At 33.4% G+C, this 108,608-nt stretch overlaps 5 protein-coding genes and 2 long non-coding RNA genes across 20 annotated transcripts; 4 read left to right on the forward strand and 3 right to left on the reverse strand.

The window, feature by feature from the left end:
- Positions 1-919: 919 nt before the first annotated feature.
- LOC145316225 (uncharacterized) lies at positions 920-16,757 on the forward strand. Its single transcript, XM_080156603.1, has 10 exons — positions 920-1,197; positions 2,680-2,752; positions 2,980-3,122; positions 4,930-5,260; positions 6,373-6,483; positions 7,071-7,193; positions 13,172-13,255; positions 15,242-15,327; positions 15,739-15,811; positions 16,186-16,757. The coding sequence occupies exons 1-10, from the start codon at positions 1,007-1,009 to the stop codon at positions 16,261-16,263; spliced, it is 1,293 nt and encodes a 430-aa protein (XP_080012729.1). The 5' UTR covers positions 920-1,006; the 3' UTR covers positions 16,264-16,757.
- A 1,274-nt stretch (positions 16,758-18,031) lies between these two features.
- On the reverse strand, positions 18,032-23,856 carry LOC145316227 (uncharacterized). 3 transcript variants are annotated; one of them, XR_013878382.1, is made up of 3 exons: positions 23,739-23,856; positions 18,731-18,901; positions 18,032-18,169 (listed from the first exon to the last, which is right to left on the reverse strand). It is a non-coding gene; the product is annotated as an uncharacterized LOC145316227 (long non-coding RNA). The 3 variants fall into 3 exon arrangements; XR_013878381.1 differs by having other exon boundaries at positions 18,032-18,178; XR_013878380.1 differs by having other exon boundaries at positions 18,032-18,178; positions 18,718-18,901.
- A 1,739-nt stretch (positions 23,857-25,595) lies between these two features.
- On the reverse strand, positions 25,596-33,359 carry LOC145316228 (BRCA1-associated RING domain protein 1-like). 7 transcript variants are annotated; one of them, XR_013878387.1, is made up of 8 exons: positions 33,264-33,359; positions 31,171-31,368; positions 29,131-29,480; positions 28,628-28,797; positions 27,546-27,982; positions 26,845-27,131; positions 26,142-26,546; positions 25,596-25,810 (listed from the first exon to the last, which is right to left on the reverse strand). XR_013878387.1 is itself a non-coding variant. In XM_080156604.1 (7 exons), exons 1-7 carry the CDS (start codon positions 33,330-33,332, stop codon positions 26,318-26,320), a joined length of 1,740 nt encoding a protein of 579 aa, XP_080012730.1. In that variant the 5' UTR covers positions 33,333-33,359; the 3' UTR covers positions 25,596-26,317. The 7 variants fall into 7 exon arrangements, 1 of the variants encoding a protein (XP_080012730.1); XR_013878388.1 differs by having other exon boundaries at positions 26,134-26,546; XR_013878386.1 differs by having other exon boundaries at positions 26,115-26,546.
- On the reverse strand, positions 33,348-36,525 carry LOC145316229 (uncharacterized). 3 transcript variants are annotated; one of them, XR_013878390.1, is made up of 5 exons: positions 36,329-36,525; positions 35,511-35,960; positions 34,625-35,211; positions 34,178-34,273; positions 33,348-33,940 (listed from the first exon to the last, which is right to left on the reverse strand). XR_013878390.1 is itself a non-coding variant. In XM_080156606.1 (3 exons), the coding sequence occupies exons 1-3, from the start codon at positions 36,497-36,499 to the stop codon at positions 35,038-35,040; spliced, it is 795 nt and encodes a 264-aa protein (XP_080012732.1). In that variant the 5' UTR covers positions 36,500-36,525; the 3' UTR covers positions 33,348-35,037. The 3 variants fall into 3 exon arrangements, 1 of the variants encoding a protein (XP_080012732.1); XR_013878389.1 differs by having other exon boundaries at positions 33,348-34,273; XM_080156606.1 differs by having other exon boundaries at positions 33,348-35,211.
- A 3,140-nt stretch (positions 36,526-39,665) lies between these two features.
- Positions 39,666-43,670, forward strand: LOC145316233 (uncharacterized). 4 transcript variants are annotated; one of them, XR_013878392.1, is made up of 6 exons: positions 39,666-39,939; positions 40,324-40,420; positions 40,717-40,788; positions 41,685-42,571; positions 42,887-43,009; positions 43,356-43,670. XR_013878392.1 is itself a non-coding variant. In XM_080156620.1 (4 exons), the coding sequence occupies exons 1-4, from the start codon at positions 39,849-39,851 to the stop codon at positions 42,052-42,054; spliced, it is 630 nt and encodes a 209-aa protein (XP_080012746.1). In that variant the 5' UTR covers positions 39,666-39,848; the 3' UTR covers positions 42,055-43,670. The 4 variants fall into 4 exon arrangements, 1 of the variants encoding a protein (XP_080012746.1); XR_013878391.1 differs by having other exon boundaries at positions 41,685-43,009; XR_013878393.1 differs by lacking the exon at positions 42,887-43,009 and having other exon boundaries at positions 41,685-42,445.
- Positions 43,671-46,653: 2,983 nt separating this feature from the next.
- Positions 46,654-86,287, forward strand: LOC145316246 (uncharacterized). Its single transcript, XM_080156667.1, has 10 exons — positions 46,654-46,856; positions 50,789-50,929; positions 51,164-51,280; positions 51,639-51,728; positions 52,388-52,479; positions 52,973-53,202; positions 53,763-53,930; positions 54,604-54,629; positions 85,438-85,520; positions 86,134-86,287. The coding sequence occupies exons 1-10, from the start codon at positions 46,660-46,662 to the stop codon at positions 86,226-86,228; spliced, it is 1,239 nt and encodes a 412-aa protein (XP_080012793.1). The 5' UTR covers positions 46,654-46,659; the 3' UTR covers positions 86,229-86,287.
- LOC145318244 (uncharacterized) lies at positions 54,789-56,423 on the forward strand. Its single transcript, XR_013879270.1, has 2 exons — positions 54,789-55,187; positions 55,669-56,423. It is a non-coding gene; the product is annotated as an uncharacterized LOC145318244 (long non-coding RNA).
- Positions 86,288-108,608: the final 22,321 nt, after the last annotated feature.

Consider the following 108,608-nt stretch of genomic DNA (forward strand, 5'->3'; position numbering starts at 1 on the left):
TTCTAAGACTCTATATTTTCATTAGTTTTAATGAATGAAAAGAAGAAATGAACAAGTAAGAATAATAGGCATAACAACAGCTTGTTTTCTTTTCAATAAAAACTGTTGTGTAAGAAACAATTTCTGAGAATTGCCCCAGTTGAATGATTAAGTCTTTGTTTCCTTTACCCAGGGACATTCTAAGCTGTACGTAAGACACTTTATGTTCCAAAGATAACCGTAAAGGAGCATAAAAGAAAATCTTCCTAAAAGCTATCATACACAAAAAAATATGGTAATTCATTATTAAAACTCTTATACCTACCAATTTTAACATTCTACATAGTGTTGTAAAATAGTATTTCTATGTTATGGTAGATAAATAACAAATCTATTTTCACCCCCCAGCCCTACATAACTATTTAGCTAATTACTTTACAATAAAACAGAAAATATATCTAAAAGCAGAAAATATTGCTCCTTTGATGTGTAGCCTGCAGTGCATGCAATATTTGCACACCTTTCTGCCCCACTAAAGATGCGTGTCAACCTAGAAATAAATCAGGTCGAATTTTCCATACCCCACTTCCTTTATTTATGTCAGCATGTCCTTCTTCCCCTTTTTATGTGCTTTCATTTGCACTATGTGTTAAAAATGTGCAATATTTTTCTACAATTGATAGGAAAATCTTGAATGATATAGTTATTTATCGCATAGATAGCCGAAGGCCCGGGCTAAAGACTGGTTTTAAAAATATGATTTTTATTTTAGAATTCGTGGAAATTTGTCTGTAATACGATGCAATACATGATTTTTCAGTATGGCTCGGAACAAGTTCTATTCTTGCGGATATTACTAAAACTAATTAAACATCGAAGATATTTGAAAATAAAATATTTTGATTATCTAACCTGTACTTTAATAATTAGACGGCTGTGAAGTGAATAGCCTCCCCCCCCCCCTCCCCCGTGTGCCCCAATCCTCTTCCAGCAACAAATGTGTTAGTACTGTACGACTAGCCAAGCTATGTGCAGGCGGTCAACCCACCCCGTTATCCTTCTTATACTCGTCGTATTGACGCAACAACTGCTGTGTGTATCAACTGGGTTTAGAGTTGAAACCGATGATGATAAAGATGTGTTGAATCAAGTTGAAAGTCTGTTAAATGATGGAGAACAAAATGCAAGATTTAGAAGAGACACAGACAGAGGAGTTACGTAAGTATAATTTAGATAAAAACAAGGAGGAAAACATTCATAAGTAGCGAAGCACATATAAATCATGGATGGGAATACCTACAAGGAGTTTAAATTGCATTGGAGAAAAAATCACAAAACCTTTCTCATTTATTTTTTATATTTGTAGCATGACTAAAAAACCGACGGACAAAGTAAATTACATAGTGGATGCTTATGGATACAGGGAATTTTTCACACAAAATACGACGTCTGTCTTGAATAGCAGCTGAGGAAACCACATAACGGACTTACAAACAAAGTGAATTATAGAGTCGCTTTGGTATTAAAAACTACAAAAACATTAAGTTTATTTTGAACGTAATGTTGAAATGGCAAAAAACACGATTCTATTGAATTTACGTGTAAAATATACTCCGTCGATACTGTGATCGTAAAATCTATGCCTATCGTATCATATAGTTACACAAAAGCCGCACTACTAAAAAAGGCACAAAAATCTGTTTACTACGTTGCAATTTTAATAGATTATAAAGTGGCTAATATACTATTTCTTAAAAAGATTTTTGTTCTACTAAAATGTACTGTGTATGTACTGTAAGATCTATAAAACAGTAAATCATCATCTTTCAGGAAAAATGTACAACTTTTATTTCAGGTTTAATGCTATTTAAAGGTCCAGTTTTTAGAATAACTATATATGATATAATTATACAGTACAACCCCCCTAAAATATTTTTTATTTTACTGATAATTTTAGTTTTTAGAATCTATTAGTAGTTTCGTCATTTATTTTAAACAAGATTTTAATCTAGAAATAATAGACACACTCTCTAAATCAGCCAATAGGATGACAGAGGAAGAACAATGCGAGCATGACATTGTTTAATTATATCGTCAAAAATTTCGTCGCTCTTATGACAAATGGATTGTATGTAACAAAAAAAACACTGGTGATTGTCTGCTAGAATATAGATTTTAATTTTGACGAATTATGGGACCAGTTGGACCATCTAGATATATTATGTCTATTCTAGGAATCTTGACATCAGAGCTGCTATCCTGCAACTTGTCAATGTTATCAGATATGGTAGAAAGGATCCTAGATTCTAGGAGAACTTTCACTAATTATTCTAATCAGGATTATAATCTAGGAATCTTGACATCAGAGCTGCTATCCTGCAACTTGTCAATGTTATCAGATATGGTAGTAAGGATCCTAGATTCTAGGAGAACTTTCACTAATTATTCTAATCAGGATTATAATCTAGGAATCTTGACATCAGAGCTGCTATCCTGCAACTTGTCAATGTTATCAGATATGGTAGTAAGGATCCTAGATTCTAGGAGAACTTTCACTAATTATTCTAATCAGGATTATAATCTAGGTTCTGACATCAGAGTTGCCATCCTGCAACTTGTCAATGTTATCAGAGATGGTAGTAAGAATCCTAGAATCTAGGAGTAGTTTCACTAATTATTCTAACAAGGATTATAATCTAGGAATCTTGACATCAGAGCTGCAATCCTGCAGCTTGTCAATGTTATCAGAGATGGCAGTAAGAAGACAGACAAGGCAATGGATATAGAATATACATGGATATTATGACAGGGGAAAAATTATTATAAAATTAGTTTGCTTACATGGAACTCATTTATTGGTCAGTTTGTTCATCCAGTAGGAGGAGGGGATGTTGTAAAAGGGGTGGATGTATAGTTCTTTTAGCCCGCTGCGAGTTTGACTTTCTAAGAGAACATGAAAATCTGGTGCAACATCCAAGTAATAATATATCCATTGACAAGGCTAACTTTGATATCCTGCAAAAGATTGAAACTATTGAGGCCAACATGAATTCTATGAAAGGTTCCAGCAGTGTGGATCAGAAGATTGATAATATATCAACATTTTTGTTAAGAATGAACAACAAAATAGACACTCTTGCCAGGTAAGTTTTAAGTTTATTTAAGAAAAGTATGCATGTCTTCGAAACTGTTAATAACTGCAATACTGAAAAATCTGGTTCTCTGCAATACTGAAAAATCATGTATAGAATACTAAAGACAATTTTCCACGAATATTGAAATAAAAAAAAATAATACCAGTTTCATTAGCCTGGGCCTTAGGTACCTCAGGGCTTACAAAATTGGCTTTAATCTTATAATTTTTCATTGGAAAGCTGTCTACAATACGACGCGATAAATAACTATTTCAGTCGCGAAAATGTCCGTCCGTTATTTCAAAAGTCCGTCCATCCTTAATATTTTCAAACACAATACACAGACCAATGCATATCTAAATTATTCGTGCGTCTTAATTAAGCACCAAATTTAAAATTAACCGGTAAAAAGACACAATTTTTCATTGGTCAAATGTTTTGTTATTATCAAAAGTGCTAAAATGACTTAACCCCCAATTGAATGCAATTTTGTGAACTAGTTAGTTAAGGGAATGAAACAAATAAGAGCAAATTTGTCATAGCTAAACATGTAAAAAAAGTATTTAGAATTGATAACTGTAAATACATCGTTAAAATAATAGTGTTAAAAATGTACTAATAAAATAAGGTAAATATTTGAAAGATAAAACAGCACATGAACTAGATTTTATGGAATATATAAGCAAATACTAAATACAAAGCAAATAGAGAATCTGTATCTTGTATGTTTAGAAACATCTGTGGCCTCTAATTAAATAAAATAGTATAGACCGTCATCATTAGTGATTCTTTTCTATTTGATGTGGTCTTTTTTCAATGTTGATAGGAGCAAGCAAACCCACTCTATAACTAAGTCAAGTCTGTGTACAAACATGCTTTCTCATAAGATTACTAGCGAAAACTCCACTATAAACCTGAAGGTGGTGGAGATACCCTCTCCCGAAATAGTTCTAAAACTTCAATGGACCTATAAAAACCTTCACTGTAAAGTAGAACCAAATCTGTTCAGCCGAAAGCTACAGACAAAAAATGCTTACAGCTTTATACGATAGGATAGGATTTAAGGTCTCAACAAAGTTTATCTATATACGGAAAATTTTATAATATCTACATCGTTATTCAAGGATATTTTGAGAACCTAGTAATAGTGTCTAACTTTTTATCTTTGTGACGTAACAAAAATCGAAGGATGAGAGGGGAGGTGGGAAAGGAAACCCCTAAAAAAGAGATGGATTTTTGTTACGTCACAAAGATAAAAAGTTAGACACTATTACTAGGTTCATATTTTGATAATTCTACTCTCATAAACGAGAAAAGGGCACTCCATTTTGACATTGTCAGGTTCTAACTGAAGTGAAATTTTATCAAATCTTTAACTTCAGTCACCATCTTTTGTATTCATTTTTTTTTACAAAATCTCGATTGTAAACAAAATATCCCATGGCCCTCAACTGATCGGAGATAGGGATATACTATTCCCAATTTTCCATTACGTAAAATTCTTAAAATGTCATGGGAAAGGAATGATATATTTCTGTGTCACATTGCAATGATCTAAAGGGATAAGACAATGGCCGATAAAATGATATACCTAATGATTCTACACAAAATTAACTCTTCCATAGATTACAATTAGTGGTTGAAACTTTTGGAAACTTACCTTAATGAACCAACCAATAAAAATTAATTAAAGTCACCAAAGTTGTTAAGCCAATGAACAAGAAAACTTTATCATAAAACTTTAGGGACTAGTAAAATAAACAGCCCAATGTCCCCTCCCTCCCTGCTCACATTGATACAATTTTTCAATATTTAGGGAAAGAGGAGGGAGACAGAGCTCCGCCATGTTGGAGACCCTGGCACAAGAATCCTATGACATGATCACCCTGCTTCCCACTTACATTGAAAACACCAGAGCAGCCATCTTGGCCCTTGGAAATGACACCAAAAACCAGTTCCGCGAGGTTGAATCTCTATTGGTTGATGATACCGCAGATGGTGGGAAGCAAAGCTTGAAGACTGTGCTCAAGTCAACAGAGGATAATATACTACAAGCCTCGTCTGAGTTGAAGCAAATAGTTGTAGAGTCTGGTAATATGGCGGAGAGTTTGTTTGAAAGAGTTGACTCCGGATATAAAGAATTAGAGGTAAGCCAAAATTTCATTCTTTCATTTTACACGAACAGAAATTTTAATAGGTGCGAAATTCATTCAATTATTGCCAATAATTGGGCAAAAATATGAATTTGTTTAGTTAGATTCGTCAGAATAGACAATCTAATTTTGTGGCAAGTGCCTTGGATTAATTGATTATTATGACAGGAGAAAAAATGTGGTTTTCAATTTAGGTTGCTAACATGGACATCACTTATTGGTTCTTAGAGGAGGGGGGGTGGAGTAAAGGGGATTGATATGGAGGGGGAGGGTGCATTACTTTAGCCAGCTACAAGTTTCATTAGAGTACATGATAATTTGGTGTAAGATCCAAGCAGGGGCGTCCAAGCTTTTTTATTTGGGGGGGGGGGGTAAAATTTTGAAAATAAAAATTTTGGGGGTGCACCACCAAGCTCATTTTTTGGGGGGATGGGTAAAAATTGAAAATTCAAAATTCATTTGGGGGGGGGGGGGGTAATCACCCCTTTACCCCCCCCCCCCCTCTTGGACGTCTATGGATCCAAGTAATAATATATCCATTAGGTATACTTATAACTTATGGGGAATTTAATCTTGAGACGAGGTCATGCACACAAAATGAAGGTGAAATATTTGAACACAGCACATAACTTTCACTTGAAGGTTAACTTGAACTATGTCAATATATTGCATATATTTACATTCTAGCAGCTTTGCCCAAACCTTAAAGGTTCATAATGAAAAGAGGAAATATAAAAAAAAATTTCTTTCAAGAGAATTTAAAAGAACGGCGTTCTATACACCTCAAAATGGTTTAACAATAACCAGTAATGGCTTTTTTAGTACAATATATATGTATGAATACAAAAACTAAGGTTTGTTACTTATATTATTTATTTATTTTAGGAGGCGAAGGGGAATTTTTTAAATGCTATTTCTATTAGGAGGTTTGTGGTACCAACCCCCTCCCCAAAAAAAAAATAGTTATAAACCTTTCCAAGACCTATGAGAAGCTACATTGTGCAGGAGAACCATAACGGTTCAGCAGTTAGAGAGATCCATCAGAGACACAAACCCTAATACATGAATATAAGGAAACTTGTAAAAACAAAATGTAATGTTTGTAGAAGGAGATTCAAGGCTTGGCTAATGTTGAGAAGGTGCTGATAGATACAGCTGATTCTGTTATGGACACAAAGAGGAAAATTGAATTTGGTGTTCAACAAATCATTTTTAAGGTATATAAAAATTCTTAGGTTATTTTAACCAGAGCTCGGCAGCCGCGACTAAGCCTAAAATTCAAACCCGTTTGGTTGCTTTGCAAAATTTTTTGAAAAGAGGAATTGCCATATTTGATTTATGTTTAGACTTTCATCTGCCGAGCCCTGATTTAAACACCTATTACTAAAACATAATACACTATTTTGTAATATGTTACTGACTTACTAGAAACATTAAAATAGAAGAAAAATTATTTGGGGTTATCTTAGAAAAAGGCAATTCTTTTTCTATGTATGTATATTATCATTTGTTAAAATGCATTTTTGACCTTGGTAAAGTGAATATCTTTTTATTTTTAATTCCTGTATGTACACTATAAATAACTCAAAATATTTTAGAATACATTTGTAATGCTCCTATTTACTAGATGACCCCTCCACAAAATAGTTAAAACCTTCCTATGAGAAGCTAATCGGAAAAGGAGAACTATATCGGTTCATTGGTTAGTGCGAGCTTAAGCTTCAGACATACAGACGGACAGACAGACAGACAGAGACACATCCTGTTGCTATATTATAAGGATTCACAAATTAAATAATTTTAGGTTACAGAATTGATAGAGTTGTCTGGTGGAGAGATGGATGATAACTTGGCATCCAAGTTTGAGAGCATCACAAAAACTATTTTGGCCAACCAAACTGAAGCATTGACTAATTTAACATCTAAGGTTTATTTTATTTTAATTCGTGAATAAAATTAATCAAATATATTTTTTTAGGAGATAGGTATAGCCAGACTAAACAACAACAAACAATTTTAGGGTAACATTCATACTATAGACGTTAAAAATTGTACCTATTGCTGCTTTATCATCTTTGTGATATCAATAGTAGGAGTAGGAGGAATGCCTTGGCCCATAAACAGGTGCAACTCAATACATTACCATGCACAGTTAGAACACATAAAAGTCGTGCAATCAAAGGGTTGGTTGTCTATCGGGCGAATGGACACTTTACACCGCAATTAAATTTCAAAGCAGCGGAGTATGTTCCAAGGAACGTGGAGAGGTCTAGTACCCGAAGCGACACTAAACCTCCTAGAGGTCATTCTCAATATTTATGTATGTAAGTATATACTTACCATTCGTATTAATCTCTTAATCTTAAAATATTTAAATGAATCAAAATCATAGGAGATATACAGAGTATATGTAATTATAGATAAGCCCATTTAAACAGAAAAAAATTGTCAAGTATTACGGTATTCTATTCTAAAATTAGGTTAATATAATGTAGATATATTTCAAAATCAGTTACTTCATAAAGTCAGGGATAGTCAATGGATAATAAATTTGTGCATATTTCCAATGACAAGAATCAAAATTACCCCTACTGAAGGATAAAATTATTTGTTGAAAAGTTACTTATGGTTTGTCACCAACAAATCCAATAAAAAGTACCCAAAGTTTTTTAGCAAACTATTACAATTTCGTGGTTATTAAACTTTGGGTACTAGTTTAATTTTTAATTCAGATGCTGTGAGTATTGGTTTAAAAAATATGACGTAACAAAAAAAATTAGCCAATGAGAGTCCACTACCATTGCCGCCATCGGTCAATAACGGCCTCTGATTGGCTAATTTTTTTTGTTACGTCATATTTTTTAAACCAATACTCACAGCATCTTTAATTCAATGTCCCCTCCCTCCCTGTCAAATAGTAGAGATAAGAATAATAACAAGAACCACATATCATATAGAAAAAAGTTTGTTTAAATGTGTGTAACGGGAAAAAATATGGGACGAACACTTTATTAAGAATGGATTTACTTTTGACTAAGCGTTACAGGCTTTTTTATGGCCAAGATGACAATTTTGACTTATATGATAACTCTGCTACAAAAATTGCTTTATTATAACAACGTAAAATATATCACACACTTTTATGACTCACTGTTAGTTGAATTTCCAACATAAAGCATGTTTAAACAGACTTTCAGCAGTTTCCTTATCTCTCAAAGATAATTTTAAAAGCGAAGCTTTTCTATAATTAGGGTCGGTCCGTCCGTACGTCCGTAACGGATAGCTTTTTTCGTTAATTTAGACATGTTAGAATTGTCCTATCGATTTCAAATTTTGCATGGTGATTCCTTTAGTAGTTAGGTATGATTTAGAAAGCGTAGCAACTCTATAATCACTACCAAAATGTCCGTGCGTCCATTTTAAACATGTTGATTTTTTTTACTTTTTAAATAGCTTTTTTCGTTAATTTAGGCATGTTAGAATTGTCCTATCGATTTCAAATTTTGCATAGTGATTCCTGTAACAGTTAGGTACGAGTTAGAAAGCGTAGCAACTCTATAATCATTACCAGAATGTCCGTACGTCCATTTTAAACATGTTGATTTTTTTACATTTTAACAACAAATTTGTATGTGACCTAATTATCCGATTGTTCTGATTTTTAGTATACTGATTCCTGGGACAACAAAGTACAACATTATGAGCGAAGCAACTCTATAATCAAGTCCTAAAAATGTAAGTATGTCCATAGTCATTATCCTGTATCAAGCAGTTTTTCAACAAATTTACTTACAATTTTGCTTTGACTCTTATACATTCGCATTCTGATTATTCAGTTCTGACATTATACAAGTGTCAATGTCCGTTTGTCCTACCCTTTCAGTGCTTCGCTTTTATGGATGTTGTCATCCTTGTTTCTATATATATACATACATATTACTTACATTTACAATGATTCAGTTAATTTTCATTTATTCATCAAAATTAAAACAGTTTTGTTTATCCCTCCAACTTTTATATAAAATACTAGTGGCATCACTTGAGGGTAATGGTGGCAGTCTATCTCCCCCTATTTTCAAAAAAAAAATTTTTTTTTGGGGGGTGGGAGTTTTTTATGGATGATTTCTTCTTGGATGCTGGTACACCACACAAGAAAAGTTATAACTTTCTGAGAACCTACAATGCATGTAAAGAAGAACTATATAGGTTCAGCTGTTGGCGATATCCTTCAGTACAGGGACCCAGTACCCAATATAACAAAAAAAATTTAAAATTGATCACAAATTGGGAGGAGTTGGGTATCACTATAATTTAAAGCGATAATATACCGAACATTTGAAGCTAGAGAATTATTAATATTAGATTTCAACTTTAGGATTAGGTAATATAACACTTTTTAAGAATTTACCCTTTTTTATGAATTTATATAAAGATTTCATTATAACAAGGATGATAACATCCATAAAAGCGAAGCTCTGAAACGGTAGGACAGACGAACATTAACACGTGTAGAGTGTCAGAAATAAATAATCTAATATAATTGTATAAAAGTGGAAACAAAATTGTAAGTAAAGTTGTTGAATGTTGAATAACTGGTTAAATAACGAATAATGTTTAAGGAATTACTTACATTTTTAACACTTGATTAAAGTTAAGCTTCGCTTTTAACATTGTACTTTGTTGTCCTAAGAATCAGTATTCCAGAAGTCAGACCAATCGGATAATTAATCCAATAAAAATTTGTTAAAAAAGTTATAAAAAAAAACATTTTTAATATGCACGTACGTACTTTCTGGTAACGGACGTACGGACCGACCCTTATTATAGAAAATCTTCGCTTTTGAAAATTACAAGACAATTTATATAAATTCATATAACTATTTTACAATCAAAGTTAAATACGAACTAGAGTCTTATCACTACTTATTTTTTTCTTATCACAATTTCAACATTTAACTTCCTTCCAGAGACGTGCCACCACCCTGGCAAAATTAAGAGGGGTGGATACACCCCCTAAAAAGCCAACGTTGGTGTAAAAACATCCCTCGATTTTGGATTAGGTGAGGTGTCAAATTTTCAGATGCGCTTCGCGCATCCTCTCTGGCAAAATCCTGTGCACGCCACTGCCTCCTTGTATTTGATTTTGAAATTTGGATTTTCTCTCTTTCCGTTCAAATTTCCACCCTTGACTTACTGATAGCTGGGAGGAAGTGGACATTGCGCTATATATTACACTAGTCCCATAAGTTTTATGATAACGTTTTCTTATTCGTTGGCCGAACAACTTTTGGGTTGGGTATTTTATTTAATTTTGATTGGTTGATGCAAGTTGCGTATCCTAACTTTTCAACCACTAATTGTAATCTACAGAATGGATAATTTTGTGTATAAGCATTGGTGATGTACTTCAATTTATCGGCCATTGTCTTATCCCTTTAGATACCTAATAAAAAATTATCATTTATCAAACTGTTCAACAAATTATTATTTTCATTCATATAACTTATGAGGTGGACCACTGAACAAATATAATTTTGGCGGATGTAAATTTAGAACTGAAGCATATCAGTTAATAAAGTTCAAGAGGGAAAAGGAGGGACGACCATAATAACATGAGCAAGGATGACAACCTCAATAAAAGCGACAAACGAACAAAGGACAAACGAACATTTACTCTCGTAAAGTATCAAAACTGAATTTGCAGAATATAAATGTTTAAAGTTTTAACAAAATTGTACGTACATTTGTTACAAAACTGTTAAATACAGGATATAGTTTAAAGGAAATACTTAGTTTTCATTATATTTATAACTAGCGGCTACGCCCCTAGAGGCCTCTAGTGGCACTTTGAATGTTTTTTTTTATTTAAAATATCTAATTACAGAAATAAGGGGGGGGGGGGGGGGGAGTTTGTACACTTATAGGAAATGAAATTCAGTATCAAAGTTTGGGAGGGTCGTGTGGGCTTGTTTTTAAAGTTATCAACCTAATTCTTTTCGTAGGCTCTCTTATATGACTGGATATACACGGAAAAGTTTGAAAATTGAATTTCGGCACTTTCCTTCTAGGGGCTTGTGGAGCAAAAGACCCCCCAAAACACTAAAAATATGAGTTCTGACCTTATTTTTAAAGATATCGACCTGATTTTTTCTTTATAATACTTTTTTAACATAACCGAATCAACGAACCATTACAGATTTCATTTTGGGACTTTCCTTCTAGGGGCTTGTGGAGCAAAAGACCCCCCAAAACACTAAAAATGTGAGTTCTGAGCTTATTTTTTAAGATATTGACCTGATTTTTTTTATAACACTTTTTTAACATAAACGAATCAACGAACCATTACAGATTTCATTTTGGGACTCTCCTTCTAGGGGCTAGTGGAGCAACAGACCCCCAAAAACACAAAAAATATGAGTTCTGAGCTTATTTTTAAAGACAATAACCTCATTTTTTTATATAAAAATACTATTCTAACATAACCGAATCTATGAACCATTACAGATTTCATTTTGGGACTTTCCTTCTAGGGGCTCGTGGAGCAAAAGACCCCAAAAACACTAAAAATATGAGTTCTGAGCTTATTTTTTTACTAGAGGCTAGTGGAGCAAAAGTTCCCCAAAACACTAAGTTCTGAGCTTATTTTTGAAGATATTGACCTGATTTTTTTAAAATAATACTTTTTTAACATAACCGAACTAAGAAACCATTACAGATTTTATTTTGGGACTTTCCTTCTTGGGGCTAGTGGAGCAAAGATCCTAAAAACACTAAAAATATGAGTTCTGAGCTTTTTTTTAAAGGTATCAACCTGATTTTTATAAATAATACTTTTTTAACATAACCGAACTAAGAAGCCATTAAGGATTTCATTTTGGGACTTTCCTTCTATGGGCTTGTGGAGCAAAAGACCCCAAAAAACATAAAAATATGAGTTCTGAGCTTATTTTTAAAGATATCAACCTGATTTTTTAAAAATAATATTTTTTAACATAACCGAAGTAAGAAAACATTACAGATTTCATTTTGGGACTTTCCTTCTAGGGGCTAGTAGAGCAATAGTTCCCCAAAACACTAAATTTATGAGTTCTGAGCTTATTTTTAAAGATATCAATCTGATTTTTTTAATAATACTTTTTTAACTTAACCGAATCTACGAAACATTACAAATTTCATTTTGGGACTTTCCTTCTAGGGGCTTGTGGAGCAAAAGACCCTTAAAAGCACTAAAAATATGACCTTATTTTTAAAGATATCAACCTGATTTTTTTAGAACACTTTTTTAACATAACCAAACTTGGTAACTTTTACAGATTTAATTTTGGGACTTGCCAGTGGAGCAAAAGACCCCCAAAACACTAAAAATATTTTCTAAAAGTTTCTATTAAAAAAATCAGCTCATTTTCTTTAAAGATAAGCTGAGAACTCAATTTATTTTGTTTTGGAGGTGTTTTACCCTACTTTCCCCTAAAAGGAAAGTGCCAAAATGAAATTATTAGTGGCTACCTAGTTCAAACATGTAAAAAAAGTTTTCATGAAAAAAATCAGCTCAATATCTCTAAAAATATTTTTTGGGAGTCTTTTGCCCCACTAGCTTCTAGAAGGAAAGTCCCAAATGAAACCTGTAAAAGTTACCAAGCTTGGTTATGTTAAAAAAAGTGTTCCTAAAAAAATCAGGTTGATATCTTTAAAAATAAGGTCAGAACTCATATATTATATTCATTATAGGGTTGTAACGCTTTCTAAATAGTACTTAACTGTTGTAGGAATCATCATGCAAAGTTTTTAAGTTTGAAATCGATAGGACAATTCTAAAATGTCTTAATTAAGGCAAAAAGCTTACTGTTACGGACGAACCTACCCTTTTAAACATGGTTTAAAATTTCTAATTATTTCATGTACTAGGTGGAGAAGGAGATCGGGCAAGTGTGGAGACAACTGGGCATCATGTATGGACAGCTATCAAGCTCAATAGGCATTCTTGAAAAGGTATAATTTAATTATGCAAACAGAAGTAAACTATCAATATTAGTGAAATGGGTGTAATTTATCAAGTGTTACTTCACCTACACCAAAACCTGCTCAGGGCTTGTTACACAAAATTTGTCATAAAAACAAAACAATAAAATAATTTGTAGTGTTATTTGACAAACACTGAAAACTATCAAAGTAAAGCATTTCTAGCTTAGGTAATCGATATATAATTACTTGGATGTTCCACCAGATTTTTATATACCATGAAAAAGTTATGTCTATGTTGGCAAACTCAATTGACGACATTTTTACCCATGTCATGTGTATTCTATTATATACAGGGTGCGCCACATAAATCCGGACTTTTTCTTATTTTTAAACAAATGAACATAAAATCGTCAATTTTAAAGATTTTATTGAATTTTAAAAACTGGGAAGCAAACTAGGTATATGACTGTTAGATTATTCAATAAAATCGCCGCCAGCCTCAATCACCGCCTCTACCCGCCCCCTGAACCGTCCCCAGATCCTGGTCACCATGTCCCAAGCTGGCGAAGTTCTCCTTCATAATGGCAATGAGGGAGGTCTTTGTGGTATGGGCGCGTCTATTTGTTCGTGTTTTAATGGCGCTCCAGGCCCAAAAGTCAATTGGATGAAGATCGGGGCTGCTGGAAGGCCATATCTCCTTATGGACGTGAGTAACTGCAGGATCCAAATTCACCCATCTTTCAAGCTACCCTTCGACACGGCGGCTCTCATTTGGGCCACAATTAAGCTAGAACAACGTCTAATACCTTTTTGGAAATGGCATGAAGATTAAGCTAGGGTTATCATCGCAACACATAGTCTAAAACATATGGGCCCATGTAGTCGACAACCGAGAAACTTTCACGAATTTTTACGATTTTTGACATCTCAAAATCTACCACGTTTCACTTTGATGGAGTAATACGGCCAAGCCATTTCAGATAGAGAGCTCTAGTCCTTTCTAGTGTCTTACTTACGTATCTAACAGTATCCCCAGCAAGTTGCATAACTCTACCTCACCTACAGATGGGCTGAGGTCACATTTAGTGGGTCCTAGTCGAGAATACAGGGTAAACTATCAGCGCATTTCGATTCTGCCATGTTGAACATAAACGCTGCCAGCTCGGAGAACACGTCCTCCATCGTCCAAATTTTTTTTATTGGCAAAAAGGTAATTACCCAAGCTTTTTTATAGTGTGGTCAAACGTCATGATTGGTCAAGTAGTTTTGGTTCTATGGCCGTTTGAAAAAAGTCCGGATTTATGTGGCGCACCCTGTACATCATTCTGACATACACTGAAAACTAAGAAAGTCAAGTAATCCTACAGTTACTGAGATATTAAGGTCAAGGACAGAAATAATGAAAGTACTTTTGAGAAATTAATTGAAGTACATATTTTTGTGCGCGGCCACTTGTCTCATGTACAAATCGATATATTAATACATGGATGTTGCACCAGATTTTCAAGTACTTTGATAAAGGGATGCTCACAACTCTGGCTAAAATAACAATACCTCCCCCCCCCTCCTATTGGATGAACGAACTTACCAATACATAAGGTCCATCTTAGAAACCTAAATATTCCCCTGTCAATATATCCACGTATATCCTATATCCATTCCTGTATAGGTTGCGTCATCTATATTTCTATTAACTTGAAACGTTGTACTAAAGAATCCGTAAAAAGCTTTAAGGGATTTTTTCCATTGAATTTGAGCCAGTTTCAATAGCTTAAGTATAAGCATACTTTTATACCTATAATTTTCCACCATTCAACACTTATTATAAGCGTCAAGCCGATTTATCTTGCTCGGATAGATTTTTGTTTAAATACAAATAGTCGATCTTTTTGGAGACCTTATTATTAGATTGACTTAGATTAATTTCATTTACCTCATCTAATCTAAATGTGTAGAAATATACATTCATAGCAGAAAACACAGAATTACACCTAAATTGTTATAAATATATAGGTTAAAGATCAGACAGAAATTTACGTGAGCAAAACAGACAAAAATCTGGGATCAATGGACAATCAAGTAGAGGGATTAACTGACAGGTAAAACTAATTTCTTTCTTCATATAAATAAATGTGCTATTTATTCATTTTAGAGTCCTTATTGGCAAAATTTCACAATATAATTACGAAGTTATAAAAAACATCCGATACAACAAATCATTAAAAAAAGAAAAAACATGACTTTTTGTTAATGGTCAAATGTCTTGTTTCAGTCAAAATAACACTAATTACAATTATCTAAACTTTCAAAATCTACAGCTTCACTTAAATGTTTTTCCCCGAGTAATCTTGGAGGATTTATGCATACAATCTCATGGATGTGTGATATTAAAAAAAAATTAAGATACGTTATGTCCTACTTTATCTATATGTGAATTGGATTGCCGTTACGTTTCTGATCTAAAGATATTAAAATATCGTCGTTTTAAAATGACTATATTTAATTAAAAGGATGAGTGAGGTAGACAATAACTTAAACTACATGTTGGGACAGCTTAGTCTGGTGGTTCAAGAATTTAACCAGGTATGTATAATTGATATATTATTACTTGGATGTTGCACCAGATTTTCATGTGCTCTGATAAAGTTATGCTCGCAGTAATAATCCCTCCCCCCTACCCTCCTACACTGGATGAACGAACTGACCAATAAATAAGGTCCATGTTAGCAAGCTAAATTGACAAATTTTCCCGCCAATATATACTAAATCCATTCCAAGTATCAACAAACCTTTTACATTTTTCTACAGCTAAAAATATTTATTTTGATATAAAATAGCACAGTAATCGCAAACTCAAACATTATGTATAACATGAATTGGCAAATTAGTTGGCTGAAGGACAAAATAAACTGCTTTTCTATTTTGTAAAAATAATATTGACCGCTAAATTTGTTTAGGTTAAAACAGGATTAGGAGAAGCTATGAATGGTATAGGTGATGATCTACTAGAAAAGAAAACAAATGATGAGAATTGAGTTCTATCCATATTAACAAATAAATCATCATATAGCCAAATTGTATAATAGTGACCCTAAATAGTTATTTGCCGCATCGTATTATAGACAGCTTTCCGTGGACACCCTAGAAAATTTATAAGCTTTAAAGTTTTCTTAGCCACGAGGGGCCGAAGAATATCAAAACTAGTATTAATTTTATGGTTTTTATTGTGATATTCTTTGAAAATTGCCTGTAATACGATGTTATACATTATTTTCTGTATTGCTGGTAACCGGCCCTAATCCAGCGAATATAAATCGGTTTCGAAGCCATACTGAAAAAAGAATTTAGGTTCTAATGACGTGCTAAATTATGCACTTCTAACTTGACTTAAATTCTTCACAAAGAAAATTATAAAATTGTATGTAAATATTTTATATTTAAGTTTTTATGTATTTTTGCATTTTATTTATTAATCAAAATTATTACTAATATTGTTAAATGAAATAAAAATTAACTTGATAAGCATAAATAAGTGTGCAGTGAACTGATTAAAAGGGGTTGATATTAAAATTTTATAAAAAAAATCCTAAGAACATAAAGGTGCTCAATAAAAAAGGAGTCGAATGATAGTTTATGGCGAGGAGAGTAGTATAATAATTCCTAATTGGGAAACAATTTCCGCGGTAGATCGTGATTCCCGCCGACGTTCACAGTTCAACTTTGTACTTCTTTGGTCTAATTACTGTGTGTTTATAAGAGTTTTGTTCCTTTTCAGGAATTGTTACTAATCGTTACCCACCGTCGTAAGACAACTAACCCTTTGATTGCACGGCCTTTTTTGGGGGAGTTCTGACTGTGCAGTGCATAACAATGAGTTTCGCCTGTTAAAGGGCAAAGACAATCCTCCCACTCTTAGTATTTATGACATAGCAGCAGTAGGTACAAGTTACTATGAAGCGGTGTGGTCCAGACCAGAACCCAACACCTCCCAACGTTACCAATTACGCTAATGCGACGGGTATCATCTGACTATATATTACACCCTTTTCCAGTCGAAGAATTTCATGCGGGGGGCGAGATTTCTTTAATATTTCAGTAAGGGCTTGGCTTTATTCGCGCAAAATAATTAAAATTGTATCTGGTACCAATATGAAGCTTCACAAAAATTATCGGTTTAGCAATTCGCGACATCATAAAATACTTCACTAATTTATAATAGGTAGAGAAAGATCACTATCATTCTAGCGAGGATTTTGATGGGGCATCTAGTAATTAAAAAAGAAAGGATGACAGGAATCGTTATATTCTTACTTAGATGAATAGAATTATACTTTATTCTTAGATGTTACACTATAATTACGCGTACCCTCAGCAGAAGTTTGTACCATATATCAAGTATGACGCGGCGTGGTCCAGACTCTAACCCGATACGTTACCAATTGCGCACTAATTCCGCGGGTTCTTGATACAATAATATTTTCCTTTTGCAGGAAGCTGAAATGAATATCTAAATTTTTTGCCATTATATTACCATAAATTATTGCAATTCATGTTCCGTTGATCTTCTACAAGAAGTTTTATAAGGGAATCTATAAAATCAATTACTAACATAGGTTTAATCCTTTGGTAAATAAATGTAGATGCCAAAAAAAAGCCGGTCTGAGTCGGTGTAGATTAAAAAATACCGATACCGCCCTTATTCGAGACAATCGGCCACAGCCACTTAGTTGCAGAGCCATTTAAAATATGGTTTGCATATAAATGCCTTTTATTTTAGCTATAAAATATGACAAAAATTAGAACTGAACTATTATATACTTTTATTTACACCAAAAACTTTATCATTATGAAAATTAAAACAAAGAAAATTTGTAATAATGAAGAAATAGTATAATAAATATACAAATATTAAATGCAGTAAATAAATTTCAAATTAACATACTAAAGGGACTGTGAACGAAAAAATCAGATTATCAAACATTAACATTCTCTCATTCATCCACTTTTGATTACAAATTTTTAAATAATAAAGGTGCAATTTTTACATTCTGATAAGGGTGTAATCTAAATATCCTAAGTGGGTTATTTTTTGTCCGACACAATAAAAAAGGACATTATCATTTTAAATAACCTCTGAGATTCAACCCTTTGTAGACAGTGAGGTACTTTTTTGTCAATAATACGAATCTAAAATAGATCTTTATTTCCTAATTACTATGTTTTTAAACCACGAATTGGGAATTTTATGTCATAAAATGAATCTTTAACAGTTAGTAAATTGTTTTAACTATAAATGACAAGTTAAATATCCCTACAAACACTAGGTATAATAAACAAAAACATTCAGATTTTCCTTGTTTTTCCATTTTTCCCTCTCAAAATGCCGCAAAATCAGAGCATTAATCCTCGATATTTTTCTTAATAGGACGTTATTGGTTGATCAGTATAGTGAAAGGTTCTTAGATAATGTTAAGATTTGATAATCAGACGAGAAATTTTTACATTTACACTCCCTTTAACAAATTTTAACGAAATACAATGTAGATGGTATGGATGTTTCGTGAATTCTGGATTTTGATGAGTCATGAATGGTCCCCATGTGAGTTAATCTTGTTGTGCCTGCGGCTGCAGTGTCTAAATGTGTAATCAATCTCTGACACCACCTTGTACATCCTGGAAAATATCAACAACTTACAAATCTACAATTAAACTAGGATGATATACTAGGATAACAATACATAAACACAATTAAGGGGGGGGGGGCGTAATGACATAAGCTCTTAAACCGTGAGCAAAATGGTCTAAATATTGAGCTAGACCCTTCAAACTTGGTATATAAGCCTAGTCCTATAGGTATTACATCTAAATGGCAAAAAAATCCAAAAATTTTTTATTTTTAGGTTAGGTTAGGTAAGAAAAACCCTGCGGAAATGGGGTTTTTAGGCTTTTTTTGGTCTATTTTGATGTGGAAACTTGCCTTAAATTGTTTTTTCTTAGGGTTTTAACTTAAATACACTGTATCTATTCATATGGACATTATTTAAGATGATTCAGCAAGTCGGGGACCGACCCCAGGGGGCTAGGTGGGTGGCCCGCAGGGGTTAAGTGCATTTTCCCCAATATATATGATGTGATACATCAAATGATATGTTTTTTAGGTCAAAGAACTCGAATTCAGAGCTAAAATAAGCATTAAAATAATCTGAAGCTAACCCCAGCGGGCTAGGTGGGTTGCCCACAGGGCTTAAGTGCATTTTACCTAACCTAACCTAGAAACTTACATTTGATATTTATTTTTAAATATTTTTTTTTTCTAGAATAAACTGTCCATTCATGAGGACCTTATTTCAGATGATCCAGCAAGTCAAAGACCGACCCCAGCGGGCTAGGTGGGTGGCCTGCAGGGGTTAAGTGCATTTTCCCCAATATATATGTTGTGATAAATCCAATTATATGTTTTTTAGGTCAAAGAACTCAAATTCAGAGCTGAAATAAGCATTAGACTAATCTGAAGCTAGCCCCAGCGGGCTAGGTGGGTTGCCCACAGGGCTTAAGTGCATTTTACCTAACCTAACCTAGAAACTTACATTTAATATTTTTTTTTAGGTTTTTTTTCTAGAATAAACTGTCCATTCATGAGGACCTTATTTCAGATGATCCAGCAAGTCAAAGACCGACCCCAGCGGGCTAGGTGGGTGGCTCGCAGGGGTTAAATGCATTTTTTTTTTAAAGCATGTGTTGTTATACATCCAACTATATGTTTTTTAGGTCAAGAAACTCAAATTTACAGGTAATAAAAGCATCAGACTAATCTGAAGTTAGCCCCAGCGGGCTAGGTGGGTTGCCTGCAAGTCTTAAGTGCATTTTACCTAACCTAACCTTATGTATACCACATACCACGTAAAAACTAGCCTCAGGTTGGTATTGTGTTTTTTTAGCTCCAAATTTAATTTCTTGACTTAAAAAACCTATAGTTTGATGTATAACAACACATAATTTGGAAAATTTACCCCTGCAGGCCACCCACCTAATCCGCGGGGGTTAGCCTTAGGTCAGTCTAATGCTTAAAATAGCTCTAAATTTGAGTTTCTTGACATAAAAAACCTATAATTTGATGTATGACAACACATACTTTAGAAAAAATGCACTACACCCCACCTACCTAGCCCGCTGGGGTCGGTCCCCAACTTGCTGGATTATCTAAAATAATGTCCCTATTAATAAACACAGTTTATTCAAGGAAAAAACCAAAAAGAATAAGTAATTTTGTAGGTTAGGTTAGGTAAAATGCACATAAGCCCTGTGGAAAATCTACCTAGCCCGCGAGGGTTAGCTTCAGGTAAGTCTTATGCCAATTTTAGCTCTGAATTTGAGTTTCTTGACCTTAAAAACATATATTTTGATATATAACAAGGTATATATTGGAAATAATGCATTTAACCCCTGCAGGCCACCAACCTAGCCCGCTGGGGCTAGCTTTAGATTAGTCTTATGCTAATTCCAGCTCTAAATTTGAGTTAACTGACCTAAAAAACTTATAATTTGATGTATCGCAACATTTATATTGGGAAAAAATGCACTTAACCCCTGCGGGCCACCCACCTAGCCCGCTGGGGTCGGTCCCCGACTTTCTGGATCATCTTAAATAAAGTATCATTAATAGACACAGTTTATTCAAGAAAAAAACCTGTGAAATATAAGTAAGTTTCTAGGTTAGGTTAGGTAAATGATCTTAAGCCCTGCAGAAAACCAACCTAGCCCGCGGGGGTTAGCTTCAGGTAAGTCTTATGCCAATTTTAGCTCTGAATTTGAGTTTCTTGAACTTAATAACCTATATTTTGATATATAACAAGGTATATATTGGAAAAAATGCACTTAACCCCTGCGGGCCACCAACCTAGCCCGCTGGGGCTAGCTTCAGATTAGTCTAATGCTTATTTTAGCTCTGAATTTGAGTTCCTTGACCTAAAAAACCTATAATTTGATGTATCACAACAAATATATTGGGAAAAATGAACTTAACCCCTGCGGGCCACCCACCTAGCCCGCTGGGGTCGGTCCCCGACTTTCTGGATCATCTTAAATAAAGTATCATTAATAGACACAGTTTATTCAAGAAAAAACCTGTGAAATATAAGTAAGTTTCTAGGTTAGGTTAGGTAAATGATCTTAAGCCCTGCAGAAAACCAACCTAGCCCGCGGGGGTTAGCTTCAGGTAAGTCTTATGCCAATTTTAGCTCTGAATTTGAGTTTCTTGAACTTAATAACCTATATTTTGATATATAACAAGGTATATATTGGAAAAAATGCACTTAACCCCTGCGGGCCACCAACCTAGCCCGCTGGGGCTAGCTTCAGATTAGTCTAATGCTTATTTTAGCTCTGAATTTGAGTTCCTTGACCTAAAAAACCTATAATTTGATGTATCACAACAAATATATTGGGAAAAATGAACTTAACCCCTGCGGGCCACCCACCTAGCCCCCTGGGGTCGGTCCCCGACTTGCTTAATCATCTTAAACAATGTCCATATGAATAAATACAGTGTATTTAAGTTAAAACCCTAAGAAAAAAAAATTTAAGGCAAGTTTCCACATCATAATAGACCAAAAATAGCCTAAAAACCCCATTTCCGCAGGGTTTTTTTTACCTAACCTAACCTAAAAATAAATTTTTTTGGATTTTTTTGCCATTTAGATGTAATACCTATAGGACTAGGCTTATATACCAAGTTTGAAGGGTCTAGCTCAATATTTAGACCATTTTGCTCACGGTTTAAGAGCTTATGTCATTACGCCCCCCCCCCTTTTTGATACAATAATTTTAAATAAGACATGGAGTCAGGGGTGACCCCGTTAAGGGGGGGGGGGGGGGTAAAAAAAATATGTTGTTGAAGGGAAAAAAATTAAAAGTAATGAAAACATTTTTTCCACTTTTCTCCCCTCCTTGTTGAAAAAACAAAAATAATGAGTGGGAGAGGAGATAATATAAATAGAATACCTAAAAAGTTTTTACCCATTTTTCCTCTTTCCTTGCTAAAAACAAACCAGGAGGGGAAAAAAATTGCAGCAGGGGAAAAATAAATCTTGTGCAGAATATACACCCCTGCATGGAGTTTAATCATTAATTACATTATATTAGTTCACAAAAGGGGAAATTAAGATGAAAATTAAAAACCTTTTAATGTTATAGAGGAAGCTTTACAAAGTGTCTAAAATCAGCCATGTGACGTCATAAAAATAATGGATAAGAAGAGAAGTGGGAAAGAAAACCCCTAAAATAGATGGATATCCATAATTTTTAAGACGTCACATGGTTGATTTTTTTTAGACACTTTGTATAACGTCTCCTACAGGCAAATTTCACCTATTTGAAACGATTGACTAGGTAATTTTTACCCTCCTTGGCCAAGTACTTTAGTAGTAACTTAAAAATCGTTTCCTGTAAAACTACATTTGTTAAATTATTAAGGGAAATTCCCATCTTACCGCTTACTAAATTAGTATTAAGCCATTGTGACATTACGAAAGCATTTGATGTAATTGACATTATTATTTAGTAAAATTATTTAGTGTGGCTTCAAAACCGATTAATATCCGGTGGATTAGAACTGGTTCTTAGCCAAACTAATAAATCATGTATAGCATTGTATTACAGAAATTTCCAAAGATTGATACCACTTTCGTAAGACAGAGCCTAACAAAACTGTCTTAATCTTGAATTTTTTCTTTATAATATCCGTGGAAAGCTATCTTTAGTACAATGCGATAAATAACTATTATTATATCCAACACATAATTCTCAGACTCTTATAGCAAACCCTGAAGTTATTTTCCTTTTCTGAATTAATGTTCTAAGTAGTAGGGCCGTACGGATGCAATTTCAAAGTTTGGATCAAGTACAGTTCACTGTAAAATGTTTCAGGTAATGATTATCTGGAAAAATCTATGAACTTTTAATGTCTATAGCTGCTAAATATCTGAACGTGCATGTCATTCCCTAACACAGTGTCAAGCGGTATAAGTAGGGTTGGCAATCCGCTCAATGTTCGGGTCGGATTCGGATTTTTACAAAAATCCGTCCAAAAAAATATCAGATTGCGGATTTTTTTTTCAGATTGCGGATTCTAGCCATATTTTTAAAAGTTTTTTTTGTAAGTAAAAAATCTAGCCCTTACAGCGGCTATTTTCTAACCCTTACTTAACCTAACCTAAATAAACCATGAAAAGCTACTGTGATAAAAATAACTGTCATAAAATTAACAATCCGAATCCGCAATTACAATTGCGTTAATCAGGTTTTTCCTGTCCATTTATGGACATGGTACATTATTGAATAATGAATGTTTCCGATTATTTTTAGGCATCATTTTGTCGGTTAAAACATTTTATGCGAGCATAATCTATACATTATTTGTCCTTCAGTAGTATTCATAGATTTTAAAAATAATCTTTGCCATTAACATTTTACCGTGAATGGCACTAGATACGAAAGTTTATTTAATCTTTACCTTGAAGATGTTATCCTCAGATTAGCCCTGTCTTGCATGCTAAGGTATGGTAGGACACATATCAAGATAGCCTTGGGTATCTCACCTGCAGCATCCATTCTAGTCTAAAAATTTTCTCAATTTTTAACAAAAAGGGTAATATTGATTCGATTTTCTCCTTTTCATCAATATTCGTTTTGTATGGAAAATGAAAGGTAGCATCCAAGTTTTATTTTGTATTGTATTATCATAGTAGTTTTTCACGCTTATTCTAAGTTAGGTTAGGATCAGTAAAGGTTAAAAAATTGCCGCTGTAGGGGCTAGAATTTTATAAAAAGACCTTTAAATTCTTGCTAGAATCTGCAATTCATTATTTTAAGCCATGTACAGTGTGTTTTTTTTATGAGAACTTTTTTGAAAGCAATTTTACCCCACTTATAGTTATCAGAATTTAATGATTAATGGCTTATTTTCTTCGTTTTTTAAGGGAAATTATGAAACAACAAAAAAAATTACCGTTTTTGTTGAAAAAGTACAGTAAAGTTGAAAATTGAAAACTTAGGTGTCAACATCTAAAAATGGTTTTAGCGCATTTTTCTTATGTTCAAATATTCTACCTTTTGCAAGAATGGCTGCAAAACGCTTCAAAGTTGAGATATAGAGCTATAAATTTATACAGATACTATTGGGGACATGTACTAGAATAGGTCAAAGTTTGAAGGCCATATCTCAATCTGGGAGAAAGTACTGGCCCCCCAAAGTCGACTACTGAAAATCCAATTTTGAGCATAAGAAAAATGCGCTAAAACCATTTTTAGATGTTGTCACCTAAGTTTTTAATTTTCAACTTTACTGTACTTTTTCAACAAAAACTGTAATTTTTTTTGGTTGTTTCATAATTTCCCTTAAAAAACGAAGAAAATAAGCCAATAATCATTAAATTCTGATAACTATAAGTGGGGTAAAATTGCTTTCAAAAAGTTTCTCATAAAAAAACACTATCTTTATCAGTAGTGACACAAGCAAGATTTTTCTTCCAATCCACTTACTGGATTTAACTATCATCAGATTTGCTGTGTCTGTTTATTTTAGTTTCTATCAAAGTGTCATGCTTAAGTCTAACTACAAAACAGAATTTACTTTTTACACGCCGTTAAATGAATTCTTAAGAACAATAAGAGTTAGCTTTTTGTTAAGAAATAAGATAAATAATTTAAAAGAGTTCGACGTCTTTCAAAGAAACAATTCAAGATGCAGCTCGTCGGGGCCAACAGAACTGGTTTTAATTGTGTTATCTTATTACAAGTAGAAAACCTTTTATTTTCTGCCAGACGTCAAAGCGATAGGGAATATGCTATATCCAACAAGTGAAATAAATTAAAAATAATTGGAGGGCAGATAAAAAGCTATCATTTCTACTTAGTGTTACCACCAAACGACAGCTAAAAATCACGTATAGGTTTAGGGATTATTTTTTCGTTTTTATTTCGCTGTTGGTATAAGCTGGGTAATAGGAATATACTAAACGAGAAAAACGCGAACAATCTCGCGAGGAGGGGGACAGTGAACTCGATTACAAAAGCTTAACTACGTGAACCTTAATTGAATTTTGCTTGGTTGGTTTAAAACTTTAGGTGTCCACACGTTCAACCACTAGATATCTACAAAAGGGATATTTTTGCAAGGCTTCGTTATACATTTTTATGCAAGGTCAAGATATAACATATCAACATTAGAACGACTAATAAACATATTTCTGGACCAATGATTGGGTATTTGAAATACGAGAACGGTATGAGTTGGATTTATACACCAGTTTTATGACATAATAAATATTTAAAAAAAACTTTAAAAAATAAGTTATCAGGAAAAGTAAAGACTAGATTTATAATTTATTTTTAATAGATCAATCTTTTACAAAATACAGTAGGTATACAAAATTTTTATATAAATACTACTATGATAAATAAAGTTAGTTTTTTTTTCTTCAGGTTTTTGGGTTTTATCACAAATTATAAGCGTAATTGTTTCAAGTTTAAAAATCTGATATTTTTTGTTAAGTTTCGTGTTGGAACAAAAAGATTTAGTAGAAACTGAAAGTTAAAAGGAATTATATTATTTAAAGCAGGGGTTTATATTCTGATTTTTTAATATTTTTTTTTTTTTTTTTTTTTGGGGGGGGGGTGTGTGTGTAAAAATTTAGAGAAGTGAAAACATCCCCCCCCCCCCATTTTTCTCCCCTCCGTGGTGAAAAGAACTAAAAGAATATGTGTAAAGGGGGGTAATATGAATAAAATTAGGAGTTCTGAAAAATAAAATATTTCTCTTTTTACCATTCCTTGCTAAAAAAAAGAAAATAAAAAATTTGCAGCAGGGGAAAATGTGCAGAATGTACACCCCTGACTTAATGATAAACATTTGAACTCGGAAAGAACAGATGTAAAGCTTGTGAAATTTCTTGTGAAGATTTAGCTTTCTTGAAATTTCTAAGTATCATTAATTCCCTCATTAGGTACACTTCTACAACAATCAGAATTTCCTTTAGTTTTAGAGCCTTTAAAGATGTCTATTCCATCCATATTCTTGCTTTCAAAATCGACTTATGGTACAAATAATTCCGGCTGCAACAGCTTATGCTGAAATATTGACTGGAGGAACCAAGCAACTGGCAAAGTTTTGACATGAGACATCTTGTACTTCATCAATGGTTCCTTCTTGCCTCCCTCTTGATACAAGATTATGTGGGAGGTACTGGTGAGACCAGATTCTTCGTCGGCATGCACTGCAACTGTAGCTTCAGATGCTGGCAGATTCTCGGGATTTGGTTCTCTACAATTAAATTTGTTTTTAGCTAATCATTCATTTAGAAGCTAAATCAAGCATTTGTCAAGATATATTATACTTGGATCTAACACCAAAACTGCATGTTCTCTGATAAAAAGAAACACATAGCAGGCTAAAATAACGATACCCCCTTCCACCCCCTCTTCTCCTACTGGATGAAAAAACTGACAAATAAAGAAGTTCCATGTTAGCAAGCTATATGTGTCTGTATATAAAAAAAAGAAACTTGCTAATGCGATTACTTCCTTGCTTCACAGTGGTTATGCGGATTAAATTAATATACCTGTAAACAATCTTAGCTCCAGACAGCGCTATCAGCTTGGTCAGATCTGCCTTGCTCATACCTTTACTGTCAAAGCCTCCAGTTAAATAGAAATGAATTCCAGTGAATAATCTTGGTTGTGCTCGCATTCTGCAGTCTCGAGATCTTTGCCTGGCTTCTTCGGTTATATCTGGATGGTGGAATATAAAAGGCTCTGTATCGACCAGACTACCAAGTTCTTTGCTTTGGTAAATCCATTCTTCTTGCAACGGCAGGGAACCAGTTAGCTGACAGCTTAAGATGTTTAACTAAAACAAAAAAAATAATTTTTATTAAGATTTATTCACAGAATTTCAAAAAACATTCTGCTTAAATTTTAAATATTATTGTACATTTGTACATTCGTAGAAAGTAATACGATGCTAGGCATAGTTTTTTTCGCATGGATGAGAACCGGTTCCTATCCACCGGACTCAAATGAATACGAGAAAGAATATTCCAGTTTTGCTTAGAACCCCTGGATTCTCAGACATACCGAGAAATCATGTAAAGCGTCGTATTATAGAAATTTTCCCCACTAATAATGAACTAAAACCATAAGCCAATACCAGTTTTGAGAGCTCCATCGGGGATAACAAAACTGGTTTTAATCTCATAGTTTTTCATTTTAATATCCGCGGAAAGTTGTCTATAAATTAATACGATGCGAAAACCAACTATACCTGTTTTCCAGAACGTAGGAGACAATGTGTTGTGCTATCAGAAAAATGTTTTTGTGGCTTTGTAATTTTTAGAGTTGAGGCTGTCTGTGAAATCTTCTTTACATCAGAGTCTGATGATTCTGGACAGGCAAGGACAACATTACTTGGCACCATTAGATCCTCCACTACAACAGATTGGTCCATAGCCTCACTCTCTGTCATCAAACTGACAGTGTTAACAAGAGCTTCTCTAACACCATCATTTAGAGCAATGTCATGCGGAGTTTTGCCGGTGCTGCTTCTGGCTTTAGTGTCAGCGCCGTGGCTGACCAGAAGTCTGACTATGTCAACGTAGCCACATTCAGCTGCCTCATGCAAGGGAGTAAGGTTGCTGGACTTGTCCTGAATGTTAGGGCTGGCTCCATGGTTTATCAGAAGACTCACTAACTCGAGATTTCCTGAAATTACAAATATAATTTCAGTGTGATAATTATTTGAATACGAACATAACAAATGATACAACGCCAGATTTTCATGTCTTCTATTAGAGTGAAACTTGCATCGGGTAAGAAAAAAAAACCACCACATCCCATCCTACTAGATGAACTAACTGATCAATTAATGGGTTCCAAGTTGGCATCATATAACATTTACAAACAGACATAAATGTAACTATGAAACAGTGTTTCGGAGCCGGAGCAGCAACATTTTTGATGGAACCGGAGCCGTATTTTTCGTTAAAATCGGTTCCGGCTCCAGATAAGCTAAAAATGATTTTTTAAAGTAATATCATACTTTGACAACGGTCTATTTCCATATAATTAACTGAAAAACTATTGTTACTTAACAAATGACACATCTCTCTACTTTTATATAGCTTTAATCAAATAAAAGCAAAATATTTTATATTATTTACTTTATTTTATCAAATTCAATAATGAACAAAAATTGATATTAATTTTAAGGTAGGAGCCGGAGCCGCATCAAAATTAAACGGCTCCGACACCCTGCTATGAAAGTAAAATAACTGTTAACAAAAAAACAGGTTGCAAGTGCGTGTTTTAAACTAATTATGAAGCTTGAAACAAATAATAATAGCTAACCTAATGCGACAGCTTCATGCAAGGGGCTCCAGCCGGCGTTGTCTACTGTATTTGGACTCGCTCCATCACGTAACAACTTCTTCACATTTTCAACATTTCCTTTAATGGTGTCCTGGTGCAGTTGGGTTTCTCCTTTTTTATTTCTCTTGTCCAAATTCGGAGCAGCGAGCCTGAAACATTTTACAATTCAGCAATTTACATGAGGAGTCGAGGTGATGGCATTGCACAACATTTTTAGGTAATAACATAAAACAAAAAATGCGTAGGTTTAAGATAGTTTAAATTAGGACATAAATAATTCTACTTTTTATAGAAAAAATATTTTTAGGACATAAAAATTGGATCGAAACTTAAATTAATATTGCTTCCTAACACTTAACTTACGTAACATCTTAATATGATCCCCTCGCTCTTCGTTTACCACAGCTGTTTAATACCTCTATGTGAAACAACCACCAATTCCCCCCCACCACATTTATTCCGCATTAGTAGAAAATCCTTACTTTTGTACTTCTTTAGATTTGACTTGTTCCGCTTTTTTAGATTTTGCTGTTGGCTTTTGTGGTTCTCCTGAAAACTCTACACACACTACAGGCTGTTTTTTATTCATAGATTCTCTTTTTCTTTTCACAGCAGATGTTTTAACTGCCGCCGTTTTCTTTCCTCCAGTTACTTTGGTGTTGGATTCTTTAAGGACTTGTTTCTTAGCCTCGGGTTTATCTATATCAGGCAATGTTTCATGATCTGAGGATTTGTCATATTTAGTTTTATTATCTGTAGTCAACTGTTTTTGTGCTGGAGGTACATTTTCTTCGTCATCTACAGATAAATGGCGCAGCATTCTGTCAGGTACCTAAATTATTGATCTTTATAAGTTACAATGGATTTATTATTAATTGTAGCTGGCTGAAATAACGAACCCCCCCCCCCCCTTTCGCCCACATACCATCCCCCTGTATGAACGAACTGACCAATAATTAAAGTATTTATTAGCAACCAAAACTAACAGTTTTTCCCTGTCATAGTATCCACGTATTTTTTTTTTCCATTTAAGTTCTGCTTAATATCACAATACTGAATACAGTGAAGTTTTTTTTTTCCTAATTCTCCGTAGGGGGGAGGGGGTTACTTACAAATACTCTACACAAGAAATACAAGCAATTGTTTAGGCACTTAGTTTTAAAGAAAGTTGAATCAAATCTTTTTAAATGAGTCAGTAAACTAATATTTATTGGAAAAATAATCTTTTTTTCTAAATTAAATCACACCGAATTGAGAAATCCTTATCTTATTCCAGAACGTTTTTCCTAATGTATTGGTGGTCCAAATCTTTAAAAGTCAAGTCCTTTATTTATTCACTTCTATACATTTTTTTGACAGGGGCTGACTTAAAAGCCCTTTAGGCCAGCCCCGTGGGGGAAACCCGGACGGGAGACATGGCTGTCAGAACAGGTGGTTTGGTCCATCCTCAAGTCCAAATCAACGACTCCACCCTTCCCCTTGAGAAAACCCCTAAAATCCTTGGAGTTACCTTTGACACCTTTTTCAATTTCAGTTCCCATGTCTCCACCATTTCCTCAAAAATTTCCTCCCGCCTTAGAATCCTCAAATGTCTGGCTGGCACCAAATGGGGCCACCAGAAGGAGACTCTCCTCACCACCTACAACACCCTCCTCCGCCCCATCACCACCTATGCCTGTCCTGTTTGGTTCCCTAACACCTCCAAAAACAACATTGACAAACTCCAAGTCCTCCAAAACCAAGCCCTCCGCATCTGTACTGGTTCCACTAAAAAATCTCCCATCAGCCACCTCCACCAAGAAACCAAAATCCTACCAGTACGGAACCACCTTTCCCTTCTTTGTTCCCAATACCTGGCCTCCTCCCTCCGCCCCTCCCACCCATCCTTTCACAACGTCACAACCCCCCCTGGCCCTAGATCCAAAAAATCCACCCTTCAATCCATGTTCCTTCCTACTCTCCAACCTTTTCTTTCCCCCGACAACACCCTCCTTCCCACAAACTACAAATCCACAATCTCCAGACTCCACACCTCAGCTGTCACCCAAGCCATAAATTCTTACCCCCCTAATCCTGTCCTTAATCAAGCTCCCCCTGACATCAACCCCTCCGAAATCCAACTCCCCAGGCACTACAGAACCATCCTCTCCCAATTAAGATCCAACTATTGTCCTAAACTCCAAAGCTACCTCCATTCCATCAACGCTTCTCTTACCCCCAACTGCCCATCCTGTCCTGTTAATCCTACCCCAGAAACAGTCCAGCACCTCTTTTCATGCCCAAATAATCCTACAAATCTTACTCCTATGGACCTCTGGCAAAATCCCACCCATGTAGCTGCCTTCCTCTCCTCCCATCCAAGTTTCACCAGCCTTCCTCCCCTCCAACGCCCCCCTCCAGAGCCCCCACCATAAGCCCACGCCCCCCCCCCCTCACCCCACTGATGACTACCCGGACCGGAAACTGACTATGAGCAGCCAAAACAACAACAACAACAACACATTTTTTTGATCCCATCTTACCTCGTCCCCAAAAATATTCGAGATCTTTGCAATGCTTCTGGTGATTGAATCCATACTCTTGTGCGGTCGCAATGACCTCACTTCCGCCACGGCAGGACATCCCTTGGCTGGACAGGTACCTCCTGGATGGGTACTAATACAATCACTACAGAACAGGTGGCAACACTGCCCATAGCTAACAGGATTCACAAGGGTATCCTAAACATAACTATTTTTTTATATCTGATGATTATTTATCTTACGAGCAAAGACAGGGGTGTATATTCTGCACAAGATTTTTTTTCCCCTGCTACAAATTTTTTTATTTTTTCCCCCCTAGTTTTTTCTCACCAAGAAGGGGGGGAAATGGAAAAATATTTAAAGAACTCTATATTTTATTTATTTTATCCCTCCTACCACACATTTTTTTTGATTTTTTCACCAAGGAGGGGGGGAAATGGAATAGTTATTTCTCGTATCGTATTATAAACGGCTTTCCGCGGATATAGAATGTACAATTATAAGATTAAAACTAGTTTTTTTAGCCCCGTGGTGCCGAAGGCAATCAATCAATCAATCAATATTCGTAGAAAACTGGATATAATACGATGCTAGACATAGCAATCAATCAATCAATCAATCAATCAATATTCGTAGAAAACTGGATATAATACGATGCTAGACATAGTTTTTTCGTATGGATGAGAACCGGTTCCTATCCACCGGATTCGAATGAATACGAGAAAAAATAATTTCAGTTTTCTTAATTTTTACATTTTTTTCCCCTTCAACCACTTATTTTTTATTCCCCCCCCCCCCCCGCCCCTGAGCAGGGGATCCCATGTAGAATATACACCCCTGAGCAGGGTTTCGGATCCGCATTGATTTTTTGCGGATCCGGATCCTCCAAATTTGGTCAGTGCGGATCCGGATCCGGGTCCTAATGGATCCGGATCTTTGACAATAAAAATAAAATCACCAAAGGGGACTATCCACGAACTAGAGCACGTTATTCTAAGTACCTTCCAGCATTGATCCTAAGTATTTTCTTACAGAATATAATTGGTCACCATTAATCATTAATATATTGATGGGAAAATTTATGTTTCACCATGTTTTTTAGGTATTTTGATTGATTTTGAAAACTTATAGTAATGTGATATATGTAGTAAATCTTTTACTCAAAAACTTGACTTGTACAGACACATATTTGGACTACGAATGGGGTACAGTATAAATGACTTTCAATATATATTAGTTTATAATATATATATGTTTTACTTTTATGTACAAGAAATTGATAATAGTAACATATACTTTTATGAAGCAAATTTTTTAAATAAAATGGATATTTGATGCTACATGATATGCAAATACTCATGTTATATATGTTGTAAATTAATCCATATTGGCGTTGATTTAAACATACATATGAGAAATAGTTAATGTACCTTTGACTTTTTATTTGATTTTTAGCATTTGACAACATGGACAATTAAAGACACCTTGAACTCAACAAAACGTTTGATAGAATTTTGACTAAAATTGCTGGACATTTTTTTACATTTCTTCAACTTGAAGTGGTGAAATATAAATTTTCTCGTCAATATACTAATGATTAATAGTGACCTATTATATTCTAAAAGAAAATACTTAGGATCAATGCTGGAAGGTACTTAGAATCACGTGCTCTTGTTCGTGGATAGTCCCCTTTTTCAAAAATATTTATTCTTTAATTCGAAGTCAAAAATACTTATAATTTTCAAGTCTGACCCTAAACCTTAAAGATTGGCTCTCATCAAGAGAATGTCTGAGATTTTATATAAATTTAGGTAGATTTTTCCATTTTTTCCGCATTTTTTTTGAGTCCAAGGATCCGGATCCGCATTCTTTTTGCGGATCCGGATCCTTTGACTCGAAAATATGCGGATCCTTGCGGATCCGGAACCCTGCCCCTGAGCAAAGATGGTGTTTAATGTACTCAAATATAAGTTAAAAACTCTTTCATTCATTACATAAAGTTATCATATAATAAATGTTCGCTAAAAATTATTTAATTATATTTGTAATAAAATAACCTTTCTCGTCTTAATTCAATCAAGAAAAAATCTCACCTTGCATATATTGCAGAGCAAAGCCTGTCCAATTTTGGCCAATACATCGATGCTGTGTGTCCATTCCATGATTAAATCAGTCCATTATTATCTCTGAAACAGGAAATGTATAGTAGCAATATGCAAAAAGAGGGCTCTAAATAAAACTCGAAAAAAATGTGGCAATGTGCTCTATTTCATACACCTGCATTTTCAGAAAATTTCCTTTTTTAAGGTTAAAACAAGGAATGTGCAAATTTCATAAATTTTGTGTACACTCTGGTATTTGATGGTAACTTTTAACAACTGAGAGTAGTACAAACATTGCAAATAATGCAACAAAAAAATAATAAACAATCTGACGATATGAGTAAGAAAAATAAAATAATATGAAAAAAATATAACTAATGCACATATGCAATGAGACTATAATAAAATTTTCAAATAAATATTCAAACGAGAATCTCAGGTATATCGTGTTATAAAGACTTTGGTTGAAAGTCTGGCAGAGACTGGTAACTTTTGACATGGAAATTAAAATTAATGATTCACCAAATTTTAATTTTGGCAAGTAACAAAATAATATAATCTGATCAAATTTTTTTTTTTTAGAAATTGGCCCCAGCAACAAATGCGTGAATCACCAAAATCCTAGAAAAAAATCAACTGTTGCCGGTAAGGTAGAGAAGTTGGTTTGCCTGTATTAATAAATAGAAACCGTGCGACACCAAAACATCTGCAACAATAAATAAAGAATTTAGTTTTGACAAAAAGGTGTTGAGCAATTAGTTCCGGCTGAAACAATTTGTACCACAATTGATTTGACTAACGACAGTGTTGCAAGTTTTTTTTTGTTTGTTGAAAAAATTATTTTTTTAATATTTACAAATAAATAAGTTTTCTTTTAGACAGTTGCGTGGAATGAGTGGGCTCACAATGTTTCAATAATGACTGGTATAATATCAGTATAGAATTTGTGAAATGTAGAATATTATAAAGGTCTATCACTGGTCTCGTAAAGATTATTAAGGCTTGATGATAGGTAGGGTCAGAATAAAAGCTTGAGTCTATTTTGTAAATATGTGCTTCTAATTTAAATAACAAGTGTTAAGCATGAATTTTAAAATTTTTTTTTAAAGTTAATATTTTTCAGAATTGTAATGCAACATTTGAGAAAAGAAAATTCAATAATTTTATTGTCTGGGTTAAGAGGTAAAACATATTCTGCTCTTGTCCTGTATTAGAGAAAAGTTGTAATTAATCAAGAGATAAATGCATTGAAGAAAATCGTGTCAAAGGTTTAATTTGCATTCATGAAAATGAAAAAAGTTTACTATAATACCTCTTGAAAAGAAAGCATGCGTACTATGGACTGACCAAACCTTCTAGATACAAAAAGTGAAAAATTGATGTTATTAAAATTCTACATTTCTACTTTTGAACAATTTGATAAATGATGCGGTTATAAAAATCTTTTTAAGAACAATGTATCCAAATTTTTTTTGTGAATCAAAATAAGAGTTTGTAAAAGTACCCTCTTATAAAAATTGTGAGAAGAACTATTTATCAAAAATTTAGTAATACTACTCAAAAAAGCAAGAATACCGGATTCTTTACCATTTAAGCTATATAAAAAAACAAGTAATGAGTACAAACATCTTTGCTTCATAAAAATCAAATAAAAAATCTAATTTACTTTCAGTAATGAAAGATTGGGAGTTTAATGGTTGATATGAAACAAATTGTTTGATATAACAAAGTTTCTAGAGTGAGATTTCTTCTGTTTCGTGGTCTTTTAAAGAAAAACAGCTGGTTGACCGTCCATCTCTTTTACACTTATCTTGACTGATCCAACAGGCACATAACCATTATTAAGAAGACGACGGGCGGTCTCTCTCTCGGTGTAGACTACGTAGCCGAACTTGACATGTTTAGGACCAAACTTCTCTTGGTTTTTCTCTAACCAGCCCTACAAAAACATTTAAACATACATTATTTTAGAGAACTTGCTTAAGTCAAGTTAACTGTTAATCTTTTGTAAAATTGTATTAATTAAGAATATTATAATTTTTAAAACTAGAGTCTGATGGGCAAATGAACGCTATACACCGCAATCATAGGGCTTAGGGCTGACAACCCTATCCCATATTCATAAAAAAAGTAAATTGTTACAGAAACACTGACAAATTGTCAGCGACCTAAGCTGCCACTGTGGAGTAAAAACGGCATGTACTGTTTTTAAATGTTAGAGTCTAAACATAATTGTACCTGATTGTTCTGGATAAAAAGATGGAGTGTGTGTCCTTGCGCCAGAAATGCCGCTCTTAATTGAGAATACTCGACGTCACCAGGAATTGGACCAATCATGAGTTGCTGTTCTGCGGACCACCTGGGGTCTGGCGTTGGACTGGCAGATTTAAACCAATACTTTCCCTTTCCAAACTTGTTCGTCAGCGCCACTAGAGAATTGTCCTTGACTTCATCCAGGCTTGGCTTATGGATTGGACTTCTTAATGGCTTCAGTCTGTTATTATTTGCTTGAACAACATTGGGATTGTTAAAGTCAATACTTCGTTGGTTCGAAGAATTGGTAGCTGCCTGCTGCGCCATTGTAAAGCCAGTTGGTAGACCGTTTAAAATCCTTCCAGGGTCAATATTCAGCGGCACATTGGATATCGAATTCAATGGAATTCTATTGGAACGATTATCCAGAAACTCCTGAAAATAACAAATTCATAAGAATGAGGAAAAAAAGAATTAGATCTATACTTTTAAATATAAATAATAGGATCATAAGGATTTTGTTTAATTAAAGCGTAGCATGCATTTAATGTCCGTTCGTCAATCCATACGAAGTTTAAGATCTCACTATCCTCTGAACCAAATAGGCTTTAATAGTTTTAACACTTAGAGCCGTTTTAGCTGGAAATCAACTTTAATATCTCAAAACCTGCAAAACCTCAAAAAGATGACCCTACTTTGCTCCTTATGACAACTATCAACCCACCAACTTATTGTGCGAAAACTCACTCTAGCTTTAGTCCCAGCCATTAGTGAAATAAAAGAAAGACATAATTAATACTTACCCCAGGATTTTCTAGGCGGGCCTCATTAGTAATTGGGCACCGACTAAACAATGGAAGGCGATGGAAAGGTGCACCAAGCTTGTCCTCTCTGGAATCAGAGCCAACGTTATAAAATTCAGATCTTAGCATGCTCTCCAAGTTTTCACCACCAAACATTCCAGAGATGGACATACTTCTGAAACAATAATGTTAAGTGTAAAATAAACTACAAAATCGTCCTTATGGCAACTATTTAAATATTTAGGCTTTGGAAATTGTACATCAGTTAAAAAATCTAACAAGTGTCCAATATTTATATATAGTAAGGTTTTTTGTCGGAGGTTTATGAATTCAATTACTACTGAAGTCAGTGGTTTAAGTTTCGATCACGTACATAGGACTTGAAATGGCTTAAGGATGTTTTATTTTCAGTATTTAGTCTTAGGAAGGTTTTAGGCTATATTTCAGTCCCTTGTTGCTAGAAACGCAGTCTCTAATAAGTAAATATGCAATTAAGATAGTCATCATCTCGACCATTACTAAATGCAATAATTCTTATTCAAAATGATTTTAGATCTTTGTGGACAGCAATAAGTAGTTTAATATCCTATTATATAAAGTAGTAAAAATTATTTTTCACTTAGGCTGGAGACTTTAATAACTGCTAATCCGATTGATTCCTTCACATAGGTCCCCAGGCCGGATAGTTTGAAGATTTTTAAATACCGAGCCCCTTAATACTAGGGACGCAGCAACTATAATAGAAGGATATTATGTTGGTCACGTCTACGCCGTGTATCTACCTCCAACAGCAGCAGCAGCAACACCATCAGCAGCAGCAGCAGCAGCAGCAACAACACCAGCAGCACATGGAGCCAAGAACCAACGCACACAATCTCCCACGCTATCAACGGAGATCATCATCAACACCCGGAGGTTTTTCAATAACTCCGACAATGAGGCTCACCCCTCACATGGTTTCAGAAAGGGAAGGTCCACCTGTACAGCACTCCAAGCCATCATAAATCATGTGCATACAGGCCTAAACAGGAAGAAGCCATCCCATAGAACAGTCTCTGTAGCCATAGACCTTTCCCGTGCATTCGACACGGTCGACCACCAGATCCTCTTGGACGACATCAATAAACTTGATCTGAACAGCTACATAAAGAGATTTCTATGTGCATATCTACGAGGACGACAAACCTACGTAGTTTTCCGGAATTCTGTATGTAAATACAGAAAGGTAAAGCAGGGTGTACCACAAGGCGGAGTCTTGTCCCCCGTCCTGTTTAACCTGTACATGTCTTCCATGCCAGATCCACCAGGTAACATTGTACTGGTTTCCTATGCCGATGATGGTAACATTCTGAACTCTGGACCCAAGATCAAACCAGTAGTGTCAGAAATTAACTCTTATCTGAACACACTGGACAACTGGTTCAAGAGCAGAAACCTCTTCATCTCGCCCTCCAAGTCCTCCGCCACTCTCTTCACAACTTTCTCCAATGAATGCAGTGAAGAATTAGGCGTTGAAATTGCTGGCGAGAAGGTACCCACAGTAAAGAAGCCAAAGATCCTAGGTATCACATTTGATAACATGTTGTCCTTCAGAGAACACACCAGGAATCTTAAAACCAACATCCAGTCCAGGAACAACATCCTCAAGGCCCTCACTGGAACCTCCTGGGGAAAGGACAAAGAAACTATTGTGAATACCTATAAAGCCACTGGCCAATCTTTACTGAACTATTGCTGCCCCATCTGGACGCCGGCCCTCAGCGACACATCCTGGAAAGAACTGCAAACAGCTCAAAACACGGCCCTAAGATCTGCCACAGGGTGTCACATCATGACTGATCTAGACCATCTACATACAGAAACAAAAGTTATGCAAGTGAGACCTCATTGCGAGATGTTAAGCAAGCAGTTCTTGCTGGCAACACAAAAACCGGACCACCCTAACAGGATTGACCTGAATGCTCCAGCCCCAGGACGCCAGATGAACGAGACTTTACAGTCAAAATTCGGAAGGGAGATAAAGGATTTATCATATCCTAATCTCTCTGAGAATGATTATAAAGTAAAACTCAAGAAAATCCACACAAACACAGTTAAAACTGTGATTCGCAACAACGAACCTAACAAGGTCCTTAGAACCCGCCCGCCTGAAATTAATAAAACTGAGAAGGCCCTCCCTCGTTTCACAAGATCCACCTTATCTCAACTTCGATCAGGTTACAGTGTTTATCTCAACAGTTTCAAGGCCCGTGTAGATAAAACTGGAACAGTCGCAGATAAATGTCCTAACTGCGACAGCTCTCATACGACAGAACACCTGTTCAACTGTCACAATAACCCAACTAGCCTCACAGTCCGAGACCTTTGGAAAAATCCTCCAGCAACCGCCAGATTCCTCAACCTGGCAATAGATGATGATCATGGTTGATAGCACTGGGCTAAAAGAAGAAGACTATAATAGAAAATTTAAAAAAAAATTATAAAAAAATCACATGTACTTTGCAACAACCATGTTCTTATTATCACTTATCTTGATTTAAATATTACCAATACTCGAGTGTCCTTGAAAATAAAATATACATTTATTTAATTTTAAATAACAATTAAAAGTAAATAAATTAGTGGTTAATATACAATAACATAATTTTCTGTTTATTTACTTTAGTTTTTGCAAGCTGTAAGCGAATTTTTAGTTTGCTTCATTGTAATATAAATAAAATCACTACCATCTAGCCGGCATTATTACATCACCATTAACCCATTTAAATTGAATAAAAGATAAACTAAATAGAATGACAATTCCTTATTATTATTTTACTATGATTTTGCATAATAACTTATTCAATTTAAGGCATAACAGGGCCGGCATAAGGCAGTAACCTTGAAAACAACCGAAAATTTAAGGGTTACATTGCAAGGCACTACTAGTGCGGCATGGCGGGAAGTTAACACGCTGCTGCTGCACGCTCTCTACCCAGAATATTCACACAGGGGTGACAAATTTTTATTTTCAAGTTTTAATTTTTAAATATTTAATTTTTCTTGTAATAAAAACCCTACATTAATATTTTGTTCTAAAAGAATATAATTCAAAATTATTATTTTTGAAATACAAGGCAATATTTTGATTTATAGATATTAAAAATAAAAACTTAAATAAAAAGTTGTATACTATTTAGAATGCACTTTTGCAACGGCTTATAGTAAAAAAGTAAATCGTACCTTGTACAAAAGTTACAGAATAAATAGTAGGAATTAAATTTACATACAACGAGTTTTATGCGCAGATGCCGCGTTATTAGTCTGTGACACATCAAATAAAAACAGATTGCAATTAAGGAGATTTGTTTTAATAACAAATAAATCAAGTGCATTTAATTTTATGGCACTTATGTTAAGGATTATTTTGGTCTGAATATTATATTTAAATATTGATTATCTAATTATATGATTTTTAAATCAAATTTGGCTTATATGAATTATTTTTTTCAGATGAAAAAAGTTGAGATCTTATAAAAAAATGAAATTAAGTTTACATTACACAATGAGCTTGTTTAGATCTAAGATACTTTTAATACATTCTCTCCTTTTTACCCTGCTACTTTTACCAGGTAAGATTTAATAATTGGAATTTAACATTTCTTTTTACAATCTCTGATAACTGTTGTTTTGTTACACGATACCAAATATCTTGTGTAGAATTCAAATTTGAAAGCCTACCTTTCTTGTTTCGCTTAATTTTCATCATCGATATTTTCCCACATTCCTATCTGCCTGGCTCCTCAGATTTGCTGAGATTTTTTTTATCTTTAGCTCAAGTAATATCTTACTAGTTTGTATTGTTTTGATGAATATTTAAGTTCGATACATATTTATGCAGATAATATTATCGACATAATATATAACATATTTTTCATAGAATGTATTTGCACACCTTAAAATTTTTTTTTTTATTACACGTACTATTTTACATACCTAATTGTGGATGATCTAAGGTTGTAATGGAATTCGTTGTTACTCTGACCATTCTGGACCAAATTCAGCCGGTGGCATAGAGAGATGTGATGCTGATGCCGTTTGCTCTTTAGCCAGGTTAAAATTTTTAAAATTATATAAGAAGGAATGCAAGATTATTGAATAGATTTCGTACCCGATATGTTTGATTCTTTTAATTTTTAAATTAGCTACAGAAATGTTTTTTTTTATGCTTGGGCTTACTTATACCTTCTTCTGGAATGCCTTATTTATATCTAAATGGACTGTATATAACTGGAATACGTAAATGAAAATTTGACTCAGATACCTTTTATTTTTTCCAGAAGAAAATCGAACTATTATTTATTTTTTTAGTGTTATAATATACTTTAAGTTATTATTTATTTTTGTAGGATTATCTATAGAGAAGAGGGAGTTTTGAGAAAAGCCACTGCAAGACAATGTGTAGCTCGAACCCCAGAAAGGTAAATAAAGCAGTGTTTCGGATCCGCATTGATTGTATGCGGATCCAGATCCTCCAAATTTGGCCAGTGCGGATCCGGATCTGGATCCTTGGCAATAAAAATAAAATCACCAAATTTTTCAAAAAATATGTATTCTTTAATTCGAAGTCAAAAATACTTTTAATTTTCAAGTCTGAACCTAAACCTTAAAGATTGGCTCTCATCAAGAGAATGTCTGAGATTTTATATAATTTAGGTAGATTTTTCCATTTTTTCCCCACTTTTTTGAGTCCAAGGATCCGGATCCGCAAAAAATGCGGATCCTTGTGGATCCGGATCCGAAACTCTGAAATAAAGATTTATAATTAAACTCTAATTTAGGTTTTCTATGGTAAATAATTTTACTTTGAATTCACAGGTAGATCCAATCATATGGAGATTTTACATAAAGAATTAGGTTGATAACTATAAAAAAAACCCACCCCCCTTTCTAATTTCTGCTATTTTGGCTGACAGTCTTAGTAAATACGAAGGTAGACCCGCTTAAACAGCTAAAATTCCGATTTTTTTCTCTCGAATTAATTCAGTTGTTGGTTACAACTATAACTGACTTATTAGCAACGAATTAAGTATGACTTTTCGGCGCGAATAATAATTTTCTTTTCTGAACCAAATAATAGTTATTTCTTGCATCGTATTATAAACGGCTTTCCGCGGATATAGAATGTACAATTATAAGATTAAAACTGGTTTTAATCTTATGAATGTACATTTTTATATTCGTAGAAAGCTGGATATAATTCGGTGCTAGACATAGTTTTTTCGTATGGATGAGAACCGGTTCCTATCCACCGGATTCGAATGAATACGAGAAAGTTAATTAATAATCTATCTAACCGAAATTACTTTTTTTTCAGAAGTGGCTCTGAATGGCCATGGTGCACCGAAGAATGGGCTGGAGGTGACGAGGGTGGCATGGAGGTCTTAACATGCTTCTGTAATCAAGAACTTTGTAATGACAATAACCTTCTGAGGGGAAAACTTAGTGAGTGGACTGCCACTACGATGGCAAGATTGAAAGCTGGTCCAACACACGTACTAGACATATTAATAAGTGTTGCCACTGGTTGTGTTGTAATTTTTTTCTTGGCTGTTGTTCTAATGAACATTCCGTGGAGAAAAATATTTCCATCTAAAGAAGTGATAGTAGAGAATAGTGAGGATGAAAAGAATGAAGAAAGTGAAGATGAACAAAAATCTGATGACAAAAGAGAAAAAGAGGATTAAAAGAATTGTTAATTCTAAATGGAATGCATTTATAAAGAAAGATCTGTTATACTAAAAAAGTGAAACTTTAATGAATAAAAGATGTGCCAAGAGTTGAAGTCACAAGACTTACAGATTGATGTTTTTGTCTAGTGATAGGTCTGAAGTACTTCCCATATTGTTAAATATAGATCTGCACTGCACTTTTACAAATGTTTGATACACAAAGAATATATATAACTTCCATCATATCACTAAAGCACAAGAATTAAATTCAAAATTAGGTTAATGCTGGTTGTTAAGGAAGGGCTAGTTTAAATCTTTCATAGGTATACATATATTTCATAAATATTTCATTCTTTTATTCATTTGAAGTTTATTACATTTATTCGAGTCATTGACAAGGAATTAGGTAAAATATTAATCAATTATTGGGGTTGGGTAGCTATATTTTCAATTTCTTGACTGATCTAAAAATAAATAGAGTAGTATTACAGCTTATTAAATCTTACTCACAATGTCGTAACCAAATGGGGAGGTCGGATGTGCCACTTTTTGAAAACAACACTGAGGAACTTAGACTCTAAAAGAGATACTTCAATGTGAATTTGCTTGACAGTTGCATAAATGTAGTAATATGTGGGATTATGAAGAAAACTGGCATGTTTTGTGATTATTGTCAAATAAAAAAAGCAGAAATTGTATTTCCGCGCCACTGTTTTTTACCAAATTGTTTCACATTAAAGCAAGTGACAATGAAACTTCCAGTGCATTAACTCATTTTTTTGGATGTGTTCCTTCGTGATGGGTTTGAAAAGTGACACTTCCGCCCTCCCCCTATGTAACAATAAAGATTGTTTTACTTCATAAGTAGTATGTTTGTTTAGTCTCATGTGTTAATCAATTTTAATTATTTTTATTGATGTGTTAAGTTTTATTGTAATGTGTTTGTTTTGATTATATTAAATCAGAGATGGCATAAAACCACTTGGTTTAAATAAAAAAAACAAGGTGGGGATAGTTTAAAAAAAATATGTTTATACAAAGGCCTATCTTTCCAGTTATATCTTTTTATAATGTAAATAATACAGTAAATAATTGTCAATGACCTAAATTACCGTATCAGCCAGGGGGGTGAGAAAAAGGGGGAGGGGGTCAAAAAAGAGGGGGGCAGGCCTATAATTTGGATATTAATAAAAAAAAACAAAAAACCTGGTTTTTATCAAAAAACGGTTTAAACCAAAAAAAACAAAAAACTGGTTTGTTTTTAAAAAAAAACCTGGTTTTTTACCATCTCTGTATTAAATCTCAACTAAAAATAGAGCTTCCTTAAGTTCAAGTATTTGTTTTTGAAAACATTTTCTGTGTGGTGTGTTTATTTCGTTTTAAAAACTGAACCCCTTTCAATCCAAAACATTTGATTTTTAATTCTACTTCCAATATTTAAGAAATGTTGAAACAGAATTTGTTATTTTTTTGTTTGTTTAATATCATAAAATGATCATCAATCCTTAAAATAAATTATTTTTAAATCTATGAACAACATCTGTGATCAAATAGGTAATGTAGAATTATATGTATTGTATAGTGATTTAAAAATGTTTTGTTTAAGTTTTATTAATAAATAGTGGAAAGATTGGTAACATCTTTTTATTTAAAGTATTACGTGTAATTTACAAATTCTTTATGACCAGTCACGGATGTAGATTCGTAGAATATATGTGGTTTTTATGACAGGGGAAAAATTGTCGTCCATTTAGGTTGCTAACATGGACATCATATATTGGTCAGTTCGTTATTCAAGTAGGAGGGAATGGAGGATCTTCATTTTAAGTATTTTAATATAACTTAAAACAAGGATAACAACATGACAGTGGCGTACACAGGGTTTTTACAATTTCAAATTTAGTGGAGGTGTGAACCTGTAAATCTAGCAGAGTGAAACTCGACTATAGAAAAAAAAAATAGTTAAATATTTAATATATCCTGAAAGAGACCGATTGAAAATTCGTTTAGCCGTAAGTTGAAAAACTACCAAAAATGCAGGATGCGCCTTGTTATAACGTAGGTACCCAAAATTTTATAAAACATCCTTTCAAACCTTGACTTCTAAGTCTAACCTAATTGTCTCATTCTACTACAGAAGGGTCATTTTTGAATAAGCAACATCTGCACTGCACAACAAAGAAATAGCCCCAAATCATTTCGGGATCTATTTGAAGATTTCATAAAATGGTTTTAATTCAGCCACAAACACCAAAATTCGTAGCCATCCCCAATAAAAGCTATACTCCGCCACCATTAGTAGTAGCCGCATATCTTAAAGTCGAAGCTGTCTCCACTGTAAGCACTCCCTAGCAGCAACTATTTATCATAGCTGCATATTTCTATTCAGACGCTGCCGCGCGGCTAAGAACCCACGTTCAGCCGCCAAATTTACTTCATCCACAAACACCAAAACGCGCAGCCACCACCCTTATCCCCCCCCCCTCGCCACTTCCCTACACCACTATCAGCCGTAGCTGCAAATTTGTATTTAAACTTAGCCGTGCGTTTGAGAACCTCTGCTTTTTATATATACTTAAAAGGGAAAGCATTATTTAATTGATTATTATACTTTACTATCAAACTTAACTAAACGAATGTAAATAGGATATACATATGTGGATATTATGACAAGGGAAATATATCTCAATTTAACTTGCTAATATGAACCGCATTTATTGGTCAGTTCGTACAGCTAGTAGGAATAAAGGGGGTGGATAAGGAATATCGTCATTTTAGCCAGCGGCGAGTATTACTTTACCAGAGTAAATAAAAATCTGGTGCAACATCCAATAATGATATATCGATTGCTAAACGTAAATACTCCCTTGAACATAAATACGAACATAAATGTAATTATCGTTGTTTAATCAATAATAGTAGCAGAAATAACTTGAAAATATTCTACCATACGTACGTGATCATTTTACATTGCATGTTAACTTAAAGCATCTAAAACGAACAAAAATTAAAATCTTTTTTCTAGGGTAAATATTCTTTTTAGTGATTAACCTTATTTTTTGTAATACTTAAAAATAGATCTAATTGTCTAATTAGATCTATTATGTATTAAACTCAGAAGTTTTAAGCCCATTGTGATTAGAGGCGCAGTCATATATTTTCCTATTAATGTAAACAGTTTAAAAAATAAAAAAAAATCCGAACCGTATTCAAATTTACTTTTAGTTACTATAGTGAAGCTTCTCATATGTCATGAGAAGGGTTTGATTATTTTTCAACCCGTCCAAAAGAAAAATTACTCATCTCCCAAAAAAATATTTTCTTTTCTTTTGTTAATAAGATTTAAATGGGATCGCGGGGGGGTGGGATCCAACTTGGCCCTCCAGACAGCCACTATTTGTAAACAAAGATATATTTATTATTGTAAAAAATAATTAATAATAATCCCTGAAAATAAAAAAGGAATTTTGTTTTTTAGTGATTAGAGTGGTCATTTTTTGTCTAAATATTAATTTTGTACTTGTTTAAAAGATGGAATATAGTACTTGAAAAATGTATAAAAAATAACCAATTATATCTATCAGACATATTTAATTGCCTATACAGTTGAAAGTACTTTAGATTTTAGAGATGATAAGCTAACTTCAAAGCGCTGGAAATTGTCATGTGTGACGTCATAAAAATACGTCTATTATCCATTTCTTTTTTAGGGTTTCCTTTACCTCTTCTCCCTTCACCCCTCCTTTTTAGGCGTAATTTTAAGATGGCGCACATGACATTATCAAGCGCTTCTTTTAATTCCTATCATATCTATCAAGTAGTTATCATATCTACTTTTATCTCATGCCTATATCACAGAAACTGCTATACCCAATGTTTTCAGTTTTTATTAGTAAAACAAGGATGACAACATCCATAAGTACCCTTGAATATAAAATCAACATGAATGTGCATTCAAGGAAATGAATGAAAAAATGATTAGGACAGCCGAGTAATTCACGTTCCCCCTAACGATCTCTTACAGACGGAGAGACATTTTTAATTATATAGTAGCTTCGCTACTAAAAACCAGGGAATTTGCTGTATCTGCAGGTTGTTAAAAAAAGAGCGACCAAGCTGTGGTTGCAAATCATGAAAAATAATTGACTTCCTGCCTGCTCAACATCAATATAAGCGGCTATGTGGTTTAAATTTCTACTGTCAAGATCTATAGTAGTTATTTATCGCATCGTATTATAGACAGTTTTCCACGGTTATTAAAATGAAATTTTTTGTTAATTAAAACCAGTTTTGTGATTTTTCATTTGGATATTCGTGGAATTTTGTCTGTAATTCAATGCTCTACATGATTTTTCAGTATGGCTGGTCGCAAAGAGAAAAATACATGGTTAACAGAATTATCAAGAGGTTTTCTTACTAATCAATGCAATATATATTATTTTTGTAATGATAATTTATTGCATTTTTATTTTAAATTATCAAATCTATATTCCATTAAATCATTAGCTATCGCTAAACCTTTTAATTTCTTGCGATCTAAATATTCATGTATGTTAAATTTTGTTTTAGTAAATAACTTTCAGGAAAAATTTGACCACTCTAATATTTAGACATTTTAAAATGACCAGTGATGGGGGTGGAGGAGGTTTACGTGTGGACAGTTCAATGGGGAGGGGCGAGGGGCCCTACATCACTCCCCTGGCACTGTCTCCGGCACCAAGTAGTAGAACAAGCAGCCGGCAATCACAAAGAACTCTTGTGCCAGCAACAAGGAGATCAGGAAGGTCTCTTGGCTCAGGCATGGGCTCCTCACCCAAGTAAGTTTAATATCTGTTTTTTTTTGTTCTGCGTTAAAACTCTTTCCAGTATGGCTTCAAACCGAGTAATATCTGCTGGGTTAAAACCGGATCTCAGCCATATTGAAAAATCATGATATTATCGTATTACAGACAATTTTACACAAATATTAAAAGAAAAATCATAGAATTAATACCAGTTTTTTAATTAGTTGTAGTTAATAACTGGTTTAAATATTATAATTTTTCATTTTGATATCTGCACGGAAAGAGCTGTCTATGATACTGTAATAAATAACTAATAAGACTTAGATGGCCTGTTGGCTAAGGGGGGGGGGAAGTTTGTACACTTATAGGAAATGAAATTCAGTATCAAAGTTTGGGAGGGACGTGTTGGCTTGTTTTTAAAGTTATCAACCTAATTCTTTTTGTAAAATCTCTTATATGACTGGATGAACACGGAAAACTTTGAAAATTGAATTTTGGTACTTTCCTTCAAGGGGCCAGTGGAGCAAAAGACCCCCCAAAACACTAAAAATATGAGTTCTGAGCTTATTTTTAGAGATATCAACCTAATTTTTTAAATGTAAACTTTTTAAAAATAACTGAACTTAGTAACCATTACACATTTCATTTTGGGACTTTCCTTCTAGGGGCTTGTGGAGCAAGAGACCCCCCAAAACTAAGAAAAGGGGCTCTGAGCTTATTTTTGAAGATATCAACCTGATTTTTTTTCAAAGAAAACTTTTTAAAAATAACTGAACTAAGTAACTACTACACATTTCATTTTGGGACTTTCCTTGTTGGGGCTTGTGGAGCAAGAGACCCCCCAAAACTAAGAAAAGGAGTTCTGAGCTTTTTTTTAGAGATATCAACCTGATTTTTTTCAAAGAAAACTTTTTAAAAATAATTGAACTTAGTAACCATTACACATTTCATTTTGGGACTTTCCTTCTAGGGGCTTGTGGAGCAAGAGACCCCCAAAAACTAAGAAAAGGAGTTCTGAGCTTATTTTTGAAGATATCAACCTGATTTTTTTTGCAAAGAAAACTTTTTAAAAATAACTGAACTAAGTAACTATTACACATTTCATTTTGGGACTTTCCTTCTAGGGGCTTGTGAAGCAAGAGACCCCCCAAAACTAAGAACAGGAGTTCTGAGCTTTTTTTTGAAGATATCAACCTGATTTTTAAAAGAAAACTTTTTTAAAATAACTGAACTACCTAAGTAACCATTACACATTTCATTTTGGGACTTTTCTTCTAGGGGCTTGTGGAGCAAGAGACCCCCCAAAACTAAGAACAGGAGTTCTGAGCTTATTTTTGAAGATATCAACCTAATTTTTTTATAGAAAACTTTTATAAAATAACTGATCTAAGTGACCATAACACATTTCATTTTAGAACTTTCTTTTTAGGGGATTGTGGAGCAAGAGACCCCCCAAAACACTGAAAATATGAGTTCTGAGCTTTTTTTTTTATAGATATCAACCTTATTTTTTCAAAGAAAACTTTTTTAATGTAATTGAACTAAGTACCTAACTGTTACACATTTCATTTTGGGACGCTCCTTCCAGAGGCTTGTGGAGCAAAAGACTCCCCAAAACTAAAAATATTAGTTCTGAGTTTTTTTTAAAGATATCAACCAGATTTTTTATAAGAAAACTTTTTAAAATAACTGAACTAAGTAACCATTACACACTCTTGATTACCACTACATTATTGATATCTTTAAAAATAAGCTCAGAACTCATATTTTCAGTGTTTTGGAGGTCTTTTGCCCAACCAGCTCCCAGTAGGAAAGACCCAAAATGAAATGTGTAATGGTTACTTAGTCAACCTGATTTTTTTAAGAAAACTTTTTTAGATAGAACCGTACTAAGTAACCATTACACATTTCATTTTGGGACTTTCCTCCTAGCAGCTTGTGGAGCAAAAGATCCCCCTAAACACTAAAAATATGAGTTCTGAGCTTATTTTTAAAGATATCAACCTGATTTTTAGCAAATCTGTTGTGGCTACGTAGTTAAGTTAAATGAAAAAAGTTTTCCTTAATAAATCAGCTTACCTAATATCTTTAAAAATAAGCTCAGAACTAATATTTATGGTTTTCAGGGGTCTTTTCCTTTACTAGCCCCTAGAAAGAAAGTCCCAAAATTAAATCTGTAAAGGTTACTTAGTTCGGTTATTTTAAAAAAGTTCCTTTAAAAAATCAGGTTGAAATCTTTAGAAATAAGCTTAAAACTCCTATTTTTAGTTTTGGGGGGTCTTTTGCTCCACAAGCCCTTAGAAGGAAAGTCCCAAAATGAAATGTGTTCTGGTCACTTAGATAAGTTATTTTTTAAAAGTTTTCTTTTAAAAAATTCAGGATGATATCTTTAAAAATAAGCTCAGAACTCCTATTTTTAGTTTTGGGGGGTCTTTTGCTCCACAAGCCGTTAGAAGGAAAGTCCAAAAACGAAATGTGTTATGGTCACTTAGATCAGTTATTTTAAAAAAAGTATTCTTGGAAAAAAATCAGGTTGATATCTTCAAAAAATAAGCTCAGAACTTCTATTTTTAGTTTTTGGGGGTCATTTGCTCCACAAGGCCCTTAGAAGGAAAGTCCAAAAATGAAATGTGTAATGGTTACTTAGTTCAGTTATTTTTAAAAAGTTTTCTTTAAAAAAATCAGGTTGATATCTTCAAAATAAGCTCAGAACTCCTATTCTTAGTTTTGGGGGATCTCTTGCTCCACAAGACTCTAGAAGGAAAGTCCCAAAATGAAATGTGTAATGGTTACTAAGTTCAGTTACTTTTAAAAAGTTTTCATTGAAAAAAATCAGGTTGATATCTTCAAAAATAAGCTCAGAATTCCTGTTCTTAGTTTTGGGGGGTCTCTTGCTCCACAAGCCCCTAGAAGGAAAGTCCCAAAATGAAATGTGTATTAGTTACTTAGTTCAGTTATTTTTAAAAAGTTTTCTTTGAAAAAAATCAGGTTGATATCTTCAAAAATAAGCTCAGAACTCCTTCTCTTAGTTTTGGGGGGTCTCTTGCTCCACAAGCCCCTAGAAGAAAAGTCCCAAAATGAAATGTGTAATGGTTACTAAGTTCAGTTACTTTTAAAAAGTTTTCATTGAAAAAAATCAGGTTGATATCTTCAAAAATAAGCTCAGAACTCCTGTTCTTAGTTTTGGGGGGCCTCTTGCTCCACAAGCCCCTAGAAGGAAAGTCCCAAAATGAAATGTGTATTAGTTACTTAGTTCAGTTATTTTTAAAAAGTTTTCTTTGAAAAAAATCAGGTTGATATCTTCAAAAATAAGCTCAGAACTCCTTCTCTTAGTTTTGGGGGGTCTCTTGCTCCACAAGCCCCTAGAAGGAAAGTCCCAAAATGAAATGTGTAATGGTTACTAAGTTCAGTTATTTTTAAAAAGTTTTCATTTAAAAAATTAGGTTGATATCTCTAAAAATAAGCTCAGAACTCATATTTTTAGTGTTTTGGGGGGTCTTTTGCTCCACTAGCCTCTTGAAGGAAAGTACCAAAATTCAATTTTCAAAGTTTTCCGTGTACATCCAGTCATATAAGAGATTTTACAAAAAGAATTAGGTTGATAACTTTAAAAACAAGTCCATACGTCCCTCCCAAACTTTGATACTGAATTTCATTTCCTATAAGTGTACAAACTTCCCCCCCCCCCCCCCTTATTACCCTTTGCTGTTGTGTAAAGATAGTTTTATAAAAAGTAAACACTCAGTTAACTTATTTTCGATGTACAAATGCCAGTGTTTGATGTATATTTGTCAGCATAACTACGATATTTAGCAAATCATTGTCGAATTTTAATCCATACAAATAATTTTGACAAAAAAAAATTAACTGTATTTTTGCCAGTTGTAGAAAGTGCAACGCCCCGTTTACAGAAAACAGTAAAAATTTAAAAATAAATCATTGAATTTTATTATACATATTTTTAGGAATAGTCGACCATCAAGTAGAAGTAGTAGTGTTGACTCTAGATCATTTCTTGGATTACAAGAGGCTGGAGGTCCAATTCTGGATGGAAATATCAGAATTCTAAACGCCATTGACTGTGGAAATCAAATTTTTAGTCTTAGGTCGGTATTATTACATTGATGTAACACCAAATTTTCATATTCTCTAATAAAGTGAAACACGCAGCGGGCTAAAATAACGATTTTCCCCTTCAACCCCCTTTATTCCATCCCCTCTCATCCAACTGACCATAAATGATGTCCATGTAAGCAACCCACAGTGACGACAATTTTTCCCTTGTCATAATATTCACGTATATTCTATATCCATTGTTTTACCTTGATTTTATCTCCCAGGTATACTGAGGATGGGAGTGAGGTGCTGGTTGGACTGATGGATGGAAGCATAAAAGTGATAAATCCTGCAGCAGCCAACCAATCCATCAGTGTTCTGGCCAACCATGATACTATCAAGTAAGGTTCACCCTGTACAAATTTTGTGAAGTTTTCATATCCACTAGTTAAACTATTCAGATTTAAAAAGATAAGTAAAAAGTGCCTTTTTTTTTGGGGGGGGGGGGGGTCGGTTTTTTTGGTCAATAGACAAAATCAATAGTTTAAGGGGTTTTACTATTTTCACAAGAAGCAAATTTACAACCACTGTGTTTTTGATAAAAAAGTGGATCTCAATTGTAGGTGTATATTTATAATTGACAGTGTTTACTTGTACATTTAAATAAAAGAAATTGCATAAAAACTTTAAATTTGATTTAAAACTTTTCTACAGCCAAATTTACCATGAGTTAACAACATGAGTAAATTTAAAATTTAGAGAATCCCTACCCGTGACCTGTATAAGAACTAAACCTGGACCTGAATGGAAGAACACAATAGGGGCCAGCTATGCTTCCGGTCATCTCAGGTAGTTTTTTATTGAAGCTACCGAAAGAGGAAATTGTATGTATTGAGAAATTCTTCACTTGTCTAAATAATGTAAAAACGGACAGGGTTTCTTTCCTTTTATTATAAAAGTGTCTGCGCCCCTACAATATAGTGACTTTGTATTTTAACGCCGATTGGAAATGTTGAAAATATCTTTAAACCATCCAAATACTTTATTTTAGAAAAGAAATAGCCAAAAAAACAACCGGAAACCTTCCCTGAAATTGAGAACTCAATCGGTTTGATTAGTATAAGGATCTTAACAGACATAAAATAAACCTTTAATTATATACTTTATGTAATAGGATTACACATTTTCACATTATACAAACTTCATATTTATGTGTTACATTTCTATTAGATTTGGGAAACAGTTTTTTTAAGCATAAGGCTTGTTGAAAGTAAAAAATGTAGCTTATTATAGTGCCTATATAAAATGACGTCATACTGGCCTACTAATTGTCAATTGAAATGTATACTGGCCTGCTATTAATAATTTAGTCTGTGTATTGGTCTATCATGTCATTTTTTTATAGGCACTAAAAAGAGCTTCAAAGTAAATTATTCAATGCTTTGCTTATTTCAAAGTGCAATTTCAATTTATTTTCCCGCAAACTCATTAGGATACAAAATGTTTAGGGTTTGGAACATGGAAACATGCAGTGTACAGTTTAGTATTCAAGAAGCTGAAGAAATTTTGTGTCTCAGCTTCAACCCAATAATCAATATAGGTCATTTTTAGTAGCGAATCTACTCTATTTTAGTTTTTTTGTCTGTTTTTCTATCAGTCGGTAATGCTATGGTGACCCGATTTTTGTTAAATGTTGTATTCAAAATTTTTCTTTGTCTATTGCTTAAGATTATTAAAGCAATGTCGTGGATTTAGTTTGATTACTTTTAGAAAAGATTTTGTTTTGCTTCTTGAATATCGGAATTGAAGATTTTCCTTTTTTTAACAAAATGGACTAAACAAAACCTATTTAATCTTCCGTCTTTTGTATCAAAAGCAGAGCTTTTCTATAATTAGGGGGATCGGTCCGTACGTACGTAACGGTTAGTTCTTTTCGTAAATTAAGTCATATTAGAATTGTCCTATCGATTTTAAACAATGGATGATTCCTATAAGATAAATAAGTACGATTTAGGAACGTAGCAACTAATAATCGTTACCAGAAAGTCCATACGTCCATTTTTGTTTCATGTATTGATTCAACAAAATTTTAGTTGGTGTTGGAAAAGGAAACGGTGAAATAAAGCTGTTTGATCATGAGACCCAGAAGCTAGCCTCAATCCTGACCAAGAGCAAGAACCCCAACATGATCGACGGACACAAGAGCAAAGTATTCTCTATAGTTAACCATCCCCTGAACCCGCAAGAGTTTATATCCGGAGGATGGGACGGAGAAATTCATATCTGGGATGCAAGATGTCCTCATAGTGTAAGAAGAATACAGGTCAGCTTAATTTTTTTGGCATTTTTTTTTGTATCAAAACAAATCTTTAAGTGTTTGTGTATGTCTGTTCTTCTGTAGAATGGCCCGATTTTTAAAAATTACATCACGGGAACATTGTTATGGTGAAGATTTTAACCTCTAAGAAATTCTTGTAAATAAATTATCGAATCGGCAAAATGTTCTTGGGATCGATTATCTATAAAAATCGTTAAAAATTTAAAGGCCTTGTTTCTAAACGGTATAACATAAAGGACATGTTTCTAAACGGTATAACATATATAATATGTTATTACAAAGTTTAAACTAACATAATTCTGCAGCCCACATAAATGCGCGAAAAAGACTTATTTTAAGCCTGTTTTCTTCAGTCAAGCTTTCCTTGTAAAGAATTACAGAATATTTGCAGGCCTTCTCATGTGGCTCATAACGATATGTGGGAATTAGATGTACGTTCAGCCGTTTGGCAGCTAGTAGCCTTTAAAGTGCATAAATTTTTTTTTGAAATAATCGTTCCCAGGAACATTTAACCTCGAACTTCACTATATCCAAAACATCTTTAGGGACCATTTATCGCTGGGGAAGGACTGGACATGGACAGGAAGGGAAGAGAAATTCTGGCAGGATCCTGGAGGGGACAGCACCAGCTCCTACAGATTGACTATGGGTCTGGTGCCATCATATCTGATATTGAACCAGATACTCAGAATTCTTATATTTCATGTCTACAGGTATAAACAACAAATCGCAAAAAGTTTTTTTTCTTTGTGACATTTTATCATAGCTTGTCCATAGATAAAATTCAGGGGTGGGAGGGAATAAAATACAATAAAAAGTCCTTATTCAGCCCTTCCTTTAAAAAAAACCAGTTCATTAAGCATTTTATGTAATGCTTGAGTGCTTAAAACCTGTAAATAATTGCTAATTAAAGTCAGATTAAAAAAACATATATATTTAAATAAAATATTGAAATAGATTAGTACGCAAAATAGATTTTAAAGGAAGTCAGCAGAAAAAAACACTGCTCTAACTGCTGTAAGACTGCCACAGGTAGACCAAATATACCAAAGTCCGAAGATTTTATGGAGTTGAAAATCTTTACAATTCTTAAGAAATACCAGAATTAATAGGTATTTAGTCACAGAAGATAAAATGATTTTTTTTGAGAGACTTTGACTATGAAAATTGGTATTTTTATTGTAAAAAAATATATTTTTGTTGTTGTTTTGTTATTGAAGATGGAGGCTTGCAATTTGGGCATTAGGTCTACTTGTGGAAGTTTTTTTTCAGCATTTAGAGCGGTGTATTTCCTGCAGACTTACTTTAACTGATCATGTTAACACATTAAAAAATGTTTTTTAAATGTTTAATTGTTTAATTGATTGATAAATATCTTGTTTTTAGTACCTTGGAAAAGACCATGCAATGACAGGAATCAAATATTATAATATGTTATCCTATTTACTAAAGTAAGAGGATGTCTACTTTTCTGTGTGTGTGTGTGTGTGTGTCCGCTATGGTCTCTGAAATGGTGTAGATTTATTGTACATATATCATTTGTTTTTAGTGACATGGGTCACCTCCGGGTTCCAGGGACAAATGTAATCCTTTATCACTATTTCACAGGACTACAATCTCTCACCAATGTCTCCTTTCCAGATCAGTGACGCATTAATCTCTGTTCGGCGAGTATATCTATCCTTAGAATGGTGGTATTATATTACACCGATCCTAAATCCAAATACGCTTAAGAGATAATCTTTTGCTTATAAGCCCTATTCCGAAAATGGTATTAAAACATTACTGATAACTTTATACTGCTATTTAATCTAAGAATTTTTTATTCCTAGGTATCTAACTTTGCCAACACTTTTGAACTGGAAGTATCTATTGTGGTTACTAGAGTCATGCGAACATGACTACAATATTCCGTTCTGCTGCCTGTATCCCCGTGAGGCGTGAAGTTCTTTGTTAGGTACCTTTGTCAGGTAAGAAAATCACTAGACTAGCTCCGAACCGATCTTCCAGAGTATTAGCAAAATAAAACTACCTTTAAGACGTGAACTTATTCAGAGTTCTAATCCGAAAATATTAAATTGTCCGAATAGATAATGATCTCCAACTTTTCTGGACTTCAGAAGCTTGAGGGAGGATCCGGTTTGTTAGTATCGGCCGTCAGATAATGAGCTATCATCAACCGTTAGTGGCTCTGCCACCACCGTACTTTCCCTTTGTTATTCCTATTTAGCCCCGTAGTGACTTGTAATTTAATGGTGCCGCTCACCACACTATAGGAGTTCTCTTCAGAACAAAAACTTGGAGATAACTATCCGTTCGGATGCCTAAGCTTTTAGGCCCTAAGAAGGCCTTATCCTTAAATTTATCTCAATTGACCAACATCAAATGATATTCTACAATTTATTTAACAAAGTATTATGAATTTATCTAACAAAACTTTTTATTTTTTAGGTGTGTTTTAAATGAAAAATCCTAAGTTGAGCCGCCAGGACCCTCAAGAAAATTCCAAAGCAAGAGAAGGGAGTCTTCCCTTAATTTTTAGAATTTTTTAAAGAGTATGTGTAATATAGTAATTCCGTATCACGACTGACTGTTTCTCTTTTCCAGGTTTACTTTTATAGGCCCGAAAGCCTTAGGAAAAAGAGAGACAAAAAGGATGACTTTTATTTTTGTGTTGATTTTTATGTTTTATAGAAATTGGCGACCTGATTATTAAGATTTTGCATTTAAAAGTGTGTGCATATCTCAACTAAATTACAATAATCATTTCATAAATTAGTAAGATCACATTTTATTTTATTTTACTTCAAGAATACATTAAACTATTGGTTTCAAATTAGTTTTTCTAATGATGTTTTTTTAATGTCATCTTTAATTTTACAAATTTTCATTCTTTTAATTTAGTTTGTTTATCACGAAACCTCTAATTTTATGATTCTTGTGTTGTTTTACTAATGTTAATTTATACTGACAATATTTGCTAATAATTTTTTAGCTGTACTATGACCATTCTATTAAAAAGGGTTATTGTCTCTCACTTTACCTTTTAGGGTCTTCGTTTTATAGATCTTATTTCCCCATTTTAATAAATAGGTCTTTATACATGCTTTTTTACTCAAAAGTTATATTAAATTGTTTTAAATTTGTCTAATTTTGATAATATTTTTATAGTCTTTTACTTTCATTAGAATAAATACATAATTTAAGGTATGGGTTGGATTTTTCCCCAGTAAAGCTACTCTACAAGTTATTCATAAAATCGGTTTAGGGGAAAAGGACGAACCATGTACCCCCCTCAAAAAGAAAAGCTCGATTATAACACGTTTCAGGAGGCTAAAAGATGACCCGTGTTTCATACAGCCTTGTTTTTTGAGGTGTTTTAAATCATAGGATATCTTTCGTTTATTATTTTAATGATTTTTTTGTGTTTTTTGTGCAAAGAAAATTTTCTAAATACTATATTTACTATATTATTAAAGTTTTTTATTTCATAAACATAAGGAGACCAAAAATACTTATACCGATGGCCAAATGTCGTCTTATCTCACATATTTCGCGAATGCCGCGTACACTCCAGAGTACGCCATATTGAATAACCATGCCGGTTTTAGTTTACTTTAAGGTGGCGGCACGCTGAAATTTTTTATTTTGTAAAAAGGGAAAAATACAGTGAAAATTCACCTTTTATAGGTTAAAAATATGAAAAAAGCATGTGTAAATGCATAAATTAAGGCTAGGTGATAATTTTAATATATTTTCCCTTCGAATTAGCCTTCGGTGATAAGTTTTTTGTCTTGTCGAATGAGGAATCAATTCTTCATATTGATATTATTAAAAGTGATTCCTATTTTTCAGATTTTTCGATTATTTTGAGATTTTACTTATTTCCTGTCAGGCATTATGTTAAATGAAGTTGCCATGGGGAGCTTATACTCGGTCCTGGCCGAGTATAATCTCACCATGCAACAATTTAATGCCCTAAACATTTATACCGGCGGTAAGCTGGTAGAAATGTTAGGGCAGCCAGGCAGGGATAAGGAGGAGGACCGGCTGTATCTGCAGGTAAATATTCTTTTTTATTGTTCCGGCACTGATCCTTAACCCTGTTTTTTCTACGGAGACTTTTTTACTATAATAGATAATATTTTATCAAATAAATATTTCAATCACAATAATGTATTCCCTTAATATTATTAATTTTATGTTTATTAGAATCAGCTTCTGTTTTTGGTTTAGTTTTCTTCTTTTATTTGCTGATTTTAATAAACATAAGATGTTATTACATTAATTACAATATTTTCGGTCATTATCGCTTAGTTTCAATGTAAATCATTTTTTATCAGTTTTCTTAAAAATTCTCTATTTTATAATTTAGAATTGTATAATATTTAGTCTCCCTATTGCGGTAGGTAAATATCTTTTTCGGACTAAATTTTATACGTATTTTTTAAAGAAACTTTTTTCATTTTCATAGTCATATAAAATTTCAGACATCCCTGCATTATGCTTATTGCATAACAATTGTTTTGTGTTTGAATTTTATATTTTATTTTATTCTGTTTTAATTATTCTTTTTTGATAAATAAATGATTTTCCTTTTTTCAGGACGTGTTGTATAAGTTAGAGAAGGCTGGATTGGATATGATCAGCCCGGCGGATCCCGTGTCGGGCGACGTGTTGATTGCCACCCTAACTCTGATTTCTCTGTTGATTGTCCTCCTCTCTGTTAAATTCCGTAAGTGCATAGTTCGTTTTATTCGATTTTGACCGATTTTTTAATATATTTAAACTTTACTACTTTATTTGCTGAAAGTAAAATACCCAAACAATTTAGCCTCTTTTATTTGTGTATTTTTCAATCAGTTTACCATATTTTAAATTATTGGTCAAAGGAACCGTCTGATCAATGTCACCCTCTCCCACTTATATTATTTATATAAGAGCAGCTAGCAGTGACAGAAAGGTATCATTGATCAGATATTTCCCCGAACATATTATATATACTATCGTATTTTATTATTTTAGTCAACTTAATTATAGAGTAGTTTTTTCCCTTTTTTAGCTTTAGGTTTTTTGTGGTTTTTTAGCCAGCATTAGCTTTTTCGTGTTACCTTAATTTTAAAATTTTATAAATTTTCCCTTTTAAAAGTAGGAAATTTTGCTTTGGATTATTGAGTAAGAATAAATTTTGTTTTGGGTTTTGATTAAAAATAAATTTTGCTTGGGGTTTTTTGGGTAAAAATTTGTTTTGGGTTTTTTTGAGTAAAAATAAAATCCTTTTTTGCGTTTTTGTTTCCAGTGGTAGATTTTCATTACATTTGATTTTGTAGTCGTTTGACGGTCCTTTTTGTTGGAATCTTCCTGTTCTCATGCATTTTTGTCTTGTGGTAGTCGGGATTATTGTGGAACATATTGAGTTTTTTGTCTATCATTTGTTGTGTAGCCAAGTCCAGTTGGTGTCTGCTGAGGTTTTTTATAATTCTTATCGTTCTGCATACAGTTTTCCTGTTTCCTGGTAGAAAAGACATAGGCCCAATTTCTATGTCGTACACAGGGATTTTTAGAAACCAATTTATGATGAAACGCCCGTCCCGTCTGGCTTCATTTGCCAAGAAGGTCCATTTATGTTCCCCAACTACATTATATTGTTGTCTTAGTATTAGGGCAACTTCTGACATTTTTCTGCAATCTTTGTAGCTTCCTAACCAGTTATGTGTACACAAAATATTGTCTCGGTTAAAGTTTAGATAGGGGATCTCGGTTGTTCTAAGATATTTTAGTTGTTCTTGGTATTTTTTATCCCATAGTTGGAAAGGATCTTCAACTTCCGCGGCTGTTACAGGTAGTTGGCTAACGCTGTCCATAGGGGTTGGTTGGTCCATTGTACACGCCATGCTTGGTTGGTTTATCTGTTGAGTTGGTTGAGGGGCATTAGCTATGTCCTTGTCTATTTCAGCAAAGAGGTCCTCTAACATGTCGCTATAGTCAGGGAGATCCTGAAAGGTAAGGTTTAATTCCGTTTCTATGGTTTCTTCCAGGCTTGGTGATGATGGTTGTAGCGTATTCGCAGAATTTGCCGGGACATCGTTGCAGTCAATGCCAAGAACGCTTTTGACTATGGTTTTTCGATAGTAGTTTAGGTCTTGACCGCCAAAGTTGAGTGGTTCTCCCCTGATCAAGGCAACCGCCGTTTTACAGACGTAAAGGCCACATTCAGTTAGATTTGTTTGTTGTGGCGCATCGTTGACGATACTAACGGTTACAGGCGTGTTTAGAATTCTTTCTTCTACAAAAATGTGGTGTAATTTTTGCAGACTTTCAACAATACTTTTTCTATGATCTGCTAAGTCCCATTGAAGAAGCGAGTCATAGTATGCTATTAGATTGCTTGATTTATAAACTACGACGAGAGCCCAGTGGTTTCCCCTTAGGTGAAGGGGAATTAGGACTACTTCTCTATTTAACATGGTATTTAGTTGTCCGTCATATATTTGGTTTAGTTCCTCTCGGCTGTTGCTTTTTAGAAATTCGCCAAAGTAGGTATGTAGAATAGAGACATTTTCAAGATGACCAAGTTCTTCCATTAGAAAGGCAAATATTACTTCCCCTCCCATCCATTGATTAGGACACAAGGTTAACATTTCAGCTGGGGTAATTGGACGTTTGTATTTTGGGGTATAAACGGTCAAATTCCTCTCAACCAATTGCATTAGTTCTCTGGATGGGAAATCTATATTTTCAGCTGATAACATCAGCTTCCTTAAGGCTTCGGTTAGGACAGATTGGTATTGTCCCTCGGGATAGGTTTCAGATTGCCCAACATGATTATTTACCCCCTCAATTGGAGCTGTCGTTCCTGAAAAATTATCAGCCATTGTCAATCCTCTCAATTGTCCACCTGAGCGTGGCTGGGATAGGCGGGAATGCCCTGACAAATACAGGTGGTAGAACCACCCTGAGCGGTGACGCTGTATTTGCGGGACTTTGCAGCCGCAGCTAATAACTTCTCGTCTTTAGGAAATGCACACTCTGATTGTTCATTCTAAAAATATTTAAAAATCATTAAAGGTTCTGTATCCTTTCCTTTATCCCGGATTAATTTAGCCTTTTTTGATTAATAACAGGAAAATTATTAATTAGTGATTGGGATGTATCAAAATTGTTTAAAAATTTAGTTAAAAATGGAGAAATAAGCATTGGTTTTTGAGGTATCAGGTGGTAATTTATCACGTATGAGTTATTAAAATTATTTCGTAATGGAAAAACTGTGGTTTACCTTAAAAATTGTTCTTTTACAAAACTATTTCTATTCGAGTTATAATCAATAAAAGTCAAGCATGATTCCAGATAGATGTGTCCAGCCTCAAGTCTTAATTGTAACTGATTTAATTTGATTTTGAATTATTCTTTAATATTTTTTAGAACAATATGGAGGTTTTTTTATATGTTTTTATAATTAAGCAAAATTTGATTTTGTGACATAATAATGTTAAAATTTGTGTGCCGTAGTTTTTGTAAAGTAGTCATTTGCGTTTTAAATGTCTAGTTATTGTCTTTTGGTCTTTTTTAGAATTTTAATGGTTTTTTGGTTACCCTGGTAATTTCTGGTACTGCGTGGATGTTGTACAATTTTCCTAGTTTGTCGGTCTAAAAATATATATATATATAGGTACCTAAAAATAAAATTAGTAGTAAGGTAATTGGATGTATGTTTTTTCTATATAAACCTGGATCTTTTAATGATATTAATTAAGATTTTAGAGGATTTTATCTATTTTGTTAGAAGAATTTTTTTTTTTTTTTTTTTTTTTTTTTTTTTTTTTTTAATGTACACTAGTGGCCGACCCTTCAAACGGCTGGCCCTTGGAGGTTAACGAGCTCATATTCAGTATGTCTAATTTCTTGTTCTTTGCAACAACAACATTTTGCTAAATTTTTTGCGTCATTTTTTGTGCAAGGGAACCATCTGAATTCTCCTTCGTTACTAATGAAATAATTACTAAAACATGTAACAATGACTATGAGCACGTTAAAACCTCCAAAGGAAATCCAAACGAAAATTGCCCACCAGTGTTGCATTATAAAATCGTAAATTACCCCTAAGATATCATTGAAAGATCCAGTTTTTCCAAAATATTTGTTAATAATGTCCGGCGTCATAAGAAAGCTGGCGATAGGATTTCCTTCGTGTTGGTAAATTTCACAGGTAGTGTTGCAGGCATAAGTTAGGTCCTCTATTAATTCTGTGTGTGCGTCTGCTGAGAATGTAAAAGTATAATCGCAACTTTTCACTGTGTCCTTTATGCATTTGTTGTCCTCTACTCTTATATGTCTTCCTAAGCAATATACAGAGTGATGATGGATTAGTGTTTTGTCACAAAGGAGCTCTGGGGGAAAGGTAGATGAAAAAATCGACCTTTCTCGCAAAGCCCATTGTGGCACACCACCAAACCACATCGATTTGTATTTGTATCCATAATGTTTATCAGTATTAAAGGCCCATAAATAATCATCATGGTACAACATGCTTACTATAGGTTTATCAGCAGCTACTAAATCCACGCATTCTCGTAGTAAGGTGGGATCAATCACTTTAGGTTGATCCCCCAATGGGATAATATTAATTAGATAATTTGATATTAGGTCTATTTCTTCCATGATACGGCGGTATATTCTTTGTCTCAAAGGTGTTTTGGTCCCTTTTAAGATGTCATAGATTTTTTGTATTCTGAGGCCTAAGTCAAATTCCTGTAGCTTTAAGGTTTTTCTAAAATTGATTTTGGAATAGAGTGGTGTGAGTCCACTATTTGGTATAGATTCTAGAGTATTCTGAATTTTTTCGCTATCTCGTGCTAAGCTTGCTAAAATTTCAGTTAAAGTGTCATATTTTGTTTCCAATCTTATTAATCTTTGTCTAGTTTCAGGAGTTTGTACTAAGCTTTTGATTTTTTTAATTTCGCCATAAGCTAGATTAATTTGAGACAGAACTTCTTCGGATGATCTGAAGTCTGGATAATCAGATTCGTTATCACCCTCGTCATTGTCTCCATTATCGGATTGTTCTGACCTATCGTTATTATTTTGATCTCCATTATTATTATTTTGTCCTCCATTGTCATTGTTTTGTCCTCCATTGTTATTGTTTTGTCCTCCATTGTTATTGTTTTGTCCTCCATTGTTATTATTTTGTTCCCCATTGTTATTTTCTTGGGATGATCCAGCATTGACTGGAGGTGTTTCACTGTTTGTTGGAGGTGCTTCACTATTACCAGGAGGTACGGCGTTCGCTTCTGATTGTCCTCCATTGTTAGCTGGAGGTGTTTCGGAGCTTGATCCTGCCGGTGGTGCAGGTTTTTCAGAGGATGAAGGAGTTTCATTCTCCACTTTTGGTCCGCTGAGTGGTAAATTATTGCCTTCAAGTATTTGTCGTTTTAAAATACGATTTTGCTTCTTTAAATCCCTATTTTTCCCCATAGTTCTCTTGAATAGGCCTCTAAGATAGCGGTTTTTTAATGTTTTTGATTTTAACATTGAGTTAATGGAGATTATACTATTTTGTAATGCGATTTTTTCAGCAACAAGTTTTAGTTCTTTATTTTTTGCTACTGCTTTGTCATTTTGCAGAGTTTTTTCCATTTCAATCCCTTCATTGATGTATGAAGTAGCAGATTGAAGTTGTTCTTTTAATTCTGAAATTTCTTGTGACAATTTCTCTCTTATTTGTAAGATGTTTCTCCCATAATCTTTTTGAGCTTTTTCTTTTTCTAGTGTTAGATCTTTGATAGTTTTTTGGCAGTCTTCTAAATTATTTTCTAATAAACCCCTTTTTATTTCTATTTCTTTTATTTCTTTATTTAGCCAGTTTACCTTATCATCTTTAAACCTATCTTTTTGGAATATTAAGGTATCTAATTGATTTTGAACTGTGGTTTTTTCGTTAATGGCTTTATTTCTTTCTAATTCTAGTCTATTTATTTCTTTTTGCAAAGCAAGTATATTTTGATTTAATTCTTGGAGATTCTTTTCTAGAGTATTTGTCCTTTTTTCGCAATTCTCTAACCTTATTGTTAGTAGTTCTTTATCGTTGTTGACCTGTTTGTTGTCTATTGTTAGTGATGTTACAGTACTTTTAAGTTCATTGAGACTTAAATCAGTACTTAATTTTTCAGCTGTTATTTGTTCGTATAATTCATTTAATTCTGCCCATCTTCCTTCCGCTGTATCAGCTCTTGTTTTTTCAGCCGTTACTCTACTTTCTAGTGTTAATTTACTTCCAAATAAGGCATGATTTTCCGTTTCTAGGTCATCATACCTTCGACCTAATTCCTGATATGTTGAAGATAAATGTGCTAAGTTTGCTGAACAATCTCGTTGTAGATTTTCTAGCTTGGTTCTTTCTTGTGTCTCTAGTTTAATGATGTTTTCTAAATCTTCTATATGATCTTTTAACCTTGCTATTTCGCTATCTTTATTAGCTGCTTGATTAACAAGTTGTCCTAGATGTTGTCTTAGTTCAAAAATAGTTTGCATTATATTTACGTGGTCGGGTTCATCACACTCTGTTAGATCCACCTCCATTATTTCCTCTGTCAACCTATTTAGTGGTATACATCTTAATCCCTTTCTATTATTTTCATCTTTAGGTAAAGGTTTTATTGAAGCATTACTTTCCCCACTGACTTCCATTTGTGATTCGGGATTATTTTCGGGTTTTATTGGGTTAGGGTCATCATTGTCAACCTCCATTTCCGTGTTAAGATTGTTTTCAGGTTTTATAGGATTGGCATTTGAGATGGAATCTTCCATGTCTCTGGATAGATAAGATTCTACGTCGGGTTTAACTAGGATTTCTTCAGGTTTTATGTTTGGAGTGTGTTCAGGTAAAGGAGGTTCTTCTTTTACAGGTGAAGAGTTTTCAGGTAAATGAGATTCTTCTGTCACAGGAGAAGAGTTTTCAGGTAGATGGGATTCTTCTGTCACAGGAGAAGAGTTTTCAGGTAGATGAGATTCTTCTTTCACAGGTGGAGAATGCCCAGGTAAAGGAGGTTCTCCATTGGAGGCTGCATGGCTATGACCTTCCTGTGGTTCTTCAGGTTTGGGAGAAATCATAGGAGCTTCTGTTTTTGTTGTAGGATTAGTATTCGCTACTGTTGCTGAGCTCGATTCTTCCGTAGGGTTAGAGCTAGTTTCAGTAGTTGGAGGGGTTTCTGTTTTTGTTGTAGGATCTGTACTTGCTACTGTTGCTGTGCTCGATTTTTCCGTAGGGTTAGAGCTAGTTTCAGTAGTTGGAGGGGTTTCTGTTGATGGGGTAGATTCAGATTGTGTTGAAGGTAGTGTTGGTGGAGGTGATGGAGGTAGAGATTCAGATGTTGGTTCCACTGTTGAGTATGATGAAGGGGGTTGTTCATCCCCTAGTTCATCTAGTTCACTTTCGTGAATTTCATCGCTATCGCTTTCAGAGTCGGAGCTCGAATTCATTTGAGCGTCAGAGTCAGTGTCAGGATTATAATTTGGGTCGTCATAATCATTATAGTTATAATTGAGTCCTCCTAAATCCATATCTTGACCCCCGTTGTCTTGACTGTCACTATTTGTATTTATATTGTTTGAAGTAGAAGGGCCAGCTGAATTAGCACTAAATAATGGAAGATTATTTGATTCCAAAAAGTTGATTAAACCAGAAGATGAATCGCTGACATATTGGCGAAACACTTCGTCTGGCATACCTTCCATTCCTAGCAATTTAGCTATGCCTTTTCTTACTTTCTTTTTTAGTACTTGGGTCTTGTATCTTTTTAAATCAAAATTCCCTAGTTTTCCTATTCTAAATAATTGTTCTCTTCTTAAGTTTTCGATTCCATAATTTACTGATATACTTATTTTTAGTTGTTCAGATCTGGGTCTATCGTTATATTGAGTAGGTGGGTTGTCAAAACCGTTATCAAAGACTATTGCCAATATTTGTCTCATAGTGAAAGCTGGAAATGCTGGATTTTCTATTGCTGGGGGTTTGTTAGAAATTGCGGGGTCAAGACGTGGTTTTTTAGGTTCACTTCGCTTTTTTCTAGTAGGACTTTCAGTGGTTGTAGGGTTACTAGTAGTAATCATGTCATATAATTCTATAATCAGATCCTCTACGTTAGCTAATTTACATGTAATAGTGCCATTTTTGATTCTATCCAAACTATTTTTTAAGTCTAGTAATCCTATACCAATATGGTTCAGTTGTTCGTTTTGGAAATATCTCCTAGCAATGAATTTAAAAGCTTGCCAAAAGCCATGTTGAATTTGATCTCTAAAAATGTTTTTAAACTCTTTTTCCCCTAGAATTTGTATTTTGAATTTTATGGAATCTTGGTAATAAGAAGGGAATCTTTCTACTGGTAGGTAGTGAGATTCCTTGAGAAAACTGACCTGTTCCCCTTGTAACACACCACTACTAGCCCCAAATAGTAAGGATAGGATTAACAAAATCATTTCCTAAAAGTAGAAAAAAGTTTTTTAGTTTATCGTCTAGTTTTTTGTGTAACCACTGAAAGTCGTACTTTTTTAATCGTCCTATTTCTTCAATTTATCATAATGAATACGCAATTTTCTGTTTACAATTGCATTAATCGGATAGTCAGGTGATATCAGACAGTGCAGGTAGTCGATCCATAATTGGTTGTAGTCTGATTTGATGTGTAGTCCATTGTCTTTTTTCAAGTCTAACACATATTTCAGTATTATTTTTTGAGCGGTCTTATTCCCTCCTAATTTTCGGAAAGAGAACAAGAAGTTCCTTTTGCACAGTTTTTTCAAAAATTCCATATCTGCACAAAATATTTCGTCTATGTCTAGGTTGATTAGTATGAAGTTGATCCAGTGGCGCAATGGCACCACTCGGACTATCGGTACTTTTGCTATGGTGAAACAACGTTTTAAATTTAATTGCATTGATGACACTGTATCATGGATTGTTTTTAAATCTTGTGTGTGGTGATCAGGATCTTGGCAACACGTATAGATAAATCTTGGGGAGGTTGGCAGAATCACGATTCTTTCTTTCATTTCTGACCATTCCATCCCTTTCTTCTTGAGATTTTTAATCAGAAACCTTAGTAGTCTTTTCATACATTGTATGTAGGACGTTGTTTTGTCGTTGTCGAAACCGGTTGTATTTTCTGGGTTGTGGTGGTCATTTTTACATTGGTTGACAAATAGAGAGTTTCCTGTTAAATTTAACAGTATTAGTGTGTTTTTGTTTAATTCTTTTCTTACGGTTTTAAAGAAATTTCTTTTTATTTCTCTTTTTCTGGGGGGTAAGTTTGATGAGTATAACATTTGTACATTTGTTAGAAAAAGAAAAATAAAACCTGCCTTTTCAAGTTCGGACCTTACTCGTTGAAAGTAACTTCCCCCTATGCATATAACTTTTTGCTTTTTATATGCAGGCGCCATCTTTTAATCTCTGATTTATATGCTGTGCTGAAACATAAAAATAATATAATTGCTTTTTAAAATGATATCAATTAATAGATTTATTGAGTATTGGTCCGATCTTTAAAAGGTTTATCTTATTTTATTTGTAATGTTTTATTAATTTTGATTTATTTTTAGTTTTGCCGAAAGACAAGCTGAAGGCCTTCTCCCGGCGTTTTTCCCTGGCGTTTGGTCAGGTGTTTCATCTGCGGTCACGTCCGGGGGGGGCCGCCGACGATTTCCAACTTGAAGATATCGAAGCCCCTATGAACAACCCCGCTGTTGAGCGCGAAGCTGCTGTTGTGGAGGACGCTCCCCCAGCTTATTGTCTTATTATGTGGTAAGTAACTTTTTTAAGTATCAAACTTATTTTAATAAAGTGTTCTCAATAACCCGCTAATTTTTTATCTCGATTTTAGCGTTTTATTATCTAAAGACATTTAACAAGAGTCTTTTAATATATTTTTTGGTATTTCTTTACTAATTTATTTATGTTATTTTCAGATTTTTCTGCTTTCCCAGATCTACCTGGGGTATTCTTTGGCCATTTGGCTGTATGCTAATTTACCATCTATTTATCTGCTGTTTAGCAGATTGCGAGGTAATAATTAGAATTTTGATATATATATTGCTTTTTTATTTAGTCAGTGAAATTATACACTGAGATCTTACAGTTTTTGATTAGTTATTGTTATGGATCCCAACTACGTTTACGACGAAGATAGTAGTGAGGAGATTGGTGTTGATCTCCATGATGGTTCGTTGGACTATCATAAAGATTTCTTACGTTGCTTAGAGCCTTCTGTAGTTAATGTTATTTGTAGGTAATGATTATTTTTTGTACTTTTTTAGAAGTATTTATTAGAGGAAGAATAGTATTATTTATTAATTCTATCTTTTTCTTTTTTAGTCGCTACCAACATCCAGCGCCGCCTCCTGTCTTGTTTAACTGTTCCGAATCTATGCCGGTTTTGAAGGAGGCGCCCGTGAGCGGCCTTCGGTCCGCTTGCCCAGCACTCTTGCTGGTTGGGGCTGGCGTTGTGTGTTTTCTTTTGGTTATTGTGGTGAGTACCTTTTATGTTTTTTAAGTTTCAATATATTTGGTTTTTATAACCTATGGTGCTTTCCTCCCTGTTTTTATTTTAGGGTTTCTGGAAAGTTATTTTTGGTCTATGTTTGACCTATTGCCCCATTCTTATCTGTTTATAAGTTTGGAAGCTAGTTGCCCTTTTTGATTTGAGCTAAAAGACCTCTTTTTTCTTTTATTGAGGAATAAGGCCGTATGCATACTTTACCCTTATTTTATTTGAATGAAACTTTAAAGGATTTTTTATTAACCAAAAGATTTAATGTTATTTGCAATGGCAAATACTCTCCCCCTGTGGCAAAAAAAAATTACCTTTTAGGGGTATTTTGACGACATATATGTAGCTTTTATATCTCCTTTAATTATTTAAATACCAGGGATGTAGGGAGGGAGGGTGTATTTGTTAAAAATTATTTTCTATCTATCTTATAAGTGATTATTTGTTCAAGACTAGTAGCGCTTTTTTACTGACTTTTAGAATTTTGACTGACTGAGTATTAGTGATATAGAATTAGTCGAGAGTAAGATAGATAGGAATTGCTATTTCATTTTATTTGCTGCTTTATGTGGACATTAGTTTGTTGCTATTTTATGTTCCTCTTTGTCTGAGGTTCGGTTATGGCTGGTTGTCCAATAGGAATTCGTTTTAAAGACAGGTTTAAGAGGTGTATTCATGAGTTAAATGCACGTGATTTGTTCTTATGCGCTTGGGTTTTTGGTATAAAAATAGTTTGCTGTTGTTTTGGTTTTATTAGTTGTGGTTTTTTGTTTGAAAATGCCTTTAACAGAGGAGGAGAAAGTTGAAGCTTTCGAGCTGAATAATAGCCATTTTGAGAGTTTGAAGTTGAATTTTACTTTCCTTTTGGATAGATTTCAAGATGAGGCTCGTTATGCTAGTTTTACTAGATTTAATGATCCAACGTTGCCTATAAGAATTAGGGAAGAATTCTGGGTTTCTGGATTCTTTGGTCGTTTGGATAGCCTGTATGAGAGATTTCTTACCCTACAACCAGTATTTGGTGTTGATCGTGAATCTTTTATTGCTAATATTAGACCTATTGTTGATGGATATTATCAGCTGCGCGAAGAGTTTTATGCTAACATGATTATAAATTAGTTTGTTGTTTCTTTTTAATAAATATGATGTGTTGTATAATTTGTGTTTTATTTTAGTGACTGAGTGTTGTTTTATTTTAATATTCGAAATTAATGTTATTTGGTTATTATGGTTTAATATCTATGTGTTTTGTTGGTGTTAAAAAGTTTTTATAGCAAGGATTACATTTTAGATGCAATGTTAAATATTATTTTTAATTTTGCTAATTTTTTCTATTGCTGTTGTGTGTTAACGCTATAAGGATTATAACTCACTTTTAGAAGTTTTATAAATTTAACGCTTTTGGAACAAAATTTTAATTTTACCTATTTATTCTAAGGGTTAAATTTTTTGTTTGTTATTTTGGATTTTTTGATATCGGTGTGTGTGTTTGTAATCTGTATGTGTGTTATTGACAATTTTAAGTATAAATATAAGTTGTGCTTTATGATTTTATCATTCTTTATTGAACTTTGGAGTAAAAATGTCTGAGAAAGATTTCACGGATGCGGATGTTTGTTATGAAAATGCGTATGAGAGTGCTTGTGAAGATTGGGATTTTATTCGAGAATACGAGTTTGGTTGTGCTCGGCAGCAGTTCGAAGCATATTTGGAATATCCTGGTGATGGTATCTGTATCTTGGCTAAAGAATGTTTGCGTGAATTGGATGTACTGTTCAACTATTTCAGCTTGAGCCGCCCCATATTTGGAGAAACCAAGGGGGCTTTTGTTCGAAAGATGAAACCTATCTTTAAAAAGGTTGCAAAGCTGGATCGATTTTTTCGAGATGCTATGGGCTTTGTTGGCCAGAATGTTTATGATATTTGGCAAGAATATTAAAATTTAAATTTGTAGTTTAGTTTCAGTTTGTAGTGTTTTATAAAATTTATTGTCATAATTTTATGAATAAATTTTGTAATATTTATTTATTTGTTGTTTTGTATGCCCGAAAATATTTCTGATCTATTTTATTTTTGTTCTATGGACGGTTTATTTAGTTTTGCGCGCGCGTATCTGGTGTGCTTAGAGTTCTAATGTTTTTTGGTTTTGGTTTTACTTTTAGTTTGTTAGCGAGTATTTTAAAAGAATGGCTGCAAGCGAAACTGTTAGATTAATTTGGGAGGATTTGACTAGCGTCATGAGGAATGCACATAGATATCTACAAATGAGGATTGAGACTTCTGATCCTACCGTTGATAGACAGGAGGTGGTTAGACTATTGGGTGTTCAAGAAACTTTAGTCGCAAGGGTCTTGCTCTGTCGGCCTTTGCCAGGAGAAACTGAGGATGTTCAACTTGCTAAGTTGAAAACTGTAGAAGATGATGTAGAGTTTCACCAGCTCCAAGTTTTTCATGTTTAGACAAATTATTTGTGTTTCAAATATACATTAATAAATGTGAAAATTATTTTATTTATTTTGTTTTATATGATATTTTCTAAAATTTGTTTTGTTTTAATATTTTTGCCGCCTCTTTTATTTCCTAGCTGCCCGCAGCTGTTGTGTAGTTTAGTTATTATTTCAATCGGTTTAAAAAGGGGTGTGTTTTATTTCTCCAGGTGTGGTAGCTATTAAGTCTTTGTTATTTGGCGCGCTTAATTTGCGCGCGAATTGGTTTATTTTTGTGCTTTAGTTGATGTTTGCTTGGTTTGTTTTGTTTAATTTCAGTTGTGTTTGGTTGCTTATTGCGAAAATGCCTACATTTGCTAGTCGCGAGGCTCTAAAAGTTATTTATGGCGATTTCACTAGAAATATAGCCAAAATTGTGGTGGGTTTACAAAACGGCGAATACGGAGATTTAGCTTCTCAAACTGATCGCGATAATTTTAGAAGAGAGTTGCTGGATCTAGAATTTGAGTGGGTCAGCCGTTTCACACCAGATGATACTAAGCCTGCTACTTTTGGGGATGATTTTATCGAGTATTCGAATGATTACATTGAGTTTATCCGTCGAAGATTCGATTCAATTTCCAACAGGATCTGTGAGAAAACCAGCGGCAGCTTTCCTTGATTTTGAAATATGTTCTTAATGTTTCCAAATTGATTTTTCAATAAATTGTGGAAAATTGTTTTTTATTTGTTTTAAACGGCGTAATAATATATTAATAGTATTATTAAAAGGTTAGATTTATTTTATATTGTTATGTTTGTATTGGAAAGAATTGTAATGTTAGGCTTGCCGCTGTAATTTAGCGCATTATCATGCAGCATTCTATTAGCCAATAGAAATTGATTAATGACAGGTTAATGAGGTTTACTCGTGAGCTTGATTCGTATCCCTAGCTTAACGTACCTGGTTATTTTGGTATAAAATGAATGGTTATTATGGTGTTTGAATCATTTATATTTTCTGTTTGAAAGATGTCGTTTGCAGAAAATGTGCTGGAAAATTCTAAAGCCTTACTTGTAAATGACCTTAATTTTGATAATTTGCAAACTCATATTAAGGTTTTATTGGATAAAGTGTTGGATGAAGTTAAATACGAGAGTGTGACCAGGTTCAACAATCCTGAATTGCCTATGAGAGTTAGGGAAGGTTTCCTTACTGGATTTCATGCACGTTTGGAACGCTTATATAGTGTCTTTCTCTCCCAATATCCCAGCTATGGTGACGATCGCGAGACCGTTGTCGTTCGCATGAGACCTATTATTGATGAATTTTTACGCCTACGCGAAGAATTTTTTATTAATATGATTATAAATTAATTTGTTACTTTTTTGTTAATAAAGATTGTATTTTGTATGTTTGATGTTTTATCTAGGCTATGTGTATTTGTGTGTTTGTGTGTGCCTGTGCAGCACGGGTGGTGTGTGTGTCCTTTAGTGACCTTCTGAAATGTACTTTACTGCTAATTGGCTTGTGTGTGCGTATGCCTATATGGCACTAGGGTGTGCATACCCCTAACTGAGTTGTGTGACGCAAACACACCAGTAGGTTAGGCTGTGTGAGTGTGTTTCAAAAATTCGCAAGTTGGATTTTCTAAATAAGCAAGTTGGTGTCATACTTATTCAAACTTGCATTGTTTGAATTAAATTTTAAATAATTTTGGATCTGTTTTATGTTCAAACTTGACATGTGTCAACTTTTTTAACCCTTTATTAGTTCTTACAAAAAGGGATGTTCATTCATTTACAAACAAAAATAATTTTGGAGCGAAACTTTCTCTGAAATTAGCTTTTTTCGTTCGTCGATATAGATTTTTGTAGTAATTATTTTTAAAAGTTGTTTTTCTGTTTAGAACCTTTTTTATTTTAGTTATTACATTTTTACAGAAACCTTTTTTGGATCGGTCCCTTTTCTAAAGTTAGCGTTTTACTTAAGTATTAACGTATAATTAAGATACACCTATCAACTAAATTTTTTGGAAATAAGCAAGCTCTAAAAATTTGCGTTTTCGTTTTAATAACAATCCTATTTTTCTGGGAGCGAAGCTTTTCTAGGCATCAGCCGCACATTCTATTGCTACAATTTTAATTAATTTGAGGCAAAACCTATTATTGTCGCTTAGAAACCTTTTTATAATTTTTCTCGTTCTACTAATTATAGAATCAAAATTTCAATTAATTTTTAATTAACTTATCCCTATCTTTTTTAAATAGAGTTTATCAAACTTTCATAATTATTTTTAAACGACACATTAACTCATTTTGTGCTTATTGATTATAATATATTTTGATTAAATAGAGATTAACATATAATGATTATAATATTAATATGGTTAAATAAGATTAAATAAGGATAATATGGTTAAATATAGGTATCATGAATAAGGATTAAATATGTTGCTACTCTAGACTACCAACTAAGCTGATGGGTGCTAATTTTCTTAGCTATCGCGACTTCTAGGGCCGTGGTCATAGCGTGGCACTGGTTGAACCGAGGCACAGCGGCGACGTCCTCTGTCAAGTTGTTGGCGAAGGTCGCCACTAGTTGGCCAGGCTCTGAAACCCCATGCTGCTAGCCCACTAGGCCTTTGTCGTTGCTCCCTGGGGTATTCGCCAAGTATGTTGCGAGTGTCGTGTTGGTAATGGTTAGCACGGTGTTCTTGAAGGTGTTGATAACGTCTATCTCGTCTATCCTGGTTGCGGTGAGCGCGGCGGCCGAGGCTTTGGAGTCGGTTTCCTTCGTGATGGGGGAGCTCGTGTCGCTCTCTCTGAAACCGGCTAGGTTTATCTCGTCCCTCCCATACTGCAGAGTCCCACTCCCTAATGGCTAGGTGATATTTGTTTATAGTATGGTCGATGCTGGCTGCATGGTCAAGGAAGATTTTAGGCAGCCTTTCACTCCGTGGAGAGTCACGAAACCAAGCGATCAAATTTTTTAAGAAGGCTTTCCATTCGCCGTTCTTTCGAATTTGATCGCTCAGCCGGTCATGAAATATCTCATCGGAGGTGGCGCTTTGGACCCATCTCAAGTCCCTGAACATTGCGTTGAAGTAGAAGATGTAATCATAGCAAAGTACAATCACATCCTCCGCCTTCATATCATCATGTACTAGTTCTATAAGTTTTTTCTTAGGGAAGCATCTAAAAAGTTCTGGTGAGTTCACAACCATCATTGTTTTTCACTTAGTTTAAGTATTGTCTTTATTTTCTGATTTTTTACTGAAAATAATTTGTGTAGCTTATTTAAGTGAATGATTGGTTAACTATTCTAAAGAGTTTTGTTGCCCTAAATTTAACCTAAATTGTACGGCTAAACTTAGAATGATTCTTCTCAAATAAGGGCGTGCCAAACGTTGATAGTTTGACTCCATGTATCGATAAAAACGTGCTGCTGATTCCTGAGTAGCTTCTCTCCTTTTTAAGTTCTTACAAGCTCTGCATAGACAGATTTTGGCTTGGATGACAGCGTTGTACAATAAATCCAACTGTCGAATTATTCTTACTAGCTCCCAATATATACTCATGCGATCAGGGGACACTACTTGTTTGCTTTTTATTAGATCTATTGTTTTTGAATGACACATATTACACTTATTCTAGCAAATGTGTTTTTTAATCACTTATTTTATTAATTTGTATTTTTTATTTTCAGGTGACCTGTATTTGTAACTCCCTCAGCCTTTGGTGTGATTTGAGGAATGTTCGCCAGCTGTTGAAGAGATCTAAAACCGAAGAGGAGGAGTTAAAAATTCGCTATAGAACCTTGAATGCAAAAACCCAACGCCTGAGAGTAGAATGTTTGAGGCTGCGAACTGAAATGCATAGTTACCAGCGACGTTATAACGTGGCTAAGCAAAAGATGGATTTAATCCCCTTGTCGCTGCGCAACCCCACTTCAAGATCTCTGCCTTATTTGTATCCCATCGGAACCCGTAGCCTTCCTACCTCGCTCCAGGATATCTGCCTGTCCGGCTCGTGGTTGGAACTTGACGTTTACAGCGAAGTGCAAGATGCTGTTACAAGGCAAGGAACTGGTGGTCAAGCTTTACCCTTGGAGTCCGACGAGCTCGAGCTTTCCGAGATTGGCCGCAATGACGAAAGGTGGGTCTTTTTAAATATTAAAGGAGAATAGCTACTATATAACTAGGATATTTGTCTTTCTTTAATTTAGCTAAGATTAAATACTTGACAGTGAATCTACTCTAGAACTAGATTTGTCGTCTGATATACTTCTCAATATTCTATTTGTTTTATTTATTTTGTTAAATTTTCGGATGTCCCGCAAGGTCAACACCTTAAAGTGTTTAGCAACCTTTCTGGGTAATTGGTAGTCGCCTATTAAATCCTCACGCAGTATTTTTATTTGCGTGGGATTCACTTTCCTTGTAGAAGTGCTCCAGATATTTTTTATGGTAATTAAAGGTCTTCCTATATGAAGTATGACCCATACCATTAAATCAAAAACTGGTTTATTTTTTGCGTAGTATTTCTTTTTTAGACGGTCACGGCGCAGCACGCAAAACTGCCCCACTTTATAGTTATGGTCATGTCTATTCTTGTTAAGTTTTTTCAACAATTTTTCTTGTCTGTTAAAAATAAACTCTTGTGTTTCATCATGTAATTGTTTAAAAGGAATCTGATAATCCTCAAATCTCTTGGATAGAGATTTGGGGTCAAATGAGAAATTTGGCCTAAATAAATTATCATTTTGCACTATTCCACCTTCAAAACCGTACAGACTAAGGTAATGGAGGTTATAAGGACTTAGTTTTGTCCCTATTAATTTTATGGTGTTCACTATATGTATTACTGTGCTTAATGCTGTTTTAATTTTCACATCTGCGGCATGTGCCCTAGCAATTCGTACTAAATTTTGGATTACTTTAATCCTATTTTCGATATTGCCCCTCGAGGCACTTTTATAAGCAGCACTATCTAAGAATCTTGAGCCTATTTTTCTCAAAAATAATTCACTTTTAGAATTTCTGATGTTTTTGCCGTTATCGGCCCAAAAATTTTTGACATGCCCATGTAATAAAATGTATTGGCTTATGCCATTTTCTACATCTTCATAGTTTAGATCTGGTAGGTAATGCAATGTGATATACTGGGTGGCTACATCCATAAAAACCAGTATTCCTTTTATTCCATCTATTTTTGATTTCTTACTAAATTCCAGTATATCCATTGCTACCACCGTATTTCTAAATTTATTATTTCTATTAATTGAGGTTAATCTTTTTAATCTTAAGTGATTGTTTTTGGATTTTATACATGTACAACATAAACCTATATGGGCTTCAATTATTTTCCGCAATTTTGATTTATACTGTACATAAAATGTTGACGTTATATTATCATGAACCCTTTTCACCCCTGCATGTACCATATCACGGTGCATGCTCCCAGCAATATAGCCGTAAAGAGGGTAGGGTAGAATTAATAAATTTTGCTTATATTTTAATGTCGTTGGATTGACGTCATTTGACAAATTTTCCTTTATTTGTAATTGTATAAAGGTAGATTTTTCAAAAATTCGCAGCCTTTCAAAAGTGGCATTTGCATTTGGTAATAATATTATGCTTTCTTCATATTCGGTGTGACTTTCAGTTTTATTTGACAAGTTTTGTTCATTATCATGGGGTTGATTTAGAAATTCATTTACTATTTCTTTTCTCATTTTTTCCCTTTCTTCCCTGTCAGGTTTTTTATTAAGTTGTTGTTCAAAATGTGCCATTTGATCTGCCATAGCTTTATTTGAACTATGTCCTACTGTACTATGTTCTTGTGTATTTAGTAAGACTTCAGAAAATGATTTTTTTGTATCTATGCTTATCCCTAAATCCTCGGTAGTTTCAATATTTAAATTTATGTTTGAGCTCGTGTTAATATTTTGTTCAATAGGGTCAGGAGTCAAGGGATCTATATTATTAAATTTTATTTGTTCATTATCTGGAAGACTATTTATTGGATTTTCTATTATTTTTTGTTCTTCGTCAGGAAAAACTGGAATAGGATCATTAATAATAAATTGTTCAGGAAAAATTGGAATAGGATCATTAATAATAAATTGTTCTTCTACGGGCACAATATCTATTGGATTATTATCCTCAATTGTTATAGGGATTGGGTCATTAAAAAGTTGTTGATTTTTATCTAAATTTGTATCTTTAACCCCTGAATCAAAATTAACATTTTGGTCATCAATTTTATTTGAACTCTTTTCAACATGTGTCATATTGTCTGATGTCTCGGGGACAGGGATAGATTTACTTGTACTTTCTTGCTGCACATTAATATTTTCTTCGGATGGATTTTTAGTAGGGACAGGAGGCAAAACTTGTTCTAGTAATTTTTCTGCTAAAGCTTTTGATTCTTGCAATTCCTTTTTACTAGGTTTTTTGGTTTTATCCTTTTTTGCCCTTTTATTGCGGGTTGTTAATTCCTCATATTTCTTAAGAACTTCGTCAGCTTTGCCTCTAGTTACTGCTAAAATTTGTACATCCGTGTCCTTGTTTATAAAGTTTTCTTTGTCCCGTATAATGGGTGCTGCATCAAAAATAGCAAAATTTTCCCCTTGATATACAGGCTTTATTTCCTCCACCTGAAAGTCAAGTCTTTCAGTAGCATGGGGCATTAAGCGGCTAATAAAATCGGCCAGCTGTTCGTCTGTCCGAATAGATAGAAAGGAGACCATTTTTCCAAACCAATAGAGAATTTTTTGACTCAAGTAATCAAGCTTACTCTTACGATTCTCTATTTTCTTGTTTCTAAGGATCTTATAACAAGCCACATTGTCTGTCAGTATTAATGTCCTTGTACCTTTGATCTCCACCTCAAAGAAGGTGAGGCCCTCATAGATGGCCAGGATCTCTAGGTACACTATACCTGTGGTCTCCATAACTTTGGGGGCCACAGTTTTTGAGAAAAACCCTAATATCTTTCCTCTCACATTAATATCATTTAAATTATTTTTCATGCTTTTTTCTAGGAACGTATAAACTTCTCTGTCACTGACGTCTAGATTTTGAACTGTCTTTTTGTATTTTCTCTGTTTTATTTCAATATTTTCTTTTACTCCCAAATAATAAAAATTGTCATTATTAACAAATATTATAATTTCAGAGTTGGAGGATTCGGTGAATCGCTGGTAGAGCAAGTTCTCGAGGATGGATCCGTCTTTGCTTGACAGGTAGATTATTCGAAGTTTATGTTTCGAAAAAATTGAAAAAGAATAAAAGAGGAATGTCTGTACGTATGGATTATTCAATGGTAGAGCCCCTGCTCTAAGTTGATTTATTTTTTCTACAAATATTTTATTCATTTCTTGTTTAGTCCTTACAACATCGTCAGATGTGACTTCCAAGAGATAGCTTAATTGTGAATACATTGTAAAATTGTTTGAAAAAATTTTATACCAATTTTCATATGAATTTGAAAAATCTAGTTTTAAAAAGATAGATATCTGATAAAATAAGTTTAGATAGTCTGATTCTTTAAAAAGTACCCCTATCTCTTCATGGTCATTAAAATATGCTTTTAATTCAGCAGGCATGTCCATAAAGTTAGGCAGCTCGGATTGAAAAAGGTCTTTAAGTTCGAATCCTAGCAAGCTGGAACCTATGGCATGCTTGCTGGCGTCTGTATATAACATCTGAAAGTCTATATTTCTTGCTGATTCATTGCTGAGATTATCAGACGCAAGTATTTCTTTGATTTTATTGAAATGAAAATCTGCTTCTTCATTCCAATCAAAATTCCTTACTTGGGGGAACAAAGCATTCATATGTCCATGGATAGGTAGGGGTAAAAGTGACCTATAGTATTGAAGATTTCCTATAAATGATTGAAGTTCTTTTAATGTTTTTGGAGCCTTTAGTTGCATTATATATTTGACCTTTTTGTCCGGGACGGTAATCCGTCCCTGGCCTATTTGATAGCCTAATACAACTACTTTATCTTTGCTTAAGTCTGTACAGAAAGTACATTTGTCCAAATTCAATTTTAGATTTAGCCTATTAAGGCGGGACAGAAAAGTTTCTAGTTTGGCGAGGTGTTCTTCGATGTCCTCTTCATACCAACTGAAAATTGAGAGGTCATCGAACCAAACTAGTAACAATTCTATTATGTCATTAATTTTTAAATCATTTAAATGAATATTTGATAATATATAATGCAACAAAAGGCTGGGTGTTCCCGCATAGCCGGTGATGGCTCTCTTGAAGCGGAAACACCCAAAGCTAGTCACAATGCAGGACACTCCTGAATCAAGAACTTTTTGGGATAGTTTAAGATTATAAAATGCATTTTTAATATCTACAAAAGTCCCGTATCTTACTTTAGGTAGCAGATTTTTTAGCGTATTCATCGGATCCATTGTGATCGATGATACGCTGTAGGGAATACTAGCATTTACCCCCCTAGAGTCAATGATTATGCGTGGGGGCGCCTGTTTATCCTTACGGCTCGTACGGAAAACAGGTGACCCAAACTGCTGGCTGGGTGGGGAGCATTCTATAATGTCCATTTTTAAACACAGGTCTATGAAATATCTAAGATGGAGCGTATCGGTTAGGGAGAGATTATATATTTTAGTATTTTTATCATAATTTTCAGGGCAAGGGAAATCCATTTCTTCAATGCTTTCCCCAATATCGAAGTTGTGGGACGCCCCACTTTCAAATTTAAATAAAAGATTAGCCACTCTTTGTTTTACATTTTGGTCCTCTATGTAACTTAATTTTCCTAATATTTGTTCTAAGGTTAACGGTGGTGGGGGTAGTGGCGCAGTCAACTCAATTCCTTCTTTATTATCCCCAAAAATATCTGCTATTTCTTCAAGACTTAATTCATTTTCCGGTTGTATTGTATTTACACTATTTATTTTAATAATCTTATCTATGTTAACATATGTTTTATCTTTCTTAAAAACATCAACATTAGAGCGGGGCTTTATACGTTTTTTAGCACTATTTTAAATGGTATTTTATCCAATAATTTATTTACAATATTTTTTACTTTATTCTTGACATATTTTATTATATTTAGGATGGGTTTAAATAGATAATCGCGCGTCTTTGACAGAATATTGGAACCTTTTTTTATTTTATTAAGCTGCTCTTTAATTCCATTGTTTCCTCTCAAGACAGCGATTGATTTAATTGAACCCATTTTAGGTGCTTTAAAACCTTTTAATTCTAAATTTTTGTCTTTTTCAGGTTGGCAAGGCAGGAGAGAGATCAGAAACCCGCCTGGTTTGATTATAAGAGGATTTTCTCCCACATTTTCACAGTACACCGCGAGTTTATTTTCCCCTGTCCTGGTTATTGAATACATTTTGTATTTTATCTTAATTTGAGTATACATGTTTGAAAGGTGTGGGATAAAGTGTTCTTGTTTTGGGTCTTTATCTTTGACTTCCAGTTCTATTAGTTTTTCTTCTCCCTTTGCTAGTTCTAATTTTTTGATATTGACAGCAAAAGGATTTTTTACCTTCCTTCTGTTAGGATTTATTTCTATGTAGACCTTTTGCCCCTTTACTTGCATGCCTATATTGCAAGTGATCAAAAATGGGCGTCCTAATAGGCAAATATTCTTTTCTTTAAGTACATGGAAGTCCAAGAACACTTTTCCCACCCCTTCAAACTCGACCCCTAGGCGTCGGGCATCAATGACGCTTATTGCTTTGCCTTCTACTGAAGACAAACGGTAGGCCGAACAAAGCTCCATCTCGTGGTAATTAGGCAGCACTTTTAGTAAGATATTTTCTGATACGCAGTTTACTGCGGCCCCAGTGTCTAGTTCAAAAATTATTTTGCTGCCATTAATTGCCACGGGAATTTGGATCTTGTCCAGCACGCCTAGGTGGCTTTGAATTGTTTTTATTTCCAGATTTGTTTCTAATTTGTCTATGTCAATTATGTCGGTTGTCCTCTCAGCCAGCAGTTGCAGGAAATATCTCCCATTGGGTATATTGACATATAGGAAAATTATTGTCAATAGCCCATATGGAGCAAGATAATTTCCCAACAACATGGCCGTGAGCACAATCATAATAATTGTCATAAGTTTATTTTGGTCTGGGTATTCGTGTAAATAACTCAAAAACGATATTGTTTTTGCAATTTTTACACGATTCTCCAATGATAATTCATTTTTAAAATAATGTTTTTTATGTTTTATTCTGCTTTCAGACTCATCATCAGGTTCTAAAAATGACTGCTCAATGTTTCCGGCTTTATGTTGTTCCCTAGCAGACGCTGCATTATCAAATTCGTCCAGGTAAATACAGCCGGTAGCGATAGTTTCAACTTCAGTCTGTTCGTCTGTTTTTATTTTGTTTGCAATATCTACGTTAGCTATGGTTTGATTGATATTCAATAAGTGTTCCTCTACAGATTTTTCTCCCCGATACTCGAAATTTTCAAATATTTTTTCCAATCCGGATTCGGAGATTGATGGGGGATTTTTTTCATCCTCATCTGAACTAAAATCGCTACTATCTAGGTCACTTAAGTCTGATATAGAGTCTTTGTCACTGTCTAATTCAATTTTTTCGATTTCGGCCATGATTTCAGCCCTAGTTAATCCTGTAATATCTGTTAATAGATCGTTTTCATCTATATCATATTCAGGGGTATCTTCCATTGAAGGGTTTTCTTCGGAAAGAATTTTTAAGTCATTTTCTTCAATAGATTGGGTATCATCAGAATTACTACTAACATTTTTTATTTCTATTTTAGGATATAGTGTTGAGTGTTCAAGTATGGTGCTATTGGCTTTGTCTTCGCTCGGAATGGGTAAGTTGCTACTATTACTGTCATTAATTGGTTCGTTTTCTGATTCTTTAAGCTCTTGTAGTTTTTCGGATATACCCTTTTTTACAATTTCTTTGACAGGTATGGTTTCTGTCAAATTGATATCTAATATTTGGTCATTATTTATACTATTACTATTTACAATATCACAGCGGTCACCTTCGTTTAAGCTGCCAGGGGCTGCTGATTTATTATTTACAAATTCATCTTGAATATCATAATTAAGTGGAATATTTACAGGGTTATTTTGTTTGTCTTTATTGGTTGAACATTCCAGTAGTTTAATTTCTTGATTTTCATTATTTATTTCTGTTTTTAGAGTGAGTGTGACTGCTACTGGAATGGATATTTGATGTTTGTTTATAGCAGGTGAGTTTTTCCCTTTGTCAGGGGCGCCGGGTATCTCCCAAGAATCCGTATTATGTATTTTATTGATTTCTTGAGAAGTACTCGGCGGCCCTAGGCGTTTTTTTCCGCTGGCAGTGGTAATGTGCACGCTGCCAGGGGATGATGACGTCTCGGTATCCCATAATGTAGGCATCTAGGGCATTGTTCTTGGGCCGGTGTCACATTGGGGTACCAGTGACAATCGGCACTACCATGGGTGTCAGAATTACATAGGAGGCAAACTATGCGATTGGCTAATTCCTTCTCTTTTTTCTTTTTGTCCCACCATTCCCCGTTAGCTTTCCTTATAGCTGGGTCTGGGTGTTTAAGACAATGTTTGCTATAATGTCCTTTTTTGCAATGTTCGCAAACAGGTTTAGGTTTTGTAGATACATCTTTGGCATTTTTATCATTTTGTTGTCCTTTGTTTTTGCCATTATCTTTTGGTGTCTCTTTTTTGGCTGTTAGGGAATTTAGACGATTTTTTCCTAATTGATTAACATTCCCGTTTTTCTGTTTTTCCATCCTTCTTTTTCTGTCCACAGCTGCATGATAATAGCTGCGATTGTTGCTAAACCAGTTTAGTATTGTCTCTTTTGTGCAATTTGGTACATTTGTTGTTGCCAAAAATGCAGATTGCAAATATTGCGGTACCAGATAAAAACACACTTTTTCTCTAAGTTTAGCCATTTGATTTTCGTGGGAATTTCCCGTTTTTTGCAACATTGCGGCTAGATTTATGACAGCTTTGTTTGGTCTGTCTTCGTCCTCTGTCGTTATCCTATAGGTGTGGAAGCGCCTTTCATAGTCCTGTGGCCCAAGTATTTCGGCACCTATGGTAGTTAGGATGGCTTTTACGAAATCCTGTGCACTTAGCACATTAGGATCTATTTCTAGCATGTCCAATTTGTTCCTTGATTCTGGGTTAAAATAGTGGATTATTATGTTGTTATAGGAACTATGGGTGAATGGTTTTATATATGTTTCTAAGTATTTAAAAGTGTTGAAAAAGGTATAGGGATTGGTTTGTTCCCCATATAGGTTAGGTATTTTGCCAAGGTATTTTATTTGGCGGAAAATGCGCTCATGTTCAGCAGTACCCCATACTAGATTGTTTGGGATAAGTTTTATAATTTTTTTAATATTTAGATCTGTATGGCTGGGCGAGTCTTGGAGGAGAAGTCTCAACTTATCCATCTGTTCAGAGGTTAGTTTATTTTCTAATATGTTCATTTCGATCATTTCCTCTCTATTTCTATTATCTCTATTGTTAGAGGATGTTCGTCTGTCCCAATCTGATTCGGTATCAGATGAACTGGAACTTGAACTTGATGTTGGACTACTACTGTCTCTACGTTTATTCATTCTCTTTGGCATTGAGAAGTTTTTATCGTCTTTCCTTCTGTCCTCTTTGTCGCTATCGCTTTGTTTGTCTTTTTGTTTGTGACGGTGTTCATGATGTTTATGATGTCGCCTATCCTCAAAGCCATGAGGATTGAGAGGATCATAGTGTCTGTATTTTTTATTTGTATGTTTTTTATTTTTTCGTTTTTCTGAGTAGTCGCTAGATTCAGATTCATATTCTGGTGGATCTGATGATGGTTTATTTTCTTTTTTAATTTTAGGCTTTGTGCCTGTTTGTTCTTGTTTTATTGTTTGTGTATTATGCTCTATCTCATTTTGGGGGTTGAGATGTAATTGTGGCCTATGCAAGATTCTATTTCTGCGTCTGTTATTTAAAACAAACATGGCTGGTATAGTGTGAACCTCAGGCTCAGTTTGAATTCGAGGTATTTCCTCGATTTGATCATTTATATTTTCTAAGTGTAGATACTGATCTTCAGTATTATCTAAGTTAGGTTGATAATCGGGGTTATATGGTGGAGGATTTAATACATCCTCGTCTATATTATCAATAATATTATCTTCCATTTTCAGGACATATATTCGAGGCTAGAAGAATACGATGTTAATTCTGACTATGGATATCTAGCGGTAAGACTTATTTAGTGGCTTTGTAGCCCTCTCCCCCCCTAAAGGAAAAGTTAAATCTTACCTGGGTTTATCCGGTAACGGAACCAATTTTATGGGTCACCTCCGGGTTCCAGGGACAAATGTAATCCTTTATCACTATTTCACAGGACTACAATCTCTCACCAATGTCTCCTTTCCAGATCAGTGACGCATTAATCTCTGTTCGGCGAGTATATCTATCCTTAGAATGGTGGTATTATATTACACCGATCCTAAATCCAAATACGCTTAAGAGATAATCTTTTGCTTATAAGCCCTATTCCGAAAATGGTATTAAAACATTACTGATAACTTTATACTGCTATTTAATCTAAGAATTTTTTATTCCTAGGTATCTAACTTTGCCAACACTTTTGAACTGGAAGTATCTATTGTGGTTACTAGAGTCATGCGAACATGACTACAATATTCCGTTCTGCTGCCTGTATCCCCGTGAGGCGTGAAGTTCTTTGTTAGGTACCTTTGTCAGGTAAGAAAATCACTAGACTAGCTCCGAACCGATCTTCCAGAGTATTAGCAAAATAAAACTACCTTTAAGACGTGAACTTATTCAGAGTTCTAATCCGAAAATATTAAATTGTCCGAATAGATAATGATCTCCAACTTTTCTGGACTTCAGAAGCTTGAGGGAGGATCCGGTTTGTTAGTATCGGCCGTCAGATAATGAGCTATCATCAACCGTTAGTGGCTCTGCCACCACCGTACTTTCCCTTTGTTATTCCTATTTAGCCCCGTAGTGACTTGTAATTTAATGGTGCCGCTCACCACACTATAGGAGTTCTCTTCAGAACAAAAACTTGGAGATAACTATCCGTTCGGATGCCTAAGCTTTTAGGCCCTAAGAAGGCCTTATCCTTAAATTTATCTCAATTGACCAACATCAAATGATATTCTACAATTTATTTAACAAAGTATTATGAATTTATCTAACAAAACTTTTTATTTTTTAGGTGTGTTTTAAATGAAAAATCCTAAGTTGAGCCGCCAGGACCCTCAAGAAAATTCCAAAGCAAGAGAAGGGAGTCTTCCCTTAATTTTTAGAATTTTTTAAAGAGTATGTGTAATATAGTAATTCCGTATCACGACTGACTGTTTCTCTTTTCCAGGTTTACTTTTATAGGCCCGAAAGCCTTAGGAAAAAGAGAGACAAAAAGGATGACTTTTATTTTTGTGTTGATTTTTATGTTTTATAGAAATTGGCGACCTGATTATTAAGATTTTGCATTTAAAAGTGTGTGCATATCTCAACTAAATTACAATAATCATTTCATAAATTAGTAAGATCACATTTTATTTTATTTTACTTCAAGAATACATTAAACTATTGGTTTCAAATTAGTTTTTCTAATGATGTTTTTTTAATGTCATCTTTAATTTTACAAATTTTCATTCTTTTAATTTAGTTTGTTTATCACGAAACCTCTAATTTTATGATTCTTGTGTTGTTTTACTAATGTTAATTTATACTGACAATATTTGCTAATAATTTTTTAGCTGTACTATGACCATTCTATTAAAAAGGGTTATTGTCTCTCACTTTACCTTTTAGGGTCTTCGTTTTATAGATCTTATTTCCCCATTTTAATAAATAGGTCTTTATACATGCTTTTTTACTCAAAAGTTATATTAAATTGTTTTAAATTTGTCTAATTTTGATAATATTTTTATAGTCTTTTACTTTCATTAGAATAAATACATAATTTAAGGTATGGGTTGGATTTTTCCCCAGTAAAGCTACTCTACAAGTTATTCATAAAATCGGTTTAGGGGAAAAGGACGAACCAGACATTCAAAGAGGGTTTACCCTTCCAAGATTTATGTATTGATTTCTTATTGTTTTGGCTGTTTTAAATATAAATAGACAGATATATGACAAACAGTCGTTCATCAAACTACTCATAAAAATCATTCTATATCCATTTATTTTTTTGGTAATCTTTGAAAATGTGTGCAAGGTGGAACTGATATCTCCATGTTTCGTGTGATTGATCTGAAGAAACGGAAGACGATGGCCAGTATCAGAAATCTGGGCCCAGGTAAGATTTAGAATAGAAATAAATTAGGAATAATTATTCCCCAAACATTATATGAATAGGACAAATATATCATACAAAAAAGGTTGTCAAAATCAATATGTTTTAAATGAGCATACAGAGTTTCTAGAAACGATTATAGAGTTGCTTCGTTTTCCAAACCGTACCTTACTTATTGCATGAATAACCATCCCAAGTTTGAAATCGATAGGCCAATTTTAGCATGCCTCAATTAACGAAAAGATCCTAATTATAGAATAACATGCTACCTCCTGTTAATTTAAGATCTGGAACCTGGGTTAATTGTTTTGCTTTAAAACACCACTGAAAAGCACATCGTTACAACCTAATACTATGTTTGGATCATGGAAAAAACGAAGTAGCAGGTTTCGTCGTTTTTTCATACTAGCTTTTAATAGGTTATTTTAGGTTAGGTTAGGTATGAATGACAAATGTTAATGATTGCCTCGCAGAGTTAGGAAATAGGCCATGCAGGGTTAGAGCCCTCCACAGGGACTAGAAATAGTAGAAAAGCTACTGTGAAAATATGAAGAAAACTCCAACTTCGTTTTCTTTCCAAAATCTCTTTGTTTTCTATCTGATATTCTTGTTGTAGGTATAATCAGCCTTGATTGTCAGAAGCGCGGGCATATCTCTAAAATTGCAGTCAACACAGATACACACATCAATATTTTAGAATTTACTAAATAAGATCTGCTCGTCCTCAATTTTTATACAAATATGATTAAAATATAAATTATGTTTCCAAATACTATTTTCAAACTTAAAAAGGATAACAACATCCATAAGTAGCGAAGCAAAAAAATGGCTTGGTAAACCAAAAAAGTAAGTTTTAGAAGAGAAGTTCAGTATTCATAATAAGAAAAAGAGAGAATATCAAATTGTATAAATCACTAAACCTTACTAAAAGATAAATATTTTTGTATTTGGTAGCTGACAACGGACCTAGAAAACTGTTGAAAGTGTATCTTAACCAAATAATCAGCAGTCTATCTTAAACAACAGCCAAGAAAATTACATGTCCCCTTTAGCGTTACGGGCAAACGGACAGACAAAGTGAATTGAAAAATAACTTCCCTACTAAATTACCACTTGATAAGCAGCTTCAGTTGTTGCCCCTACAGGCTAGGGACGAAGCTACTAGTCACATTGGATAAAGTAGTAAGGTTTTTGTTTGAAATTTAATATTCTACTTCTAAACTAATAAAGCTCTCTATTATAGCTTAGCATAGGTGCCGGGAAAGTTTCAGGCTTTTTCATTTTTAGATCAGAGCCTTAGGATGGTTATATGCCCTTTTTTAGCCCCTATCTACCCATTCGAATACAGAGCCCCTAAAAGTGCACAGCCCCTTGTCAGGAATAAAATTGCTTCATTACTAAAATAAAATCACGCAACCTTGTTTTATTATTTTAAGACAGGGGAAAAATTGTCGTCAATTTAGGTTGCTATTTCCCTTGTACTTTATAGGTCAGTTCGTTCATCCAGTAGAATGGGAGGGGATGGGGTAAATTGGGTGGTTGGGGGGTTCGTTAGTTTAGTCCGCTACAAGTTTCACTTTATTAGATTACATAGAGAAAATAATAAAAGAGAGAAATCGAGGTATTGGAAGGACTAAAATAGGCAGTGGGCCTAGAGGCCTATATTGAGCAATTGCCGCGCTGAATTTTTAATGTTATTCCACCACTTTTCAAAATGGGAATATCTTAAAATTAAATATAATTTCAAGACAATCATAGTTGCTGTTTGAAGCATAAATCTAATTTTTGTAGGATGAAATAGAAATATTTTGAATTAACATCCATTCTGATGAAACCTAATAAAAGAATATAAAATTATCATTATTAATTTTTCATGACTTTGCTACTGACTTTAATCATAACACTCATTATTAGCTTATAAGATTTATATTGCAGTCTATCTAACTTATATTTTTTAATAGATAAACGTTTTTACAAATTTAATATGAACATTTGATTGTAAATTATAATAATCAGTTTTTCAGTGCCATCTAGCTTTGGATATAGAACTAGAATATCAAAGCGTTCATAAATTTTTATTTTGCCTGTATTTTTCTTGTTTTGGATTTTTGTCACTAAAGGGCCAAACCCTGAGGGGTAAATAACATCACTTGAAAATGTTACAAATATTGTATAAACGAGTATTGTCGGAGAAAGAACATAGATAGCATTACAGATTATTCACTTATTTAGATTATTCAGTTATGAAATTTTTTATTTAATATTTAGCCTTAGTTTTAATGTATGTCTTTGAAGTAGACAACTAGCGAACCTGGTGGCTGAGAGCTAAACTATTAATTTTTTATTAGTAAACATTTAAAAGTTTTATTATATTAATTAGATTTAAATATTACATTTAGGCTAATTTGAAAAAAAATAAATTTTTGATCATAAAAGGTGAACCCTCCTATTTTTAAACTAGGCGAAACATACTTTTCTGCTGCGCTAAGACCGTCCGCGGCTGTTTGTTTTTTAAGATTCTAAATCAAATTGTATTTAAAATATTTTCTTTAATTTTTTTTAAAACATAATAAATTACAGAAAAATAATAATAATTAATAAGATAAAATTTTTTATATTTTTTTTACATATATAGAATAGGTTATGATTAAGATGCAAAAAGCCGCGGACGGTTTAGATAAATAGCAGACAAATTATTTTAGTAGGGGGGAAGTAATATTTTACAATGAAATTGGGGTGAGTATTCATCCTCTTATCCTTTTTCCTTATGTTAGATTACATAAAATCTGGTGTAAGATCCAAGTAATAACATATCCATTTTTAGGATTCTGTATCGGTGTTTTATAAAAAATCGTATAAACATTAGATATAGAAAAAGTTCCTTGCTTTTATCTGAGTACATTGTTAAAACATACATATCTTTCACAATTTAAAATTAAAGCAAGTAGTTAAAGTTTAATTGTTCTATTTTTCCTTTTTTGAAATATTTTCAATTATCAGCCCAAAAAAGGAAAATCGTGGCCGCCAAATGAAAAAAAACTGAAAAATTATGTGAAGGGGTTGATAAATTAAAGCCAGGGTTTAAGGAATTTTCTTCTGAAGATATAAAGTAGATTTATTTTTGAAGTATGGCTTCGGAACCGAATAATATATACTGGACCGGTTCTAAGCCATTCTGAAAAATCCTGAATAGAATTGTATTAAAGACAATTTTCCACAAATATTAAAAAATCTTAAAATTAAAACCAGTTTTGTTAACCCCGGTCTAACAAAACTGGTTTTTATCTTATAATATTTCATGACCATCACAAACTAGTGTTGAACATCTGAAACGGTTGCAGTTGTTACAATGTTTAAAGTCTTTAGTTATGATGCGGTTTGTTCGGTGAAATAAGGCAACGACAATTTACGTCCAATCGCAGAAACATTTTTTGTAATACTTTTCTTCCTTTAGCATAAAAATAAAAAAAGTGCGTTTTAAAATTACGAAAAAGGTCTTAGAATTTTGAAAACAGATACTACCCCTTTGTCCCGTGAGTAAAGCACTATTGTTATGTCAGCACAAAATGGATATAGGATATACGTGGATATATAGACAGGGGAAAATTGGTCGTCAATTTAGCATGCTAATATGGACCTTATGTGTTGGTCAGTTCTTTCATCCAGTAGGAGGGGATGGGATAAATGGGTAGATAGGGAATATCGTTATTTTAGCCAGCTGCGCGCATCACTTCATCAGTGAGAAAATATGTATATGCAAATGTGGTGCAACATCCAAGTAATAATATATCCATTGTCCGCACTTAGTAAAGTGGTTTAATCATCAGTTCTTCTAAATAACTTTTATCTTATGAGGTCTGAAAATTGGCTCTCCTAACTGTGTGTGCGCGCACATAAATTTAGAATAATAACATTTTGCCAGGGTTCTAAAGGGACAAGACAATGGAAGTTGAATTGATTTACATTCCCAATGATGATACACAAAATTATCTAAATTGTAGATTATAACCAGTGGTTCAAACGTTTGGACACTCAACGAGTCAACATACTGAAACAACCAATCAAAATTCAATAAAAGTGTTAAGTAAAAAAATAAGAATACGTTATTATAAAATTTTGGGAACCAGTTTAATAAACAGCCCAAAGTCCTCTCCCTCCCTGAATTTTGCAGTGCACATTGGGGCATATCAGCCAAAAAGGGGATTTAATTATTTAGAGCCCGAATTTCTTGTTCAAAATGTCAAATTAGAATGTTTGAGGTCAGGGAATGCATTTCTTAACTTATCAGAGCAATATGAAAATTTTTAAGTAGCGCAGCTACTCTATCACTAGCTTTTTGGGCCCTTTAAAGTGTATCTATGTCAATTGTAGTCCGATTTTAGTGTTCAAAGTGTCAAATAAGGGGTTGTTGGGGCCTGGGAATTCATTTCGGTAGAAGGGGAGGGGATGGTGTAAAGGCGGTGGATGGGAAATCCTTTTTTTAGTCAGCTACAAGTTTGTTCAGTGATAATAAATCCATTATAAATGTAGGCATGATTGACATCAATTTTTATAAACTAATATCTATATTTATAATGAAATTATGATTCTTGTTTACTGTTTATCTGTATATTAACCCTTAACGGTTAGGGGGAGGGGGTCGTTTCCCCCCCCCCTTCTCCCCTCCGTTTTTTTCTATCATATTTTCTGTGTGTGAAAGATAGAGGGCAATAAATGAGTGACTTCTTAACTATGGCTATGCCACATAACTGAGAGTTGGAATTTTTTGAATATCTCCATCCTGGCGGGCACTGCATGCCAAACAGGTTCATCCAGATAAAAAGCAAAACATTAAACAAAGCCTTTTATCTTACTAAAATATCATCTAGTAGTAAACCCTTATGTAAAATATAGGTATTCAAGTCAATTTTAGGTTCCAGGTATGATCTTGAAGGTCTTGATCCTCCAGCTACCAGCTACTTGGCAGCTACCAGCCGCCGACTGCGGCGGCTGGTAGCTGCCAAGTACAGCTGCAGCCGCCAAAATTTATGTTTTGAGATTTAGAATATAAAATTTACATAAAGATAAACATTTTCTGAAAAAATTGTATTTGTAGCTTCAAAAAAGAAAATAACAGCTTTTTGAAATTTTTAAGTAAAAAAGGACCTAAAAATAAAGGTTGTTGAATAAAAGAGCGAAGTAAGCGAAAATTGACTTTGAATCACTTGTAGTCGGAAATTCATTATCAATCAGGGGACCTGCAAAAAGAACCACCTCCCCCCCGACCGATAAATGTGCGACAAGGGGCCCAACTGTTAAGGGTTAATTAACAAACAGGGATCTAAGGGACAAAACAATGACCGATTAATATATGTATCATTGTATATTGTATATACCTACATAATATTGATACATCAAATTATATTACGAAATTGATTACTGTAGATGCCAATTAAAATATTTCAACACTCTACTTAATGAACCAAGCAATAAAAAATCAATAAAACTTCCTAAAGTTTTTAGGCCAAAAAATATAAAAAATTTATTTTAAAACTTTGGGGACTAGTGTAATAAACATCCCAATGTCCCCTCCCTTCCTAAATAAAACTGCAGATTTTAAAATGAAGACCAAGTAATTACATAATTTAAAAACAAAGCATTACCAATAGACAGACACATAACACTTGCTAATTCCAATTTCAATTAATTATAAGAACACCACGTTATTTGGATATTAACTTAACCTTTGGGACATTTGGCTGTTTATAACACTAGTCACCAAAGATTTACAGTTGTGTGTTAAAATGTTTTGAATCCTAATTTTTATCTATACAAGAGGTAATTTTGTGTTTTATAATTGGGAATGTACATCAATTATATTGACCTTTGTCTTATCCCTTTAGATCATTGATAATGGTAATAATCCTTAGAAACAATTATTTAGTTACATTAAAACTTCGAACATAAAGAGCCCCTCCCCACCATTTAGTGCAATATCTATCATCTATCATCTATCCATCTATCTGGTGTGGTAAATTGCAAAATCCATCTATCTATCAATCTATCTATCCATCTATCTATTCATTTATATATCCATCTATCTATCCATCTATTTATCCATCTATCAATCCATCTATCTATTTATCCATCTATCCATCATCCAACTATCTATCTATCTCAACATCTCAGGAAAACAATAAGGATAATACAATTCATAAGTAACGAAGCACAAAAAATCTACAGTGATAAATTGCGAATATGGTCAATTAAAGAGCAAATGCTTAAATTTAATAGTAAATTGCATACTGAATAGCTTTTATAGTGTTTCCAATTTATCTAAACACTCTAAAATAATAGACATAATATACGTAGATATTATAACTGGGTAAATTTTGTTGTCAATTTAGGTTGCTAATTTAGTCCTCATTTATTGGTCAGTTCTTACGTCCAGTATGAGGGGAGGGGATATCGTTATATTTTTTTTTTTTTTTTTTTATCATTTACATACAAAGATTACATTTAAAGTTTATCAATATTATTTTAAAAGTCATTCACAATATTCAAAAAAAAAAATGGATAAAAATTATTTATGTATTAATATAAAATCCGAGAGCCGGCTCATTGGAGAATTTTAAAGAGCCATTGTTGAATCTTATATGTAAAAGATTTTAGCTAAGATAAGCACCAAGTCATAAATACCTTGATCTAGAGATAAACATTGGAATCTAATATGTAGTGGCTCTCAATATTTTTTTTAGAGCCAGTTTAAGAGTTTTCACATATGAAAACCAAAAATGTCTTGTTTAAATCACACAACCTTTCCAAAGATTTTGATAAAATTGATTAAAAGGATGAAATTATTCAAAATTAGCACAGCATGATAAGTAATAATAATATTTTTTTTCTTTTTCAGTATTCAGAATGAAATATGAAATAATTTTCATTTTAGTATTTTTTTTATAAAACTACAATTAAGGTCGTCCGTTCGTAACGGTTAGCTCTTTTTGTTAATTTAAAAATTGAGGTGATAGGTTCGAATGTAAGACTGACACTAGATCATAACTAAAGTTATTAAAAATCCTCTCTACTTTGGATTTGTCATGTGATCGTCATAAACAGTTAGAGAAGGGATAATGCCTTGGCCTTTAAAAAGGCGCAACTCGTTAACAATTACAGTTAGAACTTTTCAGAAAAAAATTCGTGCAATCAAAGGGTTAATTGTTTGTTGGACAGTATTTTACGTAAATGATAACGAAATTTTCAATAACAGAGTAGCTTCATTATGAATTTAATAATTTTATGTAATTTGATAATTTATTCATCACCACATAAATGTTAGATTAAAAGCATATTCAAATCTCCCCTACTGCAAAGTATTTCTGTTTCTTTAATCATATAAAATGATGTGCTATCTCGTCCGCACAGCTAAATGTGTTGACGGGTTCCCATAAAAAAAAAACTTTATTTATCGGTTCAGCGGTTAGCAAGATCCTTCACTACAGACAAAAAAAGCTTACTACTTTATAGAATAGGATGGAGTGGAAGAGGAGGGGGGGGGAGAAGGAAATATGGGCTGTTTATTACACTAGTACCCAAAGTTTTATAATAATGTTTTCTTATTTGTTGGCTTAACAACTTGGGTGACCAAAGTGAATTTGATTGGTTGGTTAATTCAGTGTTCAACTACTAATTTTCATCTACAGAAGGGGTAATTTTGTGCATTATCATTTGTTTTTTTTAAGCATATCTTACAAAGGTTGGAAGAGTTTTCAAGTTCACTTAGTAATAAAAGTGAACTTGTAAAAGAAAAAGTAAATAACACATTAGGACAGAAATATGTAATCAAAAATTGTTATTAGATGTTTAGTTTATGTGCTTGATATGATTTTTTTCTAAACATAATGACAAAAATTACTTTTTTTGCAAACCATCTAGTAAATCTTCCCAAATCCCTCCTACCTAACCCTTCCTATCAGTTTCTTTTCTAAGATTTAAAGATTTCAATACAAAAAGAGTTCTTGAAATACTTGAAGCATATTTTTCCCTATCCCTTGTCAACCCCCCACTTAAAACGACATTTCCGTGGATATAGAGAAAAGTAAATAGGCTAGGAATAATTACATAATGATATTTAGTAACTTGAATACATTTATTATGTTCATAATTTAAACTAATTGGCATCTCATTTAACCCTTAACTTTCGGGACCCTTGCCTAACCTTAATCGGTCAGGGGGGTGGGGTGTTGAATGCCCCCCCCCCCCTATTATCACAGTTCAGTTTAAAGCTAAGGGGCTAAAAAGTTTTGTGCATGTTCCCTGTTTTATAATGAATTTCCGACCCAAAGTAGGTCAATGTCAAATTTCACTTCCTTCACCATTTTATATAATGTTTAACAACCTTTGTTTTAAATTTTAAAATTACTTACCTATATATCTCCCCTTTTCCCTTTGTATTATTTATAATTTTTTCCTTAAAAAAGGACCACTAAAAATCCTCAAATAAATCTGTTAAAAAATACAAATTACCTCTGGGCAACATACAAATATGTAGGAGCAAAGCTTACTAATGATTTATCTTTTGATTGATATAAACAAAATAAAAATCTAGTAGGACTTGTTAATGGGCTGGCCATTTTTTATAGAATTTTAGATAAGCCTTGCTGATATATGAGAGGCTATTGTTTTATTTTTCATTAAATATTATTGTGTTGGGATTCATATATCCCAATCCAATAGATTCAAATAAATTCGTCAAAATTAGTAAAACCAACTTTGATGTTAAATAAAATATCTTAAAAGCTTTGATAATATATTTCTTATTTTTAACATTATGTGTAAATGATTTATATTTTCTTCTCTCTTATGTTTCTAAAGAGATAATATTTCAATATGTTTGTTCTTGTTATTTATTTATTTATGTTATTTTTACAACTTAAATATCTTTTCACCAAATTTTTCCCCTGTTTCTATCTTTTAAACAAGGATGACAACATCCTTAAAAGTAAAGCTAATAAATGACAAACGAACTTAATGAAACCAACAAATTTAGTAGTATACATTGTTTAGATATCGGAACCAAAAAGCTGTATAAATTAAACCAAAGTTAAATGAAAAAATACCCTGCCCCCTCCTAAATTAAACAAGGATGACAACATCCATAAAAGCAAAGCTCTGAAACGATAGGACAAATGGACATTAAAACTTGTATAGTGTTAGAACTGAATAATCAGAATATAATTTATAGGAGTCAAAGCAAAGTTGGAAGTAAATTTGTTGTAAAACTTCTTTACACAGTATAATGTTTTTTAGACATTTTTGACATACTTACATTTTAAGGACTTGATTATAGAGTTGCTTCGCTTATAATAATGTATATTGTTGTCACAGGAATCAGTATACCAAAAATCAGATCAATCGGATAATTAGATCACATAAAAAGTTGTTGTTAAAGAAGTAAAAAAATCAATATGTTTAAAATGGACTTACGGACATTCATGTATGATTATAGTGTTACTACGCTTTCTAAATCGTACCTAACTAATACAGGAATCACCATGCAAAGTTTGAAATTGATAGGACAATTCTGACATGCCTAAATTAATGAAAAAAGCTATCTGTGACGGACGGACAGAGGGATGTAAGGACCAACCCTAATATTAGAAAAGCTTCGCTTTTAAAATTAAATAATAGTAGGAGGGTATATTAATAACAAAGGTAGTCTTAACAAGTTAACAAGGCACTTTTTAAATCTTTCAAATATTTAAAATTTTTGTCAATGATGCATATTGCATATAATTATATTTTAGAATTCGCCTATTGATTTAAACTTAGCATGATGATTTCTGTGATATTTAAGTACAATTTACAGAGCTTAGCAACTCTATCATTGTTAGAGAAAATAGGTTGACCTATGATTTGAAAAATATTGATTTTTAAATTAAGTTAAGGCATGTTAGAATTGTTATATCGATCTCAAACTTTATATGATGATTCCTGTAACAGTTGAATAAATTTTTTTTATAGCGAAGCAACTCCATAATTGTTATCAGAAATTAAATATGTCCATTTAAAACATATTGATATTTTAAAAACTTTTTATTCAACAATTTTCATATGTATTTAAAACAGGATAAGATAAACAAGGAGGAGAAAATAGAATGGGTTAGTCTAAAACTAAAGGAAGGTAGATGTCCCCTCCCTTCTTGCAAAGTATCAGATTTTATTTTTAAGCTAATAAATAAGAAATTATTTTGTGAATTATCATTAGGAATGTGCATTAATAATTGGCCATTGTCTTATCCCTTTATATCTCTGTGGGTTTTACATATGAGTAGCTTGAGTACATATGTTTATGTAATTAGGGATCTTAAGGGATAAGACAATGGACGATAAATTAATGTTTGCACCCAATGATGATAATCAAAATTACTTTTGTTTAAATCTTATCCAACCAATCAAGGTTTATTGTTTTAGTAAAACTATACAACCAGGTATTTTGGAATTATTAACATTTTGTTATTAAAAAAACTTTAGTATAATTGTTAAGCTACCTCTAGCTAAGCTTATATTAATCCTTGTCCTGCCCCCCCCCCCCCTGTGAAAGTTGCTAATTTGTAAGTGCAGCTACTCTATGATTAAAGTATGTCCATCCATACTTTTTGTTCCTTCAATTATTTTTAAATTGATATTTCTCTCTTTCTCTTTATATTAAGACTAGCAGTTTTGCCCCCTTGCAGTCTCTATAAGAAGCTTCTCTGTAAAGGAGAACCATATCGGTTCATCCATTAGTGAGATCATCTGTTTTATTTATTAGGGTTAACAAACTTTTAATGCTGCGCTACCTGTCAACATTATTGTCCTTAATTTTAAATATTCTTTTAACACACATTAAGATTTATTGAAGCCATCAAAGCATTAAATATCTTTTAACACCCAAAAAGGTCTGAACTCAACGACTTTTTTCACAAATAAACTAATTAAAGGACATATCAGTATGTCCATCTTTCTATTCTTCTTTCTGTCTCTATCTTTTTTTTCATTTCTTTCACCTTTTCATCCTAAAATGTGTAAATTTTAAATGCTGCGCTACATATCAACATAAACTAGATTGTCCTTGTTATTTTAAACATTGTCCTTGTTTTTCTAAAAATTAGTAGAATGAATAGACAGAAATTCTACTACTTTTTAACATACTATTTGCTTCGTCCCTAACCTCTATGGCAGGACAGGGGAAGTTTGGAAAAATAGTCTAAAACAACCCAAAGACATTAATAAAGATTTCCTGAAAATTAAACCCTTAGGACCAGTAATTTCTGAGAATTTTAGCTTCAGACAAAAAATCGTATTTATTAAAATTAGTACTGGTCATTGTATTTTATTATGAAAAAAGTAAAAAATTTTAGAGGAGACGGTTACACACACACCTTCCCCCCCCCCCCCTCTCAGATATAGTACTTCTTTACAATGCAGGGAGGGAGGGGACAATGGGCTGTTTATTACACTAGTCCCTAAAGTTTCATAACCACGATATCTTATTCGTTACTTTAAAACTTTGGGGAATTTTACCAAATTTTGATTGGTTAGTTCAAAACTAGTCCAAACATTTCAACCAATAACTTCAATCTACAGAAGGGGTAAGCTTGTCTATCCTCATTAGAGATGTACATATATCAATTTATCATTCATTGTCTTATCCCTTAATATCCATGTTTACAATGTTTTTTTCTCACATATCTTGGTCCATATATCCTTCTTATATGTCAACTGTTGAAAAGAGAAACAAGGATGAAAACATCCATAATTAGAAAAGCACAAAAAATTGTATCTACGAAAACATTTGAAAATTGAACCCTAAACACCAAAAGTCTGATGAAAAATATAAAAATAGCCTAAAATCTACTAAAAATCAGCCCGACCACCATGAATGTTTAATAGTTGGTTGTTTATAGGATCGGAAAATGATGTTTCCCCTATTTTGTGTCTAAAGGACAAACATTGTAAATTATAGAGTAGCTTTGCTACTAAAATATCTATAATAATGTCTAACGAAGGAGTCTATCTTTTTCACATACACACACACACATATATCCCCCCCCCCTCCCTTTTTCCCCTTCACTCTATAATATGAGTGAAAGTTTACGGAGTAGGGGAAGACAGTGGCTCCGAGAGTTGGCGCATATCCTCCTGTTTATTGTAAGCTCGTTTTAGCACTTATTCCCCTTTCTTCTTTACCCCCCCCCCACCCCCCTTAATTACTTTTAGGGCTCATAAAACAAAACAAATGTTATCTATCTATCCATGATATTTTTCAACTGTTTAAAAGATGTTTAAAATAAGGGAAAGTCAATTAGAAAAACTGAAGGTTAAACTTTGTTTTTTAACAATGACAATGATAGATGGATAGATAGATGGAAATATGGATGGATAGATAGATAGATAGATGGAAATATGGATGGAAAGATAGATAGATAGATGGAAAGATGGATGGATAGATAGATAGATAGATGGAAATATGGATGAATAGATAGATAGTTAGATGGAAAGATGGATGGATAGATAGATAGATAGATAGAAAGATAGAAAGATAGATAGATAGATAGATAGATAGATAGATAGATAGATAGATAGATAGATAGATAGATAGATAGATAGATAGATAGATAGATAGATAGATAGATAGATAGATAGATAGATAGATAGATAGATAGATAGATAGATAGATAGATAGATAGATAGATAGATAGATAGATAGATAGATAGATAGATAGATAGATAGATAGATAGATAGATAGATAGATAGATAGATAGATAGATAGATAGATAGATAGATAGATAGATAGATAGATAGATAGATAGATAGATAGATAGATAGATAGATAGATAGATAGATAGATAGATAGATAGATAGATAGATAGATAGATAGATAGATAGATAGATAGATAGATAGATAGATAGATAGATAGATAGATAGATAGATAGATAGATAGATAGATAGATAGATAGATAGATAGATAGATAGATAGATAGATAGATAGATAGATAGATAGATAGATAGATAGATAGATAGATAGATAGATAGATAGATAGATAGATAGATAGATAGATAGATAGATAGATAGATAGATAGATAGATAGATAGATAGATAGATAGATAGATAGATAGATAGATAGATAGATAGATAGATAGATAGATAGATAGATAGATAGAAAGATAGATAGATAGATAGATAGATAGATAGATAGATAGATAGATAGATAGATAGATAGATAGATAGATAGATAGATAGATAGATAGATAGATAGATAGATAGATAGATAGATAGATAGATAGATAGATAGATAGATAGATAGATAGATAGATAGATAGATAGATAGATAGATAGATAGATAGATAGATAGATAGATAGATAGATAGATAGATAGATAGATAGATAGATAGATAGATAGATAGATAGATAGATAGATAGATAGATAGATAGATAGATAGATAGATAGATAGATAGATAGATAGATAGATAGATAGATAGATAGAAAGATAGATAGAAAGATAGATAGAAAGAAAGAAAGATAGTTGATAGATAGATAGATAGATAGATAGATAGATAGTTAGATAGATAGTTAGTTAGTTAGATAGATAGATAGATAGATAGATAGATAGATAGATAGATAGATAGATAGACAGACAGATAGACAGACAGATAGACAGACAGACAGACAAACAGATAGATAGATAGATTAAAAGATAGATGGTTAGATATATAGATATACAGATAGATAGATCGAATCAAATAAAAAGAAATAACCTGAAACCTGTCCATATAACAAAGCTAAGCTTTTATGACAATTTAACATTGAATAGTTAAGCCGTTTATAGGACTTACACTCAATCACACATCCAGATACTTTACAATTTATAGAATAAATCACTATGACTTTATCCACTTAAAAAGTAATATAAAGTAAAATTCTCGAAAATTGGTGATCCCAATTGGTTGTTCTTTTCAGGTAAGCTTTATAGATATCTTAAGGGTTGATTTAAGCTATTTTCCTGACATCCCACGTCTTCCTCCAGAGGCTAGAGACAAAGTGTTCATCAATAGAAAAAACCTAAAAGGATAGGACAATGGACGCTAAATTGATGTACATATCCAATGATGAAGCACATAATTACCCCTTATGTTGATTGAAATTAGTGGTTGAAACATTTAAACAGTGAACTTGATAAACCAATCAATCAAAATTGATTAAAAGTCCCCAAAGTTGTTAATCCAATGAGTAAGAAAATGTAATCATAAAACTTTGAGGTTTAATGTAATAAAAAGCCCATTATACCCTCTCTCTATTATAAATATCTTAGAGGGCGGATTTAAGCTATTTTCCTAGCATCCCTAATATATTTGGAAAAAAAAAACAATCTTAAATTCACATTTCTTTCATGGTGTTACCTCAGGGATCTAAAGGGATAAGACAATAGTCAAATCTTGTACATTCCCGATGATGATAAACAAGATTAGCCCTTCTGTAGATTCAGGGAGGAAGGGGACATTGGACTGTTTAATGCACTAGTCCCCATAGTCATAACAATGTTTTCTTCTTAGTCATTGGCTTAACAACTTTGAGGATTTTTCTTGGCTTTTTATTAGTTGGTTCATTAAGTTGAGTGTCTAAATGTTGCAACCACTAATTGTAATCTACGGAAGGGGCAATTTTCTTATCATCTTTTGGGTTGTACATCAATATATCGGCCATTATCTTATCCCTTTAGATCCCTCGTTATATTATAACAATTTGTTATACAGAAATATTTAAATATCATTTATGTTATATTTTTTTAGCAAAGCTACTCTAGAAATAACTTGGTGCGTCTGTCCATCTGTATGGCTAAGGGGAAACATGAATTTCTTGACTACTATTAATGTAGAAAGCTGAAATTTTTGGTGAAAACTTGTAAGACCTATGCACATCAAGGCTACATACATTTTTACTTATTACATTATACCAGGGAGGAAGATGACATTGGGCTGTTTATTACACTTGTACACAAAGTTCTTTTTGTCTAACAACTTTGGGGACTTTTGAAGAATAATGATTGGTTAGTCCAATAAGTGTTTTAACGTTTCAACCACTAATTGTAATCTACAGAAGGGGTAATTTTGTGTATCATCTTTTGAGTTTTACATCAATATATCTGCCATTGTCACATCCCTTTAGATCTATGTCATCCAGACTATATATGTTCCATTATTACATTATACAGTTCAAATTTCTTGAAAACCTTTTTTTAAACAAAACTTTTTTCTAATTCTGTCTGCATGGTAATTTGGATGGGTTAGAATTGTTCTATTGTTTTCAAATTTTGCATGATGATTCCAATAACAGTTAGGTACGAATTAGAAAGCATAGCAACTCTATGAAAATCCAAATGTCCATTTAAAATAGGGTGATTTTTAATGTTTTTTTTACAACATCTTTTTGTATGACATTCATCTGATTTCAATGTATTAGGAAAAGCATCTCTATTAAAATAATTATTTATTATATAAATCCTGGGCAGGCTTTTAACCTCTCCTTGTTTGGTTGTAGAGGTGGGGATGGGGGGGAGGGTAGTTTAACCCCAATTTTGTAAAATCAAGTACAGATTAACTCATGACCGTCAAATAAAAATAAATGGGCAGACAATAGTCTATAGTCTAATAGAGATTAATACGTGACCGTTTTGTTTTTTTGGAAATAATTGGGCAGGGATCTAAAGGGATAAGACAATGGCTGTTAAATTCATGTACATCCCAAATGATGACACAAAAAATTAACCATTCTGTAGATTGATATTAGTGGTTGACACGTTTGAACACTCAACTTACTAAACCAACCAATTAAAATTCAGGAAAAGTCCCCAAAGTTGTTAAGCCAACAAATAAGAAAATGCTTTTTATAAAACTTTGGGGACATGTGATATAAACAGCCCATTGTTCCCTCTCTCTAATATATACTTTCAATTTTAGGATTTGATTATAGAGTTGCCTTGCTTATAATACTTTACCTTGTTGTCCTAAGAATCATTATTTAAAAAATCAGATGAATAAGATAACTATGTAATACAAAATTATTTTGTCAAAGTGTCAAGAAAATCAGCATGTTTAATTGGATATACGGAATTTCTGGTAACGATTATAGAGTTGCTACGCTTTCTAAATTGTACTTAACTGTGATTATTAGAGTTTACGAAAATATCAGACAATAAATTATTTAATTCTAGCATTTCACCTTTAAAACATCTATTTTCTGCAGGGTTTCTAAGGAATAACACAAAAGAAGATAAATGTTTATGCGTCTTCAATGATGATTATCAAATTTATTCATTCTTTAGATTAAAATTATTGGTTAAAAGGTTGGGACATCTTAAAATCTAAGAAGTCAGTATACTAATAAATTTAAATATAAGTACCCAAAGTTTTGACGCTCTACATGTGTTAATGTTCTATGGTCCTTCGTTTTTAGAGATTTATTTTTATGGATGTCATCATCCTTGTTTTCTTTAACAGATAAAGATAAATTTACACTTATTCTCACTGATATAGAATCTTCGCTGTCTATCTTCAATGGCAGCTGAGAAAATTGCATGTCCCCCATAGCGTTACAGACTGGCGGACTGACGAATAGAAAAAGTAAATTAAAGAGAAGCTTCGCTACTTATAAATGAATTGAATTAATTGAACTTTATTATTTAACTTCTAAGATTGTTCTATGTTTCTTAACTCCTTAAACATGAAAAAAGTTTTCATGTACGAGTTAACATAGAATGAAAATCAAAAAGTTATAGGTATTGTAACAGAGGGTGGTGGTACCCTCCCCCAAAATAGTTATGAACCTTACAAGGACCTATAAAAAGCTACATTGTAAAAGAACACCATCTCGGTTCGGTGGTTAGCGAAATCCTTCGACACACACAGACACACACACACACACACACACACACACACACACACACACACACACACACACACACACACACACACACACACACACACACACACACACACACACACACACACACACACACACACACACACACACACACACTGTTACTTTAATAGAAGGATTATTTTGGATAATAATTTTTTAAAAATGAACACAGCACATAAATTTACCAAAACAAGGATGACAACATCAGACAACATAAATTTGTTGCAAAATAAATTAAATATGGGACATACTTTCATTTTTAGGATGGCTCTGTATCTAAAAGGGCTTCAAAAATAGCTTAAAACCAAGGCTTAAATCTAAAATTGAAATAGCCTAGAACCATCACAGGACCTATGGCATTGCATATACTCAATTATTTTTCGTATTTTTAAAAATAAATTAAGCTTTCTTGGTCTGAAAATTATACTGTTGCTCAAAGTTTTGAAAACACATTCTCTCGGATGTTCGCACAAAATTTTGGGCACTTATATATATAAAGGATTTATTAGAAATAAGATGATTATATTTTTTATGTGGTCTTTTTTCTCTCGATGTTAGTTTTTTGAAGCCACGCTACTTATGAAAATAAAATTACATATTTTTTCAATAACATAAATCACTTGAATCCGACTTATTTACAAAAATTTATTTGATTTGTTATTTCTTTATATAAAAAATTTGCAAATATTCATGTAATGCAAAAATGATGGTTCATTTGAGATTCAATACATTTGGGATTCTTTTTTAATGTAATTCTGCAATTTATGAATATATATTTTAAGATAAAATATAAACTTTTAAAAGAGCAGCTTTTCTAACTTTAGATTTGGTAGACCTGTTCGTCTGTCTGTCTGTCTGTAACTGTAAAGCATCACTATAAGATCGTCTAAAATATGTATATTTTGGAATGACATTTTTATTTTTTATTTGTTGCACATTGTCCATAATACTTTATGATAAACTAGCGGCTTCGCCCCTAGCCTCTAGGGGCTTTATTTTTGAAGGTTCAGGGGAGAATTTAAAAAATTTTGTTTACATATTTTTAGATATTTTTTGTATTTTATAACATTTTATTACTCTTTATATCATTTTATAACTCTTTATAACATTTTATAACTCTTTATAACTTTTTATATTGATTTATAATATTTAAAACCTTTGAAATTTTTCTTTTTTTTATTGTTTTTTTTAATCTCTTTGCCATTAGTCTTTTTGGGGCTTTGCCCCCACAGGAGAAGGATGTTTTCACAATCTTTTTGAATGTAATAAAACAAAGTTTAAAAGAAGAAAAGAAATTTAAAAAGAAGAAAAATAATTGAAGATATAATGAAAATATAAAAAAGTATAAAAAAGTATAAAAAAATATAAAAATAATAAAAATTAATAAAAACATATAAAAATATATAAAAACATAAAAAACATTAAAATTAGAAAAAAATATGAAATTTTTTTTTTGGGGGGGGGGGAAATTTTCATTTTTAGGGGGGGTTGGGGATGTCCCACCCCCCAAGAAAATAGCTTAAAACCACCACAGGACCAATAGGTATATACCCTGAAGAGTAGAATCCAATCGGTTCAGTGGTTACTGAGATCTTAAGCTTCAGACGGACGGACAGACAGACGGACAGACGGACGGACAGACGGACGGACAGACGGACAGACAGACATCAAGCTACTTTGTATTATAGATGATTTTTCAGAATTCTAATTCAGCTGATATTTAATTGTTTGATTAAAGGAATCGTTTACATTTGTTAAAGTTCGTTTGAATGACAGTCTGATCGATACATCTTTGCTTCTAGTAATTGTTGTCATCCTTGTTTTCTCTAAAGTTATTTAAAGTTATAAATGACGAATTACATTTTTTTTAAAGCAATGTAAACTTTTAAAAACTTCATAAAAAACGTATTTACCTACAGATTTTCCTTATTCTATACATTTTTTAATGAAAGAATTATAAATCAGTGTATTTTAAGAACAGCATTTAGAAGCATTTCGGTCTTTTTGTGTTTTTAGCAAAAAAATAAGGCCTAATCTCTGGCATCAAACCTGCCCATAGAGGCTCAACGACAGTTGGAAAAATACTCAAATGAAATTTTTTTACAGTAAAAGTGTTTTCAGATTGACCAAATTCGGCCTCGGAGGCCAGAGATTAAGTGGCCAAAAAATGAACTTATTTTAGGTTCAGCAAACCAATAATCTGGGTACACTTTTACAATTTTGCAGACATTTTCATTTCAGAGGCTCAGGAGGGCTAAAGTCCGCTTCGACTACCCCCTCATAAATGGGCCAAAATAATAAATCTTCAAAAATTTTATTAGAGCAGGTTTTAGGCTACTTTTGATGACCGGGAAGAAAACATAATCCAATTTTGAAAATTTAAAGGTAACTTCAGTTTTTAACCTTAATGGATTGAATCAAATCAGATTAAGTTTAAGTGTCTAATGATATCAGCTTGACGAGCTGGTCATTTTTGCTCCTTTTTAAGCAAGTGATTGGTGGCCTCTGGCGGCCTCGAGCCTCAAAAAAACAATCCAAAATGACAATTTTGATGTTTAAAAAATCGTAGCTCAGCTCCTAATTGACCAAAATTTTTGGTTTTTATACTTTTAGAATTGTCTGACCTGTAGTTATAACATACTGAAAGGTCAAAGCTCTAGCTAAAGGTTAAAGGTTCGAAACCCTGCATTGAAAGTGGAAAATGGCTGTATTTTGGAAATAAGCTCATAAAAAATTCAATTTCTTGTTTGTCTTTTATTGAAACCATTTATTGTGCATATACATTTCTCATAACTATCAACAACCTCCAGTTGATTTTTGAAAATCAGTCAACTACAACCTAACCTAACCTAACATTGCTGATTTAACCTAAATAGCATTCTAGTTCCGAGTTTTTTTAGGATTTTAACAAAATTTCAAAACTTGATAATAGACTTATTTATTTGCCATTATTGCACAACATATCAATGCCATATCTCATAGGTGGCAGGTGTGAGGCCATTTTAAAGTTTTGATATTTTTGAGTGTTTTTTTTAGGTTACAACAATGTAATTCTTGTTTGTCTATTGAGTTATTGAAACCATTTATTGTGTATATACATTTCTTATAACTATGTACCACTTCCAAGTGATTTTTTGGAAATCAGTCAACTCTAATCTAATCTAACTTATCTTTTCTGGTTTTTCCATAACCAGCACTCTAGCTTCGAGGTCTTTTAACATTTTAACAAAATTTCAAAACTAGCTAATAGACTTATCTATTTACAATTTTTGCACAAGAAATTAAGTTCATATCACAAAGGTTGCAGGTTTCAGGCCCTTTCAAAGTTTGATTATTTATTAAATTAATTTTTATTCATTTTTACCTTCTACAAATGGCAATATGTGTCACAAAAATTTGGTCTTTACATTTTTAGAAATGTCTGACCTTCAGTTATAACATACTAACAGGTCACAGTTCTAGATGAATGTTTAAGGTTCGAATCCCTGCATTGAAAGTAGAAAATGGCTTAATTTATTGTTTGTCTATTGAGATATTGAAACCATTTATTGTGCATATACAGTAACCCTTGTCAAGCGGGAGAAGGTTACACTACTCTACCCCTAACCCTCGCCCAGTTATAGGCTCCCTTTCCCTACTTAAGCGCAATTAGACTACCGTAATCCAGCCTCAAGACACTCTTCCTTAGGCCAGGACACCAATACCCAGGTTATCTACTACCCAGCTAAGCCAGGGTATCCCCAAAGTAGCCCTCTGGAAGCTAGAACTAAAGATCTTTAACTAACTGTTGTTAAGATATCTCCAACCGTAGTCTATTTATAAGCCTTCTATACTAAGCTAAGAGGGCTCTATCTACCCTCTAAAGGACAGTTTTACATCGTAGACTAGCTTAGTAGACACTTTTGTGTTGCCATTTAACGCTAAAACCTCCATCAAGTCCATAAAGGGTCACCAAGATAGACGCACATCATAGTTCCCCAAGAAAATACACTAGATTTCAAAATTACACTTATTAAATATGTTTAAAAACATTAAATACCAAATTGACAAAATCCATGTTTCTTCGATAACTAGCGAACGGATTGAGCTAGAATCGATGTTAAGGTGTCTAAATGACCGTCTCGACATCACGGACCCACACAAAAAATTTGGTTAATTTTGGACAACTTTTAGGGGGGTAGACCAAACGATGTTTGATTTTTTGATGCAAGTTTTGGCTCATTAAAATCCAAAAAATCAGTTTTTCCTAGGAAAACTTTTTTGTTTCTCAACCGATTTTGGACTTCAAGGTGGCAAAATGTCCGTCTCAATATGCTACACACATGTACAACATGGGGTCAAGATTCCAACTCTAAGGGGGCTGGACCACGACTTGTAACTTCAATTTTAGTGAGCCAAAACTTGTATCGATGGACTTACATCTTGTGGTCCGCCTATCTAAAAATTGTCCTAGGATCTTCATCTTTGGAGGGTGAATTCTACTCGGTGAGACGCTCATTTAGACACCTTAACATCGATGGTAGCTCGATCCTAGCCCAAATGGTGGAGAAAACTTAGATTTTTCAATACGTGAGAGGCAGAAATTAGTGAGAGTGAGCCAAAACTTGTATCGATGGAAGTTACATTGTTTGGTCCAGCCCCCTTAAAATTGTCCTAGGTTCACCAAAATTTGTGTGCTTATTCTACTCATTGAGACGAACATTTTGCTCAATCCTAGCCCAGATAGTGGCCAAAACTTGAATTTTTCAGCGGCACCTGTTTAGGTTTGAAAATTACTTATTTCTTCGATAACTAGCGAACGAATTGAGCTAGAATGGTGTCCTAACTTTTAAAATCTTTTAAACTATTATTTTAATTAACAGAAAGAGTGCAATTTAGTTAACATCACTGAAGATCAAAATAAATTTATCATCCATTGTCTTATCCCTTTAGTACAAAGTTTTTTTGTGCGAAGCTTAAGATCTTGACAATTGTTGGAATTTTAAGTGTCTTGTTGTGGTTTTGGGCTATTTATTTGATAAATGCAAGAAAACAGATAAAATGCTATCTAAATTCTAAATATTACAGTTGGAAAGGTTGAATTTTTTTCCTCTCTTAAAAATGATTTTTTTCTTCCCTCTAAACTTCTATTGCCAACTTGGCATCTACTGTTAAAAGCAGGGCATGGATTATGAATTAAAGTACTATAAATCAATGGATGTATTATTACTTGGATCTTACACCAGAATTTCATGTTCTATAATAATCAAGTAAACTCTGAAGCGGGCTAAAATAACAATCTCCCCCATCCTCTTTCCTCCAACTGGATAAACGGCTCAACCAAAAAATGTAGGGGAAAATTGCAACCTAAATTGACGACAATTTTTCTCCTTTGATTTCATCCACGTATATTCTATATCCATTTATAAATCAGGGATAAGACTATGGCCCATAAATTGATGTACATCGCCAATGATGATACACAAAATTATCCCTTCTGTTAATTAAATTAGTGGTTGAAACATTTTATCACTCAACCTAATAAACCAACAGAACAAAATTCAATAAAAGTCCCCAAAGTTGTTGAGCCAACGAATAAAAAACGTACTTATAAAACTTTGGGGACTAGCATAAAAACACCATAATGTCCCCTCAGCTCTTTCTCTGACTACAAATGCACAGGAAGTTGACAAACTCTAAACCACAGAAAACTGAGAAGACAACTTGTTTTCTCATTATTTCACAAATCATTTATTTTGATAAAGAAGTTTTGAAGCTTAATTATTGAAAACTGATAATTCTTGTTTCTGATAAAAAAAGGTATTAAAGATAAGTGGGTTATACTGAGCAATACTTTTAATTTAATAATTGATAATCGAGTTGGATATATTCACCCACCCAACTTTATTGCCTGTATATAAAACATAATAGGTGACGTATTGTGGTGTAGCTCCTTTTTATTTGTAGAATAGCTACTCTATAACTTTAGTATTCCAGTACGTCCATACGTTTATGTACAGAAAAACAGAAAACTCTATCAGTAAGTTCATGTAAAATAAAAGAATTGTCCTATTGGTTATAAATCTTAAACAAAATTGTTTTTGATTCTGATAACAAAAAAGCTATCATTTTGGAAGAAAAACAACTCTATTGTTATAATCTTTATCTAC

The sequence above is a fragment of the Acartia tonsa genome, chromosome 4 (assembly GCF_053477335.1).
Source record: "Acartia tonsa isolate MP-2025a chromosome 4, ASM5347733v1, whole genome shotgun sequence".
In the NCBI taxonomy this organism is placed as follows: domain Eukaryota; kingdom Metazoa; phylum Arthropoda; class Copepoda; order Calanoida; family Acartiidae; genus Acartia; species Acartia tonsa.

What these genes read in the sequence shown, in the direction of transcription:
- LOC145316229 (XM_080156606.1), bottom strand. Translation starts at nt 36,499, where the DNA reads ATGTCCATCTCTGGAATGTTTGGTGGTGAAAACTTGGAGAGCATGCTA. An exon ending in CCCGCCTAGAAAATCCTGGG is followed by an intron (nt 35,961 to 36,328) that starts GTAAGTATTAAT and finishes TGTTATTTTCAG; the next exon opens with GAGTTTCTGGATAATCGTTC. An exon ending in TTTTTATCCAGAACAATCAG is followed by an intron (nt 35,212 to 35,510) that starts GTACAATTATGT and finishes ATGTTTTTGTAG; the next exon opens with GGCTGGTTAGAGAAAAACCA.
- LOC145316246 (XM_080156667.1), top strand. Translation starts at nt 46,660, where the DNA reads ATGACCAGTGATGGGGGTGGAGGAGGTTTACGTGTGGACAGTTCAATG. An exon ending in TATGCTTCCGGTCATCTCAG is followed by an intron (nt 51,729 to 52,387) that starts GTAGTTTTTTAT and finishes CAAAATGTTTAG; the next exon opens with GGTTTGGAACATGGAAACAT. An exon ending in ATAGTGTAAGAAGAATACAG is followed by an intron (nt 53,203 to 53,762) that starts GTCAGCTTAATT and finishes AAACATCTTTAG; the next exon opens with GGACCATTTATCGCTGGGGA.
- LOC145316228 (XM_080156604.1), bottom strand. Translation starts at nt 33,332, where the DNA reads ATGGAATGGACACACAGCATCGATGTATTGGCCAAAATTGGACAGGCT. An exon ending in CGAATATTTTTGGGGACGAG is followed by an intron (nt 29,481 to 31,170) that starts GTAAGATGGGAT and finishes TCAATAATTTAG; the next exon opens with GTACCTGACAGAATGCTGCG. An exon ending in GCATGAAGCTGTCGCATTAG is followed by an intron (nt 27,983 to 28,627) that starts GTTAGCTATTAT and finishes TTGTAATTTCAG; the next exon opens with GAAATCTCGAGTTAGTGAGT.
- LOC145316225 (XM_080156603.1), top strand. Translation starts at nt 1,007, where the DNA reads ATGTGCAGGCGGTCAACCCACCCCGTTATCCTTCTTATACTCGTCGTA. An exon ending in TTCAACAAATCATTTTTAAG is followed by an intron (nt 6,484 to 7,070) that starts GTATATAAAAAT and finishes AAATAATTTTAG; the next exon opens with GTTACAGAATTGATAGAGTT. An exon ending in TGACTAATTTAACATCTAAG is followed by an intron (nt 7,194 to 13,171) that starts GTTTATTTTATT and finishes TTCATGTACTAG; the next exon opens with GTGGAGAAGGAGATCGGGCA.
- LOC145316233 (XM_080156620.1), top strand. Translation starts at nt 39,849, where the DNA reads ATGAAATTAAGTTTACATTACACAATGAGCTTGTTTAGATCTAAGATA. An exon ending in TACCCTGCTACTTTTACCAG is followed by an intron (nt 39,940 to 40,323) that starts GTAAGATTTAAT and finishes GGATGATCTAAG; the next exon opens with GTTGTAATGGAATTCGTTGT. An exon ending in GTAGCTCGAACCCCAGAAAG is followed by an intron (nt 40,789 to 41,684) that starts GTAAATAAAGCA and finishes CTTTTTTTTCAG; the next exon opens with AAGTGGCTCTGAATGGCCAT.